General features: G+C 42.3%; 2 protein-coding genes across 2 annotated transcripts; both read right to left on the reverse strand.

The window, feature by feature from the left end:
• Nucleotides 1-35,587: 35,587 nt before the first annotated feature.
• LOC308042175 (solute carrier family 22 member 15-like) lies at nucleotides 35,588-62,431 on the reverse strand. Its single transcript, XM_080347361.1, has 12 exons — nucleotides 61,768-62,431; nucleotides 58,425-58,571; nucleotides 54,564-54,696; nucleotides 53,757-53,921; nucleotides 52,072-52,201; nucleotides 50,097-50,318; nucleotides 48,344-48,484; nucleotides 46,526-46,611; nucleotides 42,526-42,634; nucleotides 38,623-38,695; nucleotides 37,953-38,116; nucleotides 35,588-37,018 (listed from the first exon to the last, which is right to left on the reverse strand). Exons 1-12 carry the CDS (start codon nucleotides 61,825-61,827, stop codon nucleotides 37,006-37,008), a joined length of 1,443 nt encoding a protein of 480 aa, XP_080203487.1. The 5' UTR covers nucleotides 61,828-62,431; the 3' UTR covers nucleotides 35,588-37,005.
• Nucleotides 62,432-63,089: 658 nt separating this feature from the next.
• REEP3 (receptor accessory protein 3) lies at nucleotides 63,090-103,490 on the reverse strand. Its single transcript, XM_080348047.1, has 8 exons — nucleotides 103,406-103,490; nucleotides 84,015-84,087; nucleotides 79,639-79,715; nucleotides 79,012-79,132; nucleotides 77,647-77,760; nucleotides 70,439-70,586; nucleotides 67,862-68,013; nucleotides 63,090-67,111 (listed from the first exon to the last, which is right to left on the reverse strand). Exons 1-8 carry the CDS (start codon nucleotides 103,435-103,437, stop codon nucleotides 67,055-67,057), a joined length of 774 nt encoding a protein of 257 aa, XP_080204173.1. The 5' UTR covers nucleotides 103,438-103,490; the 3' UTR covers nucleotides 63,090-67,054.
• Nucleotides 103,491-144,179: the final 40,689 nt, after the last annotated feature.

Genomic DNA, 144,179 nt, shown 5'->3' on the forward strand with positions numbered 1-144,179 from the left:
AATTGGCGCCCAATGTGGCGCTAGAGAAAGGGGTAAATCTGGAGATTTTGGCTTTTCTACTGCTCTGACGTACCTTTCAATTTTCTTGGCACGGTGCCAGCTCAAAGAGTTGTGATACTCGCGCGCCTGTTTGCTTTGGATATTATTTGGTTGTATTAAGGCAAAGTGAATTACACTGATTGAAAGATGTTATGGCATAAGTTGTATCAGATATTTTCTACATTGTGCTCACTGATTCCATATCTGTGTTGGGCCTTCTTTTTAAATCGAAGTATTCATTATATAACAACCAGGAACTGGACAATGGTCATGATGATACTGTGTGGTTTGTCACTGGTTTATTTCATTATACTGCAGCCGCTAATGAATTTCTACTCACTTCTGCTTTACCTTGAAAAGCCTCCAGGAGAGATTAAAGAGCAGTACGGCTCTGTGTTTGCTAATTGGTCAAGTGAATCTTTAGAAAGGCTGACTAGCAATGCTTTCATTTTTTCGCTAGGACAGTTCGCAAATGTTTTAGAGAGCTTTGAATATCCTCAGAGTTTTGATAGAACGGTGATGGTGTGTTATCTGTTTTGCGGAATGTGTGTCAGTTTGTGCTTCTGTTAAGAGAAATGGCGTTCAACAGAAGGTTTGCGTCTCTTTTTAGTCCTGAGATTTGCGGTGCGTCTTCGGAAGCTTTAGCAAAAAGCACTCCTGGCCGCTCGAGAAAGAGGAAAACAGCGAAAGCTGCCGCAGCAGCCACTGCCCCCCCAACGGCGGCTTCGCAGGCTGAAGCTACAGCTCCTCCGCAGAGTTCCTCTGCCAAGGCCGCTGCTGATAACATTACTTCTCCAGCCTCAAAGGCTAACAAGGCAGCCCCCCCCGTCTTCACACACTGGGCACTGTTGCTGCTGTAACCATAGCGATCACTGTGACAGTCATTCAGACTCTGGAAATGAATCAAATGATGGTAAACCCATATCAGCATCAGTTGCTGGTTGTAAGAAAGTCACTAGAAAGACTACCCGTGCAGCAGATGATGGCACAGGGCCAACATCAACCCAAGGGGCACCATCAGGACAGGGAGGAGATGAAGTGACCACCACTCGGTCCTTTTCTCCAGGTGAGCTGAGAGATCCGTGAAAAGACTTTAGTCGTCGTGAAGGCGAGAATATTTTTACTTGGTTGCTCCGATGCTGGGACAATGGGGCAGAAACAATTGAATTGGAAGGTGGGGTGAAGCCAGGCAGCTGGGATCTCTGTCAAGAGATTCCACCATTGACAGGGCAATTTCAAGAGAGTCTAACGCCACTACTCTCTGGACCCGACTCCTGGCAGCTATGAAAGTAAGATTTCCCTACAAGGAAGATTGTATAGCCAAGTGTGGCAGAATGCAACACCCCCCCCCCGCCTCTCTCCCCCTCTGTGCCCCCACTCTCCCCCTCCCTCCTTCAGTATGGAGGAGTGGGCACATTCCCCTCTCTCCTGGCTGCCGTGGGCCTAACAGCTTCTTTGTCTGGCCCCAGAGCACCCATAGCAGAGTCGTTAGTGGCAAAAGCCGCTGGGCGCCCATGCCCAGGGTGGGGGATGTTTTCGGGGGGCTTCCGGGAACAGGAGGAATGACTACAGTCAGGTCAAGGTCATATAAACGGGACTCTCGTCGAAAACTTCCCTTTGCCGTGGAGTTTTCTCGGAGAACGAGCTTAGCCACTGCCGCCAGGAGCCACGGCCCCCGCAGCTCCCCGGGATGGAGACTCCGCTTGCCTCGCCGCCACGGCTGTGAGTAAAACTTCTCGCAGGATTGCGAGTATATTTATACTTTCTGTGCACGTTTGCACACGTACTTTAAATTATTTCCCCGCACAACCGCGAGTGTGTTTTCCTCCTGTGCTTCCACGTAAGCATGTGTAATATTCCGTGCACACTTGCACGTGTAAGTAAATTAGCTCTCGCACAATTGCGAGTGTATTACAAATATACCCTCGCACAATCGCGAGTGTACACTTTCCGTACTCACTACGAGTACGCGTATCTCTTTAAAATAATTCTGCGATAGGCTTGGGCAAGTGTGTGCTTCTCCGGGACTCAGGGGCGACTCCGGCATTGCTTTGAGTGAAGCCACGTGCATGCACTCTGTGGACCGCCTGCTGTAGTGGTTGCTGCCCCTAAATAAGTTTCCTCAGCTGATATCCGAACCTGTATTTAAGTCACTTTTGGAATACTAAAACCCTGTTCTCACCGGTTTAATAAAGGTTGCTTTGGACCCTGTTGTCCCTTAAATTAACCTCGGGGTAATATTCCGTGAGAATTTGGCGTAGTCGTGCAGGATATCAGAGATGGAGGTACTTTTTAGAGGGGTGAGTAACATTTCTGCAGAAACCTGGCATTTTGCGGCGTGGTTTTTCATTATGTGGTGCGCGATGTGCTTCAGTTTGTGTGTTTGCTTAAAGGTAGCACAGGATCTGTGTAAACTTAAGCACCGAATGGAGGAAAACTTCTCGCGGCAAAGTGAAAAGTTTGACTCCTTAAAGCAGGACTTTTTGTGGCAAAGCAAACAATTTGATTCTTTAAAGCAAAACCTTCTGCGGCAAAGCGAAAAGTTTGACTCCTTAAAGCAGGACTTTTTGCAGCAAAGCGAAAAGTTTGACTCCTTAAAGCAGGACTTTTCGCAGCAGAGCGAACAGTTTGACTCCTTAAAGCAGGACTTTTCGCAGCAGAGCGAACAGTTTGACCTTTTAAAACAGGACCTTTCGCGGCAAGGCGAACAGTTTGACTTTTTAAAGCAAAACCTCTCGCGGCAGAGCGAACAGTTTGACTCTCTAATACAGGACTTTTCGCGGCAAAGCATACGATCGGATTATTTAGAACAGAGATTTGGCTTGTTAGAACAGAAACTTGGTTTTTTGGAACAAAAACTTGAGTTTTTGTTAATTAATATGAGAGCTTCCTCTAGCGTCCCCCCAGTTCAGGCGTGCTCCTCGGCCCCCCCGCTTCTCGACAGAGATACTGACTCTGAAAACAGCGTTGATGAGGCGGGGGGTAGAGACTAAGAACGTGCATCCTCTTATTAGAACTGAAACACATACGGATGGACGAGGCAGAAATCCACGCACGGCTACCCATAGCACGCCATATTCAGGACTGGAGCTAGGGGATTTACAAACTAGATTCTCACGGAAGCCGGGCGAGACAGAGACTGAATATCTTTGGCGCGTTTCACTTACTGGGGGTGATAGAATATTATTGAGTAAGGACGAGGCCACAGGTTTCTGGGGCCCAGGGGTATTTTTAAGTGATGGTCCAGACGGTGATCAGTCCATTACATCTCGTGTAGCTTACTGGGCTGGTGGTATAGATCCCAGGGAACGTGGGCAGCCAGTGGCAATTGTTATAAAAGGTTTATCAGACCTTGCCGAGGGAGTTCAAAAGGCGGCTTGTGTACAAGCAACGTATGAAAGAGGCCGGCAGTCCCCCGCTATGGCGGCGCCGGTGGATCCGGTCCACCTTCGGCTGCTTATTAAAGGATTACCGGATGCCTTGAAAATATATGTTCAGTCCCTTAAGGAAAAGGTTCAGGGGGCTATCGATCGTAATAAGCAACATCCCCGAAGTCCTCCTGAACCTGGCGGAAATTTTACACAATGTGGTTACACATGGACGCGAGATGGGGTGGGTAGACCCGAGCGGCAGCTCGTATAGAAGCCGGGCGGTCCGGAAGACGAGCCGAGCCGAGCCTCTTCAGGGACCGCCCCCCACCAGGCCGCCCCCCGCCCCGTCACAGAAACCGGAGCATTTTGGCTGCCAGTCAAATCAGAGTAGCAGTTTGCAGTGGAGCGACCTCTGGCGCCGTGCGACTGCTTTGGGCATGCCTCGAACACTGGTACACGAGCTCTCCACTGAGCATTTACAGGAGCTAGTGGAATATTTAGAGGGAAGATCAGAGAACAAAGAGAAGGCACCGGTAACCGCCCCCCTCCCCGAGGACAAGTGAGACACTAACCCTTTCGCGTCCTCACAAAGGGAATCAAAAAACTAGTAAAGGCGGATGGGAACCGGGACCGCCCCACCCGCTCTGTATTCTCTTGCCAATGGTCCAGTGATAAAAAACCATACATACATATCCCCGTTGGTCCAAGGCGGATAAGTGTGAAATTTCTAATTGACACGGGCGCACAAATCAGTGTTTTGATCAGGCGGCAAGCTGACAAACTCGGGATTAAACCATCAAGGAAGGCCATCAATATAGTAGGGGTAACGGGTGTAGCAGAGAGATGTCCTTTAGCTCGAACCCACCTTTTGCTGCCTGGGGAAAAGCGGACAGTGGCTGTGGAAGTTGCCCTGAGTCCTTATAAAGCGAACATATTGGGATTCGATATTTTGGCAGGTAGACGATGGTGCTTACCTAATGGGGAGATTTGGAGCTTTGGAAGTCACAGGGCAGAGGTAGCCTGTATTAAAATACTGCCATTTACCTCTGCACCCTTGCAACTTGCTCCTGCTCCACCCACATCTACAATAACCTGTACCCCACGTCCCCCCCTGCCAGATGCAGCAAAACGGGGCACTACGGAGGTTGTTAATGATCTTGAAGAAAGGCAAATAATTAGCCGCGGTGTCCAGACGGCCCCCTCCCCGTACCGGCAGCTCGGGGGGTCTGGCATAGCAAAGCCCCACCCCGCGAGTGCCGGCGACTGCCCCGGGACTGGCGGCATGAAACGGAGCAGCCTGAGAGAGCTGCTAGAAACGCATGTCCAGTACGGGCATAACCCGAAAAACGAACGCAAACTTCCCCCCGTAAAACTTCTGTCGCCTCTCCGCGCATCTCCCCCCGGCCCGCCACCGTTCCTGGCATCTAAGTCCTGGTGGTGTGGGGCGGGGCGGCCCGGCCTCGCGAGCGCGGGCAGGCAACCCCGCCCTGGCTCAGTGCTCTCTCTGAGGTTCAGAAGCAGCTCCCATTAGAACCCGACAATGTGCCTTAGCACTGCTGCTTACTAAAAGGAGCTGCTAATATTACTTGCTATCAAAAAATTTACTGGCACTCTACTGCAGCTAAATGAGGCATTATGGAGGTCATTAATGATTTTGATAAAGAGTCAATAACAGGCAGCAACTCGATAAAGACCTGCCCCTAAAACAAAAGGCCCAAGAGATATTTTCTGCTCAGAACTTCTGAGCTAGTCTAACACGTTAACTATGAAAGCCCGGTTTCAAAGGGACCGAGGTCTGTTTTGTGTTTTCTTGCAGGGCAAAGGAAGATGACAGGGTGGAAGAGAAGTACAGATGCGTGTATCTCCACAACAAGCTGTCTCATATGAAGAGACTAATAGAGGATTTTGTCTAGCAGCAAGCAGAATCATGGCACTAGTCTTTGCTTCGGCCTGGACATGTGCCTTTGCATTACGGCAGTTTCAGTATTAGCAGACTTAACTACTTTTGTTGTTGATATTGCTTTTATGCATATTTGAAGGTTTTAAAATTTGCACAAAATAATAATAAGAATAATAAGAATAAGCCATTGCTTTGGAGGGTTAAAGAGGCACATAGTCACCAGCTTTTGAGCACAGGCTCTGCTGGTTTTCGCACTTTTCAGGCACAATCCCGAAAGCCGCGCACACTGCAGTTCATTCGTTAAATGTCGAATGGGGAAGCATTTCTCCGGTCGATCTACAGCTCGGCTTTCTTCTCGTGGTACTGAGAAATGTCAGCGCAGGGAATCCGTCTCTGTCGAGCACACCTCAAACCCTCTTCGGTTTTCCTTTGTTGACTCTGCCTGAGATGATTTCCCTGGTCTCTCTTCACTGGAGCAGTCATGGCTGCGCTGTGTTACACACAGGCACAGCCAACGCACACCGAGTCTCAAGAGACACACTCCGCTGAGCTCAACACTAGCACAGATGCACATGTGCGACGAGATCAACACACATGCTTGTGGAGAGAAAGACGTGGACTCACACGCGTGTGGAGCGACGGAGAGATAGAGCAGGCGCTAGGAACACAGACTGACTTACAGGCACACTGTCCCCACACCAACAGGGACCGCTCTGCAGGTATCCTAGACGTTGATTATCGAACCAGCCACACTGACCTGCGCCAAACTCCCAGACACTTTCAGGTAAGACACATTCTCTACGACAAGCACACAAGTGTTCGCCCTCAGCTATCGATCAAGGACAAGCTTGCGCAGAGACGCCCTGTTGCTCTTTTGCGTTAAGGCGTGATCTGTTTCTTTTCTCTTTGTCGATCGACTGCTGAGCGCCTTTCCTCGGGCCACTGTGAAGCATTTGCCATAGGCGAGAAGTAGCTCGGAGCAGCATTCAGTTACTGCCTACGACTCTCTTTGCTCTCTTACTAGCAGAACTCCCTTGCGTCTGTCCGCCTGAGAAATGCAGGACTGGGCAACGTCGTGCAAGACGCGGAACTTTGCCAAGAAACGGCGCAGCTGTGCACTCACTCCAGCTTAAGCACGAGTGGAGCCTGCATCAAGGCAGACGCATGTGGACAGACGATCGTTTGGAGACACAAACGGTTTTGTTAAAAACTGGTTTTGTTAAAAACGAGTTTCTCTTTCAGTGAATTTTACCTGTCAGCTAAAGCCTTCATATTAACTGCATTTTCCTGGAGAACCAGACACATGTTTTGGTAAAACCTAGCAATGGAATGCAAACTTATTGATAAGCATGGATGGACATCTCGCAAGAGGGGCGACGAGAAACAAGTGACCAAGAAACTTACCAACTGTGTATAACATTCCATTCACGTGAATACTTCATATAAAGTGGGAGTTCACGAGGATCTCGTTTCTTTTTACCTATGGCCGACATTAGGAGAGGACCTTGCTGGTCGTCCCTGCGAACTGAGGCTTAATGAGAGACTGAATCCAGCTGTGGTTGGCTGCAGAGTCCAATCCAGGACTTCGGGCGCCGGCTCTGCAGTTGCTGAGACTTTCAAGATTGGTTTTGTATATTTTGTATTATTTTCTCTATTCTTATTAGTAGCATTAGTAAAACATTGTTAATTTTTTCCAACTCTCTTCTCTCTGTCCTTCTTTCCCTCCCAGTCGCCTGTCCTTAGTGGAAAGGGGGGAGAGGGAGGGGCAAAAGCGGGAAGTGTGGGGGGAGAGGGGCTTAACAATACATCTGCCAGGGTTGTATTGTCACCCCGCAATCTAACTCTCGACAGATAATTGGTGCCCAATGTGGGGCTAGAGAAAGGGGTAAATCTGGAGATTTTGGCTTTTCTACTGCTCTGACGTACCTTTCAATTTTCTTGGCACGGTGCCAGCTCAAAGAGTTGTGATACTCGCGCGCCTGTTTGCTTTGGATATTATTTGGTTGTATTAAGGCAAAGTGAATTACACTGATTGAAAGATGTTATGGCATAAGTTGTATCAGATATTTTCTACATTGTGCTCACTGATTCCATATCTGTGTTGGGCCTTCTTTTTAAATCGAAGTATTCATTATATAACAACCAGGAACTGGACAATGGTCATGATGATACTGTGTGGTTTGTCACTGGTTTATTTCATTATACTGCAGCCGCTAATGAATTTCTACTCACTTCTGCTTTACCTTGAAAAGCCTCCAGGAGAGATTAAAGAGCAGTACGGCTCTGTGTTTGCTAATTGGTCAAGTGAATCTTTAGAAAGGCTGACTAACAATACTTTCATTTTTTCGCTAGGACAGTTCGCAAATGTTTTAGAGAGCTTTGAATATCCTCAGAGTTTTGATAGAACGGTGATGGTGTGTTATCTGTTTTGCGGAATGTGTGTCAGTTTGTGCTTCTGTTAAGAGAAATGGCGTTCAACAGAAGGTTTGCGTCTCTTTTTAGTCCTGAGATTTGCGGTGCGTCTTCGGAAGCTTTAGCAAAAAGCACTCCTGGCCGCTCGAGAAAGAGGAAAACAGCGAAAGCTGCCGCAGCAGCCACTGCCCCCCCAACGGCGGCTTCGCAGGCTGAAGCTACAGCTCCTCCGCAGAGTTCCTCTGCCAAGGCCGCTGTTGATAACATTACTTCTCCAGCCTCAAAGGCTAACAAGGCAGCCCCCCCGTCTTCACACACTGGGCACTGTTGCTGCTGTAACCATAGCGATCACTGTGACAGTCATTCAGACTCTGGAAATGAATCAAATGATGGTAAACCCATATCAGCATCAGTTGCTGGTTGTAAGAAAGTCACTAGAAAGACTACCCGTGCAGCAGATGATGGCACAGGGCCAACATCAACCCAAGGGGCACCATCAGGACAGGGAGGAGATGAAGTGACCACCACTCGGTCCTTTTCTCCAGGTGAGCTGAGAGATCCGTGAAAAGACTTTAGTCGTCGTGAAGGCGGGAATATTTTAACCTGGTTGCTCCGATGCTGGGACAATGGGGCAGAAACAATTGAATTGGAAGGTGGGGTGAAGCCAGGCAGCTGGGATCTCTGTCAAGAGATTCCACCATTGACAGGGCAATTTCAAGAGAGTCTAATGCCACTACTCTCTGGACCCGACTCCTGGCAGCTATGAAAGTAAGATTTCCCTACAAGGAAGATTGTATAGCCAAGTGTGGCAGAATGCAACACCCCCCCCGCCTCTCTCCCCCTCTCTGCCCCCACTCTCCCCCTCCCTCCTTCAGTATGGAGGAGTGGGCACATTCCCCTCTCTCCTGGCTGCCGTGGGCCTAACAGCTTCTTTGTCTGGCCTCAGAGCACCCATAGCAGAGTCGTTAGTGGCAAAAGCCGCTGGGCGCCCATGCCCAGGGTGGGGGATGTTTTCGGGGGGCTTCCGGGAACAGGAGGAATGACTACAGTCAGGTCAAGGTCATATAAACGGGACTCTCGTCGAAAACTTCCCTTTGCCGTGGAGTTTTCTCGGAGAACGAGCTTAGCCACTGCCGCCAGGAGCCACGGCCCCCGCAGCTCCCCGAGATGGAGACTCCGCTTGCCTCGCCGCCACGGCTGTGAGTAAAACTTCTTGCAGGATTGCGAGTATATTTATACTTTCTGTGCACGTTTGCACACGTACTTTAAATTATTTCCCCGCACAACCGCGAGTGTGTTTTCCTCCTGTGCTTCCACGTAAGCATGTGTAATATTCCGTGCACACTTGCACGTGTAAGTAAATTAGCTCTCGCACAATTGCGAGTGTATTACAAATATACCCTCGCACAATCGCGAGTGTACACTTTCCGTACTCACTACGAGTACGCGTATCTCTTTAAAATAATTCTGCGATAGGCTTGGGCAAGTGTGTGCTTCTCCGGGACTCAGTGGCGACTCCGGCATTGTTTTGAGTGAAGCCACGTGCATGCACTCTGTGGACCGCCTGCTGTAGTGGTTGCTGCCCCTAAATAAGTTTCCTCAGCTGATATCCGAACCTGTATTTAAGTCACTTTTGGAATACTAAAACCCTGTTCTCACCGGTTTAATAAAGGTTGCTTTGGACCCTGTTGTCCCTTAAATTAACCTCGGGGTAATATTCCGTGAGAATTTGGCGTAGTCGTGCAGGATATCAGAGATGGAGGTACTTTTTAGAGGGGTGAGTAACATTTCTGCAGAAACCTGGCATTTTGCGGCGTGGTTTTTCATTATGCGGTGCGCGATGTGCTTCAGTTTGTGTGTTTGCTTAAAGGTAGCACAGGATCTGTGTAAACTTAAGCACCGAATGGAGGAAAACTTCTCGCGGCAAAGTGAAAAGTTTGACTCCTTAAAGCAGGACTTTTTGTGGCAAAGCAAACAATTTGATTCTTTAAAGCAAAACCTTCTGCGGCAAAGCGAAAAGTTTGACTCCTTAAAGCAGGACTTTTTGCAGCAAAGCGAAAAGTTTGACTCCTTAAAGCAGGACTTTTCGCAGCAGAGCGAACAGTTTGACTCCTTAAAGCAGGACTTTTCGCAGCAGAGCGAACAGTTTGACCTTTTAAAACAGGACCTTTCGCGGCAAGGCGAACAGTTTGACTTTTTAAAGCAAAACCTCTCGCGGCAGAGCGAACAGTTTGACTCTCTAATACAGGACTTTTCGCGGCAAAGCATACGATCGGATTATTTAGAACAGAGATTTGGCTTGTTAGAACAGAAACTTGGTTTTTTGGAACAAAAACTTGAGTTTTTGTTAATTAATATGAGAGCTTCCTCTAGCGTCCCCCCAGTTCAGGCGTGCTCCTCGGCCCCCCTGCTTCTCGACAGAGATACTGACTCTGAAAACAGCGTTGACGAGGCGGGGGGTAGAGACTAAGAACGTGCATCCTCTTATTAGAACTGAAACACATACGGATGGACGAGGCAGAAATCCACGCACGGCTACCCATAGCACGCCATATTCAGGACTGGAGCTAGGGGATTTACAAACTAGATTCTCACGGAAGCCGGGCGAGACAGAGACTGAATATCTTTGGCGCGTTTCACTTACTGGGGGTGATAGAATATTATTGAGTAAGGACGAGGCCACAGGTTTCTGGGGCCCAGGGGTATTTTTAAGTGATGGTCCAGACGGTGATTAGTCCATTACATCTCGTGTAGCTTACTGGGCTGGTGGTATAGATCCCAGGGAACGTGGGCAGCCAGTGGCAATTGTTATAAAAGGTTTATCAGACCTTGCCGAGGGAGTTCAAAAGGCGGCTTGTGTACAAGCAACGTATGAAAGAGGCCGGCAGTCCCCCGCTATGGCGGCGCCGGTGGATCCGGTCCACCTTCGGCTGCTTATTAAAGGATTACCGGATGCCTTGAAAATATATGTTCAGTCCCTTAAGGAAAAGGTTCAGGAGGCTATCGATCGTAATAAGCAACATCCCCGAAGTCCTCCTGAACCTGGCGGAAATTTTACACAATGTGGTTACACATGGACGCGAGATGGGGTGGGTAGACCCGAGCGGCAGCTCGTATAGAAGCCGGGCGGTCCGGAAGACGAGCCGAGCCGAGCCTCTTCAGGGACCGCCCCCCACCAGGCCGCCCCCCGCCCCGTCACAGAAACCGGAGCATTTTGGCTGCCAGTCAAATCAGAGTAGCAGTTTGCAGCGGAGCGACCTCTGGCGCCGTGCGACTGCTTTGGGCATGCCTCGAACACTGGTACACGAGCTCTCCACTGAGCATTTACAGGAGCTAGTGGAATATTTAGAGGGAAGATCAGAGAACAAAGAGAAGGCACCGGTAACCGCCCCCCTCCCCGAGGACAAGTGAGACACTAACCCTTTCGCGTCCTCACAAAGGGAATCAAAAAACTAGTAAAGGCGGATGGGAACCGGGACCGCCCCACCCACTCTGTATTCTCTTGCCAATGGTCCAGTGATAAAAAACCATACATACATATCCCCGTTGGTCCAAGGCGGATAAGTGTGAAATTTCTAATTGACACGGGCGCACAAATCAGTGTTTTGAACAGGCGGCAAGCTGACAAACTCGGGATTAAACCATCAAGGAAGGCCATCAATATAGTAGGGGTAACGGGTGTAGCAGAGAGATGTCCTTTAGCTCGAACCCACCTTTTGCTGCCTGGGGAAAAGCGGACAGTGGCTGTGGAAGTTGCCCTGAGTCCTTATAAAGCGAACATATTGGGATTCGATATTTTGGCAGGTAGACGATGGTGCTTACCTAATGGGGAGATTTGGAGCTTTGGAAGTCACAGGGCAGAGGTAGCCTGTATTAAAATATTGCCATTTACCTCTGCACCCTTGCAACTTGCTCCTGCTCCACCCACATCTACAATAACCTGTACCCCACGTCCCCCCCTGCCAGATGCAGCAAAACGGGGCACTACGGAGGTTGTTAATGATCTTGAAGAAAGGCAAATAATTAGCCGCGGTGTCCAGACGGCCCCCTCCCCGTACCGGCAGCTCGGGGGGTCTGGCATAGCAAAGCCCCACCCCGCGAGTGCCGGCGACTGCCCCGGGACTGGCGGCATGAAACGGAACAGCCTGAGAGAGCTGCTAGAAACGCATGTCCAGTACGGGCATAACCCGAAAAACGAACGCAAACTTCCCCCCGTAAAACTTCTGTCGCCTCTCCGCGCATCTCCCCCCGGCCCGCCACCGTTCCCGGCATCTAAGTCCTGGTGGTGTGGGGCGGGGCGGCCCGGCCTCGCGAGCGCGGGCAGGCAACCCCGCCCTGGCTCAGTGCTCTCTCTGAGGTTCAGAAGCAGCTCCCATTAGAACCCGACAATGTGCCTTAGCACTGCTGCTTACTAAAAGGAGCTGTTAATATTACTTGCTATCAAAAAATTTACTGGCACTCTACTGCAGCTAAATGAGGCATTATGGAGGTCATTAATGATTTTGATAAAGAGTCAATAACAGGCAGCAACTCGATAAAGACCTGCCCCTAAAACAAAAGGTCCAAGAGATATTTTCTGCTCAGAACTTCTGAGCTAGTCTAACACGTTAACTATGAAAGCCCGGTTCCAAAGGGACCGAGGTCTGTTTTGTGTTTTCTTGCAGGGCAAAGGAAGATGACAGGGTGGAAGAGAAGTACAGATGCGTGTATCTCCACAACAAGCTGTCTCATATGAAGAGACTAATAGAGGATTTTGTCTAGCAGCAAGCAGAATCATGGCACTAGTCTTTGCTTCGGCCTGGACATGTGCCTTTGCATTACGGCAGTTTCAGTATTAGCAGACTTAACTACTTTTGTTGTTGATATTGCTTTTATGCATATTTGAAGGTTTTAAAATTTGCACAAAATAATAATAAGAATAATAAGAATAAGCCATTGCTTTGGAGGGTTAAAGAGGCACATAGCCACCAGCTTTTGAGCACAGGCTCTGCTGGTTTTCGCACTTTTCAGGCACAATCCCGAAAGCCGCGCACACTGCAGTTCATTCGTTAAATGTCGAATGGGGAAGCATTTCTCCGGTCGATCTACAGCTCGGCTTTCTTCTCGTGGTACTGAGAAATGTCAGCGCAGGGAATCCGTCTCTGTCGAGCACACCTCAAACCCTCTTCGGTTTTCCTTTGTTGACTCTGCCTGAGATGATTTCCCTGGTCTCTCTTCACTGGAGCAGTCATGGCTGCGCTGTGTTACACACAGGCACAGCCAACGCACACCGAGTGTCAAGAGACACACTCCGCTGAGCTCAACACTAGCACAGATGCACATGTGCGACGAGATCAACACACATGCTTGTGGAGAGAAAGACGTGGACTCACACGCGTGTGGAGCGACGGAGAGATAGAGCAGGCGCTAGGAACACAGACTGACTTACAGGCACACTGTCCCCACACCAACAGGGACCGCTCTGCAGGTATCCTAGACGTTGATTATCGAACCAGCCACACTGACCTGCGCCAAACTCCCAGACACTTTCAGGTAAGACACATTCTCTACGACAAGCACACAAGTGTTCGCCCTCAGCTATCGATCAAGGACAAGCTTGCGCAGAGACGCCCTGTTGCTCTTTTGCGTTAAGGCGTGATCTGTTTCTTTTCTCTTTGTCGATCGACTGCTGAGTGCCTTTCCTCGGGCCACTGTGAAGCATTTGCCATAGGCGAGAAGTAGCTCGGAGCAGCATTCAGTTACTGCCGACGACTCTCTTTGCTCTCTTACTAGCAGAACTCCCTTGCGTCTGTCCGCCTGAGAAATGCAGGACTGGGCAACGTCGTGCAAGACGCGGAACTTTGCCAAGAAACGGCGCAGCTGTGCACTCACTCCAGCTTAAGCACGAGTGGAGCCTGCATCAAGGCAGACGCATGTGGACAGACGATCGTTTGGAGACACAAACGGTTTTGTTAAAAACTGGTTTTGTTAAAAACGAGTTTCTCTTTCAGTGAATTTTACCTGTCAGCTAAAGCCTTCATATTAACTGCATTTTCCTGGAGAACCAGACACATGTTTTGGTAAAACCTAGCAATGGAATGCAAACTTATTGATAAGCATGGATGGACATCTCGCAAGAGGGGCGACGAGCAACAAGTGACCAAGAAACTTACCAACTGTGTATAACATTCCATTCACGTGAATACTTCATATAAAGTGGGAGTTCACGAGGATCTCGTTTCTTTTTACCTATGGCCGACATTAGGAGAGGACCTTGTTGGTCGTCTCTGCGAACTGAGGCTTAATGAGAGACTGAATCCAGCTGTGGTTGGCTGCAGAGTCCAATCCAGGACTTCGGGCGCCGGCTCTGCAGTTGCTGAGACTTTCAAGATTGGTTTTGTATATTTTGTATTATTTTCTCTATTCTTATTAGTAGCATTAGTAAAACATTGTTAATTTTTTCCAACTCTCTTCTCTCTGTCCTTCTTTCCTTCCCAGTCGCCTGTCCTTAGTGGAAAGGGGGGAGAGGGAGGGGCAAAAGCGGGAAGTGTGGGGGGAGAGGGGCTTAACAGTACATCTGCCAGGGTTGTATTGTCACCCCGCAATCTAACCCTCGACAGATAATTGGCGCCCAATGTGGGGCTAGAGAAAGGGGTAAATCTGGAGATTTTGGCTTTTCTACTGCTCTGACGTACCTTTCAATTTTCTTGGCACGGTGCCAGCTCAAAGAGTTGTGATACTCGCGCGCCTGTTTGCTTTGGATATTATTTGGTTGTATTAAGGCAAAGTGAATTACACTGATTGAAAGATGTTATGGCATAAGTTGTATCAGATATTTTCTACATTGTGCTCACTGATTCCATATCTGTGTTGGGCCTTCTTTTTAAATCGAAGTATTCATTATATAACAACCAGGAATTGGACAATGGTCATGATGATACTGTGTGGTTTGTCACTGGTTTATTTCATTATACTGCAGCCGCTAATGAATTTCTACTCACTTCTGCTTTACCTTGAAAAGCCTCCAGGAGAGATTAAAGAGCAGTACGGCTCTGTGTTTGCTAATTGGTCAAGTGAATCTTTAGAAAGGCTGACTAGCAATACTTTCATTTTTTCGCTAGGACAGTTCGCAAATGTTTTAGAGAGCTTTGAATATCCTCAGAGTTTTGATAGAACGGTGATGGTGTGTTATCTGTTTTGCGGAATGTGTGTCAGTTTGTGCTTCTGTTAAGAGAAATGGCGTTCAACAGAAGGTTTGCGTCTCTTTTTAGTCCTGAGATTTGCGGTGCATCTTCGGAAGCTTTAGCAAAAAGCACTCCTGGCCGCTCGAGAAAGAGGAAAACAGCGAAAGCTGCCGCAGCAGCCACTGCCCCCCCAACGGCGGCTTCGCAGGCTGAAGCTACAGCTCCTCCGCAGAGTTCCTCTGCCAAGGCCGCTGCTGATAACATTACTTCTCCAGCCTCAGAGGCTAACAAGGCAGCTCCCCCGTCTTCACACACTGGGCACTGTTGCTGCTGTAACCATAGCGATCACTGTGACAGTCATTCAGACTCTGGAAATGAATCAAATGATGGTAAACCCATATCAGCATCAGTTGCTGGTTGTAAGAAAGTCACTAGAAAGACTACCCGTGCAGCAGATGATGGCACAGGGCCAACATCAACCCAAGGGGCACCATCAGGACAGGGAGGAGATGAAGTGACCACCACTCGGTCCTTTTCTCCAGGTGAGCTGAGAGATTCGCGAAAAGACTTTAGTCGTGGTGAAGGCGAGAATATTTTAACCTGGTTGCTCCGATGCTGGGACAATGGGGCAGAAACAATTGAATTGGAAGGTGGGGTGAAGCCAGGCAGCTGGGATCTCTGTCAAGAGATTCCACCATTGACAGGGCAATTTCAAGAGAGTCTAACGCCACTACTCTCTGGACCCGACTCCTGGCAGCTATGAAAGTAAGATTTCCCTACAAGGAAGATTGTATATCCAGGTTAGGGAAATGGAATACTATGGAGAAAGTTATTCAGTTCCTGGGAGAATTAGCTGTGCGAGAGATCATCTATTTTGGACCAAACAGCCAAGAGGGAACAGATCCAGATAGAATCAATTGTTCACGACCTCTGTGGCGCAGATTTGTACAAAGTGCATCACCTGCAAATGCTAAGTCATTGGCAGGAATGGTCTGGTCATCTAGAGGTGGACAAGATATTACTGAAGTGATTGAGCAGCTCTGTGACTTTGAGGACAGCCTTGCTCGTTCTCTATGGGCTTGTGTCTCAGCTGTAGAGAGACTGTGTGAAAAATCTGATGACCGGTTTGAAAAGCTGTTGCAAGAAATCAAAGAACTTAGAGAAGACACATACCATTCACGACCTGCACAAACCTATGTTTCAGCTATTAGGAAAAGGCATTTCCAATCTCGAGAGAGAGGACAGAGGCAGCCCACAAAAAGAGGTCCACTGTGGTTCTTCCTACATGAGCAGGGAGAAAACATGAATAAGTGGCATGGGAGACCTACCTCAGAACTTCAAGAACGAGAACGTGAGATATAAGGAAAAACTCCTAGGAAGGTGGCTGCTCCAGTTTACAAAAGGAGCAGAAGAGATTCTGATGCTCTTGAAGGAACCTCTAATTCACACCCAGAGACTGTGCAAAACAGAAATTATAGGTGCCCTGCCTCCAACCAGGTGGAGGAAAGGGATAACAGAGTTTATTGGACTGTACAAATACGATGGCCTGGTACAAAACACCCCCAGGACTACAAAGCTTTAGTGGACACTGGTGCTCAGTGCACAATAATTCCTTCTAATTATAAAGGAACGCAATCCATCAATATTGTTGGAGTGACTGGGGAATCCCAGGAACTGACTGTTGTAGAGGCCGAAATGAGCTTAACTGGAAAAAACTGGGAAAAGTATCCCATTGTGACTGGTCCAGATGCTCCATGCATCCTTGGCATAGACAACCTCAAGAGAGGGTATTTTAAGCACCCAAAAGGGTATAGGTGGGCATTTGGTATAGCAGCTGTGGACACTGAGAAAACTGAACAGCTGTCTGATTTGCCTGGTCTTTCAGATGATCCTTCTGTTGTAGGACTGCTGATGGTTGACGATCAGCAGGTGCCAACTGCTACCACGACAGTGCATCACCGGCAATATCGCACCAAACGAGACTCTTTGATTCCTATCCAGAAGTTGATCCGTCAATTGGAAAGCCAGGGTGTGATCAGTAGGACTCGCTCAGCTTTTAACAGCCCAATCTGGCCAGTACGTAAGTCTAGTGACGAGTGGAGACTAACTGTGGACTATCGTGGCGTGAATGAAGTTACGCCACCACTGAGTGCTGCTGTGCCTGACATGCTAGAACTGCAATTTGAACTGGAGTCAAAGGCAGCTAAGTGGTATGCTACAACTGACATTGCTAATGCATTTTTCTCTATTCCTGTAGCAGCAGAGTGCAGGCCGTAGTTTGCTTTCACCTGGAGAGGCATCCAGTACACGTTGAATCGCTTGCCCCAGAGGTGGAAACACAGTCCTACCATCTGCCATGGACTGATCCAGACCACGCTGGAGCAAGGTAAAGCTCCAGAACACTTGCAATATATTGATGACATCATCGTATGGGGCAACACAGAGAAAGAAGTCTTCGAGAAAGGTGAGAGAATAATTTAGATTCTTTTGGATGCTGGTTTTGCCATAAAATGAAGCAAGGTCAAGGGACCTGCACGAGAGATCCAGTTTTTAGGAATAAAATGGCAAGATGGCCGTCGTCAGATCCCAATGGATATGATCAACAAAATTGCAGCAATGTCTCCACCTACTAATAAAAAGGAGACACAGACTTGCTTGGGCGTTGTAGGTTTTTGGAGAATGCATATTCCTGACTACAGCCAGATTGTGAGCCCTCTCTATCGAGTGACTCGTAAAAAGAACCAATTTGAGTGGGGCCCTGAACAACGACAAGCCTTTGAACAAATTAAACGTGAGATAACTCATGCGGTGGCCCTTGGACCAGTTTGGACTGGACTAGATGTTAAAAATGTGCTCTACACCGCAGCTGGAGATAATGGACTTACCTGGAGCCTCTGGCAGAAAGCACCAGGAGAAATCCGAGGTCGACCCTTAGGTTTTTGGAGTCGAGGATACAAAGTATCTGAGGCCAACTATACTCCGACTGAAAAAGAGATACTAGCAGCATATGAAGGAGTTCGAGCTGTTTCAGAAGTGATCGGTACTGAAGCACAGCTCCTCCTAGCGCCTCGACTGCCGGTGCTGAGCTGGATGTTCAAAGAGACGGTTCCCTCTCCACATCATGCAACCGAAGTTACGTGGAGTAAATGGATTGCACTGATCACGCAACGAGCTCGAATTGGAAGTCCCAGTCGCCCAGGAATCTTAGAAGTGATTACAGACTGGCCAGAAAGCAAAGACTTTGGGATGTCTCCAGATGAGGAGGAAGTAAAACGTGCTGAAGAAGCACCACCGTATAATACTCTTTCAGAGACTGATAAGCAGTATGCACTGTTCACAGATGGATCCTGTCGTCTTGTAGGAAAACATCGAAGGTGGAAAGCTGCTGTATGGAGTCCCACACGACAAGTTACAGAAGTCACTGAAGGACAAGGTGAATCTAGTCAATTTGCAGAAGTGAAAGCCATCCAGCTGGCTTTGGACATTGCTGAACGAGAGAAGTGGCCAATACTTTATCTCTACACTGACTCATGGATGGTAGCAAATGCCTTGTGGGGGTGGCTACAGCAATGGAAGAAAAGCAACTGGCAGCCCAGAGGTAAACCCATTGGGGCTGCCACACTGTGGCAAGACATTGCTGCTCAGCTAGAGAGCCTACCTGTGAAAGTTCGTCATGTAGATGCTCATGTGCCTAAAAGTCGAGCCACCGAGGAACATCTAAACAACCAACAAGCAGATCAAGCTGCTAAGATTAAAGTAGCTGAGGTGGACTTGGACTGGCAACATAAAGGTGAACTTTTCCTAGCTCGGTGGGCCCATGATGCTTCAGGGCATCAAGGTAGACATGCAACATATAAATGGGCTCGTGATCGAGGAGTGGATTTAACTATGGACACTATTTCACAGGTTATTCATGAATGTGAAACTTGCGCCAAAATTAAGCAAGCAAAACAGTTAAAGCCTGTATGGTATGGGGGGCGATGGTTAAAGTATAAGTATGGAGAAGCTTGGCAAATTGATTATATTACACTTCCACAAACACGTCAAGGTAAGCGTTATGTACTTACAATGGTGGAAGCAACCACTGGATGGTTGGAAACATATGCCGTACCTCATGCTACAGCCCGAAATACTATCTTGGGCCTTGAAAAGCAAGTCCTTTGGCGACATGGTACGCCAGAAAGAATTGAATCAGACAATGGTACTCATTTCAAAAACAGTCTTATAGACAATTGGGCCAAAGAACATGGTATTGAGTGGGTATATCATATTCCATATCATGCACCAGCCTCTGGGAAAATTGAAAGATACAATGGTTTGCTAAAAACTACACTAAAGGCACTTGGTGGTGGAACCTTTAAAAACTGGGATTCACATTTAGCAAAAGCCACTTGGTTGGTCAACACCAGGGGATCAACCAATCGAGCCGGGCCTGCCCAATCAGAAATTCTACGGACTGTAGAAGGAGATAAAGTCCCTATAGTACACATGAAAAACATGATAGGAAAGGCAGTCTGGGTTACTCCTGCCTCAGGCAAAGACAAGCCCATTCGTGGGATTGTTTTTGCCCAGGGACCTGGCAGCACCTGGTGGGTGATGCTTAAGGATGGAGCAGTTCGGTGTGTACCTCAAGGGGATTTGAGTTTAGGTGAAAATATTCAATACTGAACTGCATGATGTGAATTGTCGTACTAACAGTATTTAATAAGTGTCTTTCAGATCAAGACAGTGATGATGAAACAAGAGCTACCTTCTTCGAGTGGCGCCTGACAACTTCTTCGAAGTTGATGTCTTAAACCCACGAACAGTGGTCATGAAATGCACTTGTACCATTTTTCCTGCCCTGGGAGACTGTTGTGACAAAATGAACTTAATGAACCTTTCAAAGGATGGTCCACTGATTGAAATTAATTACTCCTGGGTATATATGTACATGTTTGTATATATATATAGTAGTAGTGATTAATTAGATTGTTTTGATAGATTGTATTGATAAGGTTAAGCATTCAGTGAATGGCATATTATAAGGGGTGGAATGTCCTGGTTTTGTTAAAAACAAGTTTCTCTTTCAGTGAATTTTGCCTGTCAGCTAAAGCCTTCATATCAACTGCATTTTCCTCGAGAACCAGACACATGTTTTGGTAAAACTTAGCAATGGAATGCAAACTTATTGATAAGCATGGATGGACATCTCGCGAGAGGGGCGACGAGGAACAACTGACCAACTGTGTATAACATTCCATTCACGTAAATACTTCATATAAAATGGGAGATCACGAGGATCTCGGCCCTTTTTTTTCCTTCTTTTCTCTTGTTCTTATGGCCGACATTAGGAGAGGACCTTGTTAGTCGTCCCTGCGAACTGAGTCCTAGTGACAGATTGAATCCAGCTCTGGTTGGCTGTGGAGTCTAATCCAGGACTTTGCGTGCCAGCTCTGCAGTTGCTGAGACTTTCAAGATTGGTTTTGTATATTTTGTATTATTTTTTCTATTCTTATTAGTAGCATTAGTAAAACATCTTTAATTTTTCCCAACTCTCTTCTCTCTGTCCTTATTTTTTCCTCCCAATCGCCTCTCCTGAGTGGAAGGGGGGAGAGGGAGGGGCAAAAAGGGGGAAGTGTGGGGGGAGAGGGGTTAACAATACATCTGCCAGGGTTTTATTGTCACCCCTCAATCTTAACCCTCGACACTCTAATACAGGACATTTCGCGGCAAAGCATACGATCGGATTATTTAGAACAGAGATTTGGCTTGTTAGAACAGAAACTTGGTTTTTTGGAACAAAAACTTGAGTTTTTGTTAATTAATATGAGAGCTTCCTCTAGCGTCCCCCCAGTTCAGGCGTGCTCCTCGGCCCCCCCGCTTCTCGACAGAGATACTGACTCTGAAAACAGCGTTGATGAGGCGGGGGGTAGAGACTAAGAACTTGCATCCTCTTATTAGAACTGAAACACATACGGATGGACGAGGCAGAAATCCACGCACGGCTACCCATAGCACGTCATATTCAGGACTGGAGCTAGGGGATTTACAAACTAGATTCTCACGGAAGCCGGGCGAGACAGAGACTGAATATCTTTGGCGCGTTTCACTTACTGGGGGTGATAGAATATTATTGAGTAAGGACGAGGCCACAGGTTTCTGGGGCCCAGGGGTATTTTTAAGTGATGGTCCAGACGGTGATTAGTCCATTACATCTCGTGTAGCTTACTGGGCTGGTGGTATAGATCCCAGGGAACGTGGGCAGCCAGTGGCAATTGTTATAAAAGGTTTATCAGACCTTGCCGAGGGAGTTCAAAAGGCGGCTTGTGTACAAGCAACGTATGAAAGAGGCCGGCAGTCCCCCGCTATGGCGGCGCCGGTGGATCCGGTCCACCTTCGGCTGCTTATTAAAGGATTACCGGATGCCTTGAAAATATATGTTCAGTCCCTTAAGGAAAAGGTTCAGGGGGCTATCGATCGTAATAAGCAACATCCCCGAAGTCCTCCTGAACCTGGCGGAAATTTTACACAGTGTGGTTACACATGGACGCGAGATGGGGTGGGTAGACCCGAGCGGCAGCTCGTATAGAAGCCGGGCGGTCCGGAAGACGAGCCGAGCCGAGCCTCTTCAGGGACCGCCCCCCACCAGGCCGCCCCCCGCCCCGTCACAGAAACCGGAGCATTTTGGCTGCCAGTCAAATCAGAGTAGCAGTTTGCAGCGGAGCGACCTCTGGCGCCGTGCGACTGCTTTGGGCATGCCTCGAACACTGGTACACGAGCTCTCCACTGAGCATTTACAGGAGCTAGTGGAATATTTAGAGGGAAGATCAGAGAACAAAGAGAAGGCACCGGTAACCACCCCCCTCCCCGAGGACAAGTGAGACACTAACCCTTTCGCGTCCTCACAAAGGGAATCAAAAAACTAGTAAAGGCGGATGGGAACCGGGACCGCCCCACCCACTCTGTATTCTCTTGCCAATGGTCCAGTGATAAAAAACCATACATACATATCCCCGTTGGTCCAAGGCGGATAAGTGTGAAATTTCTAATTGACACGGGCGCACAAATCAGTGTTTTGAACAGGCGGCAAGCTGACAAACTCGGGATTAAACCATCAAGGAAGGCCATCAATATAGTAGGGGTAACGGGTGTAGCAGAGAGATGTCCTTTAGCTCGAACCCACCTTTTGCTGCCTGGGGAAAAGCGGACAGTGGCTGTGGAAGTTGCCCTGAGTCCTTATAAAGCGAACATATTGGGATTCGATATTTTGGCAGGTAGACGATGGTGCTTACCTAATGGGGAGATTTGGAGCTTTGGAAGTCACAGGGCAGAGGTAGCCTGTATTAAAATACTGCCATTTACCTCTGCACCCTTGCAACTTGCTCCTGCTCCACCCACATCTACAATAACCTGTACCCCACGTCCCCCCCTGCCAGATGCAGCAAAACGGGGCACTACGGAGGTTGTTAATGATCTTGAAGAAAGGCAAATAACTAGCCGCGGTGTCCAGACGGCCCCCTCCCCGTACCGGCAGCTCGGGGGGTCTGGCATAGCAAAGCCCCACCCCGCGAGTGCCGGCGACTGCCCCGGGGACTGGCGGCATGAAACGGAGCAGCCTGAGAGAGCTGCTAGAAACGCATGTCCAGTACGGGCATAACCCGAAAAACGAACGCAAACTTCCCCCCGTAAAACTTCTGTCTCCTCTCCGCGCATCTCCCCCCGGCCCGCCACCGTTCCTGGCATCTAAGTCCTGGTGGTGTGGGGCGGGGCGGCCCGGCCTCGCGAGCGCGGGCAGGCAACCCCGCCCTGGCTCAGTGCTCTCTCTGAGGTTCAGAAGCAGCTCCCATTAGAACCCGACAATGTGCCTTAGCACTGCTGCTTACTAAAAGGAGCTGCTAATATTACTTGCTATCAAAAAATTTACTGGCACTCTACTGCAGCTAAATGAGGCATTATGGAGGTCATTAATGATTTTGATAAAGAGTCAATAACAGGCAGCAACTCGATAAAGACCTGCCCCTAAAACAAAAGGTCCAAGAGATATTTTCTGCTCAGAACTTCTGAGCTAGTCTAACACGTTAACTATGAAAGCCCGGTTCCAAAGGGACCGAGGTCTGTTTTGTGTTTTCTTGCAGGGCAAAGGAAGATGACAGGGTGGAAGAGAAGTACAGATGCGTGTATCTCCACAACAAGCTGTCTCATATGAAGAGACTAATAGAGGATTTTGTCTAGCAGCAAGCAGAATCATGGCACTAGTCTTTGCTTCGGCCTGGACATGTGCCTTTGCATTACGGCAGTTTCAGTATTAGCAGACTTAACTACTTTTGTTGTTGATATTGCTTTTATGCATATTTGAAGGTTTTAAAATTTGCACAAAATAATAATAAGAATAATAAGAATAAGCCATTGCTTTGGAGGGTTAAAGAGGCACATAGCCACCAGCTTTTGAGCACAGGCTCTGCTGGTTTTCGCACTTTTCAGGCACAATCCCGAAAGCCGCGCACACTGCAGTTCATTCGTTAAATGTCGAATGGGGAAGCATTTCTCCGGTCGATCTACAGCTCGGCTTTCTTCTCGTGGTACTGAGAAATGTCAGCGCAGGGAATCCGTCTCTGTCGAGCACACCTCAAACCCTCTTCGGTTTTCCTTTGTTGACTCTGCCTGAGATGATTTCCCTGGTCTCTCTTCACTGGAGCAGTCATGGCTGCGCTGTGTTACACACAGGCACAGCCAACGCACACCGAGTGTCAAGAGACACACTCCGCTGAGCTCAACACTAGCACAGATGCACATGTGCGACGAGATCAACACACATGCTTGTGGAGAGAAAGACGTGGACTCACACGCGTGTGGAGCGACGGAGAGATAGAGCAGGCGCTAGGAACACAGACTGACTTACAGGCACACTGTCCTCACACCAACAGGGACCGCTCTGCAGGTATCCTAGACGTTGATTATCGAACCAGCCACACTGACCTGCGCCAAACTCCCAGACACTTTCAGGTAAGACACATTCTCTACGACAAGCACACAAGCGTTCGCCCTCAGCTATTGATCAAGGACAAGCTTGCGCAGAGACGCCCTGTTGCTCTTTTGCGTTAAGGCGTGATCTGTTTCTTTTCTCTTTGTCGATCGACTGCTGAGCGCCTTTCCTCGGGCCACTGTGAAGCATTTGCCATAGGCGAGAAGTAGCTCGGAGCAGCATTCAGTTACTGCCTACGACTCTCTTTGCTCTCTTACTAGCAGAACTCCCTTGCGTCTGTCCGCCTGAGAAATGCAGGACTGGGCAACGTCGTGCAAGACGCGGAACTTTGCCAAGAAACGGCGCAGCTGTGCACTCACTCCAGCTTAAGCACGAGTGGAGCCTGCATCAAGGCAGACGCATGTGGACAGACGATCGTTTGGAGACACAAACGGTTTTGTTAAAAACTGGTTTTGTTAAAAACGAGTTTCTCTTTCAGTGAATTTTACCTGTCAGCTAAAGCCTTCATATTAACTGCATTTTCCTGGAGAACCAGACACATGTTTTGGTAAAACCTAGCAATGGAATGCAAACTTATTGATAAGCATGGATGGACATCTCGCAAGAGGGGCGACGAGAAACAAGTGACCAAGAAACTTACCAACTGTGTATAACATTCCATTCACGTGAATACTTCATATAAAGTGGGAGTTCACGAGGATCTCGTTTCTTTTTACCTATGGCCGACATTAGGAGAGGACCTTGCTGGTCGTCCCTGCGAACTGAGGCTTAATGAGAGACTGAATCCAGCTGTGGTTGGCTGCAGAGTCCAATCCAGGACTTCGGGCGCCGGCTCTGCAGTTGCTGAGACTTTCAAGATTGGTTTTGTATATTTTGTATTATTTTCTCTATTCTTATTAGTAGCATTAGTAAAACATTGTTAATTTTTTCCAACTCTCTTCTCTCTGTCCTTCTTTCCCTCCCAGTCGCCTGTCCTTAGTGGAAAGGGGGGAGAGGGAGGGGCAAAAGCGGGAAGTGTGGGGGGAGAGGGGCTTAACAATACATCTGCCAGGGTTGTATTGTCACCCCGCAATCTAACTCTTGACAGATAATTGGCGCCCAATGTGGGGCTAGAGAAAGGGGTAAATCTGGAGATTTTGGCTTTTCTACTGCTCTGACGTACCTTTCAATTTTCTTGGCACGGTGCCAGCTCAAAGAGTTGTGATACTCGCGCGCCTGTTTGCTTTGGATATTATTTGGTTGTATTAAGGCAAAGTGAATTACACTGATTGAAAGATGTTATGGCATAAGTTGTATCAGATATTTTCTACATTGTGCTCACTGATTCCATATCTGTGTTGGGCCTTCTTTTTAAATCGAAGTATTCATTATATAACAACCAGGAACTGGACAATGGTCATGATGATACTGTGTGGTTTGTCACTGGTTTATTTCATTATACTGCAGCCGCTAATGAATTTCTACTCACTTCTGCTTTACCTTGAAAAGCCTCCAGGAGAGATTAAAGAGCAGTACGGCTCTGTGTTTGCTAATTGGTCAAGTGAATCTTTAGAAAGGCTGACTAACAATACTTTCATTTTTTCGCTAGGACAGTTCGCAAATGTTTTAGAGAGCTTTGAATATCCTCAGAGTTTTGATAGAACGGTGATGGTGTGTTATCTGTTTTGCGGAATGTGTGTCAGTTTGTGCTTCTGTTAAGAGAAATGGCGTTCAACAGAAGGTTTGCATCTCTTTTTAGTCCTGAGATTTGCGGTGCGTCTTCGGAAGCTTTAGCAAAAAGCACTCCTGGCCGCTCGAGAAAGAGGAAAACAGCGAAAGCTGCCGCAGCAGCCACTGCCCCCCCAACGGCGGCTTCGCAGGCTGAAGCTACAGCTCCTCCGCAGAGTTCCTCTGCCAAGGCCGCTGCTGATAACATTACTTCTCCAGCCTCAAAGGCTAACAAGGCAGCCCCCCCGTCTTCACACACTGGGCACTGTTGCTGCTGTAACCATAGCGATCACTGTGACAGTCATTCAGACTCTGGAAATGAATCAAATGATGGTAAACCCATATCAGCATCAGTTGCTGGTTGTAAGAAAGTCACTAGAAAGACTACCCGTGCAGCAGATGATGGCACAGGGCCAACATCAACCCAAGGGGCACCATCAGGACAGGGAGGAGATGAAGTGACCACCACTCGGTCCTTTTCTCCAGGTGAGCTGAGAGATCCGTGAAAAGACTTTAGTCGTCGTGAAGGTGAGAATATTTTTACCTGGTTGCTCCGATGCTGGGACAGTGGGGCAGAAACAATTGAATTGGAAGGTGGGGTGAAGCCAGGCAGCTGGGATCTCTGTCAAGAGATTCCACCATTGACAGGGCAATTTCAAGAGAGTCTAACGCCACTACTCTCTGGACCCGACTCCTGGCAGCTATGAAAGTAAGATTTCCCTACAAAGAAGATTGTATATCCAAGTGTGGCAGAATGCAACACCCCCCCCCCGCCTCTCTCCCTCTCTCTGCCCCCACTCTCCCCCTCCCTCCTTCAGTATGGAGGAGTGGGCACATCCCCCTCTCTCCCGGCTGCCGTGGGCCTAACAGCTTCTTTGTCTGGCCCCAGAGCACCCATACCAGAGTCGTTAGTGGCAAAAGCCGCTGGGCGCCCATGCCCAGGGTGGGGGATGTTTTCGGGGGGCTTCCGGGAACAGGAGGAATGACTACAGTCAGGTCAAGGTCATATAAACGGGACTCTCGTCGAAAACTTCCCTTTGCCGTGGAGTTTTCTCGGAGAACGAGCTTAGCCACTGCCGCCAGGAGCCACGGCCCCCGCAGCCCCCCGGGATGGAGACTCCGCTTGCCTTGCCGCCACGGCTGTGAGTAAAACTTCTCGCAGGATTGCGAGTATATTTATACTTTCTGTGCACGTTTGCACACGTACTTTAAATTATTTCCTCGCACAACCGCGAGTGTGTTTTCCTCCTGTGCTTCCACGTAAGCATGTGTAATATTCCGTGCACACTTGCACGTGTAAGTAAATTAACTCTCGCACAATTGCGAGTGTATTACAAATTTACCCTCGCACAATCGCGAGTGTACACTTTCCGTACTCACTACGAGTACGCGTATCTCTTTAAAATAATTCTGCGATAGCCTTGGGCAAGTGTGTGCTTCTCCGGGACTCAGGGGAGACTCCGGCATTGTTTTGAGTGAAGCCACGTGCATGCACTCTGTGGACCGCCTGCTGTAGTGGTTGCTGCCCCTAAATAAGTTTCCTCAGCTGATATCCGAACCTGTATTTAAGTCACTTTTGGAATACTAAAACCCTGTTCTCACCGGTTTAATAAAGGTTGCTTTGGACCCTGTTGTCCCTTAAATTAACCTCGGGGTAATATTCCGTGACACCAAGTTAGGGAAATGGAATACTATGGAGAAAGGTATTCAGTTCCTGGGAGAATTAGCTGTGCGAGAGATCATCTATTTTGGACCAAACAGTCAAGAGGGGACAGGCCCAGATAGAATCAATTGTACATGATCTCTGTGGCGCAGTTTTGTACAAAGTGCACCTCCTGCATATGCTAAGTCATTGGCAGGAATGGTCTGGTCATCTAGAGGTATTCAAGATATTACTGAAGTGATTGAGCAGCTCCGTGACTTTGAGGACAGCCTTGCTGGTTCTCTATGGGCTCGTGTCTCTGCCGTTGAGAAACTGTGTGAAAAATCTGATGACCAGTTTGAAAAACTGTTGCAAGAAATCAAAGAACTCAGAGAAGACACATACCATTCATGACCTGCACAAACCTATGTTTCAGCTATTAGGAAAAGGCGTTTCCAATCTCGAGAGAGAGGACAGAGGCAGCCCACAAAAAGAGGTTCACTGTGGTTCTTCCTACATGAGCAGGGAGAAAACATGAATAAGTGGCATGGAAGACCTACCTCAGAACTTCAAGAACGAGTACATGAGATCAAAGGAAAAACTCCTAGGAAGGTGGCTGCTCCAGTTTACAAAAGGAGCAGAAGAGATTCTGATGCTCTTGAAGGAACCTCTAATTCACACCCAGAGACTGTACAAAACAGAAATTAGAGTGTCCTGCCTCCAACCAGGTGGAGGAAAGGGATAACAGAGTTTATTGGACTGTACAAATACGATGGCCTGGTACAACACACCCCCAGGACTACAAAGCTTTAGTGGACACTGGTGCACAGTGCACAATAATTCCTTCTAATTATAAAGGAACGCAATCCATCAATATTGTTGGAGTGACTGGGGGATCCCAGGAACTGACTGTTGTAGAGGCCGAAATGAGCTTAACTGGAAAAAACTGGCAAAAGCATCCCATTGTGACTGGTCCAGATGCTCCATGCATCCTTGGCATAGACTACCTCAAGAGAGGGTATTTTAAGGACCCAAAGGGGTATAGGTGGGCATTTGGTATAGCAGCTGTGGACACTGAGAAAACTGAACAGCTGTCTGATTTGCCTGGTCTTTCAGATGATCCTTCTGTTGTAGGACTGCTGATGGTTGACGATCAGCAGGTGCCAACTGCTACCACGACAGTGCATCGCTGGCAATATCACACCAATCGAGACTCTCTGATTCCTATTCAGAAGCTGATCCGTCAATTGGAAAGCCAGGGTGTGATCATTAAGACTTGCTCACCTTTTAACAGCCCAATCTGGCCAGTGCGTAAGTCTAGTGATGAGTGGAGACTGTGGACTATCATGGCCTGAATGAAGTTACGCCACCACTGAGTGCTGCTGTGCCTGACGTGCTAGAACTGCAATTTGAACTGGAGTCAAAGGCAGCTAAGTGATATGCTACAATTGACATTGCTAATGCATTTTTCTCTATTCCTGTAGCAGCAGAGTGCAGGCCGCAGTTTGCTTTCACCTGGAGAGGCATCCAGTACACGTTGAATTGTTTGCCCCAGGGGTGGAAACACAGTCCTACCATCTGCCATGGACTGATCCAGACCACACTGGAGCAAGGTAAAGCTCCAAAACACTTGCAATATACTGATGACATCATCGTATGGGGCAACACAGAGAAAGAAGTCTTTGAGAAAGGTGAGAGAATAATTCAGATTCTTTTGGATGCTGGTTTTGCCATAAAATGAAGCAAGGTCAAGGGACCTGCACGAGAGATCCAGTTTTTAGGAATAAAATGGCAAGATGGCCGTCGTCAGATCCCAATGGATGTGATCAACAAAATTGCTGCAATGTCTCCACCTACTAATAAAAAGGAGACACAGACTTGCTTGGGCGTTGTAGGTTTTTGGAGAATGCATATTCCTGACTACAGCCAGATTGTGAGCCCTCTCTATCGAGTGACTCGAAAAAAGAACCAATTTGAGTGGGGCCCAGAACAACAACAAGCCTTTGAACAAATTAAGCGTGAGATAACTCATGCGGTGGCCCTTGGACCAGTTTGGACTGGACTAGATGTTAAAAATGTGCTCTACACCGCAGCTGGAGATAATGGACTTACCTGGAGCCTCTGGCAGAAAGCACCAGGAGAAACCCGAGGTCGACCCTTAGGTTTTTGGAGTCGAGGATACAAAGGATCTGAGGCCAACTGTACTCCAACTGAAAAAGAGATACTAGAAGCATACGAAGGAGTTCGAGCTGTTTCAGAAGTGATCGGTACTGAAGCACAGCTCCTCCTAGCACCTCGACTGCCGGTGCTGAGCTGGATGTTCAAAGGGACGGTTCCCTCTCCACATCATGAGACCGAAGTTACCTGGAGTAAATGGATTGCATTGATCACGCAACGAGTTCGAATTGGAAGCCCCAACCGTCCAGGAATCTTAGAAGTGATTACAGACTGGCCAGAAAGCAAAGACTTTGGGATGTCTCCAGATGACGAAGTAAAACGTGCTGAAGAAGCATCACCATATAATACACTTTCAGAGACTGATAAGCAGTATCCACTGTTCACAGATGGATCCTGTCGTCTTGTAGGAAAACATCGAAGGTGGAAAGCTGCTGTGTGGAGTCCCACACGACAAGTTACAGAAGTCACTGAAGGACAAGGTGAATCTAGTCAATTTGCAGAAGTGAAAGCCATCCAGCTGGCTTTGGACATTGCTGAACGAGAGAAGTGGCCAATACTTTATCTCTATACTGACTCATGGATGGTAGCAAATGCCTTGTGGGGGTGGCTACAGCAATGGAAGAAAAGCAACTGGCAGCCCAGAGGTAAACCCATTGGGGCTGCCACACTGTGGCAAGGCATTGCTGCTTGGCTAGAGAGCCTGCCTGTGAAAGTTCGTCATGTAGATGCTCATGTGCCTAAAAGTCGAGCCACCGAGGAACATCTAAACAACCAACAAGCGTATCAAGCTGCTAAGATTAAAGTAGCTGAGGTGGACTTGGACTGGCAACATAAAGGTGAACTTTTCCTAGCTCAGTGGGCCCATAATGCTTCAGGGCATCAAGGTAGACATGCAACATATAAATGGGCTCGTGATCGAGGGGTGGATTTAACTATGGACACTATTTCACAGGTTATTCATGAATGTGAAACTTGCGCCGAAATCAAACAAGCAAAACGGTTAAAGCCTGCATGGTATGGGGGGGCGATGGTTAAAGTGTAAGTATGGAGAAGCTTGGCAGATTGATTATATTACACTTCCACAAACACGTCAAGGTAAGCGCTACGTACTTACAATGGTGGAAGCAACCACTGGATGGTTGGAAACATATGCCGTACCTCATGCTATAGCCCAAAATACTATCTTGGGCCTTGAAAAGCAAGTCCTTTGGCGACATGGTACGCCAGAAAGAATTGAATCAGACAACGGTACTCATTTCAAAAACAGTCTTATAGACAATTGGGCCAAAGAACATGGTATTGAGTGGGTATATCATATTCCATATCATGCACCAGCCTCTGGGAAAATTGAAAGATACAATGGTTTGCTAAAAACTACACTAAAGGCACTTGGTGGTGGAACCTTTAAAAACTGGGATTCACATTTAGCAAAAGCCACTTGGTTGGTCAACACCAGGGGATCAACCAATCGAGCTGGGCCTGCCCAATCAGAAATTCTACGGACTGTAGAAGGAGATAAAGTCCCTGTAGTACACATGAAAAATATGTTAGGAAAGGCAGTCTGGGTTACTCCTGCCTCAGGCAAAGGCAAGCCCATTCGTGGGATTGTTTTTGCCCAGGGACCTGGCAGCACCTGGTGGGTGATGCTTAAGGATGGAGCAGTTCGGTGTGTACCTCAAGGGGATTTGAGTTTAGGTGAAAATATTCAATACTGAACTGCATGATGTGAATTGCCATACTAACAGTATTTAATAAGTGTCTTCCAGATCAAGACAGTGATGATGAAACCAGAGCTAGCTTCTCTGAGTGGCACCTGACAACTTCTTCGAAGTTGATGTCTTTAACCCACAAACAGTGGTCATGAAATGCACTTGTACCATTTCTCCTGCCCTGGGAGACTGTCATGACAAAAGGAACTTAATGAACTTTTCAAAGGATGGTCCACTGATTGAAATTAATTACTCCCGTGTATATATGTACATATGTATATATATATATATAGTAGTAGTGATTAATTAGATTGTGTTGATAGATTGCATTGATAAGGTTTAAGTATTCAGTGAATGGCATATTATAAGGGGTGCAATGTCCTGGTTTTGTTAAAAACAAGTTTCTCTTTCAGCGAATTTTGCCTGTCAGCTTAAGCCTTCATATTAACTGCATTTTCCTGGAGAACCAGACACATGTTTTGGTAAAACCTAGCAATGGAATGCAAACTTATTGATAAGCATGGATGGACATCTCGCGAGAGGGGCGACGAGAAACAAGTGACCAAGAAACTGACCAACTGTGTATAATATTCCATTCACGTGAATACTTCATATAAAATGGGAGATCACGAGGATCTCGTTTCTTTTTACCTATGGCCAACATTAGGAGAGGACCTTGCTAGTCGTCCCTGCGAACTGAGGCCTAGTGAGAGACTGAATCCAGCTGTGGTTGGCTGCAGAGTCCAATCCAGGACTTCGGGTGCCGGCTCTGCAGTTGCTGAGACTTTCAAGATTGGTTTTGTATATTTTGTATTATTTTCTCTATTCTTTTTAGTAGCATTAGTAAAACATTGTTAATTTTTTCCAACTCTCTTCTCTCTATCCTTCTTTCCCTCTCAATCGCCTCTCCTTAGTGGAAAGGGGGGAGAGGGAGGGGCAAAAGCGGGAAGTGGGGGGGGGAGAGGGGCTTAACAATACATCTGCCAGGATTTTATTGTCACCCTGCAATCTAACCCTCGACAGTCACACACACTGCAGTTCATTCGCTAAATGTCGTCTAGCGAAGCATTTCTCTGGTCGATCTACAGCTCAGCTTTCTTCTTGTTGTACTGAGAAATGTCAGCGCAGGGAATCCGTCTCTGTCGAGCACACCTCAAACCCTCTTCGGTTTTCCTTTGTTGACTCTGCCTGAGATGATTTCCCTGGTCTCTCTTCACTGGAGCAGTCATGGCTGCGCTGTGTTACACACAGGCACAGCCAACGCACACCAAGTGTCAAGAGACACACTCCGCTGAGCTCAACACTAGCACAGATGCACATGTGCGACGAGATCAACACACATGCTTGTGGAGAGAAAGACGTGGACTCACACGCGTGTGGAGCGACGGAGAGATAGAGCAGGCGCTAGGAACACAGACTGACTTACAGGCACACTGTCCCCACACCAACAGGGACCGCTCTGCAGGTATCCTAGACGTTGATTATCGAACCAGTCACACTGACCTGCGCCAAACTCCCAGACACTTTCAGGTAAGACACATTCTCTACGACAAGCACACAAGTGAAATGATGAAATATCAATGATGAAATATCAAAGGGGATAATGAAAAAGATCACTGAGATGAGGTTGACATAAATACTGGGCAAAGTTTACTTTCTGGAAAAAGGAACTCAAGCCCTGCCTTCATACCTGACCTGATTTTTAACATGGTGCGTGGGTGTAGGGATGTGTCATCACTGGCTAACGACAAAATAAAGCAGAGGACATTTGCCAGCCAGGAAAGTGCAAATTCAGACGAATCTCTGTTGCTTCTCCATGCCGAGACAATCACCAGGACGTTCAATGAAAAATTCATGGAACAAAATACAAGGGACAGCATGAACTGGAGGAGCAACGGGAAAATATTTTTGAATATTTATATTTACAGTTGATATTCTTCCTCTGACAAGGTGAAGACTGGGGCTTAAGCAAACTTAACCAGGAATTAAAGGATAAGTATTGGCTAATGATAAGGAAATAGCATTAAAATGTAGGCGGCATAAGTGACTGTTCAAGCTTTGCCTCTGCCTAGCGCTCTTAGTGCCTTAGACAGAAAAAAACCCACATCAGTCCTCAGAGAAAAATACAGTAAGATTAAAGATGAAACATTGAAAGCAGTGAAAATACTGAAATCAGTTCACATTTCCTTTCTGGACAACCTGTCAGCATCACAGATGTATCTAAGGATCAATGGGGCAGAGTCCAGTTGAGGCCTGTATCTAGTGCAGTGCCTCAGGGGTCAGTACTGGGGCCTATATTATTCAATATATTCATCAACGATTTGGACGAGGGAATAGAATGCACTGTTAGCAAGTTTGCTGCTGACACTAAGCTGGGAGGAGTGGCTGACACTGGAAGCTGTGCTGCCATCCAGAGACCTGGACAGGCTGGAGAGTTGGGCAGGGAAAAATTTAATGAAATAGAACAAGGGTAAGTGTAGAGTCTTAAATCTGGGTAGGAACAACCCCAGGTTCCAGTATAAGTTGGGGAATGACCTATTAGAGAGCAGTGTAGGGGAAAGGGACCTGGGGGTCCTGGTGGACAGCAGGATGACCATGAGCCAGCACTGGGCCCTTGTGGCCAGGAAGGCCAATGGCATCCTGGGGTGGATTAGAAGGGGGGCTGGTTAGTAGGTCAAGAGAGGTTCTCCTTCCCCTCTACTCTGCCCTGGTGAGACCACATCTGGAATATTGTGTCCAGTTCTGGGCCCCTCAGTTCAAGAAGGACAGGGAACTGCTGGAGAGGGTCCAGCACAGAGCCAAGAAGATGCTGAAGGGAGTGGAGCATCTCCCTTATGAGGAAAGGCTGAGGGAGCTGGGGCTCTTTAGCTTCGAGGAGACTGAGGGGTGACCTCATTAATGTTTACAAATATATGAAGGATGAGTGTCACAAGGATGGAGCCAGGCTCTTCTCAGTGACAACCAACGGTTGGACAAACGGTAATAGGTTCAAACTGGAACACAAAAGGTTCTACTTAAATTTGAGAAGAAACTTTTCAGTGAGGGTGACAGAGCCTGGACCAGGCTGCCCAGGGGGGTTGTGGAGTCTCCTTCTCTGCAGACATTCAAACCCACCTGGACACCTTCCTGTGTAGCCTCATCTGGGTGTTCCTGCTCTGGCAGGGGGATTGCACTGGATGAGCTTTCCAGGTCCCTTCCAATCCCTGACATTCTGTGATTCTATGTAAGGACGGTGCAAAGAAGCCCACTCTTATTTTCCCCCCCCCAAGCCTTGAGATTTGCAGCTGAAACATGATAAAATCCAGAAAGCAGCAGAGTTCTCTCCAGTGCTGGAGTAAAAAGACTTCAAATCAGTTTAAAAACTGATAAAGAAATAAAGGCAATTTCACAACTAAGTGTTAAAGCGCTAAAGACATTGTTCTAACACAGAAACAGATGAACAGTGCAGATGTAATGTTATAATCAAATTTCTACACAAAAATAAAGCACAGGGGAAGAGCTAGAAGTGATACTTAAGGACAAGGATTGTGACTCTATGTGTATAATTAAGCCACTTAAATTAACTCAACTCCCTTTGTTCTTTTTACAGAGAAACCGAAAGCAGTAGGTAAGAGTCCCACACCAAGTAAAGAATTTATTAGGGCATTCCTCCCCAAATCTGCTTTGTCTTCATTAAAAATAATGGGAAAAATAGTTGCTCTAAGTGAAGAATTGCTAATTCTACGAAGTCGAAAGCTTTAAGGGAAGATGCCTAAAAAAGCAGTTATTTGACCAAAAATGCTTCCTTGTCTGATTTGCCATGACAAATACAGTAATGAATCACACAGCTTGTTTTTTAACTCCAGGACCTCTTGAGATATAATGCACTGATTACATTAGTCCAACTGAAAATATTTTTAATAAAGCTGCAAATAATTCTCTTATTTCTAAACACATAACTAGAAAAACATTTATTTTTTCCAAATAGCATCTTTTTATCCCACAATAGCAGAATGCAGCAAGGATATCTAAAGTAAAAAGACAAACAAGGTGCTAAGTTAAATTGAATTGAAAAGACAAGAAACAAAAATGGAAGTTGATGTTTCTGTGCATATTCTCTTTTCGATCTTGGAGATGAAGCACCAAACCAGCTTCCACACTGGCCTATGCTCACAAAAAAGTGCTGCAGGTACCGGGAGTCACAACAGGGTTGCTGAAAAGATCATTAACTTTGTTTTGGGACACACAGCCTTCTGGTCATCAATCCACCAAAGGTACAGGAGGCATCCCAGGCAGAGATTTAATTAATTCCAGAAATAAGCATGTTCAAAGTGTAAATGATCTTTGTCTCCCGTTTTTCACATAATGTGGCATAAAAGGCAGAGAACAATGCAGCCTAATGCAGGTGGCAGGAGGGAGAAACAGACTCCCACCACATTATGGTACCTTTACAATCGGCCTGTTCCTGCATCTTGTCTCTGCTTTGGGAATGCAACTTTATATAATTCTATTTCTTGTTAAATTTTGTATCTTGTAACAACAACAAAAAAATGAAGTCAACAGTAACAAAATTTGGTCTTTACCATATCCCTGCTGACCCAATTATGCTTTGAAGAGCTATAAACAGTCACCATGGTTATAAACATTAATATAATGGAAGACATTTATATTACTCAGGAAAAAGAAAACAAAACCAAAACCAAACACCACACAACAAAACGCCACAACCACAAACTCAATTCTAATCATCATGGAAGTGAAATATTACAAAAATGATTAATAAAAAAATTATCAGAATATAAAAGTTTGCAGCATATTCCATGGGTTGTTTGCACACACAAACTTGCATGGGTGTCTGTTCATTTGCAGAACTGTTATTTAACCATGGAACTTGCTCAAAATACAGAGGCCTTTCGGTAACCTTTTCCTATCAGATGCATTAGATAAAGGGCCAAGATCAACAGGATACAAGTCTTCTTCAAAAAACCTAGATAAACATGCTGGGGAAAGCAGCACTCATAATACAGATGTTCAATAATTTTCTTTTTAATAACAAATTTGTGTTGGCCATCAAAAAACTGTAACATTTTTGGTGCATTTATTCCATTGAAATTATATTTACTGTTAACCAAACAAACCTCCCCAATGGAAGAATATCCAATTAATATATGAAATGTATTGGATTACATATTATTACATATATTATACAATATATTCAGTAATTTCTAGTTCCACATCTACAGCTAGAACTTTATCTAAGAGGTTACTCACCCTCTGCTTTAAAAGCACCTCTTAAAGGCCCAATATTTTTCCAATATAGTATTATTTTTAACTTCATGTGTCTTTTCATGTACAACTGCAGTAAAAAAAATTACTCCCACAGTAAAACCCATTTCTACTCCTTTCAGATCTCCTGTTCAGGTTTCTTATGCTACACATACTAAGGCCAACAACCCGTAAAAATCTTTGGTCTCTTCACACTGTGAGGTATACTGTAATTTAGCAGCAAAAAACCTCTGTGGAGAAAATTAGCATATACAGTATGCTGTTACTTCGCACGATTACAGCTTGTCTGAATATATAAGGCCATCTAAATTTTAAATTACACACATCACTTCAATTACAATATTATAGCTTAATCTGAAGCTAGAAATTACATTTTGTAAAATAAATTAATACTTCATTTTAAGAAGCCGTACAGAAGTCCAGAGGTCCGAAGTGTGCTTTTGTTAAGCCACTGAATTAATGCACAGATTTGTCGCCCCTTTTCTCACAAGCTTTGATCAAGTTCTTCCATCTTCTCAATTTGCTTCCATGAGTCTCCAGTATTCCCAGTCGCACGTACAGAGCACGACTCTGCCCTTCAGCTGCTACAGCACCTTCTCAATGGAGGCTTCATCTTCTACCACAGACAGGCCTTCCGGAATTCTGTGTTTTCTTCTAACTGGTTTGCCTATCAGACAGAAAAATGATGCTTGAAAAACAATTTACATGTCTTATTTTCCTTATCTTATTCCACAGGCTAATATTAAACCTGAAAACCAGAATTCATTGTTTTTTTAAAAAAATATTAGAAGTGAAATGTTATTTGAAAAGCTCAATTTTTTTTCCATTCCAACTGAATGCAGTATTACGATGTATTAGGCGTAAAAACAAAGCATAATAGTGTGTTTAGTATGATTAAATCGATTAAGTACAATGATTATCAAATAATTAACAAACTAGCATATCAAGAAAAACGTACATTCTCTTATATCTACACTAAGCCTGTTTAGTGCTAAGCTACCGATTCCTTTCCTATAGGAACAATTTCTTCTCATCTTTTAAAACTAATTCTTCTGGGAAGTCATTCCCCAATTAGGGGATATACTTGACATTTTCTAGTTTATTACTTGTTGATTCCAACTTCAAAGGTTTTACTTAGTGAATATCAACAACAGGAACACATTTCAAATGACTCTACTGACTACTGAACGACAAAACAGTTCCTCAGATATGTATTAATTTTAGATTATGTTCCTCTACAAAACATGAGGAAAAGCACAATGCAATATATGATAAACATGCCTAGCTGGTTTACTGTAAAAGCACAGGGATGTTGCTGACTACTTTAGATTGTCTTTCTAAAATTTGTTTTCTTTTAGTGAAACAAAATAGTATTCTTCTACATGTAATTTAATACATACAGGTGCAACCTGCTATCCTTGTCATCTTTGAGAGCCAATAAAAGAATAAACGTAACCTCCACTGAATGCAAGAGAAAGATGACTTTAAAAACTTCACGCACACGTTCGCTGGCGCACAATCTAAACAACATGCACTAAAATCACAGCTCGCATAAGATAGAGGGAAAATAATGCAAAGTGACAGTAAAAAATATCAATTACTCTGCTTCTTCATTTTTAAGCAGTTGGTATTTGGTACTCTGGAGATCTTCAATGCTCTCAGCAATTGGCTTATTGAGTGTTTCTGGCAGGAGGAGGGTCAGGAATCCCGCTGACAGTCCACTGATTCCAAACACCACGAACGGCACAGAAGGACTAAGAGATTTCTAAAATTAAAAACCCATAGTAAAAAGCAAACATTGTGTCCTGATCTTAAAATATATGATCCATGTGAACTGCAGTCAAAACCTAGAGACTACAACTTCTTACTCCAGCAATCTGTTCAATTCTCCATGTATTGGTAGAATACAGAAACCCAATAAATGTCATTTCACAGATAGAGCTTCACACAAAAACTTTGTTTACATGCCTAAAAGAACTCAGATACTGAAGGAGTCTTAGTACAAAATGTATTACGTGACAAACATTTAACTAACAGAGGAAATACTAACACAACACAGGACATGAGATTATTTCCAAAAAGGATAAAACACGAGGTATTTTTACACATCTTGTTCATTAATTATTGAAATTGAATAAACTTCATTTAATTTTTCATAAATCAATTTTTTTTTCAAAGGAATATAGACACACGTGGTACCAAAGCAGCAAAGTGCTTTTGAGAGAACATAATCAAGCTGAGTTGCATAAAAAAAGCAGAAAATAATCTTACCATAGATGGCACAAATGGAGCCAAAATGCCCCCAAATCTGCAAGACATGGAACAGACGCCCAAGCCAGCGTTTCTGTTTCAAACAAAGGATAGAAGATTTGTAGTTTCAGAACACATGACTCATGCATGAACATGGGGTGGCACTGCCAAAACCAGCTTTAAAAAAATATATGTAAGTCACCAAGTCTTTATTTAACGTTTTTTAAAAACACAGCTACTTGCCAGTGTGAAACTCTAGTGAAACATCTGGCCAGATGTTTTTGAGAGGCTGAATTCTGTGCTCCCTTCAATTTTCAGACAATCTCATCTAGGCTGAGATAATCAAAGCGTGGGCTAGAACAGCAGGATCCCTTTCAAATAGCCCTTTCAAAGAAAGTTACAAAAATCCCGTGTCTTTCATTTCCTGATCAAATGCCAAAATCTTCCATCTCTCTGTCACTCCTAAACATGGTATTTTACAATCCCTTCAGAGACTGACATTGGCACCAGTCGTCACTGAGATGGCAAGAACCAGCTCATGGGGGCTGTTCTCCCTCCCTGTGTGTCTCAGTTGCTTCCTCTTACTCATCATCACCCTCGGTCACACCACTGAGCTGAGCTGCTCCTGCTCACCCTGTTTCCTTTTCCTCCTCCGAAGGCAGGAAGACAGTGCCAGGATTAAAGATGACAAGCAGAGAGGTGACATGGGTCACTACTAAACCAAAACCACCCACCTCCCTGTCCCTTCCTAATGGCCCTTTGCACAGGTTAAGGGGAGCGGCTGATGGAAGGAGCTGATCAGAAGCCAGTGACTTTGCTGTAAAAATAAACAAAACAACCTGTTCCCTCAGCAGAAAAGGGAAAGAGCAACCCATGCTTCCTCACATTGAGGTAACATTGACCCAAACCCCGTGAGACAAGGCAAAGCACCTCCCCTATCAACAAAATCCCTAAACAGATGAGAGATACAAGCCCATATGTGAATAATTTGTTTCAAACCATCCTTCCCACAGACCCCAAGCCTGTCAATGCCCAGAGGTTCGCTGGCTGCTTGCTTTCTGTTGAGAGGAGCAGTGCAAAGGGGGATCCTAAATGCAAATTCTCTAACTTCAATTCCAATGCAAAATCTAAGCTGTTTTTTAAAGTCTTTAGGATATTATTAATCCAGAATCCAGCAGAGCTTGCGTTACGCAAGACAATGTTGTGGTATCCATGAGGAAAATCACATCATCACCCAGGAAGCATCAGCAGGTATTCTCGAGGTGCTGCACTGCCGATAGCTGACTGCCCACCACCTCTCTTACCTTACAGCCCCAGCTTTACAAAACCCGACTGGCTGCACATGCAGTGCCACCAAACAGCCAGGGGTAGATGCAGAAGTGTCTCTGCCGCAGCTCTCGGGTGGCACTAATGCTCGCCAGGGACTGGTATTCAACAGAAAGAATGATGAAGAGTTCCTTGTGATGAAAACCAGGGATCAAAAGGGCACGTATTTTAAAGAAGCATCTATTACCAGCACTGAATTAAGGAACAATAAGGAGATCAGGGTTCCTATGCTCTCCTAGGCCATCCAATGGCCCCACTCTGATTCTACCCATCCCAGACAAGGATGCCACAATTTCCCAAACATTTTGTCATGAAAAAAAAATCAGTTTGTTTTTACATCTATATTACTAGAGCTATGATTACATTTTGTTTCCAAAGACAACCTTCCTTTTTGTCCAAAATGGAACAGTAGCGATATTTTTCTATTTTTGACTCCTTTGTTCCCCAGCAGGTATTTTAAAGGCACATCAAAAAGGAAAAAAGCCCAAAGCACGTATATGCCCTCCAGCTTGCAGCACCTCTGCACTTATAGCATGAGGTGTATTTGTCATTCCTCCATGTAACAATTATCCTAAAAAAAAAATATGCCTAACAGTGCTCATGCTTAAAGTAGTAAGTAGGTTTAAATAAGGAGCAATAATACCCAAGACACTATTTTTTTTCCAATGGGATGTTTTGCAGAAAAATTAAAGGAAAAAGAGTTTATTCCACCTCTTCTCCAGTGTCCCACCAGATGGTACAAAGGCCCCAGCTCCGCTGTCACAGCAATGTCAGGGTCACAGCACAGCTCTGCTAAGCCCACCAGATGGTGCTGGTGCTTTGCTTTAAATTCATCTCTTGCCCTCACTGCTTCTCCTGTGTAAACTGTAATATTTGCAATTAAAGTGCCAGAGAGTTATCAAATAAACTAACTGTATTAAGTGTCACATAAGGAATTTTCATATGGTTTAACGTAGCTGTTTGCCATATCATTAAACAAGTCTAATAAAGTTGCTATTTTTCTAAACTGCCTTTACTGTTTTCTCCATGGCGGTCTGTATCTTTGACACGTTAGTGTAGATTCTCAAATGAAGTAACACTTTACTCAATTTGTTTTTTATCTTCCTGATGGCAAATAGTTTCAAGCACACTGAGACACTACTGCCATTCCTGCCATGCATGAGCTGTCACATGCTTGGCATCAAACATCAATGGGACTTCAGAACACAAGGTAACATGAAACATGAGCACACAGTGAAACAAAGAAAAGCTGAGAAATTAAACATTTTCAGATTTAATTGTCTTGATTCTCAACTAAAGAAAAGCAGAGGGGAGAGATAAACAAAAAAAACCAGAAACCATCCACTAGTAGAAGAGACCCTAAAGAACACCAAAGTTTGGAGAGGGAGAATGCAAACAAACCCCCACATCCAATTTCAGTCAGCGTGCTTGGGACTTGTGTATTAAACCTAAATCTTTGCCAAGAATCACAAGCTCAGTAGCTAGAAACAGTCAATCCACCTCCATCTTCACAAGTCCTATTGCAAAACCTGCACTCACAGTCTAGCTTTTATGCCTCCGTAACATACGGGAAATGGTGAATTTCAAAGCAAAAAAAAAGCCCATCTGAGGAGTCACACACATTTTTATTATTTTTTTCCCCAAAGCCCTCACTGTCCTGGACTCAGGTGATTTATGTCACCATCCCAATTACCTCTACGGTGCCACAGGACTCATCTGCCAGCCAGGGCAGCTTGCTACTCCACAGCAGCTTTCAGCTTGCCTGTTCTCCCAAAACAGGGCTCAGTTTTTCAGTAGTTTTGGTTGTGCAGCTGCTATTCTTGAGCAGCTAGTGCAGTATGGCTCCAGTTTTGAATATGTACTTCGAGTTAACATTCAGAAAACCACGTGCAGCCAAGGTGGGGGTACGAAGAAGACTATCTATGTTATATTATATTTTCCTATCTCAGGTTTACCATGGGACAGCAGAAGAGAGACTAAACTCACAGTGGCAATGAGAACTATGAAAAATAAACTAAGGTTTTAGCCCACTTGTTCATGAATTAAATGTTATAAAGCAAATTACTGCCATACAGAAACTATTAAAATTAGTTGCATTACAAATATTTAACTAAATCACAAAGATATAGGAAAGCACTTGTTTTTCAGGAGGCAAAAAAACAATAATATGGGAGAGTTAAGTATACAGGACTGTAAACAGTCCCTACTGCATAGTCTGTGTGATTAAGTTAGCATATACTTCCATCACATCACCATGTTTGGTTTTGCACCGTGTAATTTTACGCCCAAAAATCACTAGTAGAAATGAGAAATACAGCACCGAGCATTACAGTGTAAGAAGCTGGTTATCCTATTTTTATTCTGGATTCAGACCTAGAAGAAGATGCCACAAATAGCCCAGGAAGGTGCGTTGGTGCAAAACCTGTGCCTGATAGGACAAGGCTTTTCAAGCCCCAGCAAGATGCCATAATTACAGAAAGAACTCATATTAATATATCAGGTAAAAATAATTATGGATAAATACTAAAAGCACAGCTGCAATCAGTATCGCTCTGCATGACAAGTATTTTCATTTACCCAGAAGCTCTGTTCACTTACCTCAGTACTGTTGGATATAGTTCAGATGTATAAATATACACAATGTTGAAAGCAGCGCTGACCATCATTTTTCCACACAAAGCCAACAAAGTGGGACTGAGGAGCAGACCTTGCAGGAAACAAACAAACAAACAAGCTGTAAGCATAAATAGTCTGTTTTCTTACTCTTTTTACACAATGTGGAAAACATCCACTCCCCTTTAAGAGACTGGCACGCAAAGCCAATATTTTATCTCTATGATTTTCAACTACAAGAACAAACCAATTATCTCAGTTCTTCTTCTAAGAGCTGGCATAAGAATAGATACACAAAATAATAGTTAGGATCAATAAAATCTGCCCCATTTGTGGGCAAAGTGTAAAACTATCACTGCTTTAGCAGTCAGAATACCTTACCAGGTAAATGCATCTTTTGAGGAGCACAAAGAGACAATACACTCTCCTTGACTCACTTATTAGATTAAAACCATAAAACTTGATTCACCTCAGGAGTTTATTTGCTCCCCAAGGACACCTTGTTGGGACTTAAAGAGCAGCAGCTCTGTAACTGGAAAGAACAAACGCTAACACAGCCCAGCTGGCTAACCTGATGGGTGGCTCTTTCCAAGTCCAGAAGAAACCTGCCTTTCGTTACCCTCGTTTTGGATATGGTTGTGTGCACACCATTTGTTCTAATAAATAGAGAATTTAAGATATTTTTTTAAGTGTGAAAAAAGAACGAATGCTATGAGCAGCTGTGTTTCAGGTTCTCTTCCTCAGCACTGAATCAAGTATGTTTCAGTTTGGATCAAATGATGTTGATTAAGTAACAGGAAGGTCTGATTGCTTCTCAATTGCTTTTAATTTTGTCCTCAAATATTTTCAGTTCTATTCATCTGATCAAGTCAGATTCTATTTCAGCTGAAGCAGAATTTGTACATAAACTGAAATCCAGAAACTTAATTTATTTTCTTTAAAGTGTGATGCATTTTTGCAGTTATTTCTGTAATTCATGCAAAACAGATGTAACATTTTCATCCAAGTTCTCCTTTTGCTCAGTATGAACTGCAATATTACACACAGCTGCCAGAGGCAGAGGTTTGAACCTTGTCCTGGGCCCTGTCAGAACACTGGGACATCCCTTTTCTTCCATCATCAATGTGATGAAAAAAGATATGTAATTCTCAAGTGTGCTTTACAACTTGCCATTTCTATCCCGGGGAGACTTAAATTGAACACTGCATATCCATGTATTAGAAATGCAGCATAAGTGTACTTGGGAAGTTTTGGTCTTTGGAAGAAAGAGTCTGTCTAGACAGAGAAATTAGCACTCGGAAGCTGAGGAGGGAACTGAAGAGCAGGTTCCCTCCCTCCGGGGAGGCTGAAGACTGACCAGGTGGGATTAGAAGCACACTGGAAATTCACTGCACATCAGCTTCCTTCTGTAAGTAAGCCCAGACACAGTCATTATATTTTCCTCAGAGTCTTGGAACCTATTTTAGGAATTCTTGCACAACGTTTCATTATTTCCTTTACATATATGAAACAAAACACCATTAAGCAGGAACACACCTTCTCCTGCGAGGATTCTGGTGACCATTTATAGGTCACTCACTAGGTGCAGCCAAGCATGTCCATATTTTGCCCAACCCCCTTACACCTGAACGTCCAGTAGCAATGGTCTGCACACAATTCTGCCTGAAACAGCTCAGTCAGGGCAACTGTTCCAAATTTTGGTAAAAGTTCTTCCTAAATTCATGCATTTGAGTTTTCTTGATAAAGAATTATCTTCCATTAATTTATCTTTTGAATTTAAGGAAGGAAAACGGGGGAAATGGTAACAAACAGTGCTGATGTTTAAGAGCTTCTAGAGCAGGAGTTACAAGTTTTGATGCCATTAAACCTGAGACTGATCTAATGAACTGCAAATTTTCCTTTCTTCTTGAAAGCGTTACCAATGAAATCACAAAAAGTTATTTTGTGTTATTATGTGTTCAGCACAAGCAGAAGTTAAAATCTAGCTACCCCTAGGCCAGAAAGCAATACTTGCTATAGTGTAAAGCAGGCAAAATGCAGAAGGTGTCTTTGTGCTTTACAGCAGCTTTTGGAATACAAGATGACAGCTCCATTCCCCCTCTGCTGCCACTTGCCCTCACCAGCTTCTAAACTGATACTCACACAAATTAAATGATGAATTCTAAGTGATAAGGAAAGAGGGAGCTGAGGAATATCTCCGTTTTTACTCAATCATTGACAGACTTTTTAGTCTCAAATTCAGTACACATCTTTAGTAACCAAACTGCTTTTGGCTTATTCCACAGGGGAGATGACTTGGATCAGATTCTCATTCACAAGCTAGCAGAGTTATTTAGAAATTGAGCAAAGGTTACACATGAGAGGCGAGTGCCCAATATCTCATTAAAATCTTAAATCCCTCGTAATAAAATCAAGGCTTTGTCAATCATTCTGAAGAATGCAGACTTAGACAAACATCAGTGTTTTCCTTAGTAACAGGAGGGTCAGCGTAGAGATGCAAAAAACCGTCATTTCATCCAGTGAAGTGACTCATCTTCATCATGTTTTGAGTTGAATTTCTTTTGCTTATTGACACAGATCACTCTGGGCCAAGAACCAGCTTTACTCTCATCACAGTGGAAAGGAAGATGTCTTAATGGGACTAAAGTCAACTCAACTAGAGAAAGGCAGAAGATTTCCTCAAATATAGCAACTCTTCAGGAATTATTACCCTATCCCAGCTAGTGACTACTGTTTTTCTTTCATTCTGTTTTAAAATACATAAAAAGAAGCCAAAAGAGCATATTTGTTAGAACAAAGGAAGAAACAGTCTCAATAAAAGGAGCAACGAAACATCTGAGGATTTGAATTAACACAAGCATGGCAAATAGGATTACAGGCCATTTTTTATCTCTTTCTGCTCTTCTTCCGGAGACTTCTCTGAGATCAATTTGAAATGGATGCCAGACAGCATTTGTAACTATTAGTGATAAACACAACCTACAGAAGGCTACCTTATAATCACACCGCTGCTGCTCCTGGGTCAAAACACTGTTAAAGTGGAAACATTTCTACTGAAGCAATATAAAGATAAAATACAAGCAGAAAGCAGCCACTTCTGTTTGTTAGTGTCATACAGACAAACGTTTTCAGTATCCAAAATAAATATTAATACAGAAAAACTGTACTTGAAATGCAAATAAAAGTGGAAATACAAACCCACACGCATGTGAATGTCACTGACAATATTAGAAAAAACATCTTTTGAGATGAGAAACATACTTGATGATACTCCACTGTTACCATGAGCTGTCCTCACAACTGCACAGAGCAGCAATACACAGCAGGAGACTGAGAAAGGCAGAAAGCTTCTTGCAATCCCTATGATTTCCGTATTACAGTTCTGACTTCCATTTCTAATTTTCAAGTACAACATAATTTTTTAAAGCTTTTTAGTGTGGTTGGTTGTTTTTCTGTGTGGCCGGTTGTTGTTTTTGGGGTTTTTTTGGCTTTTTTTTTTTAATGATGAATTACACTTCTCATTCAGGAAAGTCTCAGTTCCCATTTCCATAAATATCACACGCCACCAAAACAAAAGTAAAACTAAGCTTGGCATCCCACACTCTCAAGATCCAATGAAATCAACGTTACGCTGCACTGCAGTCTGGCTAGTAAATCCTGTATTTTAAGTTAACCTGCTTAACAGTATATGCATGGATGTGGTGTCATTATTTGAGACAGAACACGATAGCTTGGTCTGACCTTTGAAAAGCCAAGAACTTGCAGTCAAACTTAGTCAATTAACAGGGTCAAATTCTGCCAGCAAGAAGTTAAAAGCAACATAGACAAGACCTTGGCTCCCTGCCCAGGAAAAGACAGAAAAAAGAGGTATAAATGAGTATGACTTCAGGCAATGATGGACTCGGTCACAAAATACTCCTTTAGTTGTTTTGTCAGCGTTCATCTGAATTAACAAACATCTACTGTAGCAGCAGGACATACTTACCAGCATTTGTTGGTAAGAACATAGTAAATATACAGGAAAATCCTGCAAATATCAGAAAACACGTCATAGTTTTACGTCTTCCAGACCTAGAAGGAAAAGAGCACCAAGATAAAGGATGGAAACCAAGTCCTTCAGTATTTTTTTAAATTTGTCTGCAAAATACTATCTGAAGTACACAGGAGCATCAATGACAGTTATAAATCTACTATACTTTGGTAAGCGCTTCAAATCTTGCATTATTTTCCTAGTTCTGCATACCAACATCCTCCCATAAATGGCTTCCTATTTCTAGCCAAATTTTCATTTTTACAGTATTGACTTTGTAGCCTTGAGACGAACCCATCTACTTCAGCAACAACTCTCAGTTCTCTGCACCGAGCAAGTCAATGGGTCCTGTCACCAAAAAGGTATTACAGAGCATACACACAAAGATCAAATTAAGATCCGGTCATGAAAATGTAATTCTAATGCTTCTTAATCTGTATTTCTCTTTTACAACTCTGAATAAATATACAGTTATGACATACCACAAGCTATGTTGTATGCTCTTCCATCTAATGGTATACAACCAGAAGTAAGCAAAGGCTTTTTCTACTGCATAGTATTTTATTTTAAAAGACAAAAGGATAGAAAATCACCAGCCCATTTTCACATCTGCCATATTTAAATATTTCATAATTATCTGCAAAGGATCACAAGTAACAATACTCAGTAACAATTTGTAGGCATGCAGGAATACTATACATGCTTGTTACTTCATCAACTCCCACAGCTATTTCTAACAACTACCCTATACTAGTAGAACTACAGCTTATCTATAACATACAATGCTTGTTTCAAAAATCTTCTAAATGTTTTTGCAACAACCACCACCAAGCTATAATTTAACCATACTACTCACTAAACCAGAATGAAAACAGAGTAGCTGGCTTATCACATTCTGTTTTGCTTTAAGTACCTAAAGCTACATATATCCTTACTTCAGGAAACAACTTGTCAAACGAATTGTAAATTTCAAATTACAATGCAAAAAAACCCCGAAAAAACATATGGAAGAGGACTTGTGCAGTTTATGGTTTAAATACATGCTCCTGACTTAGGTTTTCTAGGCTTGGGGTGAAGATTCGTTAGTTATTTTGGTTTTTAGCTTGACCGAGCTGACAGGTTTTGCTGCCCAAAAATCCAACCGGTGACATCCTCAGCTGCCTGGACACAACAGGACTTTCACCACTGACCTTGGCGAGACCAAGGAACCACTACAAAGCCTCTCAAACGGAAGGTGAGATCAAACCCTGAGCAGCTCTGGGTTGCCAGACTGTTTGGAAATGAGAACCCACACAGGGGTGGCCACCAAACACACCAGAAAGAGAGTTAGCGTGGGACATCCATCACTTGTGCCTTAACGCAAACTGAACGGCTCTCACCTCAAAGTCCTCTTTCAAGAGTTTAAAGTAAAAATTAATGTTGTCAAAAAATGCATCCAAGTGAAGCTGGTAGGCAGTACAAAACTAAGTCATTCTGAATAATATATCTAAGAGACATATACAAGCTATAGTTACTTAAATAACTAAGCTACTCACATTTTTTCCCTAAAGACTAAACTTTAAAAAATAACATTAATCATTGAAATGCTCATGTCTTGAATAAGTCAAACGATGAACAAAACTGAAAAAATCAGAGTCCCATTTCTCTATCGACTGCAGAAACCCCGCAGCAGACTAAATCCCCAAAGAATCAGCTGTATGGAGAAAAATGTTAATATTTTTCTAGGCTAGCTACAGAGATATGTAGAAAACTAGAAAATAAGATTTTTCTTACCAGGATTTCTCAATAAAAAACATGCAGAGAGGAAATGCTGGAACTTCTACAAGACCAGAAAGAGCCACATTTAAATACAGATTTCCTCTTAATTCACCAGCATTTAAAGTTAGTCCATAGTATACAAAGCTGCAGACATACCTAAAAATAACCACATAAGTTATATTACTAACATAACTAGTCTTTAGGGCTAAGAAAGTATTTAAAAGGCAAATTATGCCAAGTTATGGATGAGCTATGTTGAATTACATGCTAGGAGAACTCTTACAACTTATTTAATTAAACAAAGTAAGCTACCGAAAGAAAGCAAATGGTCATATACCTGTCTATTATAACTTTCAGGATTTTCTATTACCTTAGTGTTTTTTTCTAGATTATTTAGCAAATCTAATAAGCTTAACTATATTAGATGATACTTAACGGTTGAAAAGCAAACCTATGAAAGAAAATGAGATGTACATCCACTGCTTAACAGCAAGTGTCTTCCTCGACCCAGGGAAGGCTCCCCCAACAAATCTATCGTCACTTTCCTTGGAAAGAACTAAGTCCTCACACTCCTGTCCCACAAAAAACACCGAACACTGCGTTGGAAAGGCCACCACATATTACAGCAAGACATTTTGCCTATGCCATACTTGTTACCTTGGTGTCCAAGCAGAGTCTGGGCCAAGCGAGGTAGGACAGTTTTGCCTGATCCAGGCAGAAGTTTGTTCTCTCTCGCATCTAAAGGCTCCTGAGCAACAGCACGAGGAGCTTGGTGACCCCACTCCAACAGTTCTGCACACATCTATCTTCAACGGGGTTTGTGAGAGGAAAACAGTGGTGTGGCCTCTTCTTCCAAAAGGTAAGAATGCCTCATAGCATAACTTCTCATCACCATCATTATATTCATCTACCTGCAACTCGAGAGTCTAAGAAGCTTCTGAAAGGTCCTGCTTAGCAAAGACGTTCCTGATGGTTGTCCCATGCCGTGAACGTTTCTGCCTACCCCACACAAACTACTGATTTTTCTAATCTACATCCTGACAATCATCTCGAATGGCATTGAACTTTAAAGGGAAGACTTGACCTTGGCATTTTGGAAAAGAGCTGTTTCCCCAACAGATTTTAAGCTCAAGCCAATTTGTAACAGCTGCTGCTGCAACAACAAACCCAGCACCCTCCCCATCCCAGGAGTCCCTCTCTGCTGCCATTTATTGCTAATATATTGTTTAATCCTCCTACACTTCAAGGTGATTTTCTTTTCCAACTTGTACCACTTTTTAAGGCAGCACCTAACATAAACCTATGCAATCAGCATTTTATCTTGCCCATAGCCTTCCTCCACTGAACTTGCATAATGTGCTTTTGGGCTCTTAATGCTTATTTTTATTCCAGATCTGTCATTGCCTAATCCATGTAGACCTTTTCTCCCTAAGACTGATTCAAAAACACATTCTATCAGCAGTTTCTGCTTCAGCTTCTCATTTCAGTCAACATAAATATTATGTTCTCACCAAATTATTTCTTATTAGGTTTATTATTTCTTATTAGGTTTTGAAGCCGCTTCTAAGTAACACACTGAAAATAAAACGCAACAGCAATAATAACGAAACATCAACTTTACAACACATCATTTTAGATCATGATTCTCTGCCATTAACTGACAAATCTATTATTTGGTTTTTGAGGACAACATTTTTAGAAGAAAAGGATGGAAATCTTAATTGTTTCCTCATGTCTCACTCATTCACAGCATCTTGTTATTACGTACCAGATGTACATCAATACGATGGTTCGCCACCGAAGGACTGTGTGTTTTACTAAGTTCAGGATACCAGGTGCCGACTCATCCTTTCGCAAAGTTCCCACACTTGGTTTTAATTTTAGATTCAATCTCTCTTTTCCATTACCAAGTGCAATATATTGCAACACATCTTCAGCTTCTGCCGTCTTCCCTTGGGAATACAGCCAGCGCGGTGACTCCGGGAGCATGCTTACAGGAAAGAACACAAAATCAGTCATCACAAGTTCATTCTTAAGAACAAAGCACTGAAGTCAATCTTCCAGTTCTGAAAATTAACACCTAAAACCAAAAATGTACCAATACAAAATCCAGAGAACATTCTATTTGTACTGCTCTGCATATTAAATTCTACATACTTCAATAATAAATACCTGTTGGAGATGCTTAACAGAGCATGCAGTCATGCGAGAGGAGTTTAATCTAAATCTTGACTTCTGCTGAACTGCCTTCTTAGGAAATGCTCCACTAGCGCTGTCCAGGGGGCATCTCAAATCCCAGTTAGCTGAACAGCCAGGACAAAACTTGGTTTTCACAAAACTTATTTCAAGCTTGTCCATTACGGGAAGAGCTCCCAGCTGAGTTGAGACAAGAGCAAAAAAACCTTTCTGGGGAATTACCTGCCAAGCTCCAGTACAAGTTCCTCACTATTGAGTATGTTTTAAATCTCTTGTTCCCAAGTATAATCAGAATATCCCTGCTTAGGACAACTTCAGTTCATGATTCCTCCGGGGTTTTGGTTTTTTGTTTGGTTGGGTTTTGTTGTTTTGGGTTTTTTTTAGGTTGCAGAGTGTGCTGCTGCTTTTACACAAGCCATAAAATTGAATATTTTTTTGCTGAACCTTTACTTCTCTGATACTCCTAACAGAGATACACATCCTATAACCAAAGTAAACTTTCGTGACTTCAGAGGACCTCAGTATTTTTAGTATTTAGGGAAATTAACTCTATTTCCACCAGAAACAGAACACCATAAAGGAAAACACATTATGCAGAACTTCTTTCCTCAGGCCAGAGACTTTGTATTTCTTGACTACAGCAAGAGTGGGTTTTTTGTGTATTCTTTAGCTGAATCTATTTCAAGAACTGAGCTATCTAAAAAATAACCGAAATTTTTTAAATGGAAATAAAAATCAGAAGTGTTTGCCCCACCGATGCTGTATGCTAGACATTGCCTGTATTATTGTGTAGACAACCTACTACACTAATTATTTCTTCTACAGCTCTAACTAGTAATCAGAATTGCACAAAGTGTATTACTTGATATGTTAAAAGAATATTTTGTAACACCCTGGGGCAGACAAGACTAATACTTTTAATTCCGTACATACCAACGCATTTCATAATCATTTTTATGAACATGTCTGTGTTGGAATTCTAAACAGGAGCACCCAATAGTGCCAGGAATGGACACGCAAGACTTCAAAAGCAAGCAGACACATAGCGTACCATGCTAAAAAGGCAATCCCAAGTGCTCTCACTTATTTCCGTTTGCATGTGTCTCACGAAAGGCAACTCCACAGCCCCCTGGGAGCCCTTCCAAAGCTGCTCAGGCGCTGAAGCCCGTCCTTGGCAGCAGGCAGTGCTCCCGGCCCAGGCTCCGCTCGCAGCCTCTGGCAGGGTTTCCCTTCCCTCCCCTTCCCCAGGCAGGTCTGGAACCGAGACACGTTCAACAGCTGGCACACAGCTGCTCGTTGCAACGCTGGCCACCACAGCTGGAATGGCACACAGAAACACAGGGTTGTCTGCTGGGTAACCCTGACCCGCTTCATTTAAAGCTGTTTCTTCCTTCGCAATACGATTCTTTTATTTTCTGGTTCACAAAACCATACAGAAAAATATCATCCCTGCTTGTACCACTTTCTTGAACGATGACAAGGAAAAAGTAACTGTTAAAAATCAGTGTATATTTTTCTTAGCATTACAATGCATGTGAATCACTTACAAAGAAAGGAGGAGGAAGATGACTCCTGGAGTGTTCGATACCAAGGCAAGATAGCGCCATTCTCTTACACAGTAACCCAGTAAAGCATAAACAGCAATGCCAACGGCAAACGTCAAATTAGTTAACGAACCTGAAAATAAAAGACCAAAAAAGTGACTACAGAAGCCACTGACAAAAGGTAAAAACATTTCTCAAGCAGAAGCTTGAAATTCCTAGCCCATGATACACCTAAATAAAACAGCAATAAAACCTTTCAAGTATCTTTACAGCATTTGTGAATTAGCTGACTTAAGTATACTATGCAGTCCTAACAAAGAATAACTTTGTGTAACATTTGGAGGGTTTGGGTTTTCTTTCCCCTTTCAAAAAGAAAGGGTGGTACATAGAGAACAAGAAATGAACAGAAACTTACAGACTAAAGAGAAAACCTGAGGACAGGAAGGGAACGTGTCAAGAGCCATTTTTTTAGATCAATTAAGGTAATCTTGAATAGAGGTGAGAGGCTGAAACAGAAATGAGAAGAAAGCTGTAAAAACACAAGGAATGAGTCCAGTAAAATAACAGCTGCAAGCCAGAGGTATATTACAACAGGCTTCTGATGAACAAGCATAAATAAAAATGTTAAAAATATGGGGTTAACTTGAATACCAAAAGCCTAACAAGAAATCCTCTGCAGCCTAACACAGGAGATCTTGTACCAACCCAGAAACCCTCAGCTATTGCACACAAAGCCCAGCTCCCAGCCAACGCGCAGCAGAGCTGCTCAGACACAAAGCCTCGCCTTCAGCCCCTGAGTGCTCAGCGCCTCTTTCCCAACAGCTGAGCAGAACTAGAACAAAGCACCGATAGCGACAGGGAACGGACGTGCTCTCTGGTCCATCAGAAGGCTGGCCCTGCAGGGAGAAAGGCTGGAAGAGCAGGGATAACAATGGGGCAGGGGGAAGGATAGCAGGGGGAGAGAGGGCGTGAGTCAAAACAGTGAACTCGGGAAAAGAAAATTCAGTACTGAAAAAAAAGTGGAAAGCCATAGCTAAACCATTATGGCTTATTCTGATACAGCCCCAGGAGCCCACAGAAGAAATCAGAAAAATAGCAGAATGAGGTAGATGAGAGAAAGAAAGGTGCTGACAGCCAAAGCCAGCATTCGGACCAAGCTTTTCCCCATGTTGCGCCAGCCAAAAGGGTGTTACAGTCTGAGCCACTCCAGCTTTACAACAGATTGACGTGCAAGTGTTAACATGTATTTTAAGTCTTGGCAGAGGCATATGAAAAAGGACTTAAAAATACTGGATGGTCAGAACATTCCACAGTAGAAAAAAAAACACACCCAGGCATCAAGTCATTTTGTGGTACAAGGAAATTTCGAAGAATACTTTAATCGATATCTGCCCAAAATACCATAGAGCATTGTCCAGAAGTTCAGCAGTGTACAAACTGAGAAGTTTTAGGAATCAATGTACACCTTTTAAAACCTCAGTTTTGCTATTTATCAAACAAACTCAATTCCTTCTTCCTTACTCAGGCACCTTTCCCACAGAAATTAGAACTTCGATATATCAAACTTATTTGACTTATGCTATAAACTGACTTTACATGGTACAAAAATAAGAATTTAAAATGTAATGTATTGATAGTCAGAACAATATATTGCACAGTAATAATGATTAAATATTTCCAAATCCCACCTGTAAATGACCAAAATGATTTTCCTACATATTCTTGTGTCAGGACAAAAGACACAAGAGCCATTCCACCATTCACAATTCCAACAAAAAAACGTGAAACTGCAAATATGTCATAATTTGGAGCTAATGCTGTGACATACCCAAAAACGACATCAAAAAATAGACCTGTAGAGAGAGAATAGAATGTAGTTAGTACTTATGCTATGCTGCTTGCATGCAGAAGAAAGGCAGGGAGCACAGTTACAGACTGTAATAAGTAGTTTATAGCACTTTTGTCTCTAATCTCTCACATTTGGCTTTCTGAAGTCACCATATGAAAATTACAATCATCTTCAAGTCACACACCTGAGGTGTGCAATGCCAAAGATGATGGTTCCTTGAGACACTGTTATAATTAAACAAAAGGAGCCTTTGGCTGCAAACACAGCTAGAAAACAACACACCAGGATACGAGTTCCCCACTTGAAAGATGTTTGGGTTAATAATCTTCCCCACACCTCCTCTTCCCCAAAAGAGAATTATTTTTATTAGAGACAACGTGGTGATGCGATGTGTGGAACACTGCACTCATATAGTGATAGCCATAGCAAAACCAGGTTATTTTTCATCTCGCACTGATACTGGAGTGACCACTAAGCTGCCCAGCACACCCACACTAACAAATTCTAGTGCTGCTCTACTCCACTTGCACAGATTGTTAACTCCACAACATGGAGGCAGCAGCCCGGCCCAAGGGCGGCCTCCAGGCAGGACAGACACGTTGTTATCCACATCGAATGCTTAAGAAAAATCTTTTAACAATCTTACCTGAGATATACACTGGCTTCCTGCCCAATTTATCTGACAAAGGACCAAACGTGATATTACCAATAAGCAATCCAGCAAAAAACAGGGATGATGCAAGGCTCACTTTGTAGGCTTCTTGTTCGATGAGGTACCACTGTCAAAAAAACAATTTCCTTACTGTTATAAGCATTAACACCAAGTTGCTAGCTTCCTCAAAAATTATACAAATCTATCAAAATCCTTCTCTTGCCATTTCCCACTTCTCACTTCACATCCAATTAAAGTTTTGTTCCAAGCTTGACAGGTAAGCCAACAACACTCGTGTTTTTTCCTAACAGACTATCACATCTCTACTTTCTCCCCCCTCAAGAAATTTCATTATCATACATTATAAGCTTTCAACTTGATAACTATAATTAGTCGCACTCCAATTCCCAAGTTTTGACAAGGCAACTTATCTTAAGGTATTAAAACAAGCAAAGTCTGAATTGTTAACAGCTTAGCCATGGCAATATTGAACAAGATTAACTATTTCAATGAACAGGTAATAAACATTATTCACTAACAAGAACAAAGCATGTTCACTATTGCAGTACATAGAAAGTAAACGCTGTGCAGCTGTGCTTGCTGGACCGTGAGCGATCCCTGGTGCCCTTCCTCCTTAGACACACGTTGAATTGTTGAACGGAAGCAGGAAGGGATTATGGAAAGATGTCCTTGTTTTATTAAAACTCTAAGACCTGCTCATTGACAGTTTAGTATCTTATTGTGCACATGCAATTATAAGCAAACAGAAGTTAGAAATCAGAGCTGTGTTTCTTTATCAAACGTACTTTCTTCCTCATTCAAAAGCTGAGGCAGCAGAATCAAAAATTGTCAGAAGAGAAGAAACTGAACTGACAGTTAGTTGAAATCGGAATGAAACTTAGAGGGCAAGACGCACAGGCAGCTTGTGCACAACCCTGCTCCCAACAAGGACAATCAGCACTCAAATGCAGTGTTGAGATTACAAACATTGCCGACATCAGGAGCTCAGGAAGAACGGCAAAAAGAAAATCTTAAGTGCTTTTCCAGTAAAAGAATTGAACTAATTCAATGCAAAGCTTTACCCAAAGAAATAATCATTATTTGGGTATTTAAAGTAATTCCCAGTGTATTTACTGGAAAATTTACTTTCGAAAAACTGGATGAGCATCATGCCGACTTTTAAACTGACATGTGCAGTATGTCCTTTGGGGAAAGGAAGAAGGATCCTAATCCCATTTGCCTTTTTCTTTAAGAAGCAGAAGGTTAAAAAAGAAAAAAAGCCTAGGAGAAGAGGCCCATGCCCAAAATCCCACATGGCACACTGATACGTCTGCCTTGAATACATACAGATCCCCAAAGAATATGAGGAATTTACTGAAGCTTTTAATTACAGCAATCTCAAGAAACATATGCTTTTCCTCAATCTGAACTAAAATAGTGGCAAAGTACTGAGAAGACACAGCTCCATCCACCCCGTTACCCACCAGTTACCCGAGCTCTACCCAGCCAGTAGCCTACAAGACACGGGTTTGCAGGAGCAGGACAAGATTTAACATGTTACCAGGACACCTTCATTAGCCCCATGTAGCCAGCGTTCCAGCACCAAGTTTTGGGGGACTTTTGGATGCTCTGGGAAGGTAAAACTCCGGTGCAGCAGCATTTGCAGCTGGTTTCTACTATAGCGTGCTAGGTAGTAGATTCTACCCTATTACATTGGAGAAAGACGCAGCCCCAAAACTTATAGTTCATCTTTCTGAGGTGACTTCGACAATGAAATACGCCTGGGCACGAGTCCTCAGGAAACTTCAAGTATAAAAATATTACAGCACGCGCTCTTCAAGTCACAAAGCACGGCTGGCGGAAGTTGTTCTTGTCTGTGCTGGCACTCCACACACAGCACACGGAGTTCAAACTCACAGTCCTCATCTGCAGGGTGTTTCATGTTGGTTCCAGACACAAAACAACTTTATGCTCTTGGATATGGTTGTAAAAAAAGCAGCTTCTCAAAGGTAAAGGACCATTTCTACACCAAATGTAAGACATTCCTGAATTCACCTTCCTAAGCATCATCACCTGTTAAATAAAGCAGGGGACTGAGTTGATGCCAGACCAAGAATTCCAACAACTATATTTTTCCATTAACCAAGCCTGAGCTATTATTTACAAAGCCTTAGCTACACCAAAATTAATTACAATGATCAGTTCTTGAAGCAGAACCAAAGAGCTGCCCTGAAGTTTTGTTGAGTTCCAGAGCAGAACAGCACCTCTGCCAAACTGACCAGAACTGAAAATATGTACAGTTTAAGTTCCATCACCAAAATAAAGGAAATAAACTTGACAAAAGCAGCTTCCTCTCTCAGGACAGAACAAGAGAGTAGATTGCTTTTGAAACTGTTACTTGTGCTGCTTAGCGTGTCACTGGAAGATGCTCAGATTTTAACAAGTCTAATATAATAATCTGTGAAGAATATAACTCCTAAAAGAATGCGTCTATATACTTTATTTGCACAAAAGGAATTGTTAAATATTTGTCAAAATTAGCTGTAGCTTGCCAACAAAAACATCGCCGATTTTGTTATCCCCAAAGCAGACATCTCAGCTCTTTAAATCCACATGGCATTTTGATTTAGTTACCAGACCACTAGCATACAGCAAAACGTTGGTCAGCATCTCAAGATTCCATGAAATCACTATTAACAATTTAAAAACAAAACAAAACAACTTACAATAAAGTTCCTGAGATGAATGAGAACATAAATTTGTTTTGATGAGTCTTGAGAACTGCTATATATTTTGGAAATAGGAACACTGACTGCTGTGTTTAAAAAACACAGTACTTGTTAAAATATGCTGGTTTCTGATTAGAAATTAAGCACTATCCCATACAACTCGGCCTGCCAAAAGGCTGAAACGGAAGGATGATCTCTGAAAACAGGCTAATCAGAAAAATCTGTTCCTGACAGAGGATATGATCCAATATTGCCTCATTCCCTCTTATGTCTAGTCACTCCATTTTTCCACTAGAAACGTTACACAGTCACATTTGGGATAATGGGAAGGAAGCACAAATTTGGCAGTGGCTACACTGAGTGCTCCTGTCTTAGACGAGGTTACTGACAAGCATGAGCAGAACCGCGCCGCTCCCGCTCCGCGCCGAGCCGCCCACGCGGCCCTCGCTCCGGCACCAGCAGCCGCGCTGAGCTCACCCGCGCTCGCCCGGGTGCCTGCAGCCCCGGGACCGGCAGAAAGCAAACACAGCCTTTGGCATGGAATCCACGAGATGTGAGGAGGAGGGGTCACACTTCTGTCCCGCTCAGACTTCAAGCTGTTCCACCTCCTGCTCTCAGTGCACATGGAAATGCCCAGACGTGTGGTGCCTGAGTTTCATTTTCACACTAGTTTTAACCTCTTCTGTGAGAAACTAATGCAACTCACGGTAAAGCTTACATGGCACAGCAGATTGTGCAGACGCAACAAATCGAACCCTTTGTGGTCGAAAATAGACACTAGGAGGAGTGCGTTCTAAATTCCACACTTACAAACTGTAGTAAATTCTAATCCATTAGCAATGACTTTCTAAAACATCTGAAGGTAAAGAAAATTGGAAACAAAATAAAATTTAACCTAAGCTAATAAATGTTAAATTTACACTAGGAAAGCTAAACTAACCATATACTTTCAGATTTAAAAATAATAATAAAATAAAAAGCCAGATGGGCAGGTTCCAATAATTTTTAATAGTATATGCAAAATGTTACAGTAAGCCCTTGTCAGCTTTTACAAGCACTAAGTCCCACAGTAGTGGCATAAGTCCCGAGAAAAGAAGACATGGTTGGGCACAACAGGAGTACTTACCTCAGTGACTATCGATGTGAAGTTGTCTGCAAAATGGACATGCTTGGCAAGTTCAGCTCCGCTCCCTGGAATTCCTTCTTGGTCTATGTGATACTCAGGCACAGCTCCCACAAGAACAATAAGCATCGACTGACAAGCCACATATACCTTAAAATAAGACACAATCATTTACCATAAACAATCCCAAGGAGACCTGCTGGAATACTCTAAGCCAGGGGTGTCAAAACCCATTTCCACCGGGGGCCACATCAGCCTCATGGTCGCCTTCGAAGGGCCGAATGTCATTTTAGGACTGGATAAATGTAGAAGTGGTTGCATTTTTCCAATCCTAAAATGACATTCGGCCCTTCGAAGGCGACCATGAGGCTGATGTGGCCCCTGGTGAAAACGAGTATGATACCCCTGCTATAAGCTTTTAATTAAACTAACGATTAACAATCTCCCCTTACCCAGCATGACAAACCAAATGCAATCAGTGTATGGTGTTTCAATCCCCAGATGTGACCATGAGGGCAGCGGGGAGCAGCGAGCACCGCTCCAGAGGCACTGGGGCACTTTCAGTGAAAGCGCTGCCTTGACGCCCTCCTTCCCATTGAAAAGTCATTCCGTTTCTTCTTGCTGTTTCACACCCAGACACAGGAAAGGAAAATATTAAGAACTTCATAGTTTCATAGCTGAGATCTAACACTTGGACTAAGATTATCATTATAAATTAAAAAACTGCTTACTATACTCAAAGAATACAACCTGCAGTGACAAGTCAGAAAAAAAACTTTAAAGATTATATTTTTCAAGTGTTTGCTATTTCTTTCCATTGCAGAGACTAAAACCTTAACCTGATCAGTAGGAAAACTAGAATGTGTAGAAATTTAAAAAAAAAAAACAAACCATAAAGAAACCTTTATAAGAATATTTATTCATTAATATGGGCTTAAAGTTGTTTTGACTTTCTGGGCTTTGCATGAGATTTATTTTTTCCAGCTAAAAATAATGTTATTTTTAAGCATATCTGCATATTAATGATTTTCATCACATTACCATTGATGGAAAAGGTTTGAATCTAGAATAACTTCCTTCATTGGGCCACAAGTCTTTTCATGGTGGATTTGGTTAGACCTTGTTTTAATGTGTCATTTTATGCTGTGCGTACCTTGCATGTTCTTGCGGAAACAAGTTACAGGCAAAAAACCTGCAATCAGCACAATCTCCCTCCCTCACAACCATGTTTTAATTAAAAATGTAGAACTGCATTAACAGGAGGAAGCCTGCTATGAAGAAACTACAGGAGTAACAGAGATATGTGTCTGCATGTGGAGGTGTGGACACTATTTAAAGACAGCACCCTGCATATCATTTTTCACAAAGATACATTTAAAAAAACCCCACACACACAAAACAAAAAAACCCCAAACAATTAAAACCCAAACAAATTAAAAAACAAGAACACAAGCCAGGTGCTGTGGTTATACTCCACTTCCTTCTGCTCAGCAGAAGCTCAAAAGGCACTTTTCGAAAAGTGGAAGATGTGCATACAAATAAGGAAAACAGATCATAAACTTTGAAAAGTTAAGCATATGACTGCACTGAGGTCGGAAAGAGGTTTGAGAAGCAACCTGCAAAAGGTACAAAACCCACCAAATCCTTTTTGCAACGCCCGTGACGAGCGGGGGTCTGAGCGATGTTTGCCGGAGGAGCAGCAGGGGAGGGATGCTTTGCCGTCCTCCGCAAGCGTCGCTACCTGGAGCACACGGCCAAGGCGCAGGGACCAGGACCAGCGAGCAGAAGGCGCTCCGAGGCGCAGGCGCTGGGGGACACGATCCCCGGCCCCCACCGGCCTGGCAGCCCCGTCCCGCTGCCGGGCGGGTCAGGAAGCGGGGTCCGCACGGACACCCCGGGGAACAGTGCGTGTGCGGGACAGCCCCGCACCGGGAGCCCCCGGCGCTTCCCCGGGACGCGGAAAAACAAACCCGAGCAGCCCCAAGCACGCTAACAGGAACCAGAAGACACGGAAGCGGGAGAGCCGTGCGGAGCGGGGCGGCTCGCACGGGGGACGCCGGGCGCACCCTGCTCGGCCGACCCCGCTGCCTCTGCGCCCGGCCCGGCCCGCAGCGCCTCCCGCCGCCGTCCCGGCTCACCTGCAGCAGCACGAGGAAGGCGGTGAGGCGCCGCTGCCCGCCGCCGAACTCCCCCGCCGCCCCGAAGGCCTCCTCCAGCCCCAGCGCCATGGCCCGCCCACTGCGCCGCGCCCAGCTGAGCTGGCGCCCCCGCCCCGCCCTGCCCGCCGGCCCCGAACCACCTGCGGCCCGGCCGGGGACTGGGGGCTCCGCAGCCCTGCGCTCGGCAGATTCCGTAATTCAGCTGGAAAAAAGCGATCCAGGAGAAGCACTGTGCGAGCTGAGCGCAGAGCACCAGCAGGCGGAGGTGGGAACAGCCTCACCGCTACTCCAGGATGGAAAGGCTGCCCAGACACAAGGTTGCTCGAGGTAGGATACAAGGGGATATGGCCGCATTTCTTCCGCAAAAAAGCATCCAAAGCAGAGCTGCAGGAGTCACCCCGGGGGACAGCAGAACAGCTCAGCAGTTGCTCCGGAGCTGTGTCAAATGGGAGCAGCTCTCCTCCTTCCATGACCATGATTTTAAGAGACACAGGATTTCTCACCAGCATTTAATCTAGCCTAGATAATTGCAGGCTGCTACCAAAGTTTAATTTTACTCTGTAGTCTTCGCTCCAGGCTGCTGTCTCTGGCCAGGTCTGGCAACTGGGCACCTACAGAACAAGTCAGCTCTGCTTGCTGAGTCAATAAACCAAATTAAACTACCATAAATGTGCTGTTCACTCTGTGGCTTCCATCCAGTTCACGGAGTGCCACCTAAAAGCTCCACATCCTATGGACAACATCAGAAACTCGGGTGAAGTTAGCAATTCTAGTATTAGGAATGAAAACTTATTAATTAGGTCCAGGGAAAAGGGCGCTGACAAAAACACAGTTAATGGACTTCTTTAATAATACCCGTGGTTATGCTTGCATTTCTCCTAGCATTACATTTGAAGATGCAGCTTTATTATTATGGTAGCTTTATACAGGGGTTTTGTTTTGCTTTGGGTTTTTTTTTTTTTTTTTTTTTTTAAGTCCTTCTCCCCAGTTAGCCATACTAAGAAATTCTCTCCATTGAGGCGCTAAGATAGGATGACCTTGTGTTAGTATTCTTAGTCCAGGAAAACTAAAATCAGTGGCAAAGATTGGATGGGACAGCACAGCTCACTGAGAAAGCAGTGAGTGCCACACAATGTAGTAGGGATGTTACCCAGGAAGAGCTAAGGGAGAGTCAAAGTGCTGCTTACCTTGGATCTGGGGCAGCGCAGATAAAAGGGACTTTCTAAATAATTTCGGAGCCTCCTCATCCATGTAGTCACCACACATTAGCAGGGAGTGGTGAAATCCTGGGTTTTATCTGAAGTCCTTAGAGTCTCTGCCCCAGCTGCTTTCATGCTTCCTACTCGAATTCAGAGTGATCTGTTGCTGAACCTTGGCAAAGGCAGGCAGACATAAATAAGACAGGCTCCCATTTCCTGAACAGAGCTACAGAAAGGATTTAAATTATTTTGGAAGTCTACTAATTTTACAGACCTATTAGGTTTCCCCCTCATGTTCCATCATCTGTTTTCCCACATTAGTGTGGAAAATACACAACACCTAAGGTCTCTTAAAAAAAAAAAAAAAAAGAAAAGAAAAGCAACCCCCAAAACTGTCACCATTGCTGCATCCACTTGGATCCACTTTGTCATGAACATTTTAACCTAGGACATACGTACCAGTATTATTTTACAATCACCAGATAATGATTCCCTGAGCAGGTCTCACCAACATCATGTTAAACAGCAGGAAGACAGCTTTTAGTCCACATTCACAAATGCTCCTGCTACCTGCTAAGCATTAGGTGAACAAGGAAAAAGAAAAATCAGCATTGTTCTCTGACATCCACAGTTTCTTCAGCAGGTAGGGATTTGTACTGTATGAACCGTTCTGACATTAGGAATTGAACCACTGCAAGGTCCCCAGTCTGTTCTTCTGGGATGTACTTTCATAATGCTTAGGAGATAGTAGCAATTAACAGCAGTTTAAGTCTTTCTCCTCAATTAACTATATCAATAAATTGTTTCCTTTGAGGCAACAAGTCAAAAAGGTCCAGAAAATGTGGTTTTTGAGTTTTTGCTTGGGTTTTGCTAGGGGTGATACCAGCTTACTTGATGTGAGGTTTGAAAAAGAAAAGGCCCAAGTTTCCCTGTGCATCTCTTCTTGGTTACCAGAACAACTCTGTTTGACTAGGAAATAGAAAACAAAGTCTGTTTGTTGGCTCAAACACTGTCCAGGAAGCCATACTCTTTGGGGAGACTAAGCGTCTTATTTTGAGTTTACTCTAAACAGTCCATTGAAGGAAAACAAGTAACACTACAGCATTTTCAACTTGCCTTTAGCACAGGAAGTTTCATTTAAGTCTCCATGGCAAAGCCTCAATGACAGTTCAGCCATACTTTGAACAGTTTTAAAAGCGTCTTCAAAATTCAGATAGGTTGTTTCAATATTGGAATCACTATAATAACAATACAAATTACATACTGACTGGGCTGTTAACCACAATTCAGGTAATAAAATAGCCACTGCATCCTGCTCAAAGCAGCGTTTATTAAAGATAGTATCAAGATAAGTCAATACATAATGAAGCTTTCCCTCCTACAAATATGTAAACAAGTTGACAGCAAGTTATTATTACAATATAAAAATTAAAGCTTACATTGCATTTTTTTAAAGCTACTAACTTCAGTCTCAATGTAGACAGTCTCTGGTCTGTAGCATTTAAAAACATGAGTCCTTGAAAAATGTTAAAGTATTGCCTTTGCACATACACATTTTTGTAGAAAAATACTTTAAGATACCAACTTACCATGAATGAAAGCAACACCAAAAATAAAATGCATCTTTTGTCATGAACGGCATGTTAAATGCATCTATAGCATTTACTCCACCATTCAGTTTAACCAAAATTATATTCTGTTCATTTTAAAATTCATTATAGTTTGCAAAAAGTATTTTGTGTAATGTTCAGTTAATCCACATAGCAAAGCAATTAGCATTAAGTAGCTAATATTGGCAATTACCTTGTAATCAGTCTGGCCTATGGTTATTTGCAACTGAGACCATCAATTTAATACTCATCTCAAATTTTGTACTTTAGCATGTACAGTAGGCTCTTGCTAAGAAATCTGAGTCAGTTCAGCTATATTTTAGAAAGGCTTGAAAACTTTATATGATTGAACAAGAAATATTATCTTTTAAGTACCTTAAACCTCTATTTAAGTTTAACTGAATTAGCAGTCCTATCAGTAGCAGTCAGTCAGTTCTCAGGAAATACTTTCTTCATAAGAGTATATAATTTGATGTGAGCTATACCTAACCAAACCAAAACGAATGTTAAGTGAAATATTGATTTTGGTTTACCATTTTTCCAATAAGCGTACTGGCAAGAGCTAGACAGATGACTTTGGTAGTTGCTAAGGCAGAAGAAGTTTGAAAATTCCCTATACACAAAGTTTAAAAGATTGTGTAATATTTCAAAGCCAAACTAAACTAAATTCAGCAAGCAGACAGAAATACGTATCAGTGGGATGAAAGCTAATCATGTCATTGTACCCTGCTGAGCATCAGCTGACAATGAACAGCAAGGAATTAAAAAAAATAGTGAACCAGTTCCAAGATTAATTCCAAGAGCAAAATCGAACTGTCACGAAAATAACTTTACGGTAGGATATTAGATGGAAAACGACAGCTAGAAAAACACTGGAAGTTTTGTCACTTAAGATAATATCTGAGAGAATGCAAGTAAATTTATATGCAAACAGTAATGAATATGAATAATTCTGCCGGCTTTCCTAGTTCCATGCATAGTTCAGAAAAAGGAGAGTTTATTTAGCCTCTGTCACTACTTAATTAGCAAATTAAATCTGCCAGAATGTATAGCCTCAAGTACATCACAACAACTAGAGCAACTTACTGACCATGATGAGTGTGGTAGAGCCTCAACTACTCAAATGATCTCTAGCCCTGGCAATGTGAAAATAACACAGCCCCCAAAACAGGATCTACCGTGAACTTGTAACAGGAACTGTAACTCTGAAAGAAGAGCTTTATCCTGCTCCTCCTTGCAGGATTCCGATTTGTAGGAAGATGGCAATTTCATTGGCATGCTTGCTGATAAAACAAACATCATGAGTTAAAGCAAGATGTGGCAGCAAGTGCTCAAGGAGGATGCTCAACTGGAAAGTAAGAATTAGAGATTCCAACCAAGGCCCAGGTTAGTCCAATTTTCAAAGAGGGGCGAGATACAAATACAAAATCCCCAGTTTCCTTTAATGTCTTACATACCTGAACACACAGCCAGCCTTTCCCTGTGCTCAGGTAAGCGGATGAGAAGCACAAACATTCCTGAGGCACAAGAGATGAGCCATGCCCCAGGGAGGCAGCCTTTCTGATCACTGCCTCCCCCTCAAACAGCTCCATAAAAAAGCTGGATCACAAGATGCAGTTTTGGTTAGAGAATACGATTTTTGCACTATCCTCATTTGGAAGAGAGCAGCCTTCCTGTCTTCTGGTATGAAACTGCATATTTGAGTAAAGTAATACAAGCTTTGGCCTTTTAATCACATACCAACTGTTGCAACTTCTTCCTAAAGCATTTAACTTCCTCAGAGATGCCAGAAGCACTGTGCCATCGGTATTGTTGTATTTGACCAAGGCTTTGCACTTGGCTTGCAAACACCTACAATAGTAAGTAACACAATGCCAATACAGACTAGCTGCATGTTTATCCACACAATTCAAACCCTGGCCCGAAGTCTCCAGAAGACAACTTCAAACCCAATATTTATCAACAGGCCATCAGGCAGGCCTACCAGCCATGACCCCGCTACTGCTGTAATAGAAAGAAAAAGAACTGCAGCAGGCTCAAGCCTTAAGAATATGTTTTAAAGTGCTGCAGTAGACTTGCAGCTGGCTCTCATACCTGGGGGAAGGTCTAAGGACTGGAGTCTGAGATCCGAGAAGAAGAGGGATCACATGCGGCTTTCCTTCCAAAAGTAACAGCCTTTCTCCCCATGCCAAGTAATAAAATACTATCTACAAAAAGTGGATGTTTTCTCCCTGAATGCACAACAGAAATATGGACAGATGGAAAACTGAAATCAGCCTAATTCTTAGAATTGTAGAAAACAGAACCAAAGGGGACTTCAAAAAGTCATTTTGATAAGTCCTCGTGTTGAATGGTATTCCAAAATTAATCTCTATGCAAAGAGTGATGCCGTGGACTCTATGTTATAAAATGGCTGACTAAATCAACTAGACTTTTAGAAAAAGCTATTTGTATGTAAATATTTTAGTATAGATCTTGAGCAATAAAAAACTCCTACACAGCAAATTTTAGAATCCACATCTGATATGAAATATACACACATACATGTTCTAATATATATATATATATTCCTTCTTAAAGCAATGCGGAGCAAAACCAAACCAGGGCCTGAATAATCTATTATACATGCCTTCATCTCAGCATGACTTCTAATAGACAGCTGATGGGCTGATCAGATCCCTGAGGTCTATCACTGGAATTGCTATAAGTTTTAGTTACCACCATTTAAACCAAAAACTGAATTAAATCATGTTACATCTCTGTAGGTGAAGGAGAAAGACCTAAACAAAGCAACAAAAACCAAACCAGCCACACAGACAAAAAAACCCCACGCAGCCTTGTAGTACATAGAAAGGCACCTGATAATATTAAGTGTTAGTAGCAGTTATCTACAGCATCCTAAGTGTTCTTAAGCAATCAAGATTAATTTAAAAAAGATCATTAAATACAAGAATTGCTGGAATTCAAAAGATAAGTCTAACCTAAGAAGTCACTAAAATGACGTGTGCAGCTGTAAATCAGTAAGAATGTGCAAAACTATACAGTTTTGCATAAAGTGCTAAATGTACCCCCAGTTTGCACCTATTAGTGTTATATAAATTTGTTAAGCTTGGCAATATGATGCAAGAAGATCATCCTAAGGATGTACCATATCTACATCATCTTTCCTTTTCCTTCCCCACCATCATCCACTGTCCTTTAAACTGTGCATTTTTAAATTACACACAGGCCTTTTCAGGAATTGTAGTTGAGAAAAAATATTTCAATTATACCGATTGTTCTGTGTAAACCTGGAGACACTATAGGTTCAATTTTCACAAGCTCCAAGTACTTACAACTTCTGTTAATTCAATTGGAGTTGTAATTATTTCGGTCTGTTTGGTTCCTCTGGAAAAAGGCTGTTTCCTATTACTCATTTAATTCCCATTTAAGGAGTGCTGAAATTCCTACTGTAACTTGACAAAGATTTAAGTCTAAACAATAAGCAATTATAGAAAAGCAGAGTAATACTTTATCCGACCATTTAGGTTCATAAAACCAAGTCCTACCATATCTATTCGTATCTACTCATTATATGAACCATACACAGATCTTTAACACTTGACACACTCAATTCAAGTCATTATAATACAGCAGTTTATCTTGCAGGCATTGTGCCAATACACTTAGAAGTACACAGCGGGCCTCTTCTTTACTCTGTATTTCAGTGATCCATACCGTATCTGATGAGGAAAAAAAAAATATAACTTAAGAAGGAGCTGAGATCACTTCAGGCAGAAATAGTATTTACATTCCACTAATCCAATCTAGCACATCTTTAAATGTGCTTTGGACACTCCACAGATTCACTAAGAGAATCTATGACTGAATGAGATATAGTTTCAACAGAATTGGGCAAGAATGGTCTCAACTCGTTTCCCAGAATCATGCAACAACTTCTGTGAGATCCCATAGACATTTGTCCTTTTCTTTAAATTTTATGACACATGCAAGTATAAAACACTTTGAATTGTACATACAATCTTCTCTTTGTGAGTTACAAGTCAAAGCAAGCCATATGTCTATGGGAACTAAAAAACTCTGAATCTTCTTTAATCCATTAAACACCAGATGTTTAAATGTGCAAACCCAAGACACGCCAATGCAGATGACAATACCACTATCTATACCCCTTAAGGTGAGCAGTTGGGCTTAGTGGTGTCAGAATTTGTATTACAAGCACAGATTCTATTTCATCTCTCCTCCTCCCTTTTTCATCTGTTCATTTCATTCATGCACTTCCCTTAAAAAGCCCACAGTACAAAAGCTCCAAGCTTAGACATTATCACATACTTCCTTCTCCATTTAGCATTCTACAATGCAATTATTGTTGAAAACCCATCTAAGATTAAGAAAAAAAAATTCTGCACTAATAAAAAAGTCAAAGTACACTGTTAAAAACAAACTCAATACTTAACTAAGATTATACTTGCCTCTTTACGGCCTTTAATACTTTTCACAGATTTCATGCTCTGAGTTCTTCGAAGGCCTCTCTGAGCAAATGCTTCATCCTCTGAATGTGTCCCCTCCATCTCTTCATCTGTTCTATCATCACCAGGATTTTTTTCCAGTGGATTTTTGTAACCTTTAAAAAACAGTTTTACAAAAATGTTTAATAAGAAGTAGCTGTAACTTTTAGATTTCCAAGAAGGCCATGAGTTTCATCTCTAACACACATCCTTTATTCTTTTAAACAGTCTGCTAGCTGTTTCAGAACAGCTAAACACCCCATCTGCCAGGAGCTTGTCACCTCTAACTCTGCCCTTTGTAAGTAACAAGCCACTTTGTTCCATAGGTGTGTAATGCAGTGGTTCCCCAGTTGTCCAAAATTAAACCATCAGTCTGCTACCATTTTCTGCTTTACACTGAACTGCTGAGACCTCAGTGGTCATCCTGAGAAATACTTAGGGTTTTTGGCCACAATCCCCATGAGAAAGGGGTTAGACTAGATGACCTTTAAAAGTCCCTCCCAACCCAAGTCATTCTATGATTCATAGGGTCTTTCTTCACACTTGCCTATCTTTGCATATTTAATATCAAAGTTCCTTTCAGATCGATACAATATCAAAACACTATCAAGGGCTGTTTACATCCCAGCAAAAACAAGGCCAAGATTATTACCAAAGCTACTCACGAGAGGGCGCAAAGAGCCTAAAAACACATCCTGAAGAGCTCCTTCGTGTCCAAAAGCCCTGAATCCCCACCACAGCCCTATCTATCAGAAAGCCCCTAAATGTAATGCGGTTCCCCCCCCGCCCAGCTCTCCTTTTATATGGCCACTCCAGAACATACAAGCTCTAACACTCAGGGACACCTTTTAGCCTCCAAACGCAACTTTATTCATGATCAACGTACATTTCATCTTAAGCCAATATTTTATTTAGGCTTAGTTAGATTATTTTACTTTGGTCACTTCATTTTCTCCCTCTGAAATTAGAATCACACTCACCTACTCCACAGCTCCTTAAGGCAGACTTGCCTCTTCTGCCACTCTAGAGGCAACGTGTGTCTGCCTCCAATAGAGTTTCAGTTCATCTTTTTCAGTACAGAATACGTGAATCACATCTGTTACTCATATAGTTTCTGTTCGCAGTGACACCAATACTTCCTTGTGTGTATTTGTAACACCTCTTCTGATGCATCAAAATCACGTTTGCCTTTTTCACAGCAACCATGCTGGCAGCTCAGTCATCCTATGATCAGTGTCCTTCTACAGCTAGGGCTTTTCAATTAATTTGCAGAAGAACTCCCAAGTTCAGATCACAAAAAATAACATCTGCTAAGTGCAATGAGATATCACTGCATAGAGTTCCTAACTCTGTATCTGTGGTTTGTTCCTTTTTAAAATCTCTAATGCTGAAGAAAATTCAAAGAAAACAGGAGAGGTGTACACTAGATTTGGGTCCAGAAATAGAAACAAATAAGTTAAACTAGCTCTAAGAAAGCATTTTGACATTTGAGATTGAATCTCACTATCTGTGATTATTCATACAGTATAAACTGTAACAGATTTTTTTTTTTTTTAAATGGAATTTTGAGCATTTTCAAGCTACTTCAGAGAGATAACTAATGATCTCTTACTGAGAAATAGCCCCTGCACAACAGCTCCAGTGGCATCAGCCCTAATGCAACTGGTGATGATTTCATGGGCTCTCTCACAGCACCCCCTGTGTTTACACTGACCAGCACAGAATCTCCTGGGCAAAATGAGCAATTCAGCTTAGGGCCGCTCAGGTGGACATTGATTCCTCACAAACACCATGGACTTCAATGCAATTCCTGGAATTTCTTGTACTCTCCAAGCACCACCCCTCAGAAGCAATGACAGGCTTAGGTGAAAAGAAAAGTAATAGACCAGAGCTATTTCTTTACCTTGTAGCTTCACCATTTAAAAAAGTGCAATTGACAACCTTCGACTGAAACCTTCCTTCAAGCATCATAGGTGCAAGAGCAAAGTGATGCTGATAATACATGTAATAATAAAACAATAAGACTAATAATAAAATCTCTGCAAAAACATATATTGGTCACTACACAATCTTTTTAGTGTTGATGTGCATGAGTCCATTATGACAACTTAATGCTTTCATTATTCCTATCACCACAAGCAATTTTACATCTTGAACTATCATTACAGACCTACTGAATTAATTTGTTAATTTTCTCTTCCTATTTATTGAGCTTCCATAAATTTTCGTGTTTCATTTGTCATACATTTGTCACAAAAACACCACTTAACATATCTTTTTTACTTCCAATTAAGCTTTACTTTGGCAAGGAATTGTCATTCCTAATTGGCAAAGGTAGGAGTAACGAGTACAGTACGACCACACTATTAGTGGCTGCAAGAAGAAGATAATTCAGGGAATATTTTTCAACTGTCATATTTTGTTCAAGTCAACTGTGTTCAAGTGCACTAGAATTCTTCCTCAATGGGGTAAATGTATTTCTGCTTTCCCACTTTTGTCTTTGGTGAATTGTTCTTTTAGCTATAAAAAATAGATACTTACCTGAAGATTCACTTGCAGAGGCTCTGGTTTTCTTTTTTGCTTCTGGTAAGGGCTGACAGGCTCTCTGTCCTACTGGCTCATCTCCTTGTATAGAAGTCAAATCATGCATACTGAAACTTCTCAGTTTCTCAGTTATCGCACCTTGACTCTGAAATACAACAACAACATCTTTAAAAACAAAGCAGGGATATAACTTTGCTGTTCAAGTTGGGTTCAGATGTTTAAGGCCATGCTTCCTTGTTGTACTACAAAATTCACTGAACATTAGCATGCAGTAGATTCACATTTGCTTTAAGTGTTGCTTTTACCCAAGCTTAACTGTACATTGCCCCTAGATAAGGTTACAGGGAAGCTAATGATTTCATTACAAATGTCTCATTTCACTCCTTTAATCTGAGCAAATAAAGGCTTTTTGGGCAAGGGGAAGCGTTTAAATGGAAAAAAAAAAATCAGAAATGCTCAATTCACTTCAAACAAAGCAGTGCTAGGTAACATGACAGTAGCTTTAACACTTGTGTTTCAAGAAATGTGGTTGAAGATAAAGATTTCCACTATTTTTTATTTTACCCTCTACAAATTTGAGTATTTTTATAAAAGGAAAAAGGTGTTAAAAATACAGTCTGTAACATGAACTCAAGTAACTGAGAAACTGGCAGCACTACAAAAGCTGTAGTTGACAGAAACTTGAAACCACAAACCAAAGCAGTCCTGCCTGGACTACAGGCTGCCAGGTTCTCTTACTAATGTAGCTTCAGTGCTATAAAACAAACCCAAAAGCTAATGCTACACACAAGGATAGTTGATCACATTTGATCATTAGTATTCCTTCTCTGATTGTCTCTACATCTTTTCTACATGGGACATATAGAAAGTTACCCTTTGGAAAGGAGGGTTGTCAAGCAGATCTTTCATCTTACACCAGATGATATTATTAAAGCACTGAAGTTTAATTTATTGTATAAGCAACTGAAAGGATAAGCACATTACTCAATGTCATGTTAAAGTAACATTTAATTCTTCCCTCTCTGGCATATAAGGCAAAAAATAACTGTTTCAGAGGAAGGTTGATACGCCTGTGCATGAATCCCACTTCAAGCAAGGGTTCAAAATGGTTTCATTCTTACAAATGAGGTTTCCAGGTAAAATTCCTCATTGAGCATTATGTTAGCTAACAGTAGCAGAAATCTGGGTACAATTCCTCACACCTTTCTCTGCAGCAGCACCAGCGTAAAACAGTTCTTGCACCGCTGACTACAGCTATTTGTTCTCACTCTCATGGCAACAACTGGTTGCAGTTGGTAGACGAGCACACTAAACTATTTAATGTTAAAAATAGCCATGTAAAGTGAAGAGACAGTAGAGTGATACTCCTTAAGCTTGCACAGCCACCAAAGCTGGGGGCAGCAGGAGGAGGGGAGAAGTGGCTGAAACCTAATACTCATTTTCTGTTGACTAGTCATTAGTACAATATATAAAACTAAGTGTGCTACAAAGGCAACTTACAACTCCATTCATACATTGCCAGTAAATAATAATGAAGAAAGAGTTCCTTATGAGAGAAGTAGGAGCCTTTCGTTTTCTAGTTCTTCCTGTGTACATGTAGGATGACTGACAGTTCTCGATAACACAACTGCAGCTTGTCTTTGAGTTAAGATGCACTACTGACACTGCACAGTCTGTGTATCAACTGTTGTAGAAATTCTGATATTAAATTTTATTCCCTAAAATGGCTTAAGGCAGGCTTAAGAACTCCAGTTCTTGCATTGAAAAGCATTTGCACAGCAAACCAGATGAGGAACCAGCTATGCCTGAGAGCCAACAGTCAGCTGGTAGGACAGTAGAGAACTGCAGAGATGGGGCTGCTGCTTTTGACATGTAACATCTTACAGTGTCTGCTACAACGCAAGGCTGTTGATCAATCTGCATCCACTGCCTGAAGTGACACAACAGGGCTCAGGTCTCAATCACTGAACACTGAAGAATGCACAAAATGGACCCAGTTGGTTCTCGGCAGAATCCACAGAAATTCAGCACAAGTCCGCACTAATTGTGGACTGAATCTACTATAGAATAGTGACAGAAGCTAGATTTAGCCAGAAGCAAAAGAACAGAAAGACAATGGTGTAACAATTGCACAGCAAGTTCATTCATCATCACAAAAAGACATTTGGAAATTGTACAGAATAATGTATAACTAACACCCTAAGAATTCAAGTTACAAGCCTGTATTTCCTATTCCACTGTAGATACAGAGGAGTAGATCCAAGCTGGCAAGGCTTAGCTTTATTTTTCAGTGCAGCTTTTTGAATACAGAATTTTGTTTTTCAAAGGGGAAAAAAGTCGCGCTATGTGCCATAAAGTAACATTGTGCCCTTAACCAAACTACACGCTCGATGAAGCTAGAGCTCCTGCAGAGCACTGCCTCATTCGGCAAGGACGCAGCAGATTCATACAATGGGCCCTTCATTCCAAAACTGCTTCCAAGACGGAAAGTTTTGCTCAAGTTACACACCGCAAATATTATGAAGTTTGAAAGGACATATACAAATAAGAGATGCAGAACACAGCCTGAGAGTCACAGTAGGACTGGGGACTGCACAACCACTACTGTACTGCACAGTCGTGCTCACACACTATACTGGTCCCATGCAGGTACCCCACCCCCTCCTCCAGCCCCCCAGTCTCCTCCTGCCTGAATGCAGCCTCCAGCCTACCCCTAGGAAGATCCAGTCTGGGCAAACTGAGATGAATTCCTGCTTCCCACCACTGCATAGACTAATTGGAGGAAAAATTTCAAGGTGCTGTCTGTGGCATTTTTTAATTATTAAAAAAAAGCCTAACACACATCACTATGCTTGCACAGCACTTAAGATTTAGGAAGATTCTTCCACCCCTCATGCCCCAAAGAAGCAGATAATCGCTTTCTGTCAAAACAAAGCACTCTGCAATAATCTGGATTGCTATCAGATCAGAATGAAAGTTTTACTGAAAAATACTAAATACCCTCCTACTGCAGGAAACATGAGAGTAACATTCACACTTAGACTATTAATGTATTAGGAGCTTTGCTACCTTATTGGAAAGCCACAGCTTGAAAGCAAGGTATTTGCCCACAAAACAGGAGGCAGAGCAATCCAATTGCAGGTGTAGCTGGAAGGAGATCTCCTGCTTCCACACTCACACCATGGGTATGACAGCGGCCACCACCTGTCCCCAAGGTGCTATTCCGGAGAAGATGGCAGAGCAGCTGCCAGGTCTGCCCTGCTGTCCCATCATATCAGTAAAGAAGAAATACAGGGAGCTGCATCCAGCCCAGCGGCTGCCAACTAAGCTACACCACAAAAGATTGAGAGACATGAATTTACAATTACAGTGCAGGAAAAAAAAAGTAGAGGACTTCAGTGCTCAAATTTCTTTGTAAATGAATGTTGAAGAGAGATGAACTGTGAAGTTTGTGTTGTCTTAAACTAATGCAAGTCTTGAAAAATTAGTCTGCTTATTTATTCAATAGTGTTTCCTAAAACATATTAAGCCCTTTTCAGAGACCACATTCATTACCAGTGACCAATCTGTAGCGCTAATTTAAGTTGTAATGGGTTTCTAAATCTAGTGTGTGATAAATATAGCCTACTTATGGGACTCCTTTTGAGACTTCTCGGGCTCTACTAAGCTATTAGTATGCCGTCTCACCAGCTGACCCTCATATGTGAAATGCCCTTCTCTATTTTGTTTTTGAGCATGTATTTTTACAGCCCATACACTTAACCCAGGGAAGCTGCTGTAAACAGACACCACACGGTTTATCTGCCTCAGGGACTTTTTTCTCAGCACTCAGGCTCGCTGCACAAGCCGCTTGTCTTCATTGGACAAGTTCTCAATGGGCAGCATGAACACAGAGCTGCTCCGCGCTTTGTGGGCGCAGAGCCACAGCACCTGCGTTCCCAGCTGTTCTCCCCCAACAGAGAACGACTCCTGTTCCCTCTCGACCTGCAGCAGGACTGCTGTCCCGTGGCTGACCCCTGCAGCATGCCCGGCACTCGGCAGCGATGAGGGATGAAAGCGAGATCGCTGGGGAGCCGAGATGGGCACCGGCTGCCCGCCACAGCTGGCTGTGGGATCCCTCCTCCCTCTACTGTGCCCTGAGCAAGGCCATTAGAATGATACACAGCTAGCAAAGAGGCAGCAGATTCAGGATGACTGAAAGACATGCAGAAAAACAGCCTTCAAAATATATTATTACTACCGCCACCAAATTATACTTTACAAATGAACAATATTTGTGTGACCTCATTAAGGACGACAGTGCATTTCACAGCTTAATGAGCAGCCATCCCACATGTGGTGATACGGAAAACTGTTTTTGCTAGTAGCTTGGGAAGTCAGAATTTATGTGTTGGCAAAAATTGGAATGGACAGGTGTAAATGGCACCTCAGAATATCTAGAAAGCAGATGCATCAGAATACAAGATAAAATCAGTGGTACTTAGTGCCATGGACATGATTTCCACAAATTCATACACTATTGAGCAGAAAGACCTCCAACAACTTTCCTGGCATTAAAGGTATCTTGTTGCTGACTCTCTTATACTCCGAAGAAAATTTTTATTAGTCAAATATAAAAGTCAGCCTAGGCCACATTTCATCTTTAAGTCTCCTGAAATCAGGATTTTACAAGTGTTTGTTTTCCTAATGTATGGTATTTAGCAAATTTCAAAACATTGAATTTTATATGAAGAGTGGTTAACTAGTACCTGCTAAAAATATCTGTATGGGAATGTAAGCAAGAAGCCATGACTACTGCCAATTACATTTTAGCATAACTACAGTGGAGCACATTTAAATATCTATGCCAAATTTTATCAGACTGACCTGGCTGGCTCCTCCAGCCCCCCCTACACAGCCAACTACCCTTTTAATACTAATCCAATATTCCTTTGACAGCCCTTGGAGAAAACCACTCTTTCCCACACTTTATCTTGAAAATACTCCAGAGTTTCCACACAATTTTACCACCTTTCTAAAGTCAGCATAAGCAGACAACATAGTGCCTTGGACACTACAGTGAACAGAAGCTTTCCTTGGACCTCCCTCTTGTGTCTAACGTCCCACATTCTCTCCTCCTAATTTGAGACTGGATGTCAGAAGAAGCATGCCTGCTCCTTAAAAAAAAAAAGGCGCGACAAAAGTGTGTCTCTTTCCCATCAAAACTGATGCCACAAATAGGATTCCATTCCTGAAACCCTCCGGCGTGCTCCGCCAGCTCGTGCTGAAGGGATCATCTCGTCACCTGCTGGAGGCAGCAGTCAACTCTTGAAAAACAGAACAAAATCAAGAACATGTGCATTGTCTCCATTTGCTTGCATGGAACAGTCACGCTCAGCTTTTTGGAATGACAAACCAAAGAGATGTTCAACATGCCAAAATAAAGATTTTCAGAGAGTATCCTCTTCCATACTGCTTAAAAATCATGCCTATTTTAGGTGGTTGGTATTGTGGTGGTTGTTTTGCTCAAGCATCTCATCTGCACTGAACTAATTCTGTAGAAATATTCATGAGCATGTTTAACAAGTTTTAACAAATAGAGCAGGCATCTTGCCAGTCACAGCCGAATAGCAATGAAATCTAAGCACAGACATTTAGGAAAAATTTATTCATTATTTCAGAAGAAAGTGGGAGGAGATATTTCTCTTAATATTATTTAACAATATTTCTGTAACACCGTAAGGATTAACACAAAAATATTAAACCTTAGCCAGCCAGACATAAGGAAAACACACAGAGCATAAGCATCATTAGAGGTGCACATTGTAATAAATCATGATTTGCTGTTTGGCAAAGAATTTGCACTATAGCATTTAGCACAGTTCTTGAACTTTTTCCTGGAAGAGTACTTTGAGGTTTTGTTTGCTGGGTTGGTTTGATTTTGTTTTGCTTTAAATCACCTAGATACTTTCATTCCTTAAGAGGTACATCCTATTTCATTCCAAATTATTTAATGCCTCAAGGCAATACTAAGGATTTGAATAATAAAAAAGAACCAGCGGTCAAACTGCACTACATTGTCTGTATTTTTGCCTCATCATGTCCATATTTTAAAACAAAAAGTCATCTTTTTTACACTAACACCCATGTATATATTTTTAAAGAGAGAAGATGAATAACGAAAATATGAACGACTTCTTCCAACCCTTTTCAAGATAGCATTTGAAAATGTAGTTTTTAGAAATGTTTTTGATTTATAAGGCAAGAAGTTCACATAGAAGCACAGAAATTTAAGTTAAATGCTAGCTGTACCCACTTAACTTTGACTGCCAGGGATCTCTACATCTGTTTCTGTTATCTACTAACAGTATTCAGCTTTTCAGTCCTGTTACTACAAAGCCAGGAGTTTCATTTCTTCCCAGGTAGAAATTAATCCTGATAGCCTTAAAATTATCATTTAAGTAGACCATACGCATCTTTCCTTCCATACTTTTTTTTGTCATTTGGTTTAAAACACTATTAGGTTGGATATACATTGCCTCAAGTTATACTCCTTTTGGTGGACTACAAATTACTTAGAATCTTATTTATAAGCTTTTATTTTGTTCTCCTAGACCTTGAACCTTCTGAAATTCAACTGAAGGTCATGAGTTTTATAGGAACAACACTTGGGAACAGCCACAGGTTACTTCATGATTTAATGGAAATTGCATGATAAAGCAAGAGTATGCTAAACAGCGATATGCAAGCTTATGCTTAGTGTATTAATTTAATAATCAACAAGTTGCAAACAAGTTAATTGTGTCAAGATAACTTTTATCTGTGGTAGTAATCTTTCATGCCTTACTTCAAATTTGGAGTTACCTCAAGTTGATTGGAGAAAAACAGCAGAAAAGCCAGAAATCCTTTAAATAGTTTGTTTACCAACAAGAAAGCACAGAGACAGAAAAGAAACAATGGTCATCTTTACCAAAAGCCTGCATAGAAAACTGCATGGTATCTTTTGACTTACAGTAAACTGATCCTCATCATCCAAGAAATAACTACAAACCATCTTAAACAAACAAACATAAATATGAGGAGGACTAGAGAGCTGCAACCCATTAATTATGCTCCAGCTTTTCAACATATTTGCAGAACTCATCTTTTTGTTTAGGAATGGCAAATCCTCAGCACAATTACACTGTTCTATATCAATTAAGCAATTAATGCAAGTAGAAAGTTACCTTTACAGCTGCTGTCACTGCAGCAGTTGCTGCCAAATTCAACCCTTGCCTTCCAAAATTCACCATGGTCTCATAGCCTCTTTCTTTGGCTTGTACGATGTACTCATCAATCTCCTAAAAGGAAAACATACTTAAATTTTAGAAGGCTATGCATAAGAGGCATGTTACCCCACAGCATTGTTTTTCCATCAATAACAGAAGACTGAAGAAATCTTTAAGAAAATTTTTAATGGAATAATTACTCTTGCCTTTATCTCCTGATGTTTCATTCACTTAGACTCCCATTTAAAAAAGGATTATGTCTGGTCAAACAAGACTATAAAACAGATCACTTTTCTCCAGCTCAGAAACACAGCAGCTACACAGCAAGTACCTTATAGAGAGTAAGCTTCACTTGTCAGACAAAAGTTTTTCAAGAAAACATTTAAGATGAAATCAGAGAGCTCCTTAGAAAGGTAGAGTTGGCTCACAAGGAACTTCTGAAGCCAGAGCTTTTATGTAGTTAAGTACCAAGGACAATCCAGTAATGACATTCATCCCCAGCTGTGGTTAATGCCTGGAGTTGAAGATAAAGGCTTCGAGGTAGTTCACAACAGCTCACAGACTACAGGGAAAAATCCCTTTAGCTTATGAAGTTGCAAACAGTTTATAGTTCAACCTTCAGAAGGTCAAGATGACCTTATTGTTCGAATTGGTGGCAATCATTCAGCTACCTGTTTTGCCTAATAAAGGGCAAGCCCAGCACTGACCTTTAGGAATGTTATTTTCTGTAGTGTGAGGTTTTTAGACCTTTGCTAATCACTCTTGACACAGATCTAAACAGGGTACTGGAAAAGAGCTAAGCAGATCCATAGCCCTGTCATACTTTGGCTAAAGCTAAATATCCTTTAGCTCTTTTCTGTTGGAGACTCGTCTTCCCTTAAACCTCAGTACAAAGTCTCTCCTCTTCTCCTTCAGTTTGCACACCAGAAAAGTCAGTGTTGTTTATCCTAAGAAGTTTTTTATCAGGTTATGCCAGAAAAAATGCTAACACGCAAAGCTGTTGCTAAAACTGCATTCATGCTTCTACACACACTGCACATGTTCTTTCAGTAGAAAGTCAAAGTGCATCACTTCCACTCAACTGGGCTCCCCAAAGTGCGCACAGACCAGAGAACACCAAGCTATCTCATGTCAATAGAAAGAAGTACAATATCTGCTCATGCCAGTTAAACAGAAGAACGTACATGGAGAGTCAAATGCACTTGTCTCTGAACTTGGGTTCATGCTGCCTGCAGACCGATAACACGCTGATCTGCTTTTACTGTGTATCTAGCAACAGTATTTCAGTATAAGGCATTAAAAGTATGAGAAGTTATTTCTTACCCTTTCTTTAGAAGAAAGAAGTGGGTGGAGAAACTTTCTGTAGATTAAACTTGCCCCTCTAGTATATGGGGAAAGGAGCCAAATAACAAAAGCTATCTTCAGTTCATAGTACAGTGGAAACCTACAGACAAGTTAAAGGTTGCATGAAATCAACATCTGCAGTAAGAAAATGCACAGTAATTAATCATAATAAAGAGATCTCTTCAAATAACACAATTACATGTTAACATAGAGGATTCTTCACATCCAATAAGTTATATTAGAGAAAAATTACACGAGTTATAGACTTACAGATTTATTTTTTTTACTCTACTGTCATTTAAGAAATGCAAACAGTTAATATACTTGTTTTGCATTAAACATTTCTGCACAGAGAAATTACAGTCCATCCTTGAAGAGTTCCATGCCTTTGTTCAGTTTCTATAGCAAAGGTGGAAGTTCTACAGTCCTTACTTCAAGGGAGAGTGTACAGCAAACTTGGAAACAGATGTTATTCTTCACATACGCTGAGATCTTTTCCTCAAAAAAGGGCTATCAACTTCTTTATAAAAATCAAAACATTACAAATCAAAGAACATGAGAAACAAATACAGTTTCATCCAGAGTTCATAAAAAGCAGGCTCTTACCAAGAGACTGTTAGGTCAGTTATTGTTTCAGTAACTGTATAAAGAGCAAACACAATCCAATACATCATCCAGCGAACCTGAAAAACAACATCTTCAGTAAGAATTTAGATTCCACCTTTCACAGAATACACTGTACACTACACAGTCAGTTCTGAGCTGTCAAAGCAGGACTTCCAACTATCTCAGTCTGCACATACTGGGTTACAAGTGAAACTATATGAAGGTCCTAAGGGTTTTCTGTTCATAAATAGAACTGGTGGCAGCTGTGACAAGCTAAGTGAAATGGCTGGGTCACCATGGTCACAACCTAACCTAGGCTGGCTTCACAGATTTGATTCTGCCTCTAGAATCTTTAGTGATAAGAAAAAAAAACACTGCAAAGAGTCAGTAGATGATCGTTTAGGATTAAATGCAACTCCCACTACAGCACTAAAGGATATTTCAGTCTCTCCAATGCTCATCCATATGTTTATACCACAAATGATAGCATTATTAAGGCAGGTAGCCCTTGCTTTTATTTCACAATATACTTCATTCAGCTATGCTTTGCAGTTAAATTCTATGTGTGTGCTTAGTTTACGGTATTAACAGCAGGGCAAAGCAGAAAAAAAGCATTTTCATGGAAATGTAATTCTATTCATATGCCAGGAATGGCAAGATTCTTGTTAATAAAAGAGTTCACATGTAAGCATCTTAATGCTTCAGGGGTTTACATCTATATACTTTTTTGTTTTTAAGATTTACACTATACGTGATAGTTTTGAAATCAGAGAATACTCTTAAAATAAAAGTTTTCTAAAAATTAACTAGGTAGCTCATTTTTCTTGAACATTTGTTTAAATTTGGTTGTCTAAACTGATTACATCTTTCAGAATAAATGCTATACAAATAGTTCCATGCATTTGTCTTCTTTAAGATATCAGTGGTCAAATTCCAAAATAGGTCAGTGCAAACCACCACTGGTTATTCATACTGAACACCCACATGTTCTTTAAATTCCAACACTATCTATGCTAGAAAAAAAACCCACAGTTTTAAAAAAAGAAATAAAAGATAAGAAAAACATCACCTGCAAACACATGCAGTAACCTCATTTCATTTGTGATACACAGACTATTAACTCTTCCGGCATGTCCATAAAGCATTAAACACCAAATTTGTTAGACAGTAGTTCACGTCCTAAATTCATGTACCCTCTTTCAAAAGGAGGAATATATATACTTTCCTATAGAGGATGTGGCTTAGATTTAGTCTTAACTTTTAAAGTAATCTTTTTTTTTTTTTTTTTTTTTTACGTGGATTTAAATAAATACTCAAAAGCTAATGCTGCACTGCTGCCTGCCTCATGGCTGTGCATTATGCTTTAAAAGCACTTCATTTGTCACAACCTGAGACCCATTTATCTTAAATGCCTTTCTGCATTTCAATTTCAAAAGCAAGTCAGTCATGTGATGGCATTCTTCACTTCAGTCTCTCAGAGGATTTAGATATTTCAGGCTTGAATAAACTAAGACAAACCGACACAACAGCTGAAGTCATCTCTGACAGGCCATGTGACATTTAGACTGGTGACCCTTCCATGAACCAGAGTCAACACCTGAATAAAAACAAAACTAACATCCACCCTTGCCCCATCACCCTAAGTATGATGCAATGCAGTTTTTAATACGCCAGGCAAGGCTGATTTTTTTTTTTTTTCCCCAATATGTTTTATCCAGGCTATTCAGTCCTTCATCAACATCTATTCACCCAGTTAGGAAAAACAGTAGAAGTGGAGTTTCTCTTGGGCTGCTAGGAACAGTAAGAAATGCTCTGCAGAGGGTACCTGAGATCTGCCAGGAGTGCTGCTAAACTCTGGGCAAAGATGCTCAGAAACACAGATTATATTCTAGTACCACTAATGCATTAGGTACTGAAGGTATTCTTGAAAAGGAACCTGAGTGACTTACAGTGGTTTTCATACCAGATGGGAAGAAAAAAAAAAAGTCATATTTGCCACTGCTCAGAAGATTACCATCTACTTAACCGTTAAAGATGAAGTTACAGAAGCTTTGATGGAGTTATGCTTTTTATGTTAAAAGGGTGATTACAGATTTGCTTTGTTGAGCTTTTTTCCTATCATCCAAGTGTTAAGCTCATCTTTGTTGGCTTTGGCTGAAGCACATACTTTCAAGTCAGGATTTTTTAAGCCAGAATTTGAGAAGACTGGTCCTTCAGACTTCTAAACTACATTTCAGATGCTTATTACAAGCACTTTGGTGTAACACAGTGAAAAAACTCCTCAAAGACCATAGTCAACTCCATTAAACCAGGGTAATTACAAGAACAAATAAAACTCCTCAAAGGCACAGATCCTAATTTCTAGGATCAAGGTCCATAAGTCTTTTAAATTACCAAAACCAACAGCAACACTTTTTTTCCTCAGAAATAATCTTTGAACAGTTTGCTGCATCATGACCTACACAGCACGTCAAGACATCCGTACTTTCTGGTGGTTGTTTTTGGTCCTTGTTGTTGTTTTGGTTTGGGGGTTTTCTTGGGGTTTTTGTTTTTTACTGGTGGAAGCAGTGGTTAAGTAAAAAATGTTCACCCTTACAAAGCTCTTGCAATCCAGCAAACAAAAGCAGATGGATCCAGAGCCACACAGCCCTGGAAAGGAAGCTGTGCTCAGAGCTGAGCCATTTGGAAGGCTGCAGTTAAACCTACACCCTCTCCATGAGAGAAAATGACCCCAGCTGGGCAGATGAAAACTATGGACCATTCCTAAGATCCATCTGGACACTCAACCCAATTAGCAATGGAGTGGTTATTCATTAATGAATCAATGTCATTCCCTGCCCAGGAAAAAGTCCCTGTGATGAGTCCCATTCATCTCAGGCCCATGAGTACTTTGTGTGCAACTGCAAGTTCAGGGACTGCTCAAAGATCACAAGTGACTGAAAAGCAGTGTTTTCACACCAAATGAAAATACACAGCTAGAAAAATATGGTTACAGTTCCTGCTAAAAGTCTTGTGTAAATGACAGGCATCTCTAAAAAAGGATGCCCAAGAAACACAGCTAAGTCATAGCTAACCAGACAATCACAACATTCTACAAATATCACCATTTTTCTAGAAAACATATTGCAGGAGGTAATGGTAACCTCTTAAATTAAAGTGATTTGTTCTATTAGAATTTGAAACTGCTATCCTTTACTTAGCCTGTGGATTTCTTTCGAGGGAGCATGGAGGAAAAGCAGATTATAGATTCATTGCATTATATACTTTCTTGACAGGGTAAAAGTAAGCATAAGACAGAGGAAATTTTTCTATTTTTGATGATTTTTTTTTTTCTCCCAGAAGCTTAGCTCTGGCAGGCACTGGCTCTATATGCAAAAATAAGCTCTCATCACCTCGTTCACAGAAAAGAGCAGCAGTATGAATATGATGTCTGCTTTGGAGCCTTGATGGAGTGCTCAGACTAAATATAAGACATACAAGGGGAGGAATAATACCTACTGCATTCTGCTACTAAAACCAAGTACAAAGTGGAGACAGCACCCATGCAGAGAGCAGCATGAGGTCACAGCTACAGCTGCCGAGTTGGAGTAAATGACAGCACTGACTCCATCCTGAGTCAGGCAGCCAAATTAAGAACAAGGTTCAGGAGAGAATACAGGTTAATTGCCAAAATCAAGTCAGGCTGCCTTTTAAAACAGGGAAGTGACCAATGCTCCCTGTGGCTGCAGCTGGGTAACATTCTTGTGGTAATCATTGCTCACACCAAAAAGTACCTAATTTAACAGATTAATTCTAAACTGCAGTAGCAACATTTTTTCCTCTTCTGTCTGTTGCGCTTCTTTCCTCCACATCACCTTAACCAAATCTTTTCCTTCCCTGGTTACATTTTTTTCTCATCTTTGGGGAATGATAAATTAACTAGAGCTACTCTTTCTCAGGCAGATTTTGACTCCCCTGTCAAGCCCCACAGAACAGCAACTAAACTGCTGCTAGTGTTCAAGTGGTCACTGAAAATCTATTACTCATTGCTTATGCTGCAGGTGTTGAAAGAATTAGAAAGCTTTTTTTCTACCCCCAGCCCAAAAGTGCATTATTTTGGAAACTTCACTGAAATACAGCGAACACTTGTAAGGTTTATGTTTAAAAATCACCCTAAAAATATCTGTACACAGAATAGTGTGTTGGACACATTTCAACAAAGTCTATGAAATGTCTGAGAAAACTTTAGCACAAAATCACGGGATTAACACTAGATTCACACAGGTGTTGTTGCTAATAGTAAGAGTTGAATCAAGCTTTCATATGGTTTATTGCACTTTTATTATGAAAATTTCACAGTTGTATGTCAGAGGCATTTAATTCAGCACGCTACTTACATATTCCTTCACATTTTTTGTCTTCACAGCTTTGTATGAGTAATATGCAGGATACAGCATCCCAAACAGCAGCCTATTGGAAAATAAAAAGAGCATTCAGAATCTGGTATACTGTGATGACAAAACATTGATAATACATCACTAGAGCAATGCAGCCAACTCGAAAAAAATCCTGTTCTCTAGCTTGGAAAAAAACAAATCATAATGTTATAGGTTTCTTGGAGGAAGTATAGCAATACACTAAAATAGAACAACATGGAACAGTGAAGGCTGGACACCCTGAAGACAAACAGTTTTGTAAGACTGCCTCTGATAGATAATGTAAAACTAGTAGCTCTTCTGGTTCAGCTACCAGTAAAACCAGTCCTGCAGCCTGTCCATATCAAAAGACTGTTTCCGCATTGGCAGTGCTGTCACACTTAAAGAACCTCTAACAACTATTGGCTGGCAATGAGAATCATCTACTTTTATCAGATTACTACAAGATTCTTCAAAAGCAATTTTAAGACAACAAGATGACTTACATAATTCCATCTCCTTTTGCTAGAACTCTGCAACAGCAACACGTGGAAATGCAAGCAAGTGGGAATTAATCCATTTTGGGTCAATTTCTGCTAAAATTCATCAAAAGTAAGGTGCAGAGCAGGGTGAGAGGGTGCCAAGCAACGCGTGCTGAGAGCAGGACCAGAAAAAAGGTCTACCCTAATACAACTTGTAACAACACAACACGTTCTAGTAAGAGTCTTGGCCACAGACTAGCACAACAGTTCTTTGAGAAACTAAACAGCAATAGTTGCCGTCTCCTTGACAAACGCAACAGCTCCATAATTTTATTTCACCAGGTTGTTACACTTGGTAAAGCCTGTTCCAGCTGGCCTACAGCAGCAATTACAGAGAAGTCTGGCTACATCTCTGCAACATCACTTAAAACTTGCTCAGGATGGTTATGTGGGAGAAATTCATGCTTGTAGGGATATCCAGAGATATTCTAAGACAGTTCAGAACTCTTATGTAATTTAACTTCTCACAGTTGGGCAGAGGATGACACACCATCTGTTTCTTTTAATAAGAGCCCACCTGGAATAGATCTGGCATGTAAAATTTCAACTCAAATGGTTGAAGTTTGCCAAAGTAAATAATCAAAATTAAAGGTTTTATAGTTGTGTCAGGTAGCTTTAAATAAGTGATTCTACCTACAAAGCCACTGCAGAAGACTGCACAGCACTACCAAGCTTTACTGTTAGACCCAGGAAAGAATTCTAAGAACTTGCAGCCCAATTTACTTTTTTGTTTGTTTTTTTAAGCAACTACTCCAAGAGCCTTCATCTTCTCAGAGATGTTATTTGCAAAGAGTACCACAGAACCTTCCTAGTATACAAGACATCAATCCAATCTGTTTGATATTCACCAGTTCCAAGCAGCACGCTGCTATGTAGGCAGAAGTCTTCTGCTTGGTAGGAAGCAAATTTAGAGTACTCAAGTCATCTCCAACAGTTAGCATATAGTACACAAGTGAAAAAATACATAGAATTGTTAACAGCAAAGGCACTTTCTTCAACATCACAGCTACCACACTGAGTTTCTTCATCTTTAGCAGAAGACAAACATAAAGCTACCCGTGGAAGGAAGCCTAGTGGAGGGACAAGGGGATACTGGCAGAGGTACTAATGTTAAGCTATAAACACCACAAGTGAGAGGGAAGAACAAAATTATGCAGGCATAATTGCAGAACCCTTCATGTTTGAAAGGGGCCTTGCATAGTCATCTAGTCCAATCTCCTGCTCAAACCAAAGTCAGCATCAGAGTTGGACCAGGCTGCTTCAGGCTTCAGCCAGTCAGGTCTTGGAGACTTACAAAGAGATTTCACATCCTCTCTGGGCAACCTGTTCCAATGCTTAACGAGCCTCCTAGTGCAAAGTCTTAGTTATATCCAGTCAGAACCAGAAGTTTATGACCAGAAGTTTATGTCTCTCTTGACTGAATAGCACAGCAAGAGAATGGGCCTGTTGCTTGCAACCTCCAAAAGTTATGCAAGACTGCCAACAAGTCTGCCCAAAGCCCCCTCAATTCTTGCTGAATAAGCCCAGTTCATTGAGACTCTCCTCACAAGTCATGTGTTGTGACCATCTTAGTGGCCTCCACTGAACTTTCTCAAATAAACATAATTCTTGCACTAAAAAGCCCAAAGCCAGACACAGTCAAATGTATAAATCTCACATCTACATCCCCATCCCCTCCCCAGTGCGTAATATGTATATATTTTCCTCATAATTTAATTATAAAACTCACCTTGAGAAAAATCCTCAAACATTGAACCATTTTCTTATCTTTAAAAATAACAAAGGCGGCTCAAAGTAAAATAATTGGGTTTAATTGCATTTAGGACAAAAATATTTACAACCTGATTGTAAGTAAGAGTCGAAGCTAGTTAATCACGTACAGGTCTTTTCTAGGCTTCGTTGATTTCCACAACACAAGACTAGATCTGAACAGATCTTCTGGGGCATGTCTGTAGTCTTTGTGTACATTCAGCCTTTATCCATACCACAGGATTGTTAATGGCTGATAGCTGCAGAGGAGCTAAAGGCACTTCAAGCAGCTCTTCATGAGATCAGATTCCTCTGTAGCAGGAAGAGATCGTACAATGCAGATCACTTAAAACAAAGCATAACTGCTGTACTATAGCAGTAGTTTAAAACCTGGATCTAGATGCTCAGAATTTCACAATTCATGCTGAACTGGAGTTAACAGAACATGGATACTGAAGCTCTTTTAATATGTATAGGCAAGCTGCTACTCCAATGCAGCAGAGCTTACCTACACGTTTCAGATGTTGAATTGCCTTTTGAAAGAGTCCAGACTACATGAATTCCAGTCCAGCATACTAATCTGTGGAAGCCTGTCCAAATACAGCTCTGCTACAATCCGAAGACCTTTCATCCTAAAGCCAAGAAGAGCAACAGCAAAAAAAAAAACCCAGAACGGTTTTACTCCCAACTAGGAGAAAAGCCTGACTGCACAAGTTAAAAACCTCACCTCACCCAAATAACAGGAGACCTGGAAACAGAAGAAATATGAGGCCAAACACCCTTCATTTTGATGAAGTTCTGCAGACAATAGCTCTTCCTCTCATTTTGTCCCTGTGGAACACCCTGTTCAGTAACTCATCAGTGCTAGTGACTCCCACCTTTCCCTGTTCTTGTGGTTGAATTTACAACCATTAAGTATCAGAGATAAGGAAAGTCTCGTTAATCCTAATAACATAACACAGACTTTATAGGGGCAGAAATTTCTTTGTTCAAAGAAGAAACACAGAAGAGGTTCCTGAACATCATAACCACTACCAGCTGGCAGATGGCTGCTTTTTTATATGCCAGCAGTTACTGGTTGGCTATGCACCTCTCTCAAATTCTCAAAAAATAGTCCAGTTATTTAAATAGCTACTAGTAGCCCACACATGTAAATTTCTTGCTATGAAGCATATGAAAGAGAAACAGTTTGCATCTTTCAAGTAACAGATTTTTGGTCTATCCTTTTCCACTCAGTTTTCTGTCAAGTAGCACCACATCTACTTAAAAAAAACCCACAATGTATTTCTTAATTCAAACAGCAATTTATCCAAAATCTGGTAGAAACAAGAATTGGGACAAAACAGAATTCTGAGAACACTGCTTTGGAAACGATCTTCAAGCAAAAAGCTTATTACAGTAATAGTAAGACCACAAAGCTAAAGACAACCTCAAGTTAAATGAGAACACTAGCGCAAGGCAAACACAATAACAGAAGCTAGTTTTCCCCAACTAGTGAATCTTTATGTTACTCAATACTGGTGATATCAGGAGTTGGAAAAAATCCCTCTTTTGGTACTCACTTTTTTCTTTTTAAGAATTCCTCTAGAACACACTTTTAAAACCAAAGGAGAAGAAACTCTGCACCACAATATCTCATTACTTATTAGTGTTCAATACTGCTGTAACATTGAAGAGACTGCCACTTGTTCACTAGAAGTGAGTCGATAGAACTAAACTGAAAAACACCAGCACACTGAGACAGTAACAACAGGAAGCAGTACTGTGAAGTTTTTATCTCCTTCCAGCCAGAGCTGACATTTTAAGTGTGCCACGATGATGCTGCCAACTCTGGCATCACGAACTCCCTTCACACGGGCAAAGTCATCTAATCTTAGTGACAGCTACCAGGCAATTTAACAGTAGAAAAGCCAACTTGTCACCAGCGAGTGTAGCTGAAGGTCAGCAAATTCACTTCTAGCCTCAATCTATACATGATAGATTAGTATCCAGGCATAAAAGAGATCACTGCAAGCTGACTGAAGCAGCAGCACATAGAACAGGGGCAGCAGGGAGCCTGGGCACAATCAGTATCACTGACACAGAGCTACAAGAGACAAGCATTTTCTAATAGTTTCCATGTTTGCATCGATATCCCGCAAAATCTCAAGCTGTTAGCAACACTTACTGCTATGCATAAGTGTGTAATTCTACAGTAACTACACAATACACTTCAAGGATCTGCCCAATTATTCCAAGGTTTTGCAAATTTAGAAGCTTAAGTGTTATGTTTATCAAGTGCAGTTTGTATTTCACACAGGATGTCAGCACACTGCACTAATGTAGCAGATAAAGACAAAGCCAGTTTCCATAGATGGAAACAGATTTCAGCCGAGCGCGATGTCATTTACTCTATTTTACTAGTAGGTATACGGATAATCCTGCTTACCAATGTCATTTTACTGCCAGTTGTACACCTTCAGCTATTTCAGTTTTTCAGCTACACTCAGCAATGAATGTAGCATTCCTGTTTTGGTACAGCCACTTCCTCTACAGACAGAGAAATGTTTCGCAAATATACTAGGAGATCAAGATCAAAAGACAAAGCAAAAAAAGAAAAAAGCCTTGAAATCTGAATAAAGTAATATATTTGTGTATCCATATAGCTGTATTAAAACAAATATAACCTACTGCCTCTATCACATTATCCACAGTCTTACAATCTGAATAGCTTTAAAGCACACAACTATATGAGAATTTATTTCTCAAGAGAGTTTGCATTTGACTGATAAATGAAAAAAAAAGTCACCTGTACTCGCATTGCTCCGCATTGAGCATATTTTACCTGCATAGTAAACAACTCTGAATGTAATGTTAAAAAAAAAAAAAAACCAACACAAACATACAAACAAAAGCCACCAAGTCACCCAAAAAGACTACCTGCAGCCAGATGCCCACAACACTATGCCGTTAAACCAACCGTGAATTAATCACAGAATGTTAGGGAATGGAAAGGACCTCGAAAGAACATTGCCAAAGAATTGCTGGGAGCAAGGCACAGTGTTTGGCACTTCATTCTTTTGTTCCTCTGAAATGCAGAAAGACAAGGCCCACAAGTGTTCCCTTACAGTGAAAGCCATGCAGGATACTTTGGAGCCAATGCCATGTGCTAAGCTCCCTTTCCTTAACAAGTCTGATAACAGGGATGACACCAATTTGTCCACCCACTGACAGACTGATGGTCTCGGCACAGACTGCTGCAGAGCCGGGCATTTGTTTCCGTGTGCATCTACAGTGGAAATACGGGTCTACATCCTGAAGGATCACTTGAAAGCATTTGGCAGGTGGAGGAATAAAAGAATCCTCCCCACTTACACAAAACCATGGAAGCAAATATAAATACCTGATACACTTCCTCACTTTGCTGCCCATGCCCAGTTCCCCTTCCCAATAATACTCTTTACCCGCAAGTTATGACAGGAGCATCTTCCACTCCTGTCACATACACTCACAAGCTTTTCTGTGAGCCGGTCAGACACCAGAAGTAGCGCAGCTGACTCCCAGCTCTGTACATGGCTTGAAATCCTTACCTGCGCTGCAGCAGCTATGCAAAAACTATGTCTCATGTTGTTAGTATTATGTTGCTTCTATATGAACTAAAATTACTATTCTGTGTTACAGGTAGCAAGTTTAGTTTGAGCAAGATTTCTTTTGAAAGGAAGTTTTTTAATGGAAACGAAACAGCAGAATGAAATCCAGTCTGAAGAACAACGCTCAAGTGCTTGGCTGGCTATTCTTGGCATCAAAAAGGCAGATATGGCCATATTCCTTAACAATGTGTCCACTGAGTTTTCAATCAGCACACACCAGAAAAGCATGACCATTTTTGCTTAGACTGTATGCTACTCATATAAGCCATTAATGTAAGCCATTCCCATAAAGGATCAGCAGTTTGGATTCCACATCCCCCCCCCCTTTTTTTTTTAAGCTGTAAACCAGTAAGGCTAATGAGTTATGAACTAAGTTCTAACTGCTGCACATCTCCGTGTGGTACCCTCATGCTCAAAATAAGGCATAACAAGTATCTGTAAGAAATCTATTCAGGAAAAAAACCCGCAATTAAATAGAAAAAGCAAGACACTCAGTCATGCCCACCAACATGCCGGAGGGTTACAACTGGGTAGTAAGTTCTAGACTAAGCCAGCTATCTCCTAGTTTTTTTACATGTCTAGACAAACAAAAGTTCACACTGGCATTTTTGTCCTGAATGTTTTTGAAAGGCACTACACAAACAGTCTTCCTATCCAGCACCTGACAGAATTTAGTTCCATTTTGTTACCAGACAACGTTCAGATATACAACACTAACAATAACAATCTACATTAAAAGACTGTGTATTCAAACAATTACAAAGATACACTTGAACCAAAATGCTAGTCTGTTACAGGGACAGGAGAGCATGCAGATAAGCTCCTGAACCTCACACCACGTTATATCCTACCTTTTGTTCCACTCTCCACCTTGAGCAAGAAGCAGGGGAAATCCCATAAAGCCTATTAAAATAACATGTCTGCTAACAGTAGCAAACCTCAAATTCAGCAACTTCTTTAGCAGACTATGGTTACCAAAAGGAAGGAATGCGATCAGAAACAGGTCTGTTAAAATCTTCACAGCATTCTTATATAGACAATATCCACAAAAGCCATAAAGTCTTAACAGTTAAAGAATATACCCAGAAGCACTGACAGATCTTAATAAAGCACATTCTTGAGCACAGCAAGGCTATTAACCTTCCAACTTAGCAAGCTGGAATTCTCCAAAGTAGCTCCCAGATTCTTCCAAATCACAACATCACTAAAAGTAATGCAATTACTCAAGCAATCAAAAAAATCACCTTAAGGTTTTAATGGGAAAAGTGACCTCCCTACAAATCCCACTAGAAAGTAAGACTTTCCTATGTCAGGAACATTTATTGAAGTCCTAAATATAACAATTGCAAGCAGACTGATAGGAGATAATTAAGCCTTTTTTCCAATGCAGAGCTCCAGTCGCCATTATGTTTATCCTATCCACTTGCATTTGTAGAATTCTACTTCATTGACTCACTCAAAATAGGGAACCTGTTACCAGATACTCTTCAAGTTCTCTCAACACAGAAACAGCCCTGTCTGAATCTTGAAAGAAGTCTGAAGAGAGCATACAAAAAAAAAAATCAGAAAGAAATTATCTTCTTTAAGGGGAACGTTGTGCTGGAATCTATGTGAAGTACTAGCATACTTACAGTCAAGATACATCAGTAAGACTCATCACTTATTTCCACAGGCTCACCAGATTCTCTCAGGGAAAACAAGATTTATACACCAAGAGAACATTCCAATCTTTAAACCATTTTCTCTGCAGAGAAATTTGAGTCTAAGATAAGGATTTTCCTTTCCTGCCATTACCTTAAGCAAAATTCACCTATAAATGCATACTGCTCAGAATTTCCCAACCCCCTTTTTTTTCCTCCTTATGCTCAAAAAGAGCTGAAAGCACTGGAAACTTTCATAGCATTTTCACGGTTGCCTGTTAATTGTCCTAACTTGCTATTACAAGACCCTACATAACACAATAAAGATCAGAAAGTGGTCTTAATTAACAGTTAATTTGATACCTGAACACACATTAGATGCATTACTTCCTTCAGTGAGAATTAACCTTGAATTTCCAACTCACAACCTACATACAGCTTGCAGCCTGTTAGGCCAGTTCAGCTGGCCAGCAAGATTTCCCTAACACAAGTACCACCCTCCCAGCAACAAAGCTACTGCATGTGTGTCCTACCAGCCCTCTCTCGGGGGCCTGGGCAGCCTGGAACAAGGTACTGCTGAAAAGCAACTCTCAAAGGAAAATCCAGGCTGTTCTCACTACGGAGTCAGCCCAGAAACACTTTCACATGGACAAGCTGCATCAGTACTCTAACAGCGCAGCTCTCCTAGTCACTCTCAGAGTTGACAGGCCAGTATTGGTCCACAAACCTTGTGAAACAACCCACCTCTTGTTCATGTATAGATCTCATACAGTGCAGAAGTCCTTGGGGAGAAGATATTGCATATCTATCTCACAAGAAGATTCTATGCCTATGTTTGGAGATGGTGTCCAAAACTGACCAAATTTTCTTGTGTTGCTGGATAGCCTAGGCATATTTTAACAGGAGGGTTTAAGCCTGGAAATACTACCACTATGCCATTTAAAAAATAAAAATTAAAAAAAAAAAGGACTCACACACAAAATACACCACCAAACCATCAGCTCTCAAAACCTGTTCAAAATATACAGTCAAAAGGCCCAACAAACCCAGGAGTACAGAGAATTCCAAAGCTAGTACTAGAAAGCAAAACAGACAACATAGTAGGAACAAAAATTGTTATAGAACTCTTAGTCACTTCTCTGCATGCTTACCTATTCATAGTTTTATTTTAACATACATGTTTAACCACTGCTGTAATAGCGTCCTGACCATCCCTGTACCATTTCCTGTTTACAGACTTACTAAGCTCCACACGTGTGCAGAACAGTCAGCAAGTGAGCTCATAATTTCCAACCACCTACACCAAGGAACTGAAACAAGATGCATCTATAACACTTCCACGTGATGAAAAGCAAACACGGAAGGGCCTTCAATACAGAGTATTGCCATGGAGCAGGCGAGCAAGAACACAAGTAAGACCACAACTATTTTCTAAGTTTAAAGATGAAAGCTGATACCTACCTGGATGTCCAGAGAAACTGTCGCATAGCATAAACTCCATTTTAGGTGATTATGCTTTAAAAGAGTTTACATAATAAAGGTAATTGACAGAGAAACACATTTATGAGCTTCCTTGTTTTTGAAAAAGTTCTTTACACTTACTACTCTTGGAGGTACTACAATCTACACATACACTGTTCACAAGAAACGTGGTCCTTTCAATTTAGGATAATTCTGATGAGCTCCTAAATGACATCACTAATTTAATGCAGATAAACTGCTGAACAAGATTAACACGAACATTACAAATTCAAGAACGAGGTGTTCAGTTTTCCCATATGGTTTAAAGTCACATAGACAATTCATACTTAGTTTGTTTGGTTTGATAAATTTAAGTAAAAAATCACTTGCTGTCTTATTTACCTACACTACTCCTAGCTTCATGTCTAGTATCTTCACAATAATTTTGGAAGCTCCTACAATTATTTAATTAGGTCTTAATTTCTGTATAAAAGTCCTTCATATCAAGGATACTCTAGAAAAATCCAGGAGAGACCTTGCAAACACCTTCCATTTTAATCTAACTGGTACAATGAAAAATTGTTCATTATAACAACTTAGACTAACTCAGAGTCAGTGGTCACTTCTTCTCAAAGGTTTCTCTGCTCCATGCCACAGTGAATTTTGAAACAAGCAAAGAAAGATGAATGTCTGGAGCACTAAAACTGGCATAAAAGAATAAAGCAAATACTATCATCTCGGTACTGCCAACTCCTGCACATTTTTGAAATGTTTAACAGTCAGAGCTTCAGCTCTTTGAGACCTCAAAGATTCCAATTCTGATGAAAAGACCAGGTAAGAATCAGACTTGCATATGAAGATGACCTCTTATCCGATACAAAATTGGAAAAGCAGCAGTAAAATAGCATAGCTGAAGAATAACAATACTAATTAATTGACAAAATTTCTGCATTTGATGATAGAAACAAACTAAAACAAATGCTGTAAAAAATACACAAACACCACATCTCCAGAATAAAACCCTCAAAAAACCCAGCAAAACACATTCTCATTACAGCGAGTCTACTTATTGTTTAAAGTAGATACATTAAGGAGTGATATTAATTCCCAAAGCAAGACGACTCAGTATTTTAAGTGGCAGTAACCTCTTTCAGTGATTGGAAAAAGAAAATTGTCATTGTGTGAAAGGATCCAAGGCCAGCTTTTTCTTTGTTAGCATTAACTTGGACACATTTACCCTAAGTTATATTACCTTCAATCAAGCTATGCAAGTCATGATGGGAAGCCCGTGAATAATTGCGCAATAAAAACATTTGAGTCTCAGCTGCTTAAGATGGGGAGAAACATTTGTATCAAAGTGTTCAATCATATTTTATCTATTTTATCAGCAGCTGCATGAGGAAAAAGTGACCTGACATCTCCAACATTCAAATTACAGAAGTTCAGTAATCTTGTACTTATTTTCAATGTTATAGGAAAATAAGTTTACATTCTTTCAAGACTATAAAGTCACGCTCCTTCTCAACCATTTTTGGAATCTAAAGCTTTCTTCAGCTTTGGAAGGTGCTTTAAAGCCAGCCACTACTCTGGAGTTTCCCCATCCTGGCCTCCCCCATCACTCACAGTCTATACTCATTTCCTCTAATACCTCAGAATGCCACATAATTAACAAAAAATGTCTTTCCACTCAGGTTCTTATCTTGTCACCTTTGCTTTTTCACCTTACATTGGTCTGCTTAGGACTTTGAAGAATCTCACAAGTTAAAATCCACAACCATGCCATTGCTTGCTACTCTAAGACAGGACCTTCTCCCAGCATTTTTGGAGCATCAAAATAACTGGCTATAGGAAACTAACATTTAAAATAGGAGTGGTCCCAACTAAGAATTGCTTTTGCTTATTCAAAGGAAAACCACATTTTATTTTTGAGCCATTTTAAGTGAAAGACAAACCGCACTGCATGTAACCATACACTAATCATGTGGGTTGGTTTTAAATGAAAAAAAAAAGTGTCCAACACTGCTGCAAACCACACTGCATGTAACCATACTTACTCATGTGGATTGGTTTTAAATGAACAAAAAAAAAGTGTCCAACACTGCTGCAGGCCACACTACATGCAATATCAATCTAGCTGGCTAATTTTAGACAAAAAAGTGAAGTTCATAACCCAAAGGCCCAGAAAACTCCTACTTAATCATTACACACCCTAGAACCTAAGGATGTTGCTGCAGACCAGCCTCAAGGTCCTGCCTCTCCCAAGAAAACACTACAAAGAGAGAAAACATTGTGCAAAGAAAGAAGTGTAACCACACAACAGCAATTCTTGAAGTAAAAAACAGCCCGTCTTATTCTCTTGCCCAGACAGCTTTCATTTTAATCATCAGCAGTTACTTACATCTCAATTTTTGCCTTAAGGTCTTTGATTTCCAAAAAAATCTGTTTATCTTTTGACCCAGAGAAGAATTTCTGAAGCCTCCCAAAGCAATCAAATACCAAACTTCCCCATTATGCACAGGAAAAGGCTTCTTCTATGAAATTTGCATTTGGCAAATACTGTTGAGATAATATCTGGACTTGTCATTCCAATGTATACATGTTTCCTCAATTATAACTGGTACTTAGAGAACTCTGTGAATATGCCGTTACACAGCAAGTCAAAAACTGACAATGTGCAGAATCTCTACCAAACTTATTCATGTAGTTGCATTAGTAACTTAATGTAAAAAAAAAAAACAAACCACATGCTAAAAGATGACTTAATTTCCTCCCTTCTGAACCCCAGTGCACTAGTAAAGTAGTTTGAGGGGTAGGTTCTGTTCTTAAAAACAGATAATGCACTCTATGTTAATTAACCAAAGGTTCGATTTTGAGAGAAAAATTCTGTTAACACCTAAACAGGCTAAGAAATCAGAAGATACAGAGGCAATATAAGTGTGCCTTTTCAGAAAGGTCATTTGCCAAATGCAAAGTAGTTTGCCTGATCCACATTATCCTCTTTATACAAATGGAAATTCCATATTGTCTTGAGCAATCTAGGTTAACTTCTATTCAAAAAAAACTAGCACTCAAAGTTCTATATGTAGAATAGTAAAACCAACACTGCTAATACTGCATCCATGGCAAACTAGAGACTGCCAAGGCAGTCATTTAAAACATGTATGTTTCTGTGGTTTTATTGTCTTCCAAATAACCTTTAAGCTGTTTGCTACTGAAAAATGTGAATACGTCAAGCTTCTTCTCTGGCTTTTAATACAGCCTAATAGTAAATACACTTCAACTGAGCAACACTAGACATGTTTTTAGGCATAAGGGAAACCACACGTTATAGGACAATGTCCTAGTCTAGGAAAAAAAAATAGCAGACAAAAGCAAATAATAAGAGCACAAATACAAATAATTAATTTTCTCTTAACATTACAATTTAAGGCAATGCTACTATACTATCAAAACCAATCAAGATGTCTCTAGGCTAGTGACCATTTTCCACACTCTCCTTTCCATGGCTTTGACCAATGAGTTAAAAAACAGGGTGGGGGAACAAAATAACAAAACCAGGCAGTGGTAGGAAGGCACAAGCACAAACTGTTTTCTGAGTTTCCCCTTTAAGCGCTGCAAATTCCAACAGCTTTATTAGCAGAAGAAAGTAAAGCACTATGTCAGACTTCTCACTTCAGGGAAAAAAAAACAACTTTGTTAACCCTTGCATTTAAATGCTGGGTTAAAGGCTTTTGAAGGAAATTGTACTTAGTTTTCAACATCTCATGCCAGTTCCAACTGTCCTCAGGATATGTGAGCAATATTTCAAATATGATAATCAAAAAGAAAACATTCATTTAGTTAAACCTACTTCCATGTCAATGCTTGCAGACTAGCTATAAAACACAACAGACAAATAATGCCCTACTATTTTGTCAGTGATAAACTGAACTGGAAAGTAACAGTGCTGGCTGGCAAAAGGCTCAATATAGAGTTAGCCACTATGGGTTATTTTATTTCCCCCACATTCAAAAGCATCTCATCAGACTGGTTATTTAGTGCCACCAAGGCCTGTCATGCTTAAAGGCAGACAGCTCAGCAAAAACCTCCAATAATCTTTCCCACCTAGATTCTACACACCTCATTTTCCAGTAGTAAATTGTTACAATCCAGTTTGGCAGGTCTTCAAAATTCTACAGATCCACAGAGATTGCATCGTTTTCAGCTGTAGTATTTTTGTCTCTAAAAACCTCATACTTTTCACATAATAGTACAGATTTTGAAATTCCAAAATTTCAAAGGCACAATAAAAATGGTCAAAAAGCTTTTTTACAGATGAAGCATCAGAACAGAGTTTTGCTAGATATGTTTTTACTTTTTTTTTTTTAATTTCTTATCAAAGATGAAAAAGTATTGAGCCGAGGCAACTTTTTTTTAAAAATATCATAATTTGGCTTGGGATCTTCCTCAGCCTTATATGAGCATATCAAGAGTTGGCTCTACATACAAAATAACCAAGAAAGACAAGCCATTTCATCTAGGTTGCAGAAATGCTCAAGAGCCTAAAATATGCTTAGCTGAAGCAGACATTGGTTTGTGGAACATGCAGGAGTGGAGACTGTTTATTTTAATTAGAAATATCCTTTTGTGCCAGACCGTGCAGTTCTTGGTATATCTTTATCTACAACGCATAGCACACAGATGTGGATTTCAGCACGTTTTGTAGCAGAGCACATGCCAAGATCATTAAGTAAGAATGTCACACTCCACAGTACAGCCCTAGTTGTGCTCCATCTGTTTTGAGCAAGCTTTAGTCCACCCGCCTGCCATAGGCTGTGAACACCGACCACACACGCTCTGCATCTACACAATCCCACAAACACAGGAGAGAAAAAACCAGCTAGACTGCATAGCAAACATTGATTTAAAGAAAGGTGCACCAGACAGGCAGTGAGGACGCTTCTAATTGTCAGAGGTAGGCCTTTTGCATTGAACTAACTTACAGGATAGCTATTACAAGTCAAGTTCAGCAAGCAGACACTTTTTGCTGTACATATTAGGATTGCCAAACTGAGAAGTTGAACTGTAGAAGTGCTCTGATGACTACATTGCTCAATTATGTAAATGATTTTAAACTTTCACACAGACAATACACTTAATCCCTAGACTTACATTTGCTTACAGATTTCAAGCTATAAAATTTAAGATCCTTTAAAAAAATCTGACACCTTGTTTGATTAGAACAGCTGCACTGTTATTACTGGAACTAGTTTCACTACAAGGAAGAATAAACAGCAATGTGCAAGTGAAGAATGCAGTTTCAGAGTACACTTTAACCAGCCTAGTAACACACTGATGCCAAAAACAATGCTGGTTTTGTCCTGCAGCTTTTCATTCTCAACACAGCACTTACCTAGCAACTACACAACAGCAGCATGAGCTGGTACAGTTCGCTGCAACTAACAGAAGATTAGCCTCTTTCAAGCACACTAATTTTCCCTCGGGTTGACAAAACAATCAGAGTGTTCCTAAGTGTTCCTACTCCAGCAGGGGGATTGGACTAGATGATCTCTTCAGGTCCCTTCCAATCCCTAACATTCTGTGATTCTGTGTGGCCACACAATTTGTGGACCCTGTGGAAAGTGGAGAACGAGGAGAGCATGAAGGGCAGGATGGCCCCTCCTAGCAACAGGCCAGCAAGATCTGTTTAAGCATAGCATGTATTGCCAAGGATAACTGATACATGATGACTGAATCTTCACAGTTCTGTGGTGAGACAGGCATTTCAGCACATCTCTCCATCCCAGTCACTAACACTACGACAGCAACTCATTTTTCCCCACAGGTGCAGCAGCAATTTATAGGCCTTTAAAGTGGAAGGATATCAGAAGGCATTCAGCATCCAACAGCATTCAAGGTCCCCGAAACTTCAGCTAGAACTATGTTGCCAGGAGAAGAGCAGGCTACAAAGAGTCAAAGAAACTCTCCCATAAATAGCCCTTCTGACTGGATGAGGCCCTATGTAACTATTCCTTCCACACAGCATGTGGTGGTATCCTTACTTATTTACAGCTGTTTCAAGACAATATGTTTGACAGCATGTTGATTAGCAAATAAGAGGGTGAATATTTCTGTACTTATTGCTTTTAATTAATAAAAAAAAAAAAGTATTCCAAAGCAAGACACAATCCAGGTTTACAAACAAAGCATACGCAGTTCCATAAAACATCACCACCACACTAAGCCAGATATTCCTGATAGCTTCAGTATTGATTGAACTGTTATGGCTTCAGCCACTCATTCTCAGATGTCTAGTAATTCTGGGGGCAACTGCACGTCTGGAAACATCAAACCACAACAACAAAAGTATTAAAAGTAGAGTAAGAAAATGCCTTGGAAACTACCATGAAAGAAACAGCTCCAACCTGTAAAGTAGTAAAAGCTGAGAGAGACTAATTCTACCTACCTCCAGGTCACCTCCTGTGTGTCCCAAACAGTCTTTGTCCCCCTTAATGTAGTTACAGTTATAATCCAGTATCAGAACCAAGGAATGCTTGCTGAATCCTTTACTCGTACATCTTTTGTTCCTCGCAAGGCTTTAAAAAGGGGGTAGGGAAGGCAAGTACTGAAAGTACAAGCAGACAGAAAAGTAACTACTAGTACCCAAGACAAAGACAACATCCTGTGGACCACTACAACTCTCACTTTCAACAGTCATGACTGCTGACCAACTTTATTGAAAACAAAGCATGTACTTAGGCAGGAGGGTGGAGAGAGTGTTGCAAAGCAACACAGATGGGGGAACTTTCATTTTTAAGTGAGGAGGGGAAAAAAGTTAACAGATTACAGCAGACAGTCTGCTTTAACAGATTGCAAATACAAAATGGCCATCTACTTTGTTTTTAGGATGCTTCGCATCTTTGCTTGGCACAAGAGGATAGTCTGATCTCATCCATACCAGGCTGTGACTGACAAGTGCTCCATGTGTTTACTATTAAATACTGTCTCAGCAACTGATGTGTACACAATTGCTCAGACCTTACAAATGAGAAGCATGAGCAATCAAAGCAGACTAGAAGTCAGGCACAGGCTTTATTAGAAGTTTACAAGATGGGCAGCCACAAATTTAGAAAGCTATTCCCACCATTAGAGACTAAGGGCTTGACAAAGTGTACCCACTTTGGGAAGTTTTCTGAGACTCTGAAAGAAATTACGATCTTCTTGTTGGTTTTAGAAGTAAAAAAACCTATCGGTACTACAGCAGCACCGCATAGACACAAAACTTTAAAATTAAAAGATGTTTTAATTATGTGCTTCAAGTCTTCTGCTTCTTGAGAGAAAAGAGAGGACGTGCATTTAGCATAAGGTATTTCACATGCTTAGATGCTTAAGTATAATAGCATGTATATAGTAAGGGAAAAGATTTCATTAAAACAAAGTTTTGCCAAAGACTATTATGTAGAGCAGTGAGTTTGAACCACTCCCTGTTTCCTGTGCATGACTCTTCAAGACAATTCACATGCAATTAAGAATTCTCTAATTCTCTACTAGTTCCATTCCCTAGGTTCCTTAAAGCTTTAACCAAATTATTTTAGCGGAGTTGATTAATCCCAAATTGCAAACTCTCAGACTGAATCAGAAGTCAGTTTGCTTGGAATATGCGTGTCATAACAAGTCCAACATGTCAAAAGTCAGCAGAGGGCACTGTGACACACCTACAAATTAATATTTTTCTGCTCTTTTGGTCCTGAAATATAGTAGGTCAGTCTGAAGAGAATTCTGCTGCAGCTAAAACAACTGCTGCTCCTTCTAATCACCAGACAAGACAACAAGTATTCCTGATGGCTGCCCAAACATGAACACAGGGCTTCCTCAACTTACTACAGACTATGTAGAATATCCATAGCTCTCATATCCAACAAAAAGTGACCACACCAAAATTGAAACACTACATAAGAGAGAACCTCAGGTCTTAGCAGCTACATAGTGGTTAAAAATATTTCCATCCTTCTCATGGCATTTAAGGGAAATGTAGTATTCCCCTTCCGAATTCATGACACACAAGTCAGAGAAACAAAGTCACTGGAACAGGTATATCTGGAATGAGATCAGGAAGAAAAACAAAGCAAATAGAGGAAGACAGTATAATGGGCACTGAGAGAAGAGGACAAGAAGTACAGTCTCAAGATCACTGAAATTAAAATATATCACATCACAATGACTCCTGTGCTTTCTACCTTCCTTTTCCATGTGAACTTTGCTCTATTAGGCAAAGTTAAACAATAGTCTTGAAGCCGTCCAAGTTCTCATTCCTGGGAAGGTGAACACTGGCAAACTATTTAAGTCCCACAGCCAGGAAACAAGGACACAAGAAGGTGGAGAGGACTTATAAATATTATTAAGGACTCCCTTTTTAGCAAAAATAATTAGGGCACATGAATGAGTGACCAACAGCAACCAGAAAACCAAACTACGTAGAACCACAAAATACATTGTCCTTTATCACCTCTTGCAATAAATCTATGGATCGCAGTAGCTATTATCTTCATTCCCTGTGCTATTGGTTAGGCTCATAGAAGACTAAATCCTCAAAACGCAAATGCTACCCTTAGCAATCCATAACTAACTTCACAAGAATCCGGTCATTAGAAATCGAGGTGCTCAGCATCACTGACATTACCCTTACAACCGACACAGTCCAAGTTGCTGTTAAAATAAAAATTCTCTCGTTGGCGCTTTTACGTAAAAAAGCAGAAGCAGGTTCAGCAACTACATGTGACATACAGACAGTAAACATATGCCTCTCCCCTCTAGTGCTGCATACTGCCCCTGGGAAGACCACACTGACAGAGTGCACAAACAGCAACTCTGCCCACAGCCTCTCTATTCCAAACCAGTGTCGCCCTTTGCCAACCCTGGAACACGATGCTCTACTTTGCAAGTTTCAGTTACCTGACAATTCTCAGGGAGGATGGGGAGAAGGACAAGGACTGCTACTTATCTAGGTGACCAGAGCACAGCAGGAAAATACACGTGGCAGCATGAGAAGGCTTCAGATGAAGTTACAGCAGATGGCTTAAGGGGGATGTTTGTTACCAACAAAACAGGGGAATCCTATTATGCCCTGCTTTGGGTCACACACTCCTGTCACATATTTTGCACTAACTCAGATGTTTGTTGCACTGCTTTGTGAGCAGATTCACTTAATTTGCCCAGCAAAGAGGCACACAGCAAATCTCAACTCAGGCGACACACTAAGCACCGAGGTCCCCACAGACACAGAGCTACTCAGCAAGGAGCATAAGGAAGACTCAGCTGCTCAAATATTACTCAACGTTTATTACAAAATACTGTTCACATTCAAAAGAGCAAAATTACCCCTCAGTTTCATGAAGGAACAATACATCACCTAAGAAAAGGACTGGAAGTTGCACTAGAGTTTACTCTTTCTCAAATAGAAACTGGACAACATGCAAGATGATGCTTTTCATCTAAGAAAGTTTGTCCCTTTGGTTGCCAAAAACTCAGCATTAGAAACATGGGTACACAATAACAGTCCAGTCTCTCTCTTCATCTGCTGATGACCTATACTTACCAAGGACCTCCATTTCACACTGTAAAGTCCTCCTAGCCCTCTCTGCTCTGCCACAAGTTAAAAACAGTTACCAACTAGATCGTACAGGTTAATTTGGATCAATTTACAAGCAAGGCTCACAATGTATGTGCGACAGGCACCAGCAGCCTGACCTTCTTGACTCCATACCCATAGAAAACACACACTTAGAGCGAGAGACACGCGGTGCAACCAGCAGACACAACCTGTGCCCACCGAGAGCCCGGTGCTGGTTCTGGGAGCACAAGGAGAGCTCAACCGCAGCCAGGCCAGGGCCGCTCCTGGGCAGGAACACCGCTCCCGCTACCTCACTCCTTTCGGGGGTGGGGAGGGCCGGCAGAACGCTTTGAAACCATTAAATTCCGAGAAGCGCTGCGGTTTGCTTTGACACGGCACCTCTAAGCCGTCGGTTGGCGCAGGACGGCGGCACTTCGGCCTAGGCACCCGCCCGCCTCCTCGCCCCGCACAGGTCGGGCTCCGCACGGTACGGGCCCCGCCGCAACGCAGGGAGCCGCCCCGCCTCCCCACCTGCGGCGGGAGCAGCGAGGCCGAGCCGTGCCGGGGCGCAGAGACCGCCGGGCTGCCCGCAGCCCAACGGCAGCTCAACGGGCGTGCGAGGCACCGGCTGAGGGGGACAGAAGGGAAAGAGGGAAGGGGCGCCGCCTCCCTGCCGGCACCGCCGCGGGAAGCCGCGGGAGTGCCCATGCCCCGCCGAGTGCCAGAGCTGCTCGCTGCCCGCTCCCCCGAGCCCAGTACTCACACGACAGCCCGCGAAATCATCCAGGAGACCATCGCGGCGGCCGCAGTACGTCCCCTTCCCCGGCCGGGCCCGAATGGCCGCGGCTCCGCCTCCGCCCGCCCCATTGGCTCGGAGGCTGCGCGCATGCACCCCTGCGGCCGCGCGGGCCCAGGCGCGGCGGGCGGTGCGGGGATCCTGGGTTCGGTCCCGCCCGGAGGCAGGAGGAGCGGGTAGGGGGTCCCGGTGGGTGTTCACCGTGGCTGGGTCCGGTGCCGGGGACAATGCGCGCCGGGAGGGGCTGTAGGCAGCGCCCCACTGTCAGGAGGGGCCCGCGGCTCCTGCCCGCAGGTGCCGGCTGTTCCCCACCCGGTCGCGGCGGCTCGTCCCCCGCCGTCCCGCGGCAGTGCCGGCTGCCCGTAGGCTGACGCGCGAAGGCGGCCTTTGCGCAACACCCGTGGGACCCGCACACGACGGAGATAGGAACAGATATAACCAGTTAAGAATGCAATAACCACCCTTTCTCCCCTGCTCATCTCCTCCCTTCAAAGCACGGTGACCAACTCCAGCGGGAAAGGCAAGTTGGGATGCGTGCCCCTCACCTTCACCTTTTCCTTGTGTTCCCCATGCGCTTACGTCATGCTGTAGGACCTATCAAAACATTTGTTTCACCCATTGAAGTCGCCTGGCACAGGCCTTGCTGCCCTAGAGGCTGCTCATTTGCTGTGGGACGGAGCCCCCCGAGGCCCGGCTGCGTGCTAGCGGGTCACCTCAGGGCACAGCCCGTCAGCCGGGCTGGAGCCTCCCTTCCCGGCAGAGCGGTGCGGCCAGCTGGCTCCCCACGGCTCCAGCACCTGTCTGAGCCACCATGGGAAGGTGCCAGCTCCTCCAGCTTCCTCCTCAGTGCTTGTTTACAAGCACTTGATCCCAAAGGCTGTCTGAGGACATGTCCTTATGTGGGCCACAGAGATTGCTACGTGCAGTTGATCCAAAACTTCAGGTGACCAGGAGGATAGAAGTGGGAAGGATTAGCACCCATGTGCACTGTTTCCTTTGTTTTGTCCCGTGCCACCTTGTTATCAGCCGCTGCCCAGGGCAGGACGCTGGGCAAGACATTCCACAGTGTGACCCAATCCAGATACTCTTGACAAGCTTGTGATCTGGCAGGTCCAGACATGGATACTCCCTGATGCCTCAGCTAATCCACTTCCACACACCAGCTTTACACTTCATGCAGAACTGTTCGTACACATAAAAACATAGTATTTTGCTGAAATGGACTGCTTCATCTTTTCTCAGAAGAGGAGGCTGCAGGAAGTTCTGGCTGTGCCACCGCTGGAAACATTCAAATGTATTCTTCTGATACCAACAAAGGTAAGAGTGATACTTGAAGCAATAGATGCCCGTGCTTCTTAACGTGCCACTCAGCAGTGAAGGTAGGGAAAGAGGTTACTGTTTTCAGCACCGATCCTGCTGACTCTCGTGGTGAATGATGTGCCAAGGTCAGAATCCCTGTCTGTAGCAGAAATTAGTTATTCAATATGTATTTAAGTGGGGATAATCCATAGTTTTCCTGCTCATACAGTAAGAAGAAATAGCTTAAGCTTCGTAAATTATTGTCTTATTCAGATGAGAAGTGCTTGGTGAATGCAGGATGGTTTCTGTTCCACAGGCGAGCTCCAGAATTCCTCCTCTATTCGGAGCAGTAAAACCCAGTCACAGGCATCTTTGCTTCTCTGAACCCTTCAAACATAACACATGAAGTCAGAAGGCTAAGAGTGACTTGGGAGAGAAAGCAGAGGGTAAATAAACAAGTACAGAACATTTCATTTGTCAGTGTTTGAAAACTGTCACTCTAGTTGTATACTGTGAAATTTGAGGCTTGCAATGGGAAAGTATACAATAATATAAAAATATCTTTTACCATGGAAGGATTTGGTTCTTGAAAATAATTATATAGACCATCTTGGGTCTCTCCATACCTTGACCTCTGTAGGGGGTAACCAGTGCAGAAAGAGGTAGAGAGGAATTTGTTCATCGGCAATTTAGAGTACACCATCTTATTTTTGAAACAGGCCTAACCTGAATGTATTCTTTGTTACATTCAATGAAAGGAGAAATCTGAACCATGAGTTAGATATGCCCCTTAAATAACAAATCTCTCCAGTGGTAGAGCATACAAAACAAACTTGTGCAGCAAAGCATTTGAAATATAAATTACTTGGGAGAGATTACATTTTAGACTCCAGTTCTGTAAACTACTGCACGGACAGATCCTGCTGCCTACGTAACACTCCACTGAAGTTTGTGGCATTCCAGTCCATCTAGAGCAAACTGTAAGATGAGAGCTCTAGTTTATAGCATATTAAATAAGCATACAATAGATTACTTCACTGCGAGCAATTGTGTGTTTGATATTATCTCAGAGAACCATTCCAGGAAGACACTGATACTTTTTTTACTGTCCAAGGTAGCATATACATTAATTCTATAGCAGCATATTTTATTTCATATGGAGTATATTTAAGAGAAAAACACACTTTTTATAAAGCCATTTTTCTTGTGTTTGTTGCCATGGCAATACTGTTTCTGGTGGAAAGCTAAATTTACATTTAAAGAGGCATTTTTTTAAAAAGGTAAAAGCAGATGGCTCCTAAGAGTAATTTATCTTGCTAAGAAGATTACATTTTATTTTATAGAATGTTTTGAGACAGAGCAAGAAGCTGGGTAGTGTTTGCTGATTCCCCAGCAGACAGACACGAGAATGCCACAAGGACTTCCTCATATTCCAGTTTGCACAGAATAATAATCCACGCTCCTGCACAGCAGAAACAGAGAGAGCGGCATGGCAATTAAATCCATGCTATGTGCTTATTCAAACTTGGGGTGTCTTACTCATATGTCTGTCTGTTTTATATGTAAGGAAGAGACTTGCAGCTATCTCATTACAGGATATTTTTAAGCCCTCCACAAGAACTACTTGATGTAGTTAAAAGTTGCTTTAAATAGTTTTAACAATGTTTGGAAAATGACTTGTAAAAGGCACCTGCCCTCAATTTTCTTTTAATTTCTTTGGGACAACACAATGTATGTATACAAACATAAATGTTTAACTTTCACCTTCTTCATAAGTAAACAAACATTTTTCCTACTTTGCAGCTGTGAAAACAGCAAATTAGTAACATTTAGGAAGATGCCAGCTAGTCTGACAAAGCTTTTGCTGCTGCCTCCAGGGTCTGTGGGATCTGGGCCCTGCACAAGGAAGATGAGCTCCCCAAATACAGCATCGCTTAGATGCAGCTCCCCAAAATGCATGTGTGATAATCACGGTACTGGGGTTTTCTTAACTTTGCTGTTTTATATTAATGTATCCTAAATTACTCTCAAATATAAGCCAATTTGAAAAAAATTACAGAATTATTTCAGTTACTGAATCATACCAGAGACATTTATGATTTTGGAGCCAGAACATGGATCAGATGTTACCAGTTTATTTGTTGAAACAACAGAATGGGTGAAGATTATTATTTCTTAGAATACTCTAGGCTGGTGTGAGTCCTATAAGTCATTTTTAATGAATGTGGTTGAAATTTATGGTTTATGCTGCCTTCAAATATTTAACTCTTCTTCTGTCTTTCCTGTGCACAAGGTGACAGCAAAGGAAGGCTCTGATCGCCAGGCAAATAGCCCAGCAGACTTCCCACCTTAATGGGATTTCATCTGAGAGTGAGCATTGGCCAAAACTGTGGACATTTCATTAAACCAAGGCAGCTGAAGCTTTTGCACAAACTTCTGGATGTGCCACTTCTTGCTCGCGTATTCCAGCCCCACAGCGCAGCATCTCACTGGGGAACATGGCAAAGCCACTTTGTGTCTAACACAGCTCTACCTTCAGTGATTTTGTTTTTCCCAGTACAGACACAAACTTGTGGCTTCTTGTTATACTGTCTATTTTTTTTCAGAAACATGTTTGTATGAAATTTATTAATATTCCAAATTAGAAATGTAAAGCATGCACATTAAAGAAAGGAAAATAAAAAGTTTTAAAAGGGTATTTCTGCATTTCTTTTAATCCGATAGGTTTAACTGCTGTTGTTCTCAGTTTTATTACACACAGTCTGACATTCCTTTTAAAGCTCTTGCTTCTATACTAATGAGTAAAATTCATAGGTTTTGACTAATTTCTTCCCCTCTTGTTAGCAGATATACCTACAAAGCCAAAGCCTGAAAGCTCACACAGCAACATAAAGGTAAATTCATTGTTTGGGGAGTTTCTTCAAGTTCATTTCCTGACTCTTAAGGCCCTAACAATTTCAATTAGTATTAATTTTAAGAAAGACAGGATTTGGAGTTAAAAAAAAAGACATCTCACAAGTTGCAGAAAGACTGAACTGCATCGTAGAAAGAAATCTTTTCAAGTAGAGAAGTCCACAAATGCAAGAACAGAGGGTTTTTTTCAAGAGTACAAAAGAATGATGTCCAGCACTCCTCATTCAGTGAGCTATAGGTTAGGGAAAGCAGACAAGGCCAAGACAAAGCACTGAAGGAAATCCAGAACAGCCCTCCTGTTGATATAAAGCCGAAGAATTTTCATCACTCCAGCATTAACCTGTTTTGAGTGAAGCATAATAGAATACAAGCAGGCAATTTAGGCAGAATCTGATTAGTAGTATGAATACTTAAAAGGTACTCCACATACATTTAAAAAAAAAAAAAATCACCATGCTGTGCAAAGGCTTATCACACAACTGTTGATTGGTTATATTAGTTTTTAAAGTTTGGTTGTAATGGATTAAATGACTCTGGTTCCTTGTTTCTTAGCAGACACATAAGAGCATCCCTTTGGATTCTTTTTCCTCAAGGGAAATATGATCTGAAGAGGAAGAGGAAAGTTCAGAACGGCTCCATCTGAGACTTGTTCTCCTGGCAGCACTCGTATGTGTGTCCATCCTACCTTATTGCTTCCATTTGGAGATGAAGACATATGAGATGCAGCCTCACATGGGAAAGCATGGCAACAGAGGAGCTGGTGTGCAGACCATCAGAAACACCCAGGACACTGTCACAAAGCAGCAGTGCCATCTGTAACTGTTGCTCCCCTGATTATATATTGGTAAGCTATAGATGGAGTTTTGACACGTGTTGCACATGGACCTGCAAACATTACTCCATAGAGAAGTGTAACCACACACCAGGGTTATGCAGCAGTGCATCACAGCAGGGCAGCCCACTGGGTGCATGTGTGTGGTTTATTTTCCCCTTGTTCCCAAGTAGAGTGACATTAAAGCTGTTAACTTGTTCAAGAGCTGCAGATGAATATTACAGTAAATATACGACTCTCTCATGAGAGCAAACCGATTTTAAATGACGGGATACACATATTTTTGTATCTGATGATCCTGTCTCTCTGGGTTCTGAAATCTACATACAGAGATTCAGACCAAAGCCACCTGGGTAGTATCAACTCAGCTATATTCCATCTCTAATTGTGATGCATTACATTTCATAATTATAGCAATCTGTTGGAGATTTTTTTTTTTTTAATACACTTTGTGCTTTTGATGTTTCTGATCACTATGGAAAGCTTATGCTATGTTATGGTCTGCTGACTAAGCTCATATGCACACCAGCTGCATTTTATCAGGGAACGTTTACCTTTTGAACTGGCTGATAGATTTTACTTAAAATGAAGAGGCATTCTTTGGCAACACTTAGAACCTTGTTCAGCACAATATCCATTTACAGAAAGTCATAGCCTCCAGCTAAACAGTGCACCAATCCATGGCTGTCAGGCCAAGAAAGGCAGAAAAAAAATGTATGTCTACGTATCTGAGAAGCAGAAAGGACCCCAAGTTTGTCTGCTGCATAACAAAACCAAGATCAGCACACATCATTTGGACAGATGTCTTGTCCTACCTGTTTCTGAAACCTTTCAACAGAGACAACACACCTTTTCTGAGCTATTTGTACTAGTCCTTCAGTATCCTGCTAGGTAGCTTTTCCTTACACCAAAGTGAAAAACCTCTTGAACACCCCTTGACTCGGTTTATCCCACCTCCCCCAAGCATGAAAGTAAAATTGTTCATTTCCTCTTGCAGCAACTTCAAATACCGAAACCAGTACTTAAGTTATTACCTTGAAGAAACAACCCCAATTTGTTAACCATTTTATGGCACATTTTCTAGACCTTCAGATTCCATTTATTACAGCCAACTCTTTATTGAAACACAGAGCCCAACATACAACCAGAAGTTAGTCTTCAGCCAGCTGACTTCATTATGCCTTCCCCATCCTCCCTAAGACAGGTCTAGTCAAAACTGCTGACCACTAAATGCATTTAAGGAAGCCGTTTTGTTGTATAATATCCTATTTTTTTTTTCTTGGAGCAATGCTTTCTGCTTCATCATTGCTTGGGTTCGTTTTCTCTCCATTCTCCTCAAAATTGTGGAAGAGGTCTCTTTTTATAGCTCTTTAAACTGGAAGGGAATATCAAATAATTTCATCTCACTTAAAGCAAAGACATAGAAATAATTCATTTACGTGTTGTGTCAGACAACCTTTGTTTTCTAGAAGCTGTGCTGCCGACAAAGATATCGATTTGAAGGCATCAGAACATTGTTGGTTTTTTTGTTTTGTTTTTAATTTTCATAGCTAAATTGTTTTTCCCTATAGGAAACTGGCGACATGCATTTAAACTTGGAATTTGCCTTTAGTTTCCAGCCACTGGTTCTCGCCATGCTCTAAAGTGAATAAATTAAAGGGCTCTTTCACACTTATTCTCTCTCCACAAGGATTCATGCATGCTTAAGTCACCTTCCAATTTCTTGACAAATTAAACTGCAAGCTTCTTTAAATGCCCTTTTTTTTCCCTCTCTCTCCAGCCCCTGACTGCTTTATGGTAGATTTCTAGCTCTATCTCCAAATTTTTCCAGCACTTTCATAAACTGACATTGTAACTGAATTTCTGCTAACTCTTCATGACTTTGAAAGGCACAAAACAATACATTTGCCACCTACCTTTTATTCTCATTAATAGATGCAATAAATTTTATCCTTTTAGCCACTCTGTCACATTAGGTGCTCACACTCTGTTGTTTGTCCTTCGATCCAGGCATCTTGAGTGCTGCTTTTCAATGCTGTGGCTACCAGTCCGAAGGGCTTTTTTGGTGTGTATATTTAATACAGCAAAATGTACTTTGTTTTGAAGAGCCCAGTTTATGAAGCACTTACACAAAGATGCTCTTGCTGGAAGTTAAGAGGGGTCCCCAGGAATCCTCAGCCCCTAGGAAAGAGGGAGCTGGGACAGATCCCAGGAGCTCCACTGTGTCCTCCCTCCTGCAATTGGCACAAGGATTCAGCAGGGGATACATAGCCCTCCCTTCCTCCCCACCTCTGACAAAGCCTCCCAGGCTTGTCCCGGGGTCTGAAATCAAAGCTGTTTATGATATATAGCATGATCATACACAGTGTGCAGGTAGACTAACAGCAACAGGATCATCAGCTCTTGTATTGTATCCAACTTACACAGTTTACAAAACTTCTAGAGACAACATTCATTTCCACCTTGCAGGAAAGAAGTATTAATACATCCTCCTTCCTACACAGAGTGACTATGGTCAGCACTGGAAAAAACCGGTAAAAATTATATAGAAAAAAATTACCTTTTTTTGTTTAGGACTGCTAAATCCAGCAGATACACACAGCAAAATATATCTGTTGATCCACAGGTTCCATACTTGAAATGGAAACCATTTGTTTCTGCCTCAAAGATCTTTACCATATTCTACGGTGAGGAAGCCACTCTTCAGTCCCTTCCTCTGCTATTTTAACAGAACATTACATTACCAGCTAACAGGGTGCATTTCTGTGTAGTCGTGTATCCTTAGAATACAAGTGCAAGCTGTTTAAGACATTAGCAATAACTGTCAAAGGCTCGAAGCCTCTCTGGGGAGCAGGGGGAGGCTTGCACAGTAATTTTGAGCACTGCTAGAAATCCCTGCCAGGCTGTTACTCTGCACTTTCTTCAGAAGGCAGCTTGAAGATGCATCTCATACTAGGAACTCTGCCACCTTTTCTTTTCAAATAGCCTTTTAGTTCTTAGTGAAGTTAACTCTGAAAAATGGAGCACAGACAGTCTTTCAGCCTGTCTAGACATTCTGGATGCTGAATGTTTCATGCTCCAGTATAACATAGCTGGACCATAGCAGTGGAAAGTGATGCAGGCAGGAAAAACAATAGGCAGAACTTCTGGTTTAACAGGCATAAATAAACTGCTGCTTTAGCTGCTCCAAGCTGGTAGTTTGCAGGAGGCTAGAAAACAATTATCTATATTATGTCAAGGAAGCTCTGTCTAGGCTGATCAAAACCTCTTAGCATGGAGGTTCACCCTTTTTTGCATACCTCTTGTCTCTCAGAATTTGCTGGAAAGAACTGTTAGCCATCAAAAATCAACTCTGGAAGTCACCATCCAACAAGTCAAAGATGGGATCAGGAGCTCGTTTAACTTCCTTTCCTATCACATTCCTTTATGGACACAGTTCTTCCACATGCTTTTTTTTCAGTCTTCTCCCCCACATTTGAAAAACAATCCACCAAGGTACATGAAACCAGGTGTAACACACAGGAGGGGGAAAGCAAACCAACAAAAAACCTACAACCAACAGACCAAAACCAAACAAACACACATACACTCCCAAAACCACACATACAACCAATGGACAAAAAAAAAGCTAAAATGCAACCCAAAACTTGGGAACATCAGCAGCTCATCTCTGAAGTACTTAGGACAACTAACTTCACAAATGAGGGGTGCTCAACAATTAGGTTGATCAGCTGAATTGAGAATCCACCTTTATGGTTTTGAGTGGCTGTAAAGTTTAAGTGGCTGACCCACTTGGTTCTCAGATACAAATCAAGTACCCAAGTTCCATCAGCCTTGGCATAGAAGTCTCGTGGCTAATGCAAATGCAGAAGGAAAGATATTAATATCTTCCCTTACTTCTTTGTCCTGAAGGTAACACACAACTGTAACCACCACTACAGTCTCTTGTAAAAGCAATTTCAGTCCTCAATTGGACTAGCAGTTAACACAAAATGTGTGCTTTCAGCCTCATTTTTGTATAAAGAAGTTCACTTAAACAACATGAAACAAGTGTTAAGTTGATGGGACACAGAAGGTTCAAAGCAGACTAAGACATAAGAAAACTGAAGTCAGCATGAGGCTCTGAGACTGTTTATTATAATAATGTCCTTGAACTTTCATTTTGCCTTCTGTTGTCAGTAACTTCAAACGAGAAAGACAGCAGATTTGCATGACATTTGTGCATATGAAAGCCCCAAATTACAGGTTTAATGAGAACCATTTGAGGCCTTCTCCTGTAAAGGGAATTTCACCCTCCCATCCAAGACATCAGCACAGCCCCATGGACTGGCTCACCACCCACCTCAGACCTTGACCTTTCTGAATCATATCAAATAGACCTCCATGTAGTCAACTATAGTCTGCTTCAGGTATATAACATCACTGTGATTACAAAGCCAGCAGAAATTACTTGCTGGCCTTTTCTGGAGTCCAGGCTACACATAGTGCTTTTAGATGTGGACCAGCTTGTGCTGGGGTAGTTTCTTATCACTGTGTTCTCTCATTGCAGCTCCAAATCCAACTCAATGTTTTATGATTTGGAGTCCTCTTTCTTTAGTTGTGGCCAAATAATGAATATTGCCATATAGTTACTGCTGCAGCCCAGTAATACCAGAACAAAGTGTTCTGTAAACAGCATTTTGATTAAAAGGAAATATATGTCATTGGGGGAAAAATAGAGGACTAAGACATGAAGATTCATCTTCAATTACTATTCTTCCTTTTGCCTGCCTTCAGCTATTTCTAATATTGGAGCTAACAAGTATATTGGCCCATTACTCTTAAAACATAGTATCCAACTACAGAAAGGGTGGTACAGCACTCGCTCTGGCACTTGTTAGGTTCTTGGATTTGGGACCTGACAGTGAGAGCAAGCCCACCTGCAGACCACCCACTGACAGAAGGCACATCTCCTGCAGACCTGCAGTCTTTGTCCTGCGTGAAGCCACGTGCATACACCTTAAGAAAGTTTTCTTCAGCAGGTGCTGTATTAAAAGTGGTTTTGAACATTACAAACCTGTACATCCTAAAGCAGATCATTCCTTAGGGTTATTGAGCATTGTCCTAAAAATTAGTGTGGAACAGGATCAGATAGGTACTTGTATAGATAAAAATCTGAGGAGACTAACTTATATTTAATAGACACTTTCTGGCCCAGAAGTCACATGCAACAGGAAAATAATGGTACAGGGAAGTATGATTGTCAGTTACACTGAGAACAGCAGCACTGCAGATACCTGCACCTACCGAGGACTGAGCACATCTTCCTCCACTAATCCTTCTTTCTAATAATGTTTTTCCCAATTCTGTCATGTTTAGCATCAGTCAATGCTTCAGCTACAGAATATGTGCTTTTGTAAGTTTTGAACCTTTACCTGTAGTTAAGACGTACCTCAGAGAGAGAGATAACTCCCTGGTGTGTACGCTAGAGCAGCTGGTCTATGCCTGCAACCACAGAGCTGTTTTGCTGAAGACAGGAGAGCTACCTGCAAGCTGAACTTCAGCAAACTAGACTGTGAGAGCCAATTTCTGCTTCCACCTTCTCCAGTCTAGGATCACCAGAGCTATGGGACCACAAGGCACAACGTGAGCAGCAGCAAGGATGCAGACATAGTGAGCAGGTAGCACTGCTAGGACAGGAACCCAAGGAAGATAACTCATAGGGGTGGATCTGGACATAGATGTGGATGTCTTTGGCACCACAAAAATAAATAATTAATGTAAAATATAGACTTGATAATAAACAAGGTGTTTGCTAATACAAATAAGAGTGGTTGCTGGAATCTTTTTTGAAGATGGAGAAAGAGGAGACAGCTGCTTCTCAGTGGTGCCCACTGAAAGGGCAAGAGGCAATGAGCACAAACTGAAATACAAGAAATCCCACTTAAACTTAAGACTTTTTCTACTGCATTGTTGAACACTGGAACAGGTTGCCCAGAGAGATTGTGAAGTCTCCAGCCTCGGGGATATTAATAACTTGACTGAACATGGCCCTGAGCAGCAGGGTCAGACCAGACAATCTCCACAGGTCCCTTCGAACCTCAACTAGTCTGTGACTCTGAGACAACTTCTTCAGTCAATTAAATGACACAGCAACAACCAAACACAATATTCTGCTCTTCAGTTCAAGAAGATGAGCAAGTCCTTTCTCATCTCTCTGCTGATGTAGGTCTGTGCCTTTTCAAACTGTCATTATAAGATGTGATGTTTCATTACCGTTCTTGCAGTAAGGACAGAGTCAAATCAATTTCCATTCTGGCACCAGTTTTGAGTATAGCCTGAACAAATGTGACAGATAGACCCTGGAACACTACTAATGAGAACACTAAATTAGCCAAAGTTGTTACTGGCTGAGTAGAAAGTTTGTGATAGTTTTAATTGGGATAACAGTGCCAGTAAAAATAAGGAAGTCCTGTTGTTCAGTCAGTGTCGTGTCACTAATATCATTTGTTTACATCCTGTGCCATACAACTCTATGAAATATTATTACAATCTTTAACAAAGATGTAAATATTGTTAAATAGCTATTACTGAATTGCAGGACACAATCAACACTAATTTGTTATCCTTTTCTGAAACAGAAACTCCGTGACACAGGCAGCTGGAATACAAGAAAGAGACCTGTGCATTGTTTTATTCCAATATGGAGAGAGTTTACCAGCAGGAGAAAGAACTAGCATCACACAACAACAGCAAGCAGAAACGTTTGTTAAAGGGTAGTTACCACATGGGATAGTTACTGGTTTAGACAAAGTTGATGTCAAACACTTGTGCTTAATGGTATATAGATATAGGGAAAGTACTACAGTTACATTAAGAAAGTGTAAATGAGTTTGGATAGCAAAGTAGTAAGCAAGTGAGGCTAAGACAGACAGGAGAAATTAAGGAGAAGGGATGTTATAGAACCTTACAAAAGAAAATGTAGCTAGATAAATTTCTTAAGTGATTTCTTAAGCTTTTCTTTCTATCTCAGTTTCAGAAAGACCCAAATACTTTTTTTTCCCTAGACAAAGAAGTACTAATAAATAACATTGTTGAGTCAGTAATTTTTCCCTACCTAGTGTACAGTTTAGTGATGGCTAAACTCCTCTGTTTCTCACCTCGCTTTAGAACTTTCCTAGACCCAAAGCTTCCCAGCAGCTTTTTGTTTTGTACTATGTAGCAGCACACTAAGACGTTTCCTTAACTTAAACAAGTTATGGTATTTCAGGATAAGTAACACCAACATCCAAGTGTTTTCAGGCTAAAGCTCCTGTCAGCAAAAGGCCCTAGATCTGAAAAGCTCGCAAACCCCAACATGATTCATACAGAAACTGGAGGCATTTGGTAGCAAGAAGTTACCTGTATGACAACAAGAACACAATTTTTAACAGTGGGGGTTTTATTTGTTTTTTATTTGTTTGTTAAGATATTTAAGAAGCTTTGAGATAAACATCAAGAAAATCAAATACAGAGTACTAATCAGATTATAAGGCTTGTGCCTCTTGAGTTAGAATTGTTAGAGGTGCTCCATGTGCTCCCAGCATCCCACACATAGTAGATTGAAGCACTGGCAATAAAATGCTAGAGCTATAGTTACCAAATTATTTTATTTAACTCTTTACTACACGATATACCATTGATCATAAAAGTCCTGATCTAACTCCCAGTTAATCCAAAGAAGATCTTCACATTTATTTCAGGGCTAAATATATGCTATTCTATTAACCAGTAAACGTATCTACTCATGAAGCAATCTGCTTAAACACCTTTAATCCAACACAGAGAAAAGTTCATCTACAAGATTCTGGGAGGATGTAAAAAAAAAAATCTTGAAACTGCAATAAAAACTGCCTTCACATGGTTGTTTGTTTGCTTTTTACTGTTGTCCATCTGCTAATCTCAGAAAACTACTAATTGCAAAACACAGAGCTAATAATAGCCAAACATTTAGTGTCAGATAAAAATAAATACAAATACTCACACATTGGATCATCCACAGTGCTGATGCTCCATGAACCCACATGATAGAAGGATACATTTCTATATACCTGGCCATGCCACTACCTAATGCCCTGCCAACAACAGCAAAACACACACTGGCCTTTATATAGCTCAAGTGAGAGGAACCACTATTGCCGGGGAAGTTTCCTGGGAAAGTGATTAATCCATTTTTAAGCGTGGCTGGTTCCAGGTTTTATGTGTGAGTGACTGACAGGAGAAAGGAGCATCATTGCTGGGGCAGCCAGCAAACAGCCAGCATTTTCAGGAGGAACATCAGTGCTGCTGCTCAGGCTCTGAATGTGCTGGAGTTCTGTTCTGTAGGCAGATCCCTTCAGCTAAATGAGAATTTATCCTCAGTTCTGCCACTTTCTTCCAGGTGTTCCAGCATACATTGTCCTGGAGTGCTCTGTCAGGGGCTGACAGATGAGACTCGTGCCTGTGCCAAGCCTAAAGCTCAGTCTGACTCTCAAGAAGTACCAAAGTCCCAGTCTGCCATTAGCAGCTTGCTGAAAAGTAGGGAAGAAACCTGGAGATCTAGCATTACTAAGGTGACCACAAAAATGTTACAATGCTGCAGCCTGTACATTGTCCTTGCTTTTAATGCTTGCACCTGTGCTAAGGGACCATTAGCCAGAGAAGTGGCATCTCTCATAGGATCATCTCCAGCCTGGGGAAACTGAGAACACCTGCCCCCAAGCAAATTCAAAGAGGTTATTTTAGAGGGAGGTGTTATCTGATAAGGCTAAAGCAGGGCCCTGAAATTTTATCTGAGGAATTAAGCCTATAGGTGTTCAGAGAAAGGTGGAGACTGAGAGCTTTGTTACCACTGTTCCCCCACCCCCTGCTTTTTACCTCCACAGGGTGTAAACTCCCCAAGAGTGAGGGCAACTGTTTGATACCAAGGTGCAGTGCTGCTCTAATGATGCTCTGGCCTCAGGCTGCACTTAAATACTCACTGCAGAAAGTGGTGGCAGCTGTTAAAGGCAGTGCCAGCCCCAGCTGGCAGAGAGCAAGTATATCTCAGCAGCTCCAGGGCTCAGTGGAACCTGCCTCTGTGGTTTCATGGAGCTGAGCTGGCTATGTATTTAAAACAGATGTGGGATGTTCACGGGGTCTGTTTTGCCGGCTGAAGTGTAAGGCAGTGGTAAGCATTTGAGGATGACAAAAAGGAAAGGGAGAATATGGATGCTTTAGTATCTCAAGATGTCAGCAAGCTTCTGAGGAAGGGGATGTATTGAAGACCATATTTGTTTAATTTGTTCCGTCATCTTCTGGTAATGCCTCAGTAACTGGAAGAGGAAGAAATGTTGGAATCAGAGTGTACTGTAAGTATTCATCTGTTCTAGGTTATAAATTGACTGTGAAACATCACAGGGAGGCTCAGTAGTGCTCCTTACTGTTGTCAGCATTGATGGAGTGGCACCCTGTGAACTGCAGTGTTTTCTAGTGCAGATATGGCTGGAGTGATTTGCAAATGCAAGAAACTTAAATCTTCCTCCTTTGTGTTGTAGCAACAGCCAGGATGGTATCAAGGAAGTCCTGAAGGCAATACCTGGGCACCGTGGGGTGCTGCAGTCACCTGCAGTGTAAATATTGCAGTAAATTGGCAGTTGTTTTACAACTGAGAAAGCCCAGAGACAGAAAAAGACCAGAAGTGGTCAGTTAACAGTCCCAGGTGGAGGTGTGGCGGTAGACACTGTGATGCAAGTAATAGTAAATTGTCATGTGGGCATATTAGTGTTAGAGCTGGGGAGGTAATCCCATGATCTTCAGCTCTTACTGTCATGCACCTTTGCACCCACAGGTGTTTAACACAGCCTTTGCACCCATGCTAAATAGTGGTCTTTAAATAATCATAGTTTCCCACTGAACCTGTGACCCTTCCAGTGTTCAAGGACTGCTTTGCTACTTAAGTGGTGGTTTTCAAGGAAGATGTTTTTGGAAGGATGCATTAAGAAAAAAAAGCCCTTTGATCTTATGTGGAAGATAAGGGAGTTGGAAATCAGAAGTTAGTTTTGTAGTAGAAATAACTGTGTTTCTCTTGGCTATTGATTTTCAAGGTAGGTAACTTTTAAACCAAGTGATGCAAGTTGCTAATAAATACAGAGTCTTAACTATCTGATGCTGAATCCTGAAAGAGATTAAATGTGGAATTTTGAGGAATTATCAGCTCGGGGAAACTGATGTTTGCTGTGGGCTGTATAGCTATAGAAGCCAAGATATAAACAGAACCATCAATATTTTTCCAATTATAGCAGAAGATGGAAGATGCCGTGGTTTTGAAATTATGGAAACTGCTCACCTTGTTGCTTGAAGGGATAGAAAACAGAGCCTTGTTTCCCCCATCTTCCCATTCCTACCCCTATGCAGCTGAACCAAGCTGCCTCTTTCAGGTGGGCTCAGGCAGTTAACATGGTTCGATATGCAATTTGGGGGAGAGAGGATAGACCTGGCAGGTCATGCCTAGTGTTGGTTTTTGTTTGTTGGGATGGCCAAATGTTTTTATTGTGCTAGAAATCCTGATAACGGAATTGATCAGTCACTGTATCTACTGTCAAAGCTGCACTGGGGTCAAGCAGGAGTGCAAGGGGGGAAGTTTCCCAAGAAGAGCCCCCTTCCCTGGGGCTCAGCCTAGAGGCATTTTGCTTCCATTGTTGTTTTCTTTTTCCTGGACTGCTCCAGCCTTAAAGTGTCAACTCTGCTTTTGGTGTTGCCAATGGGCTCTGAGTGTTGTTGCTGAACTCAGAGCACAATTCCTCTGGCCTTTTCATAGTAATTAGGAGAAAAGGCTTCCTTAATGCAGTTTTCTTCAGAAGATGCATCAACTCCTACCATCCCTAAGTTCAAGTGTTGCATAATATTTATGAAGAAATGGAGGAGGTGTTGCTTTGAAAAGGGAATTATTGTATTGGTTTGACATCCGCAAAGGCTTCTGAGAAAGGCGGAAGTTCTACTGAACGGTGATAGAACACAGACTGTCTAAAGGTCCATCTCTAGGCTATTTTCAGCACAGCAGCATTACTTTGTTTTGTTGTGTCTGGGGTGGCTCTAAATTGATTTATCAACATCCTGAGCATTTAGTGCTCTTGCTGTTTCCAACACTTTGCAGAGAAACAAGGGGAGAAGGAGAAAGCAAAGAATAAATGGATAAGCGAACAGAGGCAAAGAAAATAAAGTTGCTGAAGGCAGAAAATAATGTTCTGCAACCTGTTAGTCTCTTGTACACAGATCCATCTGAACGTAGTCATTTTGACTGCACATATGGGTAAAAAAAAAGCTGTTCAAAGCTGAATAACTGCTTGCAAAAGAGAGAAGAGCTGAGACATGGGGTGACTGGGGAGTGAAGGTGTCCTGGTGATACATCAAGGCACTCGCTGAAGCTCTTTTCCCCTGGTCTGTGTGAAAAGCTATTCAGGAGCAGCAGTGTGCTTGGTGGGGAGCTGGGCAAAGGTCTGGCCCTTCTGCTTTGGCACTTGGGATCTGCCAGCTGACCATGGGAATTAACACCTCAACATTGGTGTTACTTAATCTTACTGATATGTTCAGGTGATAACAACTATAAAATAACACCGCATTGAGCAACAGCCTTTAGTGAACTCTGATATATATTGAACATAATTCTGGTGTCAGCACTTTGTGATATGCATTTTTGGTACGAATTAGAAATACTTGATTCTTAATATTTTGATATTCTGTGATAAATTCACAAGTTTTGTCTATTGGAATCATGTAACTCAGTATATTTTATGGTTTGCACACTAGTCTAAGTGTACAATTCAATTGATCTCAAATTACTCTTTGGCTGAACAAGAGAGAATCTAATAAAACTATAGAGTTTAGATCAGATTAATATTTACTTAGATGTCCTTGTAACTTTTTATGTCTTATGAATAACTGTCCTGTACTTACATGTTTTTGCTCATTCTGCGAGATTGTGGGACTTTTTTGGCAGTTGTAGCACTACGTTGAAATGTGAATGAAGATCTCATTTTGCCCAAATGCACTGTGGTTTCTTGTACAGCTTCTGAGGAGCACACCTCCATGCATCCCTAGTCTGCGGCCAATGGAATGCCAGACAGCTGTAGGTTCTTGTATAAATCTTATGTCTTATTAGTTATTCTGGTACTGTGAAGAAACATGGTGAATGATGAATTGATTTTTTTTTTTCCTTTCTGTTAGTTAACTTCTCTTGTAGCAGAAGTTTTGTTCTACTGAAATATATGGGAATGCACTAAGTTGGTGCTCTTGATTTGTTGCTTTTTGCCTTGTGACCTATTTTTCAGAAATCCACTATTCAAATTTGCTTTCTAGTGCTAGATGAGAGATCGTTCCTCTTGAGAGGAAGCATACCAGTAGAGAAAGGCAGAAGTTCATGAACACTACATCTCTAGATAAAATGGAGGTGAAAAAAACCTCTTAGGATGCACACATGTTGTTACCACAGCATGACCACAGGCTTCATGGAACAAACAAACTGATAGTGACTGCTAGAGAACATGGCTTTGTCATGTGTTGCAACCCAAGGTCTTGGCTGAAGCACACTGAGTATCTGAGCTGACTGCTCTCAGCCTCTGTTCAATGGCATCAAACAGTGTATTTTACCCTAGAAGTGCTGTGTCTCTAAAAGCCTAAGCTGGGCTGACCAAGTGGTGTGTTCCCGTTGGGCTTCGTGGTCCTGCTGGCGATAGGGAAAGATGGATGGTTGTCTCCACTCAGCTAAATAGGCTGACCTGTGGGGAGAAGGAGCTGCGGCAGATCCAGCCCCTCGGGAGTCGTGATCACTGGCACTCGGGCTCCGGGAGCCCTGCCGGCGGCAGCCGCTGCTCAGAGCCGGGGACGTGCCCACGAGAGGCTGTGTGTGACATCCCGCCGTGGCACCGGGGTCGGGAGGGGTGAGAGAGACTGTTGGTGCCCGGTCACCCAGGAGCTGCTTCCCCGGCGGATGGCGGAGCCGCCCGCACCGGGGGTGCGCCGGAGGCAGGTGAGGGCTGGGCGGGGGGCGGCGGCCCCGGCGGGACGCTCGTCCTGCGGAGCCCGCGCGCGCGAGGCCCCGGCCCGCCTCGCGGCTCCCGGTGCGGTCCCGGCCGGACTTGTCGCCGCGCGGCGGTGGCCGCTCGCCCCCTCCCCGCGCGCGCTGCCTGGCGGAGGGAGACGTCGCGCGGCGCCGGTCGCCATGGCAGTGGGCTGCGTGGGCGGAGTGGTCGGGGCCGCAGCGCGGCGGTGAGCGAGCGCGCGAGGGAGGGAGGGAGGGAGCGCGCGCCCCCGGCCCTCCCCGCCCCGCGGTGTTTGTGTCGGGCGGCTGGCGGCGGAGCGGCCCCGCGGCGCCCACACGCCCACCGACCCGCCGCTCGGCCCCACAGCCCCGCGCCCGCCCCCGCTTCGCGCACCGCCATGGGCGGCCCGTAGAGCGAGCAGGTTCGGCGGCTGGTGCGGTGCCTGCGCGGCGGCGGCGGCCATGGCGGTGGAGACGCGGCCGGAGCTGGTGGGGAAGCGGTTCCTGTGTGTCGGCGGCGACGAGCCGCCGGAGAGCGGGCGCTGGCGGGCCGGGGTCATCCGCGCCGTGTCGCAGCGGGACTCCCGCAGCCCCGACCTGGCGGTAAGAGCCGCGTCCCGGGCCGGAGGGGGCTGTGGCGGGGCCGAGACGGCGGCGCGGGGCCTGCGGCGGGGGGCGGCCCGGGGGCCCGGCGTGACGCAGCCCTTGGCCTGGGGGCTGTGGGGCCGGGGGGAGCGCGTGTGAGCGCCCCGGGCGGGCCGGTTGACGTGGAGCCTGCACCGCCGGGGGTCGGGGCCCGGCCGAGCCGCGTTTCTCCGCGGGCTGGGGGGACGGCGGCAGCGGCCCCTCTGTGCCCCGGGCGCCGATGCGACTCCCGGCCGTGCCGCCGCCTCCGGCTGCAGCGGCGGTGGGAGAGGGCGAGCGCCCGGCCGGGGCGGCGGGGGAGCCTCGGTGTGCGCCTGGAGCAGCGGAGCCCGGGCAGAGGAGAACGTCTCTGTTCCAGGGGAACGCAGAAACTGTCGTCGTGTAGCTCTGACCGGCTGGGTCTAACGCTGTAGACGCGGTAGCGAGCGTTGTTATTGAAAGAATGTCATTGTTTCCCTTCCTTTTATGCCCGCTGGCACTGTTTTCCTAAGGGGTGTAGGAATGTGCGTAGAGGTTAGCGAAGGAGCTGGGATATGTTCTGTTGTGCTCAGACACACTCTCGCTGTGGGGGAAACACGGCCAGGATTTCCTTGGGTTGGTGTTCAGAATGCATAATCTGTAAAATGGAGTTTTATTGTGCTCCGAGGACTCGGTCGTTGTTTTATTTTGTGGATTCTGTGGTCTGACGAGTATTACGTTACTGCTGTGTTTGTCTCCTTCGATGTTTTTATGTTATTTGGTGCTTCTGAAGGCGCACTTAAAAATATCACGACTATGTAAATGGGCATTACGTAGGCTGAAAAAAGGAATCACCGAGCTGTGCTGGGCAGCCCGTGTTGCTGTGGTGAGGGGGAGGCTTGCACAGCCGCACACGGTGCGGGGGGAACGTTGCCCTTTTCGCAAACTCATCAAGCAAACAATTCCCTGGTTTTAGGGATTATTGATTGCTTGGTGCAAGAAGTGTGATTCATGAAATTAAGAATCCTTGCTTTAAGCTTTGTTTTAGAAACAGAATGTGACACTCGAAATGCTACTTCGCTATATTGTGGGCTGTTTGTTTTCCACTCCCCAGCTATAATTCAAGTAGCATGCTGTTCATGCCCTTCTTTATGAAACGGCCTGTGTTTTCAACCTTTAGTTATATGTGAGAATTGTCTAGAATGCTTTATTTTTAGAATCTATTTTGGATGTTATTCTTGCAGGATAGTATTCTCTAGAAGCTATATACAATTATGGAAACATTGAGTAACGTTTAAGGAGCTATTTACTAACGTTTGCGAGTCAGAGCCATAATTTGTAAACTCCAGGAGCAGAAGTGACATAAATGGTGCTAAACCAAGGCATTTCAGGGGTTGTATCTGTTACGTTAAACAGGTAATGAATGTTGCCTATTCAGAGTACTTGCTCCTCTTCCCAACTTTGGTATCTGAGTGTTTTGCTCTTTGGGTACTCTTTGATTACAATTCTTGGTAATTTAAGGGAGAACCGTCATGTTATATCTGGTTTCTGAGGCAGGATGACTAAGGGTATGCTCATGTGTGTAGTGGAGTGCCATTTGAGTAGATCCAGACCACCTGAGAAGCAGGATGGATGCTCCAGCTGGCACTGGGTGCCATGTTCCTTCTGGTATTCTGACTAGCACTGCATTATGCTATGTAGATATACTCATAGCCACCTAGGAGTGCTGGAAGGTTTTGGAAATGCTATTTAGGTCTAACAAGTCCCAGACTACTACTTAACTACTGGATCATTGTTGCCCCCTCTAAGTGCAGTATTTGGTTTTTGTGTTACCTGTTCTCTGTCCCAAAGGCACAAACAAATCATAAAGGGGACAGGTAGAGGAAGAAATGATACGGTTTCTCTTAGCAACAGGTAGTTTCTGTGGCTTAGGCTCTTCTTTTGCATTTGTGATTAACATTAAACTCTCATTAGTTGATGTTTACTGACATGAGTATCCTCTTGCCCTGCTGCCCCCAGTGATGGACAAGGGTATTTTTCTGTCAGCCCTGGTTCCACGTGTACTATCCTAGATGGAGTGAATGCTGTGCTTATTCTTCCATGCCTTTTGTTTTAAGGTGGCCCTCCCTATGAATAGCTCCAGACCCTTCTGCTACCCGTCAGTGGAGTGAAATGGTAATTCTTGTTGACAGTTTCATTGCTGCCCACAGGGTGCAGCATGAAAATGTTGAGATTGACTTTTTGTCAATTTTGTGTGTTCCTGCTCCCTCTGAGTGGGGTGGAGGTTGCAGAAATATAGAAGATTTCCTCTGCTGCAGGAAAGGAGGACAGCAGTGGGTATTTTCCAGATGCTTTGCAGATGGCCAGAACTGAGTTACCTTTGAATCTTGACTTCAGAAGGAAGTATTATTTACATTGCCTTTGTGTCTTGTCTTCCTTTTTAAGTGTAAACCCCCAAGTCAGTTTCAATGGATTTAAGAGTAGGGAGAGGTCTGAGAAAGATTACCTTCTCTCAGTCTGTGAGGGCCCTCCTCCCAAAAACCATAAAGACAAGGAGGTCACAGCACGTTTTATGTGGTCCTCCTGGAAGCAAAGAGGTGGTCTCCAGCTGGCTGACCAGCATGTGCAGAGCTTCAGACCAGCTACAGCATATGCTGCCTCTTGGTCAGCACCATTCAGAGATGGGCAGGTGAGGGGGATGGCGCTGATGGGATGTGAAGGTGTGTTTGAGGGCGCGACAGAGCTGAGCATTAACAGAAGCAGGAGAGTAAGCCTCAGTATTTGAATGTGGGGACAAATGGGGAGTTTTATGAGGTGAAGGATCTTAGGGAGACAGGGACAAGCTTAGAGGCAACTGACATAATTAATGTTAAGTGGCCACAGGGCTTGTAGGAGCAAATCTGCAGGAAACCAAGCTTCATTAGTTCTGCTGTAAACAGAACTACTCATTAAATCAGGAACTCCAGACCTGAAGGCTGGACTAGCTTCTCTCCACTGGTGAGCGAGCAAATGAAGACTCCAGATTTCATATGCTGCTGAATTTGCCTCATGATTTTATTTTCATAACTAAGTTAATGAATATTTTCGTAATTGAAATTATTGTCTTGGTAAGAAAATGAAGAACTGTTACCCGGTATTTTCTTCCTGATAGGTCTTTCCTACTCTGTGGAAGTATGTTAAATGACTGTTTCCTGATATTTCTTGTAATTGCAGCATAGCTGATACATAGTCTGTTTTTTCTTGACATGGATTTTTTTTTTTTTTTTTCCCAAAGAAAGAACAGTATCAAAGTGTCTTTCCTCCACTGTTTTATGAAAATTTTGCCCTACTCAGCTTTCCTGTTAATTTACTGCTACTGGGGAGTGTGGTGAGAATAACTGGCACTGGTTGTGAGTACTGTTGGTCTTCTGGAAGATGAATGCTCTTGCCATTGCATACAGATCCTTCTTGCCAGGATTTGGAACCCATGCCTCTTTCTTAATGAGCCTGTAATGTTTACACGTTTAAAAACATCTACTGTACAGGTACAATGTATACAATTTAGTCCAGGAGTTTTCTTGATGATTTCATTGTCTGAGTCACAACCTGACAGTTAGATGCCATGATCTTTCATTCTTGAACATTACTTTTGCATGAAAAGCATTTATTTAAAAACAAAAATACAAACAAAAATATTTTCATATACATATTTGTGTGTATGCATGTGTGTTTTGCTAGTCCTTAAGAGAATCTGTAACTATTTTTCCATTCAAGTAGCAGCGGGTGCTCTTAGAGGAAGCTGGGAACTATTTCTCCTCACTGCTAACTGCCTGGAAGAGCCTGCGTGCTGCTCTGATTGCACTGATAACTCTGGGCAAATAAAGAAATGGCCAGGAGAAAGGAAGTGGAGTCAACACCATATGATCTCCCTGGTCTTTCCTGTACCATAAGAATTACTTTATGGGCTAAGATTTGGCATGGTGGTGGCAGAGTGTCGCAATTGAGACGGACAAACGACATGGACCAAGTTCTTTCAAGATGAAAGTAATAGACGCCATTTATTGCTACAAGTGCATTTTTATACAGTTCTACCAGTTCATGTGTCTTTTCACTATTGGTTACAAGTTACAGTACTAACATCTCATTGGTTAATTTTTCTATCATCCATATTATTCTTCTATCCCCTTCTCTCTCACGGGTACATCTCTCCTCTCTCCAGATACTCCTTTATTCCCATCCTTCTCAAGGGTAAATCTTAATATCTCAAGGCTGATCTCTACTCTCATATTTTCTGTCAAGGATTCCACAGACTCACTGCAGTTTCCTACAGCAGAGATGTTTTGCTATATTGTGCTTAAAAAGTGATTATTTAGAGGAGTAAATGAAAAAAAAAAAATTACAATTATTTTACTTCCTGGAAGTGCTTCAGACTTCTGTGAATTTCCATGGTCCTGCAGTTGTATATTGAATATAGTCATGTATTCAGCTATATATTTTCTCCATGTGAAAGAGAAAATGGAAGTAAGCTTTGAAACACATAATATGTAACCATTAATAAAGAGTATAGTTGTAAGTTGCAGTGATTTGTAATTGTATATTTATTAATGTGTGAATTTTGCTGCCATGATGTCCATGGACTGGAATCAAGAACTGAGTACTTTGATAGTAGTTAATGTCTCACGGTAGGCAGACATACCATTTAGTAGCTGTGCACAGGGAAATATATTGTGTCAATAAATCACCAAGTTAGATATCCGTCATACAAACCTAAATATTAGTGATGGTTTGACGCAGTTGTTGGGTTTTTATTTACAGTAAAATTAGTAAGATATTGGGTGAATAACTAATAATTTTGGTAAGTTGTATTTTTTTTTTTTTTTAGTATCTCATCTTTGGTAATTCGCAAACAGGGAATTGTTAAAAATTCACTATGTCTGGTAAAACCATTTGAAGAAAACAGCAGCAGTGTGTCTGTTTTAACAGAATTTACTCTCACTTAGCAGTAAAATGGAAGTTCACAGAATGTAATGGAAACTTATCAGTACTGTACTAGAGATAACATGAAAATAATTTGAAATAATTGCTGATAATTTAAGAACAAAGGAAGATATTTTTGAGAAGTACTCCATATGCTGAGAGTTTCTTACTAAAGATGAAGTTAAATTTGCCTTTGTGTGTGGAGCTGCTCTTACCCAGTCTTTTTATGACTGTAATTGTTTTAGTCTTCCTGATTCTGCAGTCCCAAGCTTTCTGAATGTGGTGGGCTTTGTCACACAGGCACAGAATTGCACTTCTCTAGGTTGCATTTGTTTTCTGCCATATATTGATTTTTAGTGCCATGTTTAGCATTGTCCTTTGTTTTCCTTTCTCTAAGCTATTATTTAAGGAGAAGCTGAATGCCTTTGAGCTAATCAGTTTAAAAAGGAAATAGATTTTTTCATTGCTTATTTTAGAAGTACATGCTCTGCAGCTTTTACTTGTTAACTGGGAAATAAGATGGAAGATGCAGAAATATGCTTTAAACTAGTTGTGCATAGCTTGTTGGTGGTTAATGTAATTTAAAAACACTACGTATTTCTGTACCAGCATCTGGGTTAAAGACGAAGAGCAAGTTTGGTGGGGAGCCTGTCATGTTATTTACTCCAACTATGGGAGGTGATGCTAAAAATGTGCCAGAGTTTCTCATGTCGCTGCTACCTCTGGATCCAGACAATGGGTGTTGTTGTAGGATACATTTTGTGTGTGTTTTGAAGTTAGTTTGAAAGGAGTGGGAGAAGTTCAAAATGCAGCAGCGATTTAGACCATTTTCAGTTGTTTCTACTGTTCTGTATCAGTATTGCAGCCAACGAGTCTTGGTGTGTATCAGCTGGGCAATCTTTTCTTGGCTCAGCAGTAAAGAAAACTTCCTATTTCCTTTCTGTGTTTCTAATAAGATTGAGCTTGTCATCCTGTGCCTGCGAACATCACCTCATCTGTCTTTCAGAGTTAGTTCAGTTAGTGTTCAGGAAGGAGTATTTCTTTCATAGTAATTTGACAAAAAGACCAAACGCCAGAGTGTTCCTGTGAAACTGGCTGCAAGGATTCAGTGCTTTATACTGTGTCCTTCCCTCCTCTTTGCTTTTGTACTAATAGAAACCTGAATATGATATAGATCAACAAGTGAATATACTTAGACTGATGGGCTTTGGGGAAGGTTTATTTGAATGTCAAGATTGCAAACAGAGTTTAGGTGTCCCAAGCTTAATCAGTTTATTAATGTATGTGATTTGCATAGTAACAAAGTATGCAGCAGTGAAATAAGGGAAAAGAAGGTTTGATCCTATACTTAAATCTTTCAGGAGTCTTTAAGAAAGATATATTGGGTATTTTCTTAATAATAAAAAAAAATAAATCACTTTTGCCTTTAAATGGCATGCATACAAATAATGTATTATTCCACATTTGCATTACATCAGATTTTTCTTGTTCCAGCACTTTGTGTGAATCTTTGGAGGTATCTCAAAAACACAGGGCATAGCCATCTTAAAGAATTATAAAGAATGAGTAGTCATTTTATAGGAAGCCATTATTTCTGTGTGCGTGCCAAGATCTCAAAACTTGCTTGAGAGCAGCAGAACTGTTCTTCAATGTTAAACTGAGTGAAGTTAAAAAAGTGATACTTCAAAATCTGGCCAAAAATAAGCTCAGTCTTCTTCTGATCATACTACTAGTGAATCGTAGAGACGCTTAGTTCCATCAGTGATCTTGAATTTCTGCTGGGGTCAGGCTTGACCTTCCGTTTCAGTAGGACTTGGTGAACTGCTGTCTGCTTTTGCTGGAAGAAAGTAAGTGTTGATCATCTGAGGAGTTTACCTGAGGTTGACAACAATGTGGTTGTGCTTTGAAGCTGGTGGATAATTCCAAGCTAAACTAATGTGATGTTGCTTCAAAATATTGACTTATCTGGAAAGTTCCTGTTGTTAGTTGATGTTATGTCCATGTACCACTAACTTTCATGTTATAGGTTGGAATGAGAGCAGGGGAACAGAAGAACCTTGGGAATTTTGCTGTGTTTTGCTTTCTAGTCATTTTCTTAAAAATATTTTCATTGATTTCTTAAAATATTTTACTTTAAACAGCTGTTAATGCTTCTCATAAATAAGTGGGATGGGGCAGCTTAATCTGCTTATGAGGAAGTGGCCTCTGTGTACAGACAGAAATGGGGTTTGAGCCAATTCATGTGCTCTGTTCAGAGCCTCAAGGGCACAAAAGATGCAGGGTGAGCATTAAGGCTTTTAGCTTGACCCTCCCATGGGAACATTTTTAGACGTTTTGGAGACTGTGGTTCTGCAGACATTTCTCTTGGTGGCAGTGCTGGCTTATTTTTTTTAACCCTGAGCAGTTTCCTGATCCATTCACCATATGGCACTTCAAACAGTTGTACTGAGGCTGAGAAGTTGGTATGGGATCGATCGGAGGGTAGCAGCAGCTGAAGCTGGCACCATTTCCAGGAGAAATGTCTCAGGACCATGACCTGGATGAAGAAGTTGAAAACTAGTTTAAATATCTTTGTGAAAGGTTCTGTCACTGTAACCAGTAAATGTGTCCTAACCTGCTCAGCTGTCATGTGAGGGTTTTGTACTGCAGTTGAATTAGTGATATTTATTCACTCAGTGTGAATAACTTATTCCTTCACTTGAATAAGGAAATATATGTTTAACAACCCACAATATGACCATTTGATATCTGTTGATGCTATACTTACTTGCAAAGACAAGTTTTAGAAGAATAGATGTGAAATCAAATGCTTTGAGGAAAACCTAAGCATCTATATGTTAAAATGCATACACCTCTGACTCCTCAGTAAAACATTGCATATAATATTTCTGCGTAAGTATGATAAATTTTTCAAGTGTTCTGATCAGCACTGTAATTAATGTAGATGTTGAAATGATTGCAGTTAGGCTTCACTGCAAGTCATGTACTGCTGTGTATGACAACTAAACTAGATGCTGCTGACTTAGTAGTTAGATTGAGTCACCAAGTTTTTACATTTTTGCTAAGAGAACAGGACTCTTTCTTAAAACGATGGTTCCAAATCTAGAGTATGATTGCTCTGTGAAAGAGAGAGAGCACTTGCTGAGTCATTGCCAGGTGGCCCAAGTCAAATCTCTTTAGTCTTGCGTGTCTGATGAGGAGGTACTGGAAAGCTGTATTTTGGAGGAGCATTGGCAAAGATGGTTCATTTTGAAAGAGTCTTCCAGCTTATTTCTGTATTTTTTGTTCTTCTTGGCTGCTTTCCTTTCATGAAAAACAGAATGTAAATTTGACTGCCTTTCAAAAAGAAACAAAACAACCCAAAAACCAGTATCAAACAAAGAAACTTGTTGGGGTCATTGTAGGAAATCCATGATTTAAACTGTTCAGTTAGCATGGAAAATCGTGGAGGAGTGACAGGAAATTAGTAGTGAACTGTTAGACTGGAGTCTGTCATTTATCTGTATTTTTTCGTGCAGCCTAGTTCTTCCTGAAACAAAACTCAAAGACTTCAGTTTCGCAGCCTTGGTCATCATCAAGGGCAGGATCAAACAGGTGCAGGCAAGCCATGGGATTTCTAGGGGAGAGGTTAATGACTCTTGGGCTGTAGACCCATGATGATCTTCAAAGAATGAGGAGCTAACAGTGGCCTAGTGCCAATGTTTTTGTCAAAAATACAGAAGCTGATCAAGTCAAAGACCGAATGTGAATGAGGTACTGTGGTTTTAAGAGCAGTTGTTGTGACACTTAGCTGTCCTATCTCTAAAATTATGGCACGTGGTTGTACTTCCTCAGTGTTTCCTTATGGTTATTTGGAGCTCAGGGACTTCATCCAGCAGAGGTCTTTGGGTTTTGTAGCCCTTGCTGATTTTTTTCCTAAATGAATTTGTAGGAAGCTGTTTTGAATCCCTTTCAACTTTTCAACAGGCTGTGACAAAGAAGGGTCAGGCTGTAACTGCGCGTTGTACCGAGGATTGCTTGCTGTTGTTTCAGATGCTGAGAGATACAAGGCAACAGTCACTCCTTGTTTGCCATTTGCATCCCACTTGTTATATTAGCTCTTCTATACTACTGTATACTCTTCTCCTGAAGCATATAAATCTTGCAGTTTTCCTTTACTGTTTCTTAATCCGAGAGACTTGGAGTTATTTCTTCTGTCTGTCAGTCCCTACCGACCCTGTCAAGGTAAATGTCTGTTTGAACCAGATTTTTCCAAAGAGTGTGCAGTTTGTTTACATATCTTAAATGGCTATCTACACCAAGATGCCTATCTTCATGTTATTTCCTTTTTGCAGGTTGTTTTGAGTAGATTTAATTTAATACTGTCATGTTGAGTTTAATTTTTTTCAAGAAATAAAGTAACATTTTAAATTATTTTTAAATTGTAAAAAATTATTTCTTCACTGGAATATATTGATTTTTTTCAGTTATGGTAATGTAATTGTTTAGTGCAAATCCATTTCTATTTAGTATACCTAGGTGTTGGTCAAACCTCAGTGGTGAGCTGTTTAATAACTGTTAAGCAGTGAAGGTATGGGATGGTAATGAAATACTTCTGGCTTGTTAACTATTAATCCAGGTAGACTGTCCTAAATACACCTGATCCTTCTGTATACTGTCATATTTTAACACTTGTATATAGGTCAGAACATGACATGTGAATATTTTTAGACAGTGTCATTACCATTTCTTAATTTGGTGGGTAGCTTTTCTGTATAATGCGGTATTTATCTCATTTTGCCTGATCTTTTAAAAGAGATCTGTCTTTGTATAAATAGAAAATATTTCAAGTGCTTTGTTACTTGTACCATATTTTTCCTCTGGGAATTTGTAGTCTAGATTAATATGTTCCTTTACCTGAGTTTTTTTACAAAATTTCAATTTAGTGGTAGTCAGGCCTAAGACTATGTAAAATATAAAACAAAAAAATCTTGTTTGATAAATTATCCATTGACTAGCTTTCTAATTCCCTCAGATGGTTTAGTTTGAAACTGAATGCAGTACTTCTATAAAGCATTGTAAAGATTTTTCTATTTTCAGGATGGAAAGACTTGGCTTTCTGTTTTCTTGGAAAAATGGCTGGCTGACACTACTTTTTCTTTTTTGAGTTCTGTAGTAGTGTCTTGTCCAGGCAAAGTGAGATAATGTGTGTACGCTTTGCTGTATTTTTTTTCTCTATCAATTTTTTTTTGACATTTAGTAGATTTTTCTATTATCTAATTTTGAATATTTAAAAAATATTTTAGCTTTGAGATAGCATTCGAGCATGGCTCACATTTCAATAACATGGCACTTGATCGCTGCTCACTGTGTAGTGTCAAATGTGATAAACAGAACACGAGTTAAGTCCTAAGTTTGCTCATGTCTTACTGTTCTGCTAAATTAATGAGCAGTAAACAGCTAATAAATGGCAAAACTTAACAGGGCTCTTCAGTTAGTATCATCAAATGAATCAAGTGTGTATCTCCAGAGGGTTCTTGGGTTCATTGGCTGAGGTGAAAGGACAGCCTTCAATACCTTTTTATGTTTGTTTTCTGAGATGTATTTTATGTTATGGTAGTCTACTGGTTTCTAAGGAGCTTGTGAGTTCAGCAGTGTTTGCTGGTATATTTCAAGGAGCTTAGTACTTGAGTTGAAAGGAGCAATTAGTTCTGTGTCTGTGTTTTTCCTCCGGTTCTTACAGAAGTGTGGTTTTGGTCCTGAGTTTGGCATGCCTGTGTTTTAAGAAATGTATCTTCAGTTGAGAAGAGGACAATGTAAGGACATGGAGGATGGCCTATAGGCATCCTAGGAATGAGTTGGCCAGTATTTGGATGGGGGGAAAGAATGGAAAAGAACTTCTAATTTTTTTTGTATTTGGGAAACCTCTTGATCAGTTCTTGAGCTCTCTTTGATCAGTGCTTCTTATGGAAAGACTGGGCAGGTGCATACAGGAACTAGAGTGTATAGGTCAATCAGCAGAGGCAAGGAAAGAAGAGAGGACCATGATGGTTTAGATGTAGAAACCCATACGTAGTTTGATGTAAATTGACGAAAGGAAGGCTGTCTGCACAGAAGCCAGCATCCCTTCCTGTGAGGCTTCTGAAGTAGTGGGTTCATTCTCTAACACAAGGAAATACTAATTTGTAAAAAACAAAAAAAAAACCCAAAACCCAAAAAAACAAACAAAAAAAACCCCACAAAACCACCAACCCTAAACGTTGAAGTTCAATGCCTGTATTCACAGTTTTACTCAAAGCCAATGGTCGCTTAAACTCAGAGAAACAAAACCTCAAAAAGCATTGGTTATTTAAAGTCAGAGAGCAGAGTTGAAGCTGGTATTGCTGTTTCATTAATGATATGTAACTTGGGCCATGTGCAGTTTTTGTTCCTAAGACTGTCAGTTTGGCATCTCTCGGGGCAGTTGTAGAACTGGGCTTTTTTGCAACTCTCTTTAGTTGCTTTGTTTCCTTCTCTTCCCAGGACTGACCCACATCTACTTGTTAGTTGTCAGATTTTCACTAAGGGACACTCCTTTGTAGTGTAGCAGGCATACACTGCTCCTCCATGGGGCTGCGTGTTCAGGACAGAGCGCCCAAACTCAAACCTTACTTCATATCAAGGTAGATAGTTACAGGCTGGCAAACTAAGTATCATGGAGAATAACACAGCAGCATAGTTCTGGGAGTTGAAATGTTAGGTCTTATGAACTGCTTCCCTGATACATATTGTGATGGAGGGAGGGAGATTGGCCTGATACTGTGGTAGGTTTGGACTACCTGTGGATCACAGAAAAGTGTCTGTGCTAATGCAGTCAAATTGTCTCTGAATTTGTGCTGCTTGGTTGGCTGCCCCTTCAGCTGATTTTTAACTAAGGCTGCTGCTGAGTTCTGTTAGTTGGGAGAGCTCAAACAGGCAGGTAGCCTTGATGGGGTTTAGTTTATCAGATGTCTAGTAAAGTGCAAACTCTGACTGCAGCTTTATCCACCCTCAGGCTATTCAAACTCTCTCTACAGTGTGGTCTTAGTGTCTGAACCAGCGGAGCTACAGACTTAACCTTTTTCAGTGTGGAGAGGTTGATTTTTTTGTTTTTGTTTTTTTCTTTTTCCTTCAGAGCTTAGAAGACGGTGTTGTCTAATTTGAATATGTGAGCCATATCACTGAAAGCTACTTTTAATTAATACCAGGTGCTTTCTTCAGTGCATCACTGTTGGCTTTGCCCACATCCCATAGCTTTCTTTTATGGGCCTGTCACCTTGGCACTGGCAGCACATGGTTTGGAACTGCAGGTGTGCCAATGAGACAAGCAGCTGGCTCACCAGCAGTGAAGTGGTATATGGGTTTGCAAGCCTTTCATAAGAAATTCAGGTGTAGACAGAAAATTCCAGATCTTCTGAAATTTGGCAGTTGCTTAAAGTTAATAGGTAAGTCTTGACTGGAGAACATGCTTGAAAAAATATATACCTAGAAACAGTAGTAGAAAGTAATAAAAAAAATCTGTGGTAATGAGATATTGTCTACTAGTATTGGCATTTACGGTGATAAAAACTAGAGGTATTTAATAAGAAAATAATGTATCCACTTTGCTACAGAACTTGAAAGCTACTGCTGTAATATTGGTGCTGTGGACCATGCAGGACTTTACCTCTGCTGTGTTTTGTTGGTATTATTGGTTGGGAGGAGAGAGCTGGGGTTGTGGGTTCTGTGGTATGCTGCACTTGTCATAGTGGTGAAGGCTGTTACGGCGAGCGGTAGCGATGGACTAGGAGCAATATGTGCTGTCAAAGTTGTGCTTTGAGGTATTTTCTGTTTCTCCATTGGTTGCTTCTGTTTAGTCCTTGTAATTGTTTCCCAACACTCTATTAACATTATTTAAAGTGGAAAATACGTGCTGAAATACTCTAATGAAAGATCTAGTAACAATCTGGAAGAAAATAAAGTCCTGTTCTAGCAGAGTCACACCAAATGGGTGATTAGCCTGTGACATTGGGTCAAACTTGCAGTGGTTTACAACTTGAAGTATGTATGCATTATGGGAAATGCACACCAGGGGAAAAGTTACAACAAAAAAATTTCTACAGGTTGTAAAGTATAAAAATAAATTATCAAGAGTAGTTAATATCATGGGCATTCCAGCTGAAAAGCATTGCGGAGGTGCTTTGAAATTAGTGCTGTAAAATAACATCCCTATGAACCTTGCTGTGTTCTATGTTTTTTCTTATCTTCTAGTGTTAGAAATAGCAAACCGCCAAGGTAGCCAGCGTGATAAAATTGGCAATGGTTAGCGTTATGCAGGGAGATGGTGTCTTACTGTTGTGTAAGTATAAATAGGTGAAGTTCAGACTGTGTTTTTTCTGGGTGCCTGAGTCAAAATTGACACAGCTTTGGTATTGGTCTCATTCTGTGCAAAACACTCTATCTGATGGTATCCTAGTCCTGTTTAGCGTTTCCTGTTGCCTACCTACCCCACTGATGAACTATTTTTTGATTTCTCTTTAGATAGCATCTCTTGCATCTTTCTATGGTCAGAGTACTTCAGGCTTTTAATAAAAGTCTTGTCCTGTCCTCACAGTTCGAAGACTTCCAGTAAACCTCCCTCCTCTCAGGCAATAAGATATCGTTAGCTAACTAATAACTTCCGTTTTTACTGTGAAGCTCAAACCTACTGAAACTGTGTATCACTGATCTTAAAAAAGACATCACGGCTGCTTCTGTTAGCAGTAGATGGTTGCACAGGTCTGACCGTTTGGTTCTGTAGGTAATAAATAGAGCAAAGATTTACTAGTGGTGTGTTTTTGTTGAAGGTGATTTGAAAGATTGGGGTGATTACCTTCAGAAATGGACCTGTGTGTATGTGATTTTGTCTGAAGGTAAGACTGAGATGGGTAAATAGACTGTGAATCATATGATAAACTTCTGCCAAGTCTCCGTGCTGTAATTGCTGAGATTACCATTTCTGTGTCCATGCAACTTTTGTTTACTTTGTAGGACACTCTTTGACCAAGACCTCTTTGTGGTTGATGCTGTGCAAACACAGAGCTAAAATTGTCCGTGTCTTGGAGTTTATGGAACTCGGAAGGACAAGGAGCTGAAATGAGGTGGTAATGATGTGTTTTGTGTACAGCAGCCGAACCTTTGGGAAATCTTGTGACAGAGGAGAGGTAGGAGAGGTTTCTGAGGCATATAACCAAGTAGCTCTACCAGTGTTTCTTGGTTATGTCTGTTAAACACAAAGGATGGCCAAGGATAAAACTCAAAGGTGGCAGGCTGAAACTTTTTTTTTAAATTAAAGCAGCTAATGACAGAGGTTCTGATTAAGCATGGATCAGAAGCAGGAGTTGGCATTTTGTAGCTGAGTCTGAAGACTGTGAAACCAAGCCTCAGTAAGTTATGTTGATAGATAAAGTAGGCAAAATGATGTAGAAAAGACAGGTACTGTCATTGTAACGCAGTACGATAATTATTGTGTAGCAGCATTGTGCAAGGATGTGTGTGGAACAGGGTTCTGTGGAGTCCAAAGGAGAAAAATGGTGTAATAAGTGAGGTGAGAAGCTAGGTAAGACTTAAATATAGGTGTGAGTGTAAGGATCTTGAAGGAGTTGATAGAAGCAGTATTGGGATGAACACTGAAAGCTCTGCCTTAGCCATGTTGTGCTTGAGGGTGCAAACCACACAAGTGAGAGAGTTTAAGTGGTTTTTGTGACCCTAACCATGGGGTTTGTTAAGTAGTCTGATTCAGCTCCTATTTTAAGTACATTCTGGATTTTTTTTTTTTTTTTTTTTCCCCAGCACAGAGGATATATTTTTCATTTCCGTCACACATATTCTGTTTCTGTGGTATGAACCTGGGAAACAAGTTTTGAAATGGATTACACTACCAACTTTTGAACTGTGTGCAGACAATTTGTGGTCTGTGAGACTTAAGTGGAACACGGGTGCCTTTAGTATTTCTAGTGAAAGTCTAAATGAATACTAATGTCACAAAGTTTTGAATGCTAACAATAGCTTTCTAGTCTTAAAGGCTTTGGAATTGCTTTATTTGAATGTTTTTCTGATGATTTAGTAGGCCCACAGGCACTGACAATTCAATGACAAGGGTTGGTGGCAACTTGAGTTGCCAGCAGGCTTTTTCGTATAACGGTTGTGATGTGAGTTGTGTTCTATGTTTTAGATGTGGCAAAGACTCCTTGGTTTTCATGTTATTGTAGAGGTTTAAATAATTGGGAGTGGCAGGAATTGAGTAATGAACAAATTAACCTGGATTGTCTAAACATGTAACCGTTGAGATCCTTTTTCTGTGAGGAACTGACTGATTTGTCAAGATACCAAACTGGTCACAAGCCAAGCTAATCACTTCTGTGGGTTGCATCAAGAAAGACAGAAGAAATGCTCCATATGTTCAGATTTGTATTCATTCAGTTTTGCCTAACAAAATTTTAGGTGTTAAGTAGGGTTTGTGACACCTTCTTGTTTTAACATCTCCAACTTGTGAAAGTGGTAAAACACGATGAAATCTGGACCATGCTATCGTTAGGTGCCCTCACGATTTAGTTCTTAATTCTTCCACAGGACGACAACCTTACAGAGTTGCCAGGGCAGGCAAAAGCATCGATGTACTTGCAGTCCTCTGAGGTTTTATGCCTCTTGAATTCGGAGGGAATAATTATCCTAATTTGATAGATGTGGAGGTACTCTGGGTATTTTATATTGAGCAAGTTATTGGAACGCTCAGCTGTGTGAACATATTGGTTTAGTTTAATGGGGAAGAGGAGGTGGAGGTGTCTGGGGAAAATAGGCAGGAACAGAAAGATTTTTGTGTCTTGGCAGAGAATTCGAGTTCTGTTAAGCCAGTGACTCTATCATCCCTTGTTTTTCTTTTCCTTTGCCTTTTTCTGACTTCTTTGTTTTTGATTAAGCCTACAGGACTGATGTTGTTCTGAAGAACCAAAGCCGAAAATGTAAAAAGTTTGGTTGGTTTTTTGTATATATATGTATATATATATATATTTTTTTTTTCATGTTTTCAACTCCCACTCACAAGAGTAGGTTGCAATAATTCAGGGATTCAGACTGAGATGTAGGAGTCGTGAAAATGGGTGTACCTGAAAAAATCAAGATAGCCTTAAGTATCATCAGAAGATGTTAAAATAGACATTCTCTAGACTTTTTCCTAAATGTTTCTTTATTCTCTGTGCTTAAATACAAATAGGAAATCCATTTGGTCACAAATCTCTAAAAAGATCATCTGAAGTATCAAAGTTGGTAAATGAGGTAGACCCACTGGGTGATGATGGGTGTAGAAATGGTAGTTGTCACGGGGTTTTGTCAAAGAGCATGATCAGAAGAACTGGATGTATGGATAGGTTCTGATGGAGCATCTGGGTCCCTGGAGGTGGATGTGCTGAACCATGAATGAGAACAAAAGCTATTTCTGTAACTGAACACAAATTGTTCTTGTCTTCAATTCACTGCTTGGAGAAGCAGTGAAATTCTTCTGCCTTATCCTGCTATGATGGGAGAGAATCTGCCTTTGTAAGGAAAAGCCATAATGAACTGGATCGATGTCAGCTTTTGTATCCTCTGTTTATGGTGTATGTGTCTATATAGTAGGCTTTCAATGGATAAGGCAGTTGAGAAAGGGGCACCATCTACATTTGGCAAACATGTGAAGAAAAAGTGGGGACCCTTGAAACATGGACATTGTGTGGCTGTATTGGAGTGTAGACAAAACAGGTTTCAAAGGTAGAGAAACTATTAGTTGGGGTTGGGGGGGGGGGAGGCAAAAACTAGAGAATCTTTTGGCATCCAAGCTTTTGTCTTTGAAATGGAAGCAATTGGGATGAGGGGATGGCAAGAGGGAGTAAAAGAAGTGCTAAAATGATTTTTGTCATCCAGGGAAAGAAAAATAATTTAGCTCGATGCTTGGAACATGAAGGGGTGAATGGAGGGGGGTAAAATTACTGAGTTTGACAGTTTATATCTACTGAGTTCATGGTTCTTGGTATTCAGTGAAGTTTGATCCCAGCTTCATATTTTGTAATACATTTTTCCATCATGGATCAGGGCAGAGAGGGCAGAGATGATTATTTTCTGAGTGGTGTCCCACTCTGGCAGATTGATATTTCTGTCCTTTGTAAACATCTCTTTAATGAGCTTCAGTATTACAGCGGCTGCTTAGCTTCCCTTAGGCGTGTAGTTCATTGGATGAGTAATGTTACATTCTGGAAAGTGCAGGTGCAAGATCCCAGGATTTTAATGTTTGTGTTGCAGAATGTGTTTAGTGTGGTGGCATTAGATGTGCTGGCGAGTCATTTTCTGTCACTGATGTAGCTGCTGGGTGTTGGGACAGGAGCCAGCTTAGGATTTTGTGCAAAAGAGAACCCTCTAAAACAAAAACATAAACTGATTTTGTCATCTTTTGTGCTGAATAGCAGTTGGTTTATTTACCATCAGTCCTGGTCATGCTTTAACCAGTTGTTGTGCATTGACTGACAATTTTGACAAACTAGAGGTTGCAGTAAATTGCAGGTTTGAATGTTCAGGTGCTGCTTGTATTTGTGTTCACAGATCACTCTGTCCAACTGCTTTCTAATGTCTCCCTAGCTGGTCTTTGCCTATCTTTCTTCCAGCATTGGTTTTGCTCATGTGGCACTCCAGGCTAATAAATCTGTTGCCAGTTAAGTACCAAAACTCTTGCGTTCACTTAGGCAAATGAACTGCTGCAGTGCAGATGCAAGGCAGCTGCAGATCCTGTGTAATTGGCGCTTGCTGGTATATTCTGCTCTGTTTTACTGATGAAACTAATGATAAAAATGAAAACCTGTTTTTTTTTTTTTTACGTTAGAAATGTCTACTTACTTGTCAGTGCACTATATAGCACAGTGAAATCTTGAGCCATAATTAGTGTTCAGCACTGTTGGCAATAAAAAAGTAATCCATTTAGAGGATCTAATAGTGATGATCTCTTGATTAACCGAGGCTATGAAGCTTTATTGTAGGTTGTCTTGCTGGGTTTTCAAAATACATTCAATGCAAGCATATTTTCCAGAAACGGCCTTTAGGCTTGATTTGAAGGTTCTGAGTAGAGATCCTGTCTTCCTTTGTTAATGATTAATCATTGTTGTCAAAATAACATTGTATTTCCTTTTGAGAAGCACAACAGGGTGAATTTCAAGTCCTGTGATTCCCCTCTCGTACTCTGATGCCTGCTACCAAGGGTCTGTCTAACTTTATTGTGAGTCTCCCTTTAGTACTTGAGCCTTGTGATTTACAGATTGGAAAGTCCATGAGATGTTGAAATCCTCCAGTGCTGTCCGGAGGCAGGCTTTCAGTGCAAGTGAGATGTAGTGAACTTTTAAAGTGAATAACCTTTTGTTAAAGTACTGAGTACAAAGCATCTGAGTGAGCATGGCTGGTGCTTGGCTTGGTTTTCAAAGTCAACTGTGCTTATTGCAGCTGAGAACTAATGAAACGGATTTGCAGCATGTTGGAAAGAAACTTAGTTCCTCAGTTCATTCGGCACCATCTTCCCCAAACTGGAGCTTATACTGGGGCAAAACATCTTTATGAAAATTCAATGTACGTGTTGCTGTGAGACTTCCTGTCTCTCAGAGCCTTTGTAATTAATTACTTGGGGATATCTATTTATTAACATTCTGCTAATGAAAAGCTGCCTGATGTAGCATTAGGTTTTTGTAATGCGAAGATGCTTTTTCACAGAAGTCTCACATCCTGGTGGCTCAGACAGCATTACCACTTGTCTTCTCAGCAGATGATCTGTTTGGATCTGGCAAATATACCTTGCCTTCACAAACTGCAAAGAAGAAAAGAATCACATACCAGTTTTATGTGAAACTTATGTATCTCTGTACATGTAACTTCGGGGCTACTGACTGTTCGGACATTTTAGTACTGATAAGAAATAAAATTCATTTGTGGTTTTAGACAGAGAATAAAGTTTAAAAAAAATAAAAAAGGAATGAGTTTCAGTCATAGTAGACTTTTGATATCTGCTGTTTTCCTGTGAAGTATTTCCTGGTAATATTTGCAAGTTAGAATCATGATTTCTCTCTCATTATTAGTAATCTAAGTATATGACACTAAATGGATTTTCCTGCTTATTTCCAGTAACTTTTCAGCACTTTCACAGTATCACAGTATCACAGTATGTTTGGAATTGGAAGGGACCTCAAAAGATCATCTAGTCCAATCCCCCTGCTGGAGCAGAAACACCTAGGTGAGGTTGCACAGGAACATGTCCAGGCGGGTTTTGAATGTCTCCAGAGAAGGAGACTCCACAACCCCCCTGGGCAGCCTGTTCCAGTGCTCTGTCACCCTTACTGAGAATAAGTTTTTTCTCAAATTTAAGTGGAACCTCTTGTGTTCCAGCTTGATCCCATTACCCCTTGTCCTATCATTGTTTGCCACTGAGAAGAGCCTGGCTCCATCCTCATGGCACTCACCCTTTATATATTTATAAACATTAATAAGGTCACCCCTCAGTCTCCTCTTCTCCGAACTAAAGAGACCCAGCTCCCTCAGCCTTTCCTCATAAGGGAGGTGCTCCACTCCCTTAGTCATCTTTGTCGCCCTGCACTGGACCCTCTCCAGCAGTTCCCTGTCCTTCTTGAACTGAGGGGCCCAGAACTGGACACAATATTCCAGATGTGGTCTCACTAGGGCAGAGTGGAGGGGAAGGAGGACCTCTCTCGATCTATTAACCACCCCCCTTCTAATCCACCCCAGGATGCCATTGGCCTTCCTGGCCACAAGGGCACAGTGCTGGCTCATGGTCATCCTGTTGTCCACCAGGACCCCCAGGTCCCTTTCCCGTACACTGCTCTCTAATATGTAATTTCCCAACCTATACTGGAACCTGGGGTTGTTCCCACCCAAATGCAGGACTCTACACTTTCCCTTGTTAAATTTCATTAGGTTATTCTCCGCCCAACTCTTCAGTCTGTCCAGGTCTCTGGATGGCAGCACAGCCTTCTGGCATGTCAGCCACTCCTCCCAGCTTAGTGTCATCAGCAGACTTGATGATAGTATACTCTATTCCCTCGTCTAAATCGTTAATTAATATATTGAATAATACTGGCCCCAGTACTGACCCCTGAGGCACTCCACTAGATACTGGCCTCCAACTAGACTCCGCACCATTGACTACCACTCTCTGGCTTCTCTCCTTAAGCCAGTTTGCAACCCACCTCGCTACTCTATTGTCTAGACCACACCTCCTCAACTTAGCTGTGAGGATGCTGTGGGAGACTGTGTCCAAGGCTTTACTGAAGTCAAGGTAGACCACATCAACCGCTCTGCCATCACCCATCCACCTTGTTACATTCTCATAAAACGCTATGAGGTTGGTCAAGCATGACTTACCCTTGGTAAAGCCATGCTGACTGCCCCTAATAACCCTCTTATCCTTGATATGCCTTGAGATGGCACCAAGGAGAAGCTGTTCCATTACTTTCCCAGGGACAGAGGTGAGGCTGACCGGTCTATAATTACCCGGGTCCTCCCTCCTGCCCTTTTTGAAGACTGGAGTGACATTTGCTTTCCTCCAATCCTCGGGCACCTCTCCCGTTCCCCAAGACTTGGCAAAGATGGTGGAGAGCGGTCCAGCAATGACTTCAGCCAGCTCCCTCAGCACCCGTGGATGCATCCCATCTGGACCCATGGATTTATGGATGTCCAGACTATTTAATTGCTCCCTAACCCAGTCCTCATCGACTAAAGCAAACTCCTCCATTGACCTGGCTTCATCCGGGGTCTCAGGGATACAGGGCTCCCCAGGACAGCCTCCGGCAGAGTAGACAGAGACAAAGAAGGCCTTCAGTAATTCTGCCTTCTCTGTATCTTCTGCCACCAGGGCACCCACCCCATTCATCAGTGGGCCTACATTGCCTCTGGTATTAGTTTTATCTGCTATGTATTTGAACAAGTTCTTTTTGCTGTCCTTGACCCCTCTTGCCAGCTGTGATTCTAAGGAGGCCTTGGCTATCCTAGCTGCCTTCCTACATCCTCTAACAGCAGCCTTATATTCCTCCCAAGTGGCCAGCCCCTGCTTCCATGACCTGTAAACTCTCCTCTTCTGCTTGAGCATACCCAACAGATCCCTATTCAACCATGCAGGCCTCCTGGCTCCCTTACTTGACTTCCTACGTGTGGGGATGCTCTGATCTTGAGCGTGGAAGAAGCAATTTCTGAATGAAATCCTTCCCCATTTTTTTAGCATGTTTTAAAAAATGTCAATATCAGAGGTGGATGTGGTACTTTAGCTTCAGTCTCAAAACATATGTCAGATAAAATAATTCTGTTGCTTCCTGTTTCTGATGTTCCCATGAAGTTTCATTAAATTGGCATGGCATTACTCAGGAGTGCTGCCCTGCCATAGTTGACTGTATAGGTCATGATCAGCACTGTTCATGATCATAAACCATTTATTGACACCCAGCATTAAATTTTTCCTGTTTGTCTTTTTACATAATGATCTTCTGTACTCTAAATATAACCTTTGTGTTCAGACTGCACTTCTCCACTGTGAGTATGTTAAAATTTTGACAAATAGTCCCTGAATGTGAGGTCCAAACACCAAATCTGATCCTCCTGGAGGGAGCCTACGAGATCTTACATGGCAAGTTCAGTGTTTCAGCAAACACTGGTTTGTGAGCAGCAAGTCATATCTTTTAGTAGAAATAACTCTTGGGTCCCAATTTGGACGTAGCCTCTTTCAAAATGTCTGTACGCCCACTGTTAATCAGCCATGGGGGCAGAAAGCTGCCGCCTGGCTTCTGCTCAGCTTCAGACCTGCAGAGCTCAGAGCAAGGAGGTGGAATCCACTGTCTCTCACTTTTGGTGTCCTGTGTCTGTGAAACTTGGTCTTTGGACTCCTCATGAGTTCCAAACTCAGTGGAAACATGAAGGCATAAGGAAGAATGTTACCAGCATGCTTAACTTCAAGTGTAAGGGAAAAAATAATACTATCCCAAACACTTTGAGAAGTTGCCAGCTTCAGTTCTAGAAAAAGAAATGAAGCAGTGAGCTGTGCTGGTTTCTCAGGCCTGAGAAGGAAGATGGGGTTTTTTTGAGGTTTATTAACATTT

The sequence above is a fragment of the Nesoenas mayeri genome, assembly GCF_963082525.1.
Source record: "Nesoenas mayeri genome assembly, chromosome: 7".
NCBI lineage: Eukaryota > Metazoa > Chordata > Aves > Columbiformes > Columbidae > Nesoenas > Nesoenas mayeri.

Excerpts from the sequence above, each read along its gene's own strand:
- LOC308042175 (XM_080347361.1), bottom strand. The coding sequence starts at position 61,827 with ATGAGGAGGCTCCGAAATTATTTAGAAAGTCCCTTTTATCTGCGCTGC. Across the intron at positions 54,697-58,424 it reads TCACATCGATAGTCACTGAG|TGGTACCTCATCGAACAAGA; the intron begins GTAAGTACTCCT and ends TTTTTTTGACAG. Across the intron at positions 38,117-38,622 it reads CTCCATTTGTGCCATCTATG|AAATCTCTTAGTCCTTCTGT; the intron begins GTAAGATTATTT and ends TTTTAATTTTAG.
- REEP3 (XM_080348047.1), bottom strand. The coding sequence starts at position 103,437 with ATGGTCTCCTGGATGATTTCGCGGGCTGTCGT. Across the intron at positions 84,088-103,405 it reads ATGATTTCGCGGGCTGTCGT|GCTGCTGTTTGGGATGCTGT; the intron begins GTGAGTACTGGG and ends ATTTTCCAATAG. Across the intron at positions 79,133-79,638 it reads ACTGACCTAACAGTCTCTTG|GTTTCCACTGTACTATGAAC; the intron begins GTAAGAGCCTGC and ends ACTTGTCTGTAG.